We start from the raw sequence: 137,939 nt of genomic DNA, 5'->3' as shown, positions 1-137,939 counted from the left end.
CCTGTATTGTTTTATAGGGCGAGATCTATTCTTCAAATCTGCTCTTAAAACTCCTTCGACTTTTAAAAAGAAAAACTATAACAGTGAGTGATACAAGGCTTAAAGATAAACTGTCTTTCGGTAAATTTAATCTTATAACAAAATTAAAATACAGTACAATAAACGATTACGTAAATGCTCGTTGACCAATAACTGAACCAAAATCTGATCCAAAATCTGATCCAAAATCTGGTAAGAACCAGCCTTTGTGATTGTGTTTCACACAAACTGTTAGAAAAAATTGTTAATTGTTGTAAACAAGTTGGACTAGAAAGTAGGTTCAAGGATTTTTTATGCATATTACATTAAATAAATAACCTCAGCTTTTAAAACATACTATTCCAATAACTGTAGTTTTTATAAATGAATGTAAAACACACTAGATTGGCAAAATGTGTGATTATTGTTTATTATTAGACGTTACAACGATTTAAAATCACCCACACTGGCAGTTGTACTTCGCGGACGCTTTGCGCGTGTTTGTTGAGCTTCTCGCGAGCCACAATGTGGGTGGTTGACCCCAAACGTACCTCACAAGGGGAGGCAGGCACGGATCGTCCTTCTCTAACGAGCAACAGCATTCGCCGTTGGCAATAACCTGTCAAGTACTTCGTAGTGCAACAGCCGTGAGCACCCGGTTGCGGCTGAACAAAAAGGAACCAGAACAGTTTCGTGATACAGTGTTTTATCGCTTGTCTAAAGTCACAGCTTCCTACCTTCCAAACACAGTGACCTTGTTAGATACCCAGAGAAATCATGACCCATAACACACTTACCCTCAAAATACCATGGTCGTGTAAGATATGGAGGAAAAATTATGATCCATAACACGCTAGCATTCAAAACACCATGATCGTGTCGGATATACATAGAAAAGCATGACAAATAACAAACTGATTTATTTAAATGAACGCCCTCTGGAACTCAACAAGTCCCATAAAAACAATTTATTTTAAGCTATTTATCTGTATATGTGTGTGTTGTTTCTTATAGCAAAGCCACATCGAGATGTCTGCTGAGCCCACCGAGGGAATCAAACCCCTGATTTTAGCGTTGTAAGTTCGTAGACTTACCGCTGAACTAGCGGAGGGCAGCTATTTATGCACCATATAGTTTGTAAGTACAGGATTTTGTTGGTTAAAGTGATTCTAATAACACATAAGTTACAAAAATTAAACTAATATATTGCAATTAAAACTACTAACAAATGTTAGGTTACGTAGATAATATTTACACAGAAAAACGTGGGGTTTTATTTTCGGAAAGGGTGTAGACGTAACGCTAGCCAATATAATGCAGCATGCGGACTCCGTGGTAAAAAACAGTATGTAAACAAATCAATAACTTGAGAACTAGAATGTGTATTCTTTCAGAATAAGTGTATAAAGATTATTAAACATCGTAACGTACACTGTAGCTAATGGTAAACTCATAACAAAATTGTTCTTAAGCATGTTTAAGTGGTTGTATTTTCGGGAAGATTGCTCGATTCACAGAAGTTTGTTTGTTTGTTTGTTTGTTTTTGAATTTCGCGCAAAGCTACACGAGGGCTAACTGTGCTAACCGTCACTAATTTAGTAGTGTGAGACTACAGGGAAGGCAGCTAATCATCACCACCCACCGCCAACTCTTGGGCTACACTTTTACCAACGAATAGTGGGATTGACCATAACATATAATACCCCCAAGGCTGAAAAGGCGAGCATGTTTGGTGCGACGGGGACGGGGATTCGAACCCGCGAACCCCAGATTATGAGTCGAACGCCTTAACCCACCTGGCAATGCCGGGCCCATCTGCACTAGTCGTCTTAAATTTAGCAGTGTAAGACTAGAGAAGGCAGCTAGTCATCACCTCCCTGTGCCGACTCTTGGGCTACTCTTTTACCAACGATTGAACGTGACATCCACCATCACCACGATGGACACAACGTATCTGTGCAGCTTTGACGTAATGCTAACAACGTACAACTCTTTTTAGGTTGTGTATTGTAGGTGTTAATATAACGTTAACAAAGGTTGAATCCCTGAGGAAGGTGTACAGACGGTTCAGGTTATATAACCTACATAGGACGAGACTGTTTTCTCTCTCTCTCTTCGTCAAGATGTAAAACGTGTTCAGGAATCAATTAAATGATATTAATTTTGTATCTTTATATCTCTAACGTGTCTTTATTAACAGGTAAAGTGTCGGTTATTGAGGGTGAAACTTCAGCTACCAATCCAAAATCAAACATAAAAAAAAAACTATGTGCACGTGTTAGACAAAGAAAGCGCGTTTATTGAAACTTTGAAAAGTGACAAGGGTGTCTGGAACTTGTAACTGTTTTTGTTTTCAGTATTATCGTTCAGTGTTTCACAGTGTGGGCAAAAAAAAAACAAAAAACTAGTCTATTGCGCATGCTCACTAGTAAAATTAAGCGAATAAAGAGTAACCCGACAGTAGTGCCGTAGTTACTGTTTATGTGGTGAAGTTACTTTTAGCTAGGCCCGGCATGGCCAAGTGGTTAAGGCACTCGAGTCGTAATCCGAAGGGCGCATGTTCGAATCCCCGTCACGCCAACCATGCTCGAACGGTCAATCCTAGTCGTTGGTAAAAGAGTAGCCCAAGAGTTGGCGATGACTATCTGTTCTCCCTCTATTCTTACACTGCCAAATTGGGAACGGCTAGCGCAGAGAGCACTCGTGCAGTTTTGCGCGAAATTCAAAACAAACAATAGTTTAGTTAATTATGATGACACTTAAACTAATTAGGATACACCATAGCACTTCGCATTGTATTTAACATACAATTACGTGCTAGTACCATTTTTTTTTTCCAAAAATAATACCTTGTATTTTTATATAAATTGTGTTACATGAATTGTCTCCTTGGGTCATCAAGAAAACGGTTTTATTACCTCAGCGTACAAATCGATTGTTTACGGCTATGCCATGATTCTTTCCTGAACGTACAAACTCAAGTGTTCCCCCATCTTTTACAGTGTAAGTGTTCCCCGGGGGTCCGAATAAGGGTGCGCCCGCTGAGCTATTTCGTTCTGGACCCTTAGCTCACGAATCCCGAACATAACTGGATCTCCAACTCGGGTTATTTAATATACATGAGATTCTAATTCCTGCAGTTTCGTTGCTTTTCTTTTGAGTAAAGGGAGAGGAGGTTAACTCACCCATTATTCGTTCCTGTGAGGGATTTCCATGTAGCTAAGCAAGCACCAAAGAGCAGCAGCGTCACTCCGAGGCCAGACAGCAAACTTTGCCGAAAGATTCGTGTCACGTGAGGGGAACCGCTGACATTCTTACAATCCTTACACAGATAGTAACAGGAAGCCCAAGTTAGCCTTGCGAGAAGCTTCGCAATCGCAGTAATATACTGAGGTATGGCGAACATCGCACACGAATAAAACATAATGGAAACATAATGGAATAAAACATAATGGGACGCAATTTGCGTTCTCAGTCTCGCATGTCAATAAATATTCACACATCGTTCACGCGCTGAATACACACACGTCTCACTGGTCAACTTTATTGACGAAAAAACTGGTGTTTTTTTTTTCCTTTTATTATAAACGACGATATTCAACATATCAAGAAACAACACGGTGGATTTTACTTATATTTTCTCACGTGCGTAATACTGTTTCCTTGTGAGCTTTATAAATTAATTAATTCGCACGTATGTCATTTTCGCTAACCCTAAACAAAATGAGCTTTCAAAAGGATGTTGTTTAGTTGTGGAGTAAAGAGGTACCTTATAAATAATTCATGTGTCTTATAAATAATTAATGTATCTTATAAATAATTCATGTGTCTTATAAATAATTAATGTATCTTATAAATAATTCATGTATCTTATAAATAATTCATGTGTCTTATAAATAATTCATGTATCTTATAAATAATTAATGTATCTTATAAATAATTCATGTGTCTTATAAATAATTCATGTGTCTTATAAATAATTAATGTACCTTATAAATAATTAATATATCTTATAAGTAATTAGTTAGTTATCACCATTAGATTCCATCTAATGCTTGCGGATTCTTCAACAAGTATTTAAGTGAGTAGGTTGTTAGCCCACTGCACCGAGCCGTCCCTAATTGAGCACTGTAAGACTAGAGTAAAGGCAGCTAGTCAACACCACCCACCGCCAACTCTTGGGCTACTCTTGTACCAACGAATAGTGGGATTGACCGTAACATTATAACGCCCCCACGGCTGGGAGGACGAGCATGTTTGGCGCGACGCGGGCGCGAACCCGCGACCCTCAGATTACGAGTCGCACGCCCTACGTTCTTGGCCATGCCAGGCCCTTATAAGTAATTAATGCTCAGAATTTATATAACAACGAACATTACCAAGAATAGAAATTCGAAAAACAGTAACATAAACAAAACTGATTTTACGTTTTAAAATCATGTAAGCATTATCACTTCCACTAAGAGAATTTTGTGTGGAGCATATTGTACACTCTTCATGTTTAACTTCTATACCCGAACAAGTTTTAAAAGTCATTGTATTATTTTGTAATGTGTTATGCAGGTATATCATGTGTTTCCTACCGTCACAAATTAATAACAATTTTTTTTTCAAATTTAATATTTTGAAGGTACCGGTAATTCCTACATAAAATACTCGTTGTTCAAGAAGGCCCGGCATGTTCAGAACATGCTCGCCCTTTCAGCCGTGGGGCGTTATAAAGTGACGGTCAATCCCACTATTCGTTGGTAAAAGAGTAGCCCAAGAGTTGGCGATGGGTAAAGATGACTAGCTTCCTTCCCTCTAGTCTTACACTGCAAAATTAGGGACGGCTAGCGCAGATAGCCCTCGTGTAGCTCTGCGCGAAATTTAAAAAAAAATGTTCAAAAAAGCCATTAAGGTTTTTTGTTGTCCTAGATAACCATTGTCCTGGGTCTCTCGTCCAGAAGAGCACCTTTTTATATTCCTGTGGAAAAGAATGCGACATTAAGAGAATAGCTTAATTTATCAATCAAAGATAGAGCTCACTACTCTATACATCTTGATACCGGATTTCGATACTTGTGGTGGACAGAGCACGCATAGCTCTTTGTGAAGCTTTGTGCTAAGATACAAAACAAACAAACTTTATTTATCGAAAACTTAGTCAGATTATACAGAATTACTTCATAGTAGATATCTTGTTATTTAGCGGAACCGGCATGTTACATTAAGGGAAATCAGTGCTATCTGAGAGGTACGAATGGAAAAGCGTTGGTGACATAACAACATGATATATTATTGCAGAATTTTAAGCGTTTCTTGTGTTTTGTGTATTGTACTTAAATCCTTGTATATTTAACTTTTAAAAATATTGGTTTTGAGGAAATAGCATTTGATACGATACGAAGGACTCGTGACCAAGAAGGAGAACTGATCACTAAAGCCAGACATTGGTTAAAAACAAAAAGAGTTGTTGGTTCTAGAAGAAGTCGAATTCTAAATATTGGGTATATACATACTGTACAATGCCAGAATATGGTATATCAAAAAAGGCTGGTTGAGTTTATAATTATGGTTTTACTTGAACGTGAGAGAAGTGTGGACAACTTTGTGAAAGAGACTAGAAGTGCCATTGAGGAATGAAGTTTGCAAATAGCACCTGGAAAATGAAGAGATTGTCAGTAAACCCTAATGATGAAAATGGTGGACAACGAGGTAATCGTAAACCTCTCGGGGCCCGGCATGGCCTAGCGCGTTAAGGCGTGCGCTTCGTAATCTGAGGGTCACGGGTTCGCGCCAAACATGCTCGCCCTCACAGCCGTGAGAGCTTTATAATGTGACGGTCAATCCCACTATTCGTTGGTAAAAGAGTAGCCCAAGAGTTGGCGGTGGGTAAAGATGACTAGCTACCTTAGCCTTACACTGCAAAATTAGGGACGGCTAGCGCAGATAGCCCTCGAGTAGCTTTGTGCGAAATTCCAAAACAAACAAAACAAACGTAAACCTCTCTCAGGTGGCCTGGCATGGCCAAGCGCGTAAGGCGTGCGAGTCGTAATCCGAGGGTCGCGGGTTCGCGCCCGCGTCGCGCTAAATATGCTCGCCCTCCCAGCCGTGGGGGTGTATAATGTGACGGTCAATCCCACTATTCGTTGGTAAAAGAGTAGCCCAAGAGTTGGCGGTGGGTGGTGATGACTAGCTGCCTTCCCTCTAGTCTTACACTACTAAATTAGGGACGGCTAGCACAGATAGCCCTCGAGTAGCTTTGTGCGAAATTCCAAAAAACAAACAAACAAACCTCTCTCAGGAAGAAGGTATCCTACTAGGACAACTTTGAATCATTTGAATCTAAATTAGAAACCAACTACTCCTCCAAGAGTCAGAGCATCCCGATATTCCTTCTACATCACCCCCTCTGTTTAGAACGAATCATTCTGGTTATGTAAAAGGTAATCTCATAATTCCCTAACAGGTCCTTGTGAGTAAGCCCAGGCAAATTTCTTCCTCGATACTTAAGGATGAACCACTTTCTTAAACACTTCAGATAATAAGTTGTGTAAAATGAACAGATTCAGTGACGGCTAAAGACAAGAATGTCACTTAAGAGATCTCTGCCACATATCAAGTAATGGCTGCTTAACCATCACTAGCTGCAATGCTAACAGGAAAAAAAGGTTTACCAACTTTCTGAACTATCAATATGAGCATCACGGTAAGAGATATACCTAAGATACAGAACGATAAATGATTTATTATCATAAACTAGGATGGTCATGCCACTAAAATATCAGTGGCTGAGAGGGCGCTACAGAACTTTACTTCCGAACTAATCAGTGATTTTGTCTGAGGCTAAACTTCATCTGATATTTAAGGAAAATACTTGTAGCACCTATCAGGATCCTCCGTTCTCTTCAGTGTATAATTTCTTTATGTGCAGTAAGTGAGTTATGTTTCCCATGAATGTATATTGATTTCTGTACCGTAGTAACAAAGTAAAATTATGGTTGATGTTAATATTATTTTCATTCTGCTAGTGATCATGTATTTAGTTAGTTATCACCATTAGATTCCATCTAGGAACATAGGGCCGCAATCGCTTGCGGATTCTTCAACAGGTATTTAAGCGAGTCGGTTGTTAGTCCACTGCACCGAGCCGTTCCTAATTTAGTAGTGTAAGACTAGAGGGAAGGCAGCTAGTCATCACCACCCACCGCCAACTCTTGGGCTACTCTTTGACCAACGAATAGTGGGATTGACCGTCGCATTATAACGCCCCCACGGCTTGGAGAGCAAGCATGTTTGGCTCGACGCGGGCGCGAACCCGCGACCCTCGGATTATGAGTCGCACGCCTTACGCGCTTGGCCATGCCAGGCCAGATCATGTATTTAGTGATTTTTAAAAGGAACAAGAAGTTTTGATGGCTTATAGATGGCACCACATTACATTCACTAACATGTCACTCAGAAGACAATAGTAGATGGGTCATTCCACGCCAACTCACTCAGAAAAAAGAACCTTTCCCAGTTCATGTCCTAAACTTTTCTTGAAAAAAATTCAAGCAAAAACTTTATTTGGTTTATTCAGCTGTAAAATATTAAAGTTTTACTGCATGGAAGTTTTTGCTTAAATGTTTTTTTTCAAGGAAATCTGTGACATGAACTGAAAAGACAAAGACAAGTTGATATGGAATGACCCAAATTGAAAAACAGTGCTTTATAAGCATGACGAAAATGACGCGATACACAAAACACGCTAAATATTTCGACATGTTATTATACACACAGTTAACTAAACTTAGGGATGAAGACAGCCTAGATTCGATTATATGCGATCTTTTCTTGGGGTTGACAATTATAAAAGCTGCTTTCCACAAAGCTGGGGTGACATACAGAGAGAAGAAAGAGAGGTTATTTAGGTAATACAAGTCAAGAAAAAATATGAAGAGAGGCGTTTGTTTTAATTCATTTGATCTTCACCAGAGTGCTGAATTTTTCGTTTATCTATGCTTTTATACGGTAATAAGAGATTTAGTCAGATGTGATTCATTAAATTTTGAGTATAATTCGTGTAATTAGTGGTTATAATTACCATTAGCAAATGCATCAGCATTAGGGATGCTGAAATAATAGGCAAAAATATTTGCTTTTTCTACACTGTCTGGATAGCGGCAACACAGTAGTCGCTCGAGCTGCTGACATTTTCATTGTTACTCTCAGATTTCCATTGTTACTCGCACATTTTCATTGTTACTCTGCAAGTAATTTTAAACTTACACCAAATCAAGGCGAGGTTAGGTCTTCCTTTGTAAGTAAAATACAGAAAAATTACCAATTTTGTTATTGCTTTCAGTAAGCTGGTAGACGTGATCTGTATTGTTGTTAATTAGTGTTTTAAATGAGAGGTCGTGAGTTTACAAATAGACCACCCTGGTGGCGTCTCTCGCAGATTTGAGTGTTTATTGCCGGCGTTGGTTTCCTGGTTTTAATTTTGTTACTAATGGTTTTAGAAGGCACTGAGTTTTCTACGGTTCTGTACGTTGCATGACATATTGTTGGAATAATTGGCTAATTCTTGTGGTGAGAAAATGGCAGACTGTATAATAAATAGCAGATTTATTATGAAGTAGTTTCCAACTTACTTTAGAGAAGTCTTGTAGTTTACATTCCAGAAAATGTTCTACCTTATGGTAGATTTATGGTTCGGTGGTAGCTTGAAAGAATGGGGTTATGGTGAAGTCTGTGGTAAGATGGATAAGGAAAATGTTGAACTTGCCAGGTTAAAAGTATCATGTGACCCCTTAGCGTGAGTTTAGGTGAAGGTATTACCATTAACGATTAAGAGGTTATTGTTAATAATTAGAGGGATAAAAATTATGTTATTATCCTTATTTATTCTGTAGTTGAAGAGTTGAAATAACTTAGAGTAATTATGTGAGTATTAGAGCTTGCAACTGATTGAATGAAAGCATTATTAAATTTGGTGTTGGAGAAATATAACTTAAAGGATTTTGTTTTAAAAGAAATCGTAGTTAAACTGTTTCTCTGTCGCCCCTGTTGCGTGTAACCGTTAGTGGGGGCAAGATAAAGTAGACATGTTTCCTGACAGATTTGTGAGTGTAACGTTAATTGCATTTAAAGATAAGATTAAATAGCTGGCTGGAGGACAAGCCTGAAACAGAGGTTCGGTTCTGGTTTGCTTTGAATTCCGCGCAAAACTACAAGAGGGCTATCTGCGCTAACCGTCCCTAATGTAAAAGTGATAGAGCAGAAGGAAGACAGTTTGTCAACACTGACTTTCGAGCTGCTCTTTACTACTGACCCACGGTTGTTCTAATATTATGAAAACACTTTAAAATTGCCCTCCCTAATCTTCCTTTAAATCAAATAATGGATTTGTCCGAGCGCAAAAAAAAGTGATTCACTTGTTAAATAAACATCGGGAAAAAAGGTGTGTGTGTGTGTGTGTCACACACACACACACACCACTCTTCAATTACATAGGAATATTTTAATTTTATTTTTTGAGAATGAGAATAATCGTATAATTTTTAGTTGAAATAATACGCGTGTTATTAATGAGCTACCCCTAGGCCTACGTAACACATTACCCTCCTTTTGAAGCAAAGAAAACTAGAATAGAATTTGTTCCACATTTTACATTACAGATGGACGTCCTAGGTCGTTATATTGTATAAATTGACTGAAAACTAAGATTACCATCCAGTTCTGAGAGCCTCTTTTTCTGTAACCTTTGGGGAAGGGAGCAGTAAGATATATAACATGGCCAAATTTAAGATAAATCTAAAATTGAATTCAAGAACGACGTACGTTAGGGCTAACACCATTCATCCTCACTTCCCCTCCACTAATGACTTTAACTATTTGATCCTATAGATATATACAGGAATTAATGGTTAGATAATTCAACCTTACCCTTCATGAATTCAATTACAGAGTGCAAATTGTTCAATGTTTTGATGAATGTCGTGTTGTGATCAGGTTGATTGTGTCAGGATAGACGGTGTTTGAGGCATGGAAAAATGTCTAACATTTTCCCACCAGAGGTCGTGGTGGAGGGAGAGGATAGGGCAATCAAAGTTCTTAATTGGTTCACACTTTTCGCTTTACGTGTTTACCGTATTTTACGCCTTGTAATACGCTACATCGTGTGAGACGCACCCTAATTTTGATTCAGCAACGAACACTTTGACGTAATCTTGACTTTTTTTTCCAACCTACTGAGTAAATACAGTCAAATACATCACATTCTTCACGGTGTGTGAACACTATTATTTGAAATAAATGTTTTATGTTATTGAAAATGCTTGTAATTAGTAAGTAATGAGATTACGATCTGTATGAGATGCCATTTTGAGTAGACCCTAAACCAACCTCTTGTCTTAATACATCACTTTTGTCGTGAAAGACGGATGGGGAATTTTCATGGTATTTTTAAAGAAAAAAGTGCGTCTTACAAGGCTTAAAATACGGTAAATCGTCTCCAAATTCATTTCGTGTCATGGAAAACGTGTCACAACAAAGAAAGAAAAAAAAACCGCTTTTAGCCTCGTACCCACCCTCCTTCTCTGACAGTTCAGAAACAGGTAGTGGACCCGGGACTCAGTTTACATTACCGCTCCCCAACCACTCACGAACTACAGTGGCGGCACCTGACGAAACAAAAACTCTACGAGGGCGGTCGTTTTAAAGCCTATTATCGTGTTTTCTCACAATAAATTATTGTTTAACTTCTTGCTCCCTCGAGTCATAATGTTACTGCTACAAAGATGGCGCTGTACGTTTTTTACTGGTGATGAAAATCGTACAGAGAAATTCATAAAACTGATTCATTTTTCTTCGTGACACTTTGGCTTTCAAAAAGAGAGAGAATTTGTTTCAATTTCACGCAAAACTACTAAAAACTGTACTAGCGATCCATAACTTTGAAGTAATAGATTAAAGGAAAAGTAGCTACTTAACGACACCTAGCGTCAACTCTTGGACGGTTTTTTTTTTTTAAACAACGAATAGTGGGATTGATGTCACGTTATGGTACCCCACGGTTGAAAGGTCGAGCATGTTGGAGGCCCGGCATAGCCAAGCGTGTTAAGGCGTGCGACTAATAACCTGAGGGTCGCAGGTTCACTTCCCCGTCGCGCCAAACATGCTCGCCCTTTCAGCCGTGGGGGCATTATAATGTTTTGGTCAATCCCACTATTCGTTGGTAAAAGAGTAGTCTTCCCTCTAGTCTTACACTGCTAAATTAGGGACGGCTAGCACAGATAGCCCTCGAGTAGCTTTGTGCGAAATTCAAAACAAACAAACAAGCGAGCATGTTCGGTGAGGGGATTCCAACTCGCCACTCGCAGATTGTCAGTCATACACCCTAATAACCAAGTTATGCCATGTCAGAGAGAAAAGGACAATGAGTTACATCCTGAAAGTTAATTCCTTTTTAAGTTAGGCTAAGATAGTTTATTATGACTGATTAAAATTAGCATCCCTCACTGTGCAGTAAAATCCCTTTAAATGACAGAAGGTAAGATAAATATTTATTTTCTTCTTATAGAATCAGGAATTGTATTATGAGTTTTTTGGAAATAAATATTCGAACTATTTTTAATAACTTTTATAAAGAGTAATTTTGCCAAGAAACAATAATCATGGCCGATATAAGATTTTCTTTCATTTGTTTCTTTGCTTTATACTTAAGACAAATGACATTAGATTATCTGTTTGCTGTTTTACCACAAAACTGCACAATAGGTTATTTTTGGGTCTGCTCATCGCGAATATTTAGGCCCAATATTTGGCGTTCTAACGCTCTCAGACTTAACTCCGAGTCACCTCGAGTGCAATACAACAAAATGGCTAGAAGTCGATAGATACTTATTTGCTAACTTTTGGGAATATGCAAAACTCCAGAGTTTTAGTAAATTTGACAAAACGTAGCAAAATGAAAGAAGTTTTTGTTATGGACGTGTTTTGTTACCTCTTTTTTCTTGTGGTCTTTTATTGCAGGGTGTTGTTCTGAAGGATTTACCAATGTGTTTTCAAACTGTAGAAAAATATATTAAATATCGTTTAACAATGTATTTTCCTGCGTTGAACTGAGTGCAGATAGCCAACTGTGTAGCTTTGCGCGTAAAAAAAACAAGAACAACGTACATTTTGTTCCTTTTACAACTTTTCAAAAAGTATTCACTCGGTTTAAGAAACTTTCATTTTAAAACATTATCTAACATTCGAAGGATCTCTCAGAAGAATCTGGTGTGTAGATAAACCTAATTTACTATCAAAACTGATATTTGGAGAAAGTTCTCTGGTATAAACCCATGTGTTTCACATGTCAAGTTCATTTATGGACTTCTTCATTGATTTCTCTACTTCTGTTCCAAAGGGCCCCCGCTAGTACAACGGTAAATCTACAGATTTACAACGCTAAAATCAGGGGTTCGATTCCCCTCGGTAGGCTCAGCAGATAGCTCGATGTGGCTTTGCTATAAGAAAACATACACTGTTCCAAAGATATTTTTCATGGTTCCTCATTTCATTTGTTTATTATATGGATACCTAGGAAACAGTAATTTGTTTATTATATGGATACCTAGGAAACAGTAATTTGCCATAGATTCTTTGAATATTCATATTTTTGACATTGGAAAAAAGAGAAACTTTTTTTTTTTTCTATTGGATCTAAATCGATTTTTAAACCATAAGAGACTTACGTAGCAAATACGCCAGGAAATAGACACGTGGTGGTATAAAAATGGGGAAAAATCAAAACAACTGTTTTTTGATATAATTCTCCATATTGATCGTGTTGGAATGGATCATGCTATGAAACACTGATTCGATTATTTTTACCACACTGGAACGGTGTTAAGTTTACGGACTTAAAACGGTAAAATCCAGGGTTCGATTCCCTGCAATGGTTACAGCAAACAGCTCAATACAGCTGTGCTCGAAAACAAAACTCATTCGATTATTTTGTAAAAATAAATAAGTAATAATACGTGTTTTCAAATCTTTCAATTATTATCATGATTTTAGGTTCACTTCATTACTGAAAAAAAAACAAAAAACGTACACAATAACCAGTTTATGTAATTCAGACATCTCGCCTTGCACAACAGCCACACCTGCGTTTATCAGCTCCAGGTGGCAGAACCATAGTATTTCATTTACGTTTTTGTGACGTACTAATAACTCTTTTATCAATGTCGTTACTGGCTTTAAATTGCTTTTTCACGCTGCACAACAGAAAACTTTGTCAGTCAGTGGCAAATTAAGAGCCACACAATCTGCACGTGCAGTTAAACTTACGTCTTTAAATTGTGAGAGAAATTAATTGTTAGAAAACAATTTCCGAACCTTAGGACGATTGATAATAGGCGGAACTAACAGCCTTGATCTTATTGTAGGTTCATTGACTTTTACATTGTTAAACATCCAGTGTTTGAGCTCCAGTGTGTAGCCAACAGAACAACATGACGTCATTTTTCTTGTAAAAAAACATATTTGTGTGCTTGTCATATGACGGCCTCCTATGCACCTGGAAACTGGTGCAAAGCAATAATATTCTATGACCATAATATAAAAAGAAAACATTTGAAAATAAACAGTGTGGTAACTGTCGCTAAGTGGTATTGTTTTTGTTAACTCTCTATCTTTCAATTGTGTGTGTGTGTTTGCAACGTTATGGTAAGATACAGAATTTATCATAAATTATAAACAAAGAAAAATATTATCTTTGGTTGACATCTCTCTTGTAATAAATAAATATAGAAATATTTATGGTTTGTATATCTCCTAAAAGCTCCGATCAAAAAGAACTTTCTCGAAGCTGTATCGTTTTGTATAAATCCAGTTTATTACATTTGAAATATTTAATGTTTACCTTCTTTGTTTTCCCGCTTATTTACCTCAACTCGACAAAGTATTTCGAGCTGTCTATAACGTATGAGTTTTCAGATATAACTTTATTTGTGCATATACAGTTTGTGGATTTATCATTAAAATGATATTATAAATTAAAGGATATCTGATGTAACTTTTGAAATTTAAAATATTAACCATACGATTGTTTATTGGTTTGAATTTCACGCAAAGCTACACGAAGACTATTTGAGCTAGTCGTCCCTAATTTAGCAGTGTGGGACTAGAAGGAAGGCAGCTAATCATCACTACCCCCCGCCAACTCTTGAGCTACTCTTTTACCAACGATTAGTGGGATTGACCGTCACATTACAACTGGACGAACACTCAGTAGAGCGTTTACCAGTCAGGATTGGTAAATTTTCCTCTCACAAAATAAAAATGTATGTACGTTTATCACGGACACGTTTTTGGCAGAATAATGAGAAACAATGTTCTACGTATGTCCACTAAGTTTAATTAAAATCCAATCATTTTTGACTGAGTTATAGAGCAAAACACAGTGTTTGTTAACAGGTGGGAATTTATTTTATTGTCCTAAAAGTTTGGCCTTGGGCTCCCACAAACTAGCGACTTCTAAGTTGTATTACAGTCCAAATATATACCAAATTTTGTCCAAATATGTTAAGCCTTTTTTGAGAAATTTTGCTGAGAAACATATACAGGGGTGAAAGAAATAACCTTCGTTACTAAAGGTAACAGAGATGAAAGGGTAAATCAGAAACGAGATTAAATGAAAAAAAAATATTTCTGTGGTTTTATTTTTTAAAACCTGATGATCAATTGAGACAACTAATAGCAAGAACTCTTTGAAGAGAATGGGTGGATGAACACTAAAGATGTGAGAAAAATCGGTTAGCTTTATCTCGAAATTATTTCAGCTGAAGATAAGACTGATAACTGCTAAAGTGACGACAGTTTAAAAACGTGTTCTCAAGGCGGCTGGTATGGGTATTAAAACTTTAATTAAAATAATGTACGGAACAGCGAAAACAGTTGTAACAGTAGTAAGGAACGACAGTCTCGATGTGTGCACTAAAACATTACAGACACTTGTCAGATGGTGGAAGGTACGTGGATGTAGAGGCACCTTCACATAACTTACAACCCTAATGAAGTCAAGTAGTACACTTACATTACGTAATCAACTTAGTAAATAGACACTTGTCAGGTGGTGGAAGGTACGTGGATCTAGAGGCACGTTCACATAACTTACAACCCTTATGAAGTCAAGTATTATACTTACATGACGTGATAAACTTAGAAAATTCGAGAAATTGTTTGATAGCTAAAAGAGATAAAAGTTTTTTTAACATTTATGTTTTAATCTAAAAACATCGACTTACTTTTATAAATTTTGTTTAAAATACTGTTATTGTAACACGCTATTGTAATTGTATGCATACATAAAACGTAGTCTACAAACTTACAATGCTGAAATTAGGGTTTCGATTCCCTTCAGTGGACTCAGCAGATAGCTTGATTTGGCTTTGCTATAAGAAAAATACACACGCACATTAAACGTAAAATAAAAGCCAATTCATTAAAAATATCTTTAACGCAAACAGTTGCAAAACTTATGGATGTATAATTAGTGAATTATTATGTAATGAAACTCTTATATCATTCATAACAACAAATAAGTTGTATTTGTTTTATGTTAAGTACAAAGTTACACCATTGGCTGTCTGCGCTGTGAGGCCTGGCATGGCCAGATAGTTAGAGTGCTCGGCTCGTAATTTGAGATTCGCGGGTTCGAATCTCCGTTACACTAAATATGCTCGACCTTTCAGCCGTTGGGGCGTTATAAATGTGACGGTGAATCTCACTATACGTTGGTAAAAGAGTATCCCAATCGATGGGTGGTGATGAATAGCTGCCTTTCCAATAGTCTTACACTGTTAAATTCGGGACGGCTAGTGCAGATAGCTCCTGTGTAGCTTTAGGTGAAATTCAAAACAAAACCTGTGCTGTGTCTGTGTCCTCTTCGGGTATCGAAACCTCTAATGTTTCCAATCGTTTTCTAGGCTTTAATGCTAGCAAAACACAAAAATATATTCGACCTTTAGCGAGAAAAATATCAGTTTGGTTAAGGAAAAGGAAAAAAAGAATATTAAACAATTTCTCACTGGAAAACGTTGCTAGTACCTTATTTTCACGGGTTGAAAGTTTGGTCAAGGAAAAGGAAAAAAAGAATATTAAACAATTTCTCACTGGAAAACGTTGCTAGTACCTTATTTTCACGGGTTGAAAGTTTGGTCAAGGAAAAGGAAAAAAAGAATATTAAACAATTTCTCACTGGAAAACGTTGCTAGTACCTTATTTTCACGGGTTGAAAGTTTGGTCAAGGAAAAGGAAAAAAAGAATATTAAACAATTTCTCACTGGAAAACGTTGCTAGTACCTTATTTTCACGGGTTGAAAGTTTGGTCAAGGAAAAAAAAAAAAGAATATATTAAACAATTTCTCACTGGAAATGGTTGCTAGTACCTTATTTTCACGGGTTGAAAGTTTGGTCAAGGAAAAGGAAAAAAGAATATTAAACAATTTCTCACTGGAAAACATTGCTAGTACCTTATTTTCACGGGTTGAAAGTTTGGTCAAGGAAACTGAAAAAAGAATATTAAACAATTTCTCACTGGAACACGTTGCTAGTACCTTATTTTCACGGGTTGAAAGTTTGGTCAAGGAAAAGGAAAAAAGAATATTAAACAATTTCTCACTGGAACACGTTGCTAGTACCTTATTTTCACGGGTTGAAAGTTTGGTCAAGGAAAAGGAAAAAAGAATATTAAACAATTTCTCACTGGAAAACATTGCTAGTACCTTATTTTCACGGGTTGAAAGTTTGGTCAAGGAAAAGGAAAAAAGAATATTAAACAATTTCTCATTGGAAAACGTTGCTAGTACCTTATTTTCACGGGTTGAAAGTTTGGTCAAGGAAAAGGAAAAAGGAATATCTAACAATTTGTCACTGGAAAACATTGCTAGTACCTTATTTTCACGGGTTGAAAGTTTGGTCAAGGAAAAGGAAAAAGGAATATTTAACAATTTCTCACTGGAAAACGTTGCTGGTACCTTATTTTTACGGGTTGAAAGCCCTAATCCATGGTTATCTTACCGGTATAATCTTAGTAAATTCAAGATTTTTTCCAAACGTTACATAATTCAGATGTATTTACAATCTGGGTCTGATTAAGTTGCACTTTTACAAGAAACTTGTAATTCTTCGTTGTTTCGGGAAATGTCACCTCATTTTAATCGTAAGAGGTCGGACGTAGCTTAATGGATAACGTGCTCAGTCTGCAAAACTGAAGGTTCATGATTCACAACCTTTGCCACAAAAACACTGTCCACAGTTTGTGACTATGAGTAAGATTTAAAAGTGATGGTCAAATCCCATTACCTGGTCAGGCGAGAGTAGTCCAATCACTTATGGGCGGGTGGGTGTTATTGACTAGTCAATTTCCCTCCAATTGACAACAAAAATTATAAACGGGTTATGCGCAGCTAGCCTTTTTTTTTTTTGTAGCACTGCGCAGGAATTATAAAAAAACAGACTTTTATTTATAGATTCTAGTGCATAAAATTTTATTTATTTTTTAATCATGCACTTGGTTTGTAAGAATTAACCGTTCCAAAATTATTTCAAACTCTTTTATAGATAGGACTAATTCTTTTCCTCTTAGTGTTGTTAGTTACATCTATTAAAACTTTCATGCTTGATTTCCATATAATAATAATTACAAATAACACAAAAAAATGACAGAACTTGCTACACGTCACAGTCACAGGTTAAACGAGCAAATTCGAAAGACAATTCTGCTTCATGATAGAATTCGCTGGTTCTAAATTAGTTTGCTATCACACTCTCGTTTCATGTTATCAGTGGAACATTCGTCACGTTTATTTATAGTGCTGTGACATGAAACCGCTAAAATCTCTCCCCTTTTGCACATCACGAGTTTTTATGCTTAAATTTATTGTACTTGGAAAATTTAAAACGTCTGTTTCCACGAGACAAAATTTGAACCGAAAAAGAAAAACTTCTAAGTCTAAGAATAAAAGAACAAACACGTCTTGAGAGAAATATAGTAAGCATGTCTTGAAATGTTTAATGTAATTGCATACTTAATTAGCTTCTTATAAAAGAAGATATAGCAAGTTAAATATAAAAAGCAACAGAAACAGTGTTTCGTGCGATGCCCTAAATCTGACATATTGTCACGAGCATTAAGATAAATAATTGTAATAATGGTCACAGATAACGACTATCTTCAAGAGATAATGTTTGATAACGAATATAACAAAACCAACTGTTTCGGTGGTTATTTTAAGTACAACTGCTTACAGCTAGCAGTTATTTAGGGCGGTAAAACGTTGGAACATACTGTAAAGTAGTAGATCTCAAGCCTAACTGAACTTTAACCCTGAGCTGTGAGGTAAGAACATGTCTAGTGGCAGGTGAAGATTATATTCCTGTGAAGTTTGTACGCGCTTATTAATTTTGGTTGTCCTATAAAGTTTGTACACTTTTTTTTTTTAATTTTGGTGAGAAATGAGTTTCGACGTAGATTTCAGCTGAGCAGGATTTGCTCCTGTCCTCGATTGATCTCTCTTATGATTGGCTGTTGGTTTCTCGAGTCCGTCCCCACTAAGCAATGCTCATGCTATCAAAACAAGTTAGTATAGTTGCTTGCAGAGGTGAAAATGACTCTCTCTTTTCCAAAGTCAAGGCATGAGAGCACCTAAAAACGTAGATGGAAGTTTAGTCAATGTGATCCTGCCAATGAAATGTCCAGATGCCTGAAGAGATAGGAGAAGCAGAGTTCTTACGGTGTTGTTATCAATGATTTGGATGATACGACCTCACATCAACGAAGTAGGCCATAACTCGTATGTTTAACAGTCAAAGGTGAGAGTTATGCTAACTAATGTCCGCGCCAATCCCAGGTCGAAAAACTAGTCGATCAGCGCCTCGCTTCTCATTAGAAAGATGGACTATTTTCAGTTAAAGAAACATCTATAAAAAAAAAGGTCTGTGTTAGCCGTTGATTAGGAAACTCAACAAAAAAGAAAAAAACGTGTGTGGGTAGGAAACGTTAGGAAGGCCTTAGCAGGTCTTTTTCTATAAGTGGTATATATACGGTAGTAATAAGTGTTAGGGTTGCACTTTTGGAGGTGTTCACGTGCGATTATGAGTTTCTTTCACAGCCCCAACACTGAAGCTAAAGGCGATATTGTAGTTAAACAAGTTACCTCATGTACAGAAACATGTTACCTCTGTTTGTAAGTTCATCCTTAACATACAGTATTCGATCCCAGTTTCAACAATGTCCCAAGACTTTAGTAATATTTTTACTGCTTCTCATACAGCCGGTGATAGGGTGCGGACCTGGGCGTGGAAGTGCCATCAGACAGAGATCGCGCAAGCTTACCCCGTTAGTTTTTAAACAGTATGTGCCGAACGTTGCCGAGACAACTCTGACAGCTAGTGGACTGAGAGAAGGAATTATTAGACGAGACGACGAGAGATTTAAGGAATTAGTGCCGAATTATAACTTGGTTATCATATTCAAAGACGAAGAAGGAACTGCTGCTGACCGACTTATGACACAAGTAAGTCAACTGATGTCGGTACGAAACTATAGCAGTAGGAGTTTGACACTGCGAAAGATGTCGGTAATCCAACTCGTACTGACATCAGTGTACTAAATCGTTATGCCTTTAAACGATGTTCAACGAGAACTTTAATCAACTGGATAATTAATTCGTAAATAGAACAGCAACATTTACAGTATATATGCAAGTTCTGATTATATTAACTAGAACGTTTCAATCCATAGTATCGGGTGGTCATCAGGTAAGAATTGCATTGAAAACAGGCAGTTGAATGTGGAATCTCTCGATGAAGTAACTCCATTGTTTAACGAATTCATAAATAATCAGAGATGTTTGTTCACTTAACATATTTACAACGACTGCCCTTTTTGTGAATCTAACTCTCGCGTGATGATGACCCAATGGGTCAAAACGTTGTAGTTATTAAAATTAAAACTTGTGTACTGTAATAATTGTTCTTACCGTATTTTTTTAAATTAATTATTCACCAAAACTGTATTTCAGTGTCATATGTTAAGTCAAATGTCTTCAGTTATTTCTTGGTCTATATGTTTCTCGGATAATATATGACAAAATGCGCTGCTCTTTCAAACCAATATAATTATTTTGTGTTACAAGTTACAGTTTTTTACAATAGGATTTGTTTATTGAACGAGTACTACGCCGTTCCGATTATTTTAAAGTACAGAATACAATTATTATATAACTATTGTTGTAATGTAACGTTTTAATAATACAATTTTCAAAGTTAGTATCTCGAGTTAATTTCACAATAACGCAACTATCATGTTTTCTTTACGTTGTTAAACAGCAATTGTGGTTGTAGTGTTATCAGTCCTGTATTGTTGCAGGTGATGATGTAACAGATACGTATAATGAATAATACATTGCTACGCTATCATAGTAAATGCACGAGGTAAAAAGACACGATACCGTTTTAAAATGGACGTTCGTGTTATCTTTTTCTCGAGTATATTTCTCCATGATAAGTTCTGACGGAGAACCGCAGAACCCGTAAGATAGTTCTATATGACAAATGCAGTAGTATTTATAAAACTCAAACTCGGAAGACATGTTTTTTTTTAGGCAAACAGTGTTTGAACAGCAGAATGTTTCTTAACTTTTCACAACGTTCTTTCTTTGCATTAAGGATTGTTGGTGTTATTATATGTGTTAAAATTTCAACTCGTAATTGTTAGGTCTTTGATCTAAAAGCTTCGTGTCAAAATGAATACTCAATACCAGCAATACGGTTATGTCTCTATCTTTAATTGCTATTGAAACTTCAGACCAGCAACAGTACGGTTATGTCTCTATCTTAAATTGCTATTGAAACTTCAGACCAGCAACAGTACGGTTATGTCTCTATCTTTAATTGCTATTGAAACTTCAGACCAGCAACAGTACGGTTATGTCTCTATCTTTAATTGCTATTGAAACTTCAGACCAGCAACAGTACGGTTATGTCTCTATCTTAAATTGCTATTGAAACTTCAGACCAGCAACAGTACGGTTATGTCTCTATCTTTAATTGCTATTGAAACTTCAGACCAGCAACAGTACGGTTATGTCTCTATCTTTAATTGCTATTGAAACTTCAGACCAGCAACAGTACGGTTATGTCTCTATCTTTAATTGCTATTGAAACTTCAGACCAGCAACAGTACGGTTATGTCCCTATCTTTAATTGCTATTGAAACTTCAGACCAGCAACAGTACGGTTATGTCTCTATCTTTAATTGCTATTGAAACTTCAGATATGAAATTTTTCATATTGATAAATGAATGTTTTAGATGCCGTAGACATCGGACCAGTTTAAAAATGTTCACAGTTCTGATATTGTTACACGTGTTTCCTCTTTCTCAAAATTACTGAATGTTTTAGATGCCGCAGATCTCGGGCCAGTCTATGTACATATAATATGTCATATTATAGATTTATGGAAACCTCAGCTCATATTGTATAGTTTATTAAATTTAACTAAAATCTACACAAGGGCTGTCTGATGTTTGTTAACGGAATCAAACCCGAATTTCAGACTTGTAAATTCGTAGAGTTCCTCTCCTTTCACTATTGTGGAGAACTGTAATATTTAAATATTGTCGCATAACCCTTAATTATAACGTGATTATCACAAAGAAAGATATATCTTTGTTAGCTAAGTTTTTTTTCTCTTGGCTCAACTGAAACTTCACTACTTGTAACCCTAAATGTGGGACTCAATCCTCGAGACATACACAGTGAAAAACATCCATTTTGTAGTTTTATACTAAACCAAATTGGAACACTGGTATCTGGGATAAAGAATAGCGACGTCTGGAACAATTATCTAATCAAAATTTATTTTGTCATACATTTTGTATGAACCTGTGTCATGTGTAATGAACGAGCCTGGTAGTCAGGGCGCTCGACTCGTAATCTGAGGCTCGCGGGCTTGAATTCCACCCCCGGTTATGATCGCCTCTTTAGTGTTTTAATGTGTGGGTCAATCCCTACATTCATTGATAAAAGAGTACCATTAGAGTTGTCCATCTAACATATCACTTTACAAGTAGAGACGGATAAAACAGATAGGTCTCAAGCAGTTTTGCGCGAAGTTCGAAAAAAATAAACACGTTAGGCACATGAATCCAAGATGGCGCGGTTGTATGTATGTATATACATATATATATATACACGTGTGTGTTACATAAAGTATTTTCCTATGTTGTAATTTTTTATCGCTCAAAAAGGTCCGGCATGGCCAGCTGGATTAAGGCGTTCGACTCGTAATCTCAGAATCGTGGGTTTGAATCTCCGTCACACCAAAACATGCTCACCCTTTCAGCCGTGGGGGCGTTATAATGTGACGGTCAATTCTACAATTCGTTGGTAAAAGAGTAGCCCAAGAGTTGGCGGTGGGTAGTGATAGTGGGTCGGCTAGCGCAGATAGCCCTCGAGTAGCTTTGAGAAATATTCAAAAACACAAACAAAACAATCGCTCGTAAATAAATTAAGAACAAACATTTACCGCAATGCCATCATTACTTACCAAAAATAACTTAAAACTATAAGATAAAATTGTTTGTTCTATTGTACTTTATGTACTCACGCCCAAACAGCTTGTTAAGTTATTAGGTACTTCAGACGGAATAGCTTTGACTGATTCCGGCTGTGCGACGTGTAACTAGTTTATTTGTCTGATCAACTGATTTACGTCTTAAATATACTTTAGTATTTAAATAATAAAATTAAACGTTTGTTTTTTTTATTTCTACAATAGTTTCGATACTGTTTAGTTTTACATCTTTTATGCTTGAATTGCGGTCAAACTATTTTTACACAATGCACTGAGGGAAAAGTAAAGCACCATTTTACACAAAACTTATAGGAGTGATTGTTTTTAGCAGGAAGCTCACGTGTGTGGACAAAGAATCGTAAAACGTGTTTAGAATATTAATAGAGGTATTGGAGGGTAGATAACTAAAGAGGCGTAAGAGGTACAAATAAAGATTGGATTGTGTACCTTTTTTACGAATTACGAAATTACTGCACTTCATAAAACCATTTATCAGGATGTACTTAAAATGTTGGGTTGGGCTGAGTTACAAAAATGGCTGTCGCTTTTAGTCGCTTATTCTACAATACAAATAACTTCGAAAGTTGAGTTACAGCTTTATCCGAGCATCTAGTTGTCATTATCTAATGTTTCACAGCTTGTAAGACTCCCAGAGTCATTGAAAAGTGTTTTTAAAGTGGAGAACTTGAAACTTACTAAAATAATAAATTGTTCGTAATGACGAGAAACCCACTTGAAGTAAAAATGTATTCTCAAGACAACTGCTATAGGTATTAACTCTTTAATTAAAATATAGTACGAAACGTTGTTCTGTACTGAGTTTTAATTACGTTTTTAATATTCATATCAGCCTCAGGCGTATTGAGAAAACAAAAGGTTCACATTTCTTTTCCCGTTCTAATCAAACAGTGTGAGAAGTTTTTGTAATAACTTCAGAACGACAGAGAAGCACTTTAAAAGCACTTGGTAACAGGCTATCCCTAATCTCGTTAGTGCTTAGTATAAGGTGAAAAAACAACAACATAATTTTATTGTAAAGGATGTTATTGCTGCATCTTGAAGTTAGCTTTCTTACACGAATCTGTTGTTCTTTTAGATAGCTTAAGTACATGGTGAAACAAGAATTACCAGCCAATAACAGATGAAAATTAGAAGACTGTTACATATATAATACTCGATGCTTTGTACACTATACAATCGGTGTCTTCAGGGAGCCAACCTCTATATTATTTACGGAGTGAATGAGTGTAATAAATTAATACATACAGTATTAAGTTTTATTACACTAGCTACAAGGGGAAAAAAAGTCTCAAAATAAATAATAAACTATTTTGTAAATATAAATATAAATAAATATAAGATGATGTAGAGCTGATACACCAAAATACTTTTCATGTGTTCTTTCCTTACTGTACGTTCCTTAACACAAAGTCCAAAGAGGTCAGTATTATGACCAGTGATGGTTAATAATATATTTTAGCCAACTATATGGTATATTATCAATATCTGAAGTAATTCTACAAGAGCTATAAATAAACTGACAAAACAGATGTGATATTCACTATATATATTACCATTGAATTATAAAAATAAAACAGATGTTTATTTATCTACCTACTTCAGTGAAACTGTTTAAAAATAAAGGAACATGAGCTTAAAATATTACATAAATTAAGTTCAACGTAGTGATGACAACACCAACCAATAGTGAGGAAGTACGATGTAGTGATGACAACACCAACCAATAGTGACGAAGTACGATGCAGTGATGACAATACCAACCAATAGTGAGGAAGAACGGTGTAGTGATGACAATATCAACCAATAGTACCGAAGTACGATGTAGTGATGACAATACCAACCAATAGTGATGAAGTACGATGTACTGATGACAACACCAACCAATAGTGACGAAGTACGATGTAGTGATGACAACACCAACCAATAGTGACGAAGAACGATGTAGTGATGACAATACTAACCAATAGTGACGAAGTACGATGTAGTGATGACAATACCAACCAATAGTGATGAAGTACGATGTAGTGATGACAATACCAACCAACATTGACGAAGTACGACGTAGTGATGACAATACCAACCAATAGTGAGGAAGTACGATGTAGTGATGACAACACCAACCAATAGTGATGAAGTACGATGTAGTGATGACAATACCAACCAATAGTGACGAAGTACGATGTAGTGATGACAACACCAACCAATAGTGATGAAGTACGATGTAGTGATGACAACACCAACCAATAGTGATGAAGTACGATGTAGTGATGACAATACCAACCAATAGTGATGAAGTACGATGTAGTGATGACAATATCAACCAATAGTGATGAAGAACGATGTAGTGATGACAATACCAACCAATAGTGACGAAGTACGATGTAGTGATGACAACACCAACCAATAGTGACGAAGTACGATGTAGTGATGACAACACCAACCAATAGTGACGAAGAACGATGTAGTGATGACAATACTAACCAATAGTGACGAAGTACGATGTAGTGATGACAATACCAACCAATAGTGATGAAGTACGATGTAGTGATGACAACACCAACCAATAGTGATGAAGTACGATGTAGTGATGACAATACCAACCAATAGTGAGGAAGAACGGTGTAGTGATGACAATATCAACCAATAGTACCGAAGTACGATGTAGTGATGACAATACCAACCAATAGTGATGAAGTACGATGTACTGATGACAACACCAACCAATAGTGACGAAGTACGATGTAGTGATGACAACACCAACCAATAGTGACGAAGAACGATGTAGTGATGACAACACCAACCAATAGTGACGAAGAACGATGTAGTGATGACAATACTAACCAATAGTGACGAAGTACGATGTAGTGATGACAATACCAACCAATAGTGATGAAGTACGATGTAGTGATGACAATACCAACCAACATTGACGAAGTACGACGTAGTGATGACAATACCAACCAATAGTGAGGAAGTACGATGTAGTGATGACAACACCAACCAATAGTGATGAAGTACGATGTAGTGATGACAATACCAACCAATAGTGACGAAGTACGATGTAGTGATGACAACACCAACCAATAGTAATGAAGTACGATGTAGTGATGACAACACCAACCAATAGTGATGAAGTACGATGTAGTGATGACAATACCAACCAATAGTGACGAAGTGCGATGTAGTGATGACAATACCAACCAATAGTGATGAAGTACGATGTAGTGATGACAATACCAACCAATAGTGACGAAGTACGATGTATTGATGACAATACCAACCAATAGTGACGAAGTACGATGTAGTGATGACAATACCAACCAATAGTGAGGAAGTACGATGTAGTGATGACAATACCAACCAATAGTGATGAAGTACGATGTAGTGATGACAACACCAACCAATAGTGACGAAGTACGATGTAGTGATGACAACACCAACCACTAGTGACGAAGTTCAACGTAGTGATGACAACACCAACCAATAGTGATGAAGTACGATGTAGTGATGACAACACCAACCAATAGTGATGAAGTACGATGTAGTGATGACAATACCAACCAATAGTGACGAAGTACGATGTACTAATGACAACACCAACCAATAGTGACGAAGTACGATGTAGTGATGACAATACCAACCAATAGTGATGAAGTACGATGTAGTGATAACAATACCAACCAATAGTGACGAAGTACGATGTAGTGATGACAATACTAACCAATAGTGATGAAGTACGATGTAGTGATGACAACACCAACCAATAGTGATGAAGTACGATGTAGTGATGACAATACCAACCAATAGTAATGAAGTACGATGTAGTAATGACAACACCAACCAATAGTGACGAAGTACGATATAGTGATGACAATACTAACCAATAGTGATGAAGTACGATGTAGTGATGACAACACCAACCAATAGTGACGAAGTACGATGTAGTGATGACAATACCAACCAATAGTAATGAAGTACGATGTAGTGATGACAACACCAACCAATAGTGACGAAGTACGATGTAGTGATGACAACACCAACCAATAGTGACGAAGTTCAACGTAGTGATGACAACACCAACCAATAGTGATGAAGTACGATGTAGTGATGACAACACCAACCAATAGTGATGAAGTACGATGTAGTGATGACAATACCAACCAATAGTGACGAAGTACGATGTACTAATGACAACACCAACCAATAGTGACGAAGTACGATGTAGTGATGACAATACCAACCAATAGTGATGAAGTACGATGTAGTGATAACAATACCAACCAATAGTGACGAAGTACGATGTAGTGATGACAATACTAACCAATAGTGATGAAGTACGATGTAGTGATGACAACACCAACCAATAGTGATGAAGTACGATGTAGTGATGACAATACCAACCAATAGTGACGAAGTGAGATGTAGTGATGACAATATTAACCAATAGTGATGAAGTACGATGTAGTGATGACAACACCAACCAATAGTGATGAAGTACGATGTAGTGATGACAATACCAACCAATAGTGACGAAGTGAGATGTAGTGATGACAATATTAACCAATAGTGATGAAGTACGATGTAGTGATGACAATACCAACCAATAGTGATGAAGTACGATGTAGTGATGACAATACCAACCAATAGTTAGGAAGTACGATGTAGTGATAACAATACCAACCAATAGTGACGAAGTACGATGTAGTGATGACAATACTAACCAATAGTGATGAAGTACGATGTAGTGATGACAATACCAACCAATAGTGATAAAGTACGATGTAGTGATGACAATACCAACCAATAGTGATGAAGTACGATGTAGTGATGACAATACCAACCAATAGTGACGAAGTACGATGTAGTGATGACAATACCAACCAATAGTGATGAAGTACGATGTAGTGATGACAACACCAACCAATAGTGATAAATTACGATGTAGTGATGACAACACCAACCAATAGTGATGAAGTACGATGTAGTGATGACAATACCAACCAATAGTGACGAAGTACGATGTAGTGATGACAACACCAACCAATAGGGATGAAGACATAAAATCATACAAACATCACTACTACGTAGCCAACTATTTCCAATAATTTGTATTTACAAGTAAATATTGAATTCCTATTAGCTGTGTGAATTCAAGTTTGAATAAAATTATTTGAACCGAATTGTGCGACACAGTCTTGAACTCGGTACATGCTGGTTACTTACGCTGCGTATTTCATATAGTTTTGTGTACCTATCTTGTTTCTGTGATTCTTGGTATTGTTGTCCCTATATAATACTAGATAATTACCAATTTTTTTACTTGTGTTAACGATAACAAAAAAGTTCCTTAAAAATAAGAGGCATTTATATTAATTTGTTATTAATGGGTCGTGTGTTTGTCTTAGAACAAACCCACATTGGGCTATCTACTGTGTGTATACTGCTGGGAATCGAAACCTACTGGGCAGATGAATAATAAAAGGAAATATACAAAAATAGTATAGTACAGAATCATTGTATTATACGTAATGTAGGTCCTGCATGGCCAGGTGGTTAAGGCGCTTGACTGGTAAACTAAGGGTCGCTGGTTCGAATCCCCGTCACACCAGACATGCTCGCCATTTCAGCCGTAAGGGCGTTATAATGTAACTATCAATGCTACTATTCGTTAGTAAAAGAGTAGCCCAAGAATTGGCGGTAGGTGGTGATGGCTAGCTGCCTTCCCTCTAGTCTTACACTGCAAAAATAGGGACAGCTAGCGCAGATAGCTCTTGTGTAGCTTTAGGCGAATTTCAAAAACAAACAAACAAATTATACATAACGTCTCATATAGTGATATTTTGCTCACTATGAAGAAGTGGCTCATTTCTTTAAAAGAAAAAAAGCAAACTATTTTACTTGTGGTAACAATTTTAACTACTCTCCCACTATAACGTAATATTACAAATTTGTTAAGTTTATAATTGAATATCAAAATGCAAGAAAGACGGAAAGTCAGAAGACAGGCGTATATCCGTTGGTTTTTTACTTTTTGAACTGGATTCAATATTTGATGGTTCGACACCCGTTGGAACCAAAAACTCTCGCTCTGGACACTGATATATGCAGGCGAGTTATAAAAGTAACAAGCAGATCCAACTTTTCGAGAATTTGCTCAACACTAGCCTAAATTTTTCAGAAACATGTTTTCCCACATTAACTTTAACTGAAATAAACTGATAAATATATTTTATAATCTAATTATTTATTACTCATTTTTTTGGTTTCTTAAATGTTAGGCGTAAGAATCAAGAGGTTCTTGATATAAATTTCTACAAATTTTGAAAACCATTTTTTGTAGCTAGACGCTATCTTTACAATTTCTTTATTGTATAGTAACAAAGACTGTATTCCCCCGATAGTACAGCGGTAAGTCTACGGATTTACAACGCTAAAATCAGCGATTCGATTCCCCTCGATGGACTCAGCAGATAGTCCGATGTTGTTTTGGTATAAGAAAATACACACACGCAGATTACAAGTTTGGCATAAAATAAATTGCTTCAACTAAACGACTGCTAGAAATTTATAACATAATACCATCGGTTTGTTTTGAATTTCACGCAAAGCTACACGAGTGCTATCTGCGCTAGCCGCCCCTAATTTAGCAGTGTAAAACCAGAGGGTAGGCAGCTAGCCATTACCACCAACCGCTAACACTTGGGGTACTCTTTTACCAACGAATTGTGGGAGTGACCACACATTATAACATCCTTACGGCTGAAAGGGCGAGCATGTTTGGTGTGACGGAGATTCGAACCCGCGACCCTCGGATTACAAGTCGAATGCCTTAACTACCTGGCCAACCTAATACGAAGCTATTCCTAATGCTTTTGTTAGAAATATTTGAAAAAAGCCCCCCCTAGTGGCTCAGGGGTATGTCTTCGGACTTACAACGCTAAAAACCGCGTTTCGATACTCGTGGTGAACAGAGCACAGGTAGCCCATTGGGTAGCTTTGTGCTTAATTTCAAACAACAACAATATTTGAAAAAAAGATCGTTCTTCCTATAAAAGCAAGAAAATTAATAATTGGATGTGGAAAGATTTTAACTGCCTGATGGCGTTTATTTTACGTTAATTTAAAATGCTTAACAACACGAATGACTTAGTCATTCTCAAACAGTTTAGTTATTTATAATGTTCTATAGTAAGCACAATACCAAACAATAGGCTGTATATGATTTTCTCACCACGAGTATCGAGACCTGATTTTTTTATGTTATAATCCTTCAAATGTATCGCTGAACCAACAAGGAACGCTTTAGACAGAAAGGCTGTAATTGTTTCGGACTAAGCCTTTTAAAGCTAATTTATTTTCCTGTTCACATCAGTTAAATGTTGATGATAACGCACTCTGTAAAGTAATAAATATAGAATATTCAGTATTTCATGTAGTTTACGTTTGTTGTTGTTTTCGCTTCTATTATATAACTATATTTTGTTTCAAATGCATGTTATTAGATACTAGAAATGTATAGCATGCTTTACTTTTCAAGCAAGACCCGCCATGGCCAGGTGGTTAAAGCACTCGCAATATGAGAGACGCAGATTCGAACCCCCGTTACATTACACATGCTCGATCTTTCAGCTGTGGGGGCATTATAATGCGACGGTCAATCCCATTATTCGTTGGTGAAAGAGTAGCCCAAAAGATGGCGGTGGGCGGTGATGGCTAGCTGCCTTCCCTTTACTCTTACATTACTAAATTTGGGACGGCTAGTGCAAATAGGCCCCGTGTAACTTTGCGCTAAATTAACAAAAAAAAACACGCCCCCACGGCTGAAAGAGCAAGCATATTTAGTGTGACAGAGATTCGAACCTGCAATCATCAGAATACGAATCGAGAACCCTAACCACCTGGCCATACCTTCTTTCCAATTACACATATATTTTAATATACAAATAATAATACAATTTATATTAATAGCTATCATAAATAACAATGCGCACACACAAGTTCTACAAACTTACAAATAATATTGAGTCTTGTATCTGACCTGGAACTTCCTTCATCTTATTGACGATTCACGATGAGTGAATTAATTTCGAATTGATATCGATACAGTTCACTTAAGTGAGAGATAGTTAGATCTTCGCTGATGACATGTGAATTTTTTTTACATCTGAAGCTGTATACTGTCTACGTAAAAATACTAACGTATGATGTTAATCCACTGATAATAAATGGTTTGTAGTATTAGAAAACTATAAACGTTCCTAGTTGAGTATCTGAAGTTTCCAATTAATAAACGTGATCACAATTAAAGCTTTAGAGGTTTATATCATACCAACTTTAGAAAACCAGTAATATATGTATCCTGTCTTTTGGCACCTCGCATCTATTAATTTTATAAGCATAAGGCAACATTCTTGAAATACCAGCTTGCCCAACAATATTAACTTTCACTAATATTTATATACACACACAGTATATCATGATTCTTACACGCGAAAATATTTTACAACTTTAGTAAGTAGGAGGGAATTTCATAATATGAGTTGCACGTATTAACAAATATATACTTAACTAAAACAAGGATATTAAAATAAATATATAATAGCGAATGCGTCACCTACCTTCGCCAATTTTTAATTAAGATATTATATACATAAATACACATTGTGAAGAATACAATAAATAGAATGCATTATAAAATATTGAAATAATTAAACAACTTCAAACATCATGACAGTATATAACACAATTAGTTATTAACCACGTCACTACTGTTTGTTATGGTAGTACTTATTAACCACGTCACAACTGTTTGTTATGGAATTACTTATTAACCACGATACTAATGTTTGTTATGGTAGTACTTATTAAGCACGTTACTACTGTTTGTCATGGTAGTACTTATTAACCACGTTACTACTGTTTGTCATGGTAGTACTTATTAACCACGTCACTACTGTTTGTCATGGTAGTACTTATTAACCACATCACTACTGTTTGTTATGGTAGTACTTATTAACCACATCACTACTGTTTGTTATGGTAGTACTTATTAACCACTTTACTACTGTTCGTTATGGTAGTACTTATTAACCACTTTACTACTGTTTGTTATGGTAGTACTTATTAACCACGTCACTACTGTTTGTTATGGAAGTACTTATTAACCACGTTACTACTGTTCGTCATGGTAGTACTTATTAACAACGTTACTACTGTTTGTCATGGTACTACTTATTAACCACGTTACTACTGTTTGTCATGGTAATACTTATTAACTACGTCACTACTGTTTGTCATGGTAGTACTTATTAACCACGTCACTACTGTTCGTTATGGTAGTACTTATTAACCACTTTACTACTGTTCGTTATGGTAGTACTTATTAACCACGTTACTACTGTTTGTTGTGGTAGTACTTATTAACCACGTCACTACTGTTTGTCATGGTAGTGCTTATTAATCACGTTACTACTGTTTGTTATGGTTGTACTTATTAATCACGTTACTACTGTTTGTCATGGTAGTGTTTATTAACCACGTTACTACTGTTTGTCATGGTAGTGCTTATTAACCACGTTACTACTGTTTGTCATGGTAGTGCTTATTAATCACTTTACTACTGTTTGTTATGGTTGTACTAATTAACCACGTTACTACTGTTTGTCATGGTAGTACTTATTAACCACGTCACTATTGTTTGTCATGGTAGGATTTATTAACCACGTCACTACTGTTTGTCATGGTAGTACTTATTAAACACGTTACTACTGTTTGTTATGGTAGTACTTGTTAACCACGTCACTACTCTTTGTCATGGAAGGAGTTATTAACCACGTCACTACTGTTTGTCATGGTAGGAGTTATTAACCACGTCACTACTGTTTGTCATGGTAGTACTTATTAACCACGTCACTACTATTTGTTATGGTAGTACTTATTAACCACGTCACTACTGTTTCTCATGGTAGGATTTATTAACCACGTCAGTACTGTTTGTTATGGTAGTACTTATTAACCACGTCACTACTGTTTGTTATGGAAGTACTTATTAACCACGTTACTACTGTTTGTCATGGTAGTACTTATTAACCACGTTACTACTGTTTGTCATGGTAGTACTTATTAACCACGTTACTACTGTTTGTCATGGTAGTACTTATTAACCACGTCACTACTGTTTGTCATGGTAGTACTTATTAACCACATCACTACTGTTTGTTATGGTAGTACTTATTAACCACATCACTACTGTTTGTTATGGTAGTACTTATTAACCACATCACTACTGTTTGTTATGGAAGTACTTATTAACCACATCACTACTGTTTGTTATGGAAGTACTTATTAACCACATCACTACTGTTTGTTATGGAAGTACTTATTAACCACATCACTACTGTTTGTCATGGTAGTACTTATTAACCACATCACTACTGTTTGTTATGGAAGTACTTATTAACCACATCACTACTGTTTGTCATGGTAGTACTTATTAACCACATCACTACTGTTTGTTATGGAAGTACTTATTAACCACGTCACTACTGTTTGTTATGGTAGTACTTATTAACCACATCACTACTGTTTGTCATGGTGGTGCTTATTAACCACATCACTACTGTTTGTTATGGTAGTACTTATTAACCACATCACTACTGTTTGTTATGGTGGTGCTTATTAACCACATCACTACTGTTTGTTATGGTGGTACTTATTAACCACGTCACTACTGTTTGTTATGGTAGTACTTATTAACCACATCACTACTGTTTGTTATGGTAGTACTTATTAACCACGTCACTACTGTTTGTTATGGAAGTACTTATTAACCACGTCACTACTGTTTGTCATGGTGGTGCTTATTAACCACGTCACTACTGTTTGTTATGGAAGTACTTATTAACCACATCACTACTGTTTGTCATGGTGGTGCTTATTAACCACATCACTACTGTTTGTTATGGAGTACTTATTAACCACATCACTACTGTTTGTCATGATGGTGCTTATTAACCACATCACTACTGTTTGTTATGGTGGTGCTTATTAACCCCGTCACTACTGTTTGTTATGGTGGTACTTATTAACCCCGTCACTACTGTTTGTTATGGTAGTGCTTATTAACCACGTCACTACTGTTTGTTATGGTGGTGCTTATTAACCCCGTCACTACTGTTTGTTATGGTAGTGCTTATTAACCACGTCACTACTGTTTGTCGTGGTGGTACTTATTAACCACATCACTACTGTTTGTTATGGTGGTGCTTATTAACCACATCACTACTGTTTGTTATGGTGGTGCTTATTAACCACATCACTACTGTTTGTTATGGTGGTGCTTATTAACCACGTCACTACTGTTTGTTATGGTAGTACTTATTAACCACATCACTACTGTTTGTTATGATAGTGCTTATTAACCCCGTCACTACTGTTTGTTATGGTGGTGCTTATTAACCACGTCACTACTGTTTGTCGTGGTGGTGCTTATTAACCACATCACTACTGTTTGTTATGGTGGTGCTTATTAACCACATCACTACTGTTTGTTATGGTGGTACTTATTAACCACGTCACTACTGTTTGTTATGGTGGTACTTATTAACCACATCACTACTGTTTGTTATGGTAGTGCTTATTAACCACGTCACTACTGTTTGTCATGGTGGTACTTATTAACCACGTCACTACTGTTTGTTATGGTGGTACTTATTAACCACATCACTACTGTTTGTTATGGTGGTGCTTATTAACCACGTCACTACTGTTTGTCATGGTGGTGCTTATTAACCACTTTACTACTGTTTGTTATGGTAGTGCTTATTAACCACATCACTACTGTTTGTTATGGTAGTGCTTATTAACCACGTCACTACTGTTTGTCATGGTGGTGCTTATTAACCACTTTACTACTGTTTGTCATGGTAGTACTTATTAACCACGTCACTACTGTTTGTTATGGTGGTGCTTATTAACCACATCACTACTGTTTGTTATGGTGGTGCTTATTAACCACGTCACTACTGTTTGTCATGGTAGTACTTATTAACCACATCACTACTGTTTGTCATGGTGGTGCTTATTAACCACTTTACTACTGTTCGTTATGGTAGTACTTATTAACCACGTTACTACTGTTTGTTGTGGTAGTACTTATTAACCACGTCACTACTGTTTGTTATGGTAGTACTTATTAACCACATCACTACTGTTTGTTATGGTGGTGCTTATTAACCACGTCACTACTGTTTGTCATGGTGGTGCTTATTAACCACGTCACTACTGTTTGTTATGGTAGTGCTTATTAACCACATCACTACTGTTTGTTATGGTAGTACTTATTAACCACGTCACTACTGTTTGTTATGGTAGTACTTATTAACCACGTCACTACTGTTTGTTATGGAAGTACTTATTAACCACATCACTACTGTTTGTCATGGTAGGATTTATTAACCACGTCAGTACTGTTTGTTATGGTAGTACTTATTAACCACATCACTACTGTTTGTCATGGTAGGATTTATTAACCACGTCACTACTGTTTGTTATGGTAGTACTTATTAACCACGTCACAACTGTTTGTTATGGGTACTTATTAACCACGATACTAATGTTTGTTATGGTAGTACTTATTAAGCACGTTACTACTGTTTGTCATGGTAGTACTTATTAACCACGTTACTACTGTTTGTCATGGTAGTACTTATTAACCACGTCACTACTGTTTGTCATGGTAGTACTTATTAACCACATCACTACTGTTTGTTATGGTAGTACTTATTAACCACATCACTACTGTTTGTTATGGTAGTACTTATTAACCACGTCACTACTGTTTGTTATGGTAGTACTTATTAACCACGTTACTACTGTTTGTTATGGTAGTACTTATTAACCACATCACTACTGTTTGTTATGGTGGTACTTATTAACCACGTCACTACTGTTTGTTATGGTGGTGCTTATTAACCACGTCACTACTGTTTGTTATGGAGTACTTATTAACCACATCACTACTGTTTGTCATGGTAGGATTTATTAACCACGTCACTACTGTTTGTTATGGTAGTACTTATTAACCACGTCACTACTGTTCGTTATGGTAGTACTTATTAACCACGTTACTACTGTTTGTTATGGTAGTACTTATTAACCACATCACTACTGTTTGTTATGGTAGTACTTATTAACCACGTCACTACTGTTTGTTATGGTAGTACTTATTAACCACGTTACTACTGTTTGTTATGGTAGTACTTATTAACCACATCACTACTGTTTGTTATGGTGGTGCTTATTAACCACGTCACTACTGTTTGTTATGGTAGTGCTTATTAACCACATCACTACTGTTTGTTATGGTGGTGCTTATTAACCACGTCACTACTGTTTGTTATGGTGGTGCTTATTAACCACGTCACTACTGTTTGTTATGGAAGTACTTATTAACCACATCACTACTGTTTGTCATGGTAGGATTTATTAACCACGTCAGTACTGTTTGTTATGGTAGTACTTATTAACCACATCACTACTGTTTGTCATGGTAGGATTTATTAACCACGTCAGTACTGTTTGTTATGGTAGTACTTATTAACCACGTCACAACTGTTTGTTATGGAATTACTTATTAACCACGATACTAATGTTTGTTATGGTAGTACTTATTAACCACGTTACTACTGTTTGTCATGGTGGTGCTTATTAACCACGTTACTACTGTTTGTCATGGTAGTACTTATTAACCACGTCACTACTGTTTGTCATGGTAGTGCTTATTAACCACATCACTACTGTTTGTTATGGTGGTGCTTATTAACCACATCACTACTGTTTGTTATGGTAGTACTTATTAACCACGTCACTACTGTTCGTTATGGTAGTACTTATTAACCACGTCACTACTGTTTGTTATGGTAGTACTTATTAACCACTTTACTACTGTTCGTTATGGTAGTACTTATTAACCACTTTACTACTGTTTGTTATGGTAGTACTTATTAACCACGTCACTACTGTTTGTTATGGAAGTACTTATTAACCACGTTACTACTGTTTGTCATGGTAGTACTTATTAACCACGTTACTACTGTTTGTCATGGTACTACTTATTAACCACGTTACTACTGTTTGTCATGGTAATACTTATTAACCACGTCACTACTGTTTGTCATGGTAGTACTTATTAACCACGTCACTACTGTTCGTTATGGTAGTACTTATTAACCACTTTACTACTGTCCGTTATGGTAGTACTTATTAACCACGTCACTACTGTTTGTCATGGTAGTGCTTATTAATCACGTTACTACTGTTTGTTATGGTTGTACTTATTAATCACGTTACTACTGTTTGTCATGGTAGTGTTTATTAACCACGTTACTACTGTTTGTCATGGTAGTGCTTATTAACCACGTTACTACTGTTTGTCATGGTAGTGCTTATTAATCACGTTACTACTGTTTGTTATGGTTGTACTTATTAACCACGTTACTACTGTTTGTCATGGTAGTACTTATTAACCACGTCACTACTGTTTGTCATGGTAGGATTTATTAACCACGTCACTTCTGTTTGTCATGGTAGTACTTATTAAACACGTTACTACTGTTTGTTATGGAAGGAGTTATTAACCACGTCACTACTGTTTGTCATGGTAGGAGTTATTAACCACGTCACTACTGTTTGTCATGGTAGTACTTATTAACCACGTCACTACTGTTTGTTATGGTAGTACTTATTAACCACGTTACTACTGTTTGTCATGGTAGTACTTATTAACCACGTTACTACTGTTTGTCATGGTAGTACTTATTAACCACGTCACTACTGTTTGTCATGGTGGGATTTATTAACCACGTCACTACTGTTTGTTATGGTAGTACTTATTAACCACGTCACTACTGTTTGTTATGGTAGTACTTATTAACCACGTTACTACTGTTTGTCATGGTAGTACTTATTAACCACGTCACTACTGTTTGTCATGGTAGTACTTATTAACCACGTTACTACTGTTTGTCATGGTAGTACTTATTAACCACGTTACTACTGTTTGTCATGGTGGTGCTTATTAACCACGTCACTACTGTTTGTCATGGTAGGTTTATTAACCACGTCACTACTGTTTGTTATGGTAGTACTTATTAACCACGTTACTACTGTTTGTTATGGTAGTACTTATTAACCACATCACTACTGTTTGTTATGGTAGTGCTTATTAACCACGTTACTACTGTTTGTCATGGTGGTGCTTATTAACCACGTCACTACTGTTTGTTATGGTAGTGCTTATTAACCACATCACTACTGTTTGTTATGGTAGTACTTATTAACCACATCACTACTGTTTGTCATGGTAGTGCTTATTAACCACGTCACTACTGTTTGTTATGGAAGTGCTTATTAACCACATCACTACTGTTTGTTATGGTAGTACTTATTAACCACATCACTACTGTTTGTTATGGTAGTGCTTATTAACCACATCACTACTGTTTGTTATGGTAGTATTTATTAACCCCGTCACTACTGTTTGTTATGGTAGTACTTATTAACCACGTTACTACTGTTTATCATGGTAGTACTTATTAACCACGTCACTACTGTTTGTCATGGTAGTACTTATTAACCACGTCACTACTGTTTGTTATGGTGGTGCTTATTAACCACATCACTACTGTTTGTCATGGTAGTGCTTATTAACCACATCACTACTGTTTGTTATGGAAGTGCTTATTAACCACATCACTACTGTTTGTCATGATGGTGCTTATTAACCACGTCACTACTGTTTGTTATGGTAGTACTTATTAACCACATCACTACTGTTTGTTATGGTGGTGCTTATTAACCACGTCACTACTGTTTGTCATGGTAGTACTTATTAACCACGTCACTACTGTTTGTTATGGTGGTGCTTATTAACCACATCACTACTGTTTGTTATGGTGGTGCTTATTAACCACGTTACTACTGTTTGTCATGGTGGTGCTTATTAACCACGTCACTACTGTTTGTCATGGTAGTACTTATTAACCACATCACTACTGTTTGTCATGGTAGTACTTATTAACCACATCACTACTGTTTGTTATGGAAGTACTTATTAACCACATCACTACTGTTTGTCATGATAGTACTTATTAACCACGTCACTACTGTTTGTTATGGTAGTACTTATTAACCACATCACTACTGTTTGTTATGGTAGTACTTATTAACCACGTCACTACTGTTTGTCATGGTAGTACTTATTAACCACGTCACTACTGTTTGTTATGGTAGTACTTATTAACCACGTCACTACTGTTTGTTATGGTAGTACTTATTAACCACATCACTACTGTTTGTTATGGTAGTACTTATTAACCACGTCACTACTGTTTGTCATGGTAGTACTTATTAACCACGTCACTACTGTTTGTCATGGTAGTACTTATTAACCACGTCACTACTGTTTGTTATGGTAGTACTTATTAACCACATCACTACTGTTTGTCATGGTAGTACTTATTAACCACATCACTACTGTTTGTTATGGAAGTACTTATTAACCACATCACTACTGTTTGTCATGATGGTGCTTATTAACCACGTCACTACTGTTTGTTATGGTGGTACTTATTAACCACATCACTACTGTTTGTTATGGTAGTACTTATTAACCACGTCACTACTGTTTGTCATGGTGGTGCTTATTAACCACGTCACTACTGTTTGTTATGGTGGTGCTTATTAACCACATCACTACTGTTTGTTATGGTAGTACTTATTAACCACGTCACTACTGTTTGTTATGGTAGTACTTATTAACCACGTCACTACTGTTTGTTATGGAAGTACTTATTAACCACATCACTACTGTTTGTCATGGTAGTACTTATTAACCACATCACTACTGTTTGTTATGGAAGTACTTATTAACCACATCACTACTGTTTGTCATGATAGTACTTATTAACCACATCACTACTGTTTGTTATGGTAGTACTTATTAACCCCGTCACTACTGTTTGTTATGGTAGTACTTATTAACCCGTCACTACTGTTTGTTATGGTAGTACTTATTAACCCCGTCACTACTGTTTGTTATGGTGGTGCTTATTAACCACGTCACTACTGTTTGTTATGGTAGTGCTTATTAACCACATCACTACTGTTTGTTATGGTAGTACTTATTAACCACGTCACTACTGTTTGTTATGGTAGTACTTATTAACCACATCACTACTGTTTGTTATGGTAGTACTTATTAACCACGTCACTACTGTTTGTTATGGTAGTACTTATTAACCACGTCACTACTGTTTGTTATGGTAGTACTTATTAACCACGTCACTACTGTTTGTTATGGTAGTACTTATTAACCACGTCACTACTGTTTGTTATGGTAGTACTTATTAACCACATCACTACTGTTTGTTATGGTAGTGCTTATTAACCACATCACTACTGTTTGTTATGGTAGTACTTATTAACCACGTCACTACTGTTTGTTATGGTAGTACTTATTAACCACGTTACTACTGTTTGTCATGGTAGTACTTATTAACCACGTCACTACTGTTTGTCATGGTAGTACTTATTAACCACATCACTACTGTTTGTTATGGTAGTACTTATTAACCACGTCACTACTGTTTGTTATGGTAGTACTTACTAACCACGTCACTACTGTTTGTTATGGTAGTACTTATTAACCACTTTACTACTGTTCGTTATGGTAGTACTTATTAACCACATCACTACTGTTTGTTATGGTAGTACTTATTAACCACATCACTACTGTTTGTTATGGTAGTACTTATTAACCACGTCACTACTGTTTGTTATGGTAGTACTTATTAACCACGTCACTACTGTTTGTTATGGAAGTACTTATTAACCACGTCACTACTGTTTGTTATGGTAGTACTTACTAACCACGTCACTACTGTTTGTTATGGTAGTACTTATTAACCACTTTACTACTGTTCGTTATGGTGGTGCTTATTAACCACATCACTACTGTTTGTTATGGTAGTACTTATTAACCACATCACTACTGTTTGTTATGGTAGTACTTATTAACCACTTTACTACTGTTTGTTATGGTAGTACTTATTAACCACGTCACTACTGTTTGTTATGGAAGTACTTATTAACCACGTTACTACTGTTTGTCATGGTAGTACTTATTAACCACGTTACTACTGTTTGTCATGGTACTACTTATTAACCACGTTACTACTGTTTGTCATGGTAATACTTATTAACCACGTCACTACTGTTTGTCATGGTAGTACTTATTAACCACGTCACTACTGTTCGTTATGGTAGTACTTATTAACCACTTTACTACTGTTCGTTATGGTAGTACTTATTAACCACGTTACTACTGTTTGTTGTGGTAGTACTTATTAACCACGTCACTACTGTTTGTCATGGTAGTGCTTATTAATCACGTTACTACTGTTTGTCATGGTAGTGCTTATTAATCACGTTACTACTGTTTGTTATGGTTGTACTTATTAACCACGTTACTACTGTTTGTCATGGTAGTACTTATTAACCACGTCACTACTGTTTGTCATGGTAGGATTTATTAACCACGTCACTACTGTTTGTCATGGTAGTACTTATTAAACACGTTACTACTGTTTGTTATGGTAGTACTTGTTAACCACGTCACTACTCTTTGTCATGGAAGGAGTTATTAACCACGTCACTACTGTTTGTCATGGTAGGAGTTATTAATCACGTTACTACTGTTTGTTATGGTTGTACTTATTAATCACGTTACTACTGTTTGTCATGGTAGTGTTTATTAACCACGTTACTACTGTTTGTCATGGTAGTGCTTATTAACCACGTTACTACTGTTTGTCATGGTAGTGCTTATTAATCACGTTACTACTGTTTGTTATGGTTGTACTTATTAACCACGTTACTACTGTTTGTCATGGTAGTACTTATTAACCACGTCACTACTGTTTGTCATGGTAGGATTTATTAACCACGTCACTACTGTTTGTCATGGTAGTACTTATTAAACACGTTACCACTGTTTGTCATGGTAGTACTTATTAACCACGTCACTACTGTTTGTCATGGTAGTACTTATTAACCACGTCACTACTGTTTGTCATGGTAGTACTTATTAACCACATCACTACTGTTTGTTATGGTAGTACTTATTAACCACATCACTACTGTTTGTTATGGTAGGATTTATTAACCACGTCACTACTGTTTGTCATGGTAGTACTTATTAACCACGTCACTACTGTTTGTCATGGTAGTACTTATTAACCACGTCACTACTGTTTGTCATGGTAGGATTTATTAACCACGTTACTACTGTTTGTCGTGGTAGTACTTATTAACCACATCACTACTGTTTGTTATGGTAGTACTTATTAACCACGTCACTACTGTTTGTCATGGTAGGATTTATTAACCACGTCACTACTGTTTGTCATGGTAGTACTTATTAACCACGTCACTACTGTTTGTTATGATAGTACTTATTAACCACGTTACTACTGTTTGTCATGGTAGTACTTATTAACCACGTCACTACTGTTTGTCATGGTAGTACTTATTAACCACGTCACTACTGTTTGTTATGATAGTACTTATTAACCACGTCACTACTGTTTGTCATGGTAGTACTTATTAACCACGTCACTACTGTTTGTTATGATAGTACTTATTAACCACGTCACTACTGTTTCTTATGGTAGTACTTATTAATCACGTCACTACTGTTTGTTATGGAAGTATTTATTAACCACATCACTACTGTTTGTCATGGTAGTACTTATTAACCACGTCACTACTGTTTGTTATGATAGTACTTGTTAACCACATCACTACTGTTTGTCATGGTAGTACTTATTAACCACGTTACTACTGTTTGTTATGGTTGTACTTATTAACCACGTTACTACTGTTTGTCATGGTAGTACTTATTAACCACGTCACTACTGTTTGTCATGGTAGGATTTATTAACCACGTCACTACTGTTTGTCATGGTAGTACTTATTAAACACGTTACTACTGTTTGTTATGGTAGTACTTCTTAACCACGTCACTACTCTTGTCATGGTAGGAGTTATTAACCACGTCACTACTGTTTGTCATGGTAGGAGTTATTAACCACGTCACTACTGTTTGTCATGGTAGTACTTATTAACCACGTCACTACTATTTGTTATGGTAGTACTTATTAACCACGTTACTACTGTTTGTCATGGTAGTACTTATTAACCACGTTACTACTGTTTGTCATGGTAGTACTTATTAACCACGTCACTACTGTTTGTCATGGTAGGATTTATTAACCACGTCAGTACTGTTTGTTATGGTAGTACTTATTAACCACGTCACAAATGTTTGTTATGGAAGTACTTATTAACCACGTTACTACTGTTTGTCATGGTAGTACTTATTAACCACGTTACTACTGTTTGTCATGGTAGTACTTATTAACCACGTTACTACTGTTTGTCATGGTAGTACTTATTAACCACATCACTACTGTTTGTCATGGTAGGATTTATTAACCACGTCAGTACTGTTTGTTATGGTAGTACTTATTAACCACGTTACTACTGTTTGTTATGGTAGTACTTATTAACCACATCACTACTGTTTGTTATGGAAGTACTTATTAACCACGTCACTACTGTTTGTCATGGTAGTACTTATTAACCACGTCACTACTGTTTGTTATGGTAGTACTTATTAACCACATCACTACTGTTTGTTATGGAAGTACTTATTAACCACATCACTACTGTTTGTCATGGTAGTACTTATTAACCACGTCACTACTGTTTGTTATGGTAGTACTTATTAACCCCGTCACTACTGTTTGTTATGGTAGTACTTATTAACCACGTCACTACTGTTTGTTATGGTTGTACTTATTAACCACGTCACTACTGTTTGTCGTGGTAGTACTTATTAAACACGTCACTACTGTTTGTCATGGTAGGATTTATTAACCACGTCAGTACTGTTTGTTATGGTAGTACTTATTAACCACGTCACTACTGTTTGTTATGGTAGTACTTATTAACCACGTCACTACTGTTTGTCGTGGTAGTACTTATTAACCACGTCACTACTGTTTGTCATGGTAGGATTTATTAACCACGTCAGTACTGTTTGTTATGGTAGTACTTATTAACCACATCACTACTGTTTGTTATGGTAGTACTTATTAACCACATCACTACTGTTTGTTATGGTAGTACTTATTAACCACGTCACTACTGTTTGTCGTGGTAGTACTTATTAACCACGTCACTACTGTTTGTCATGGTAGGATTTATTAACCACGTCAGTACTGTTTGTTATGGTAGTACTTATTAACCACATCACTACTGTTTGTTATGGTAGTACTTATTAACCACATCACTACTGTTTGTTATGGTAGTACTTATTAACCCCGTCACTACTGTTTGTTATGATAGTACTTATTAACCACATCACTACTGTTTGTTATGGTAGTACTTATTAACCCCGTCACTACTGTTTGTTATGGTAGTACTTATTAACCACGTTACTACTGTTTGTTATGGTAGTACTTATTAACCACATCACTACTGTTTGTTATGGTAGTACTTATTAACCACGTCACTACTGTTTGTCATGATAGGATTTATTAACCACGTCACTACTGTTTGTTGTGGTAGTACTTATTAACCACATCACTACTGTTTGTCATGGTAGTACTTATTAACCTTGTTACTACTGTTTGTCATGGTAGTGCTTATTAACCACGTTACTACTGTTTATCATGGTAGTGCTTATTAATCACGTTACTACTGTTTGTTATGGTTGTACTTATTAACCACGTTACTACTGTTTGTTATGGTAGTACTTATTAACCACATCACTACTGTTTGTTATGGTAGTACTTATTAACCACATCACTACTGTTTGTTATGGTAGTACTTATTAACCCCGTCACTACTGTTTGTTATGGTAGTACTTATTAACCCCGTCACTACTGTTTGTTATGGTAGTACTTATTAACCACGTCACTACTGTTTGTTATGGTAGTACTTATTAACCACGTCACTACTGTTTGTTATGGTAGTACTTATTAACCCCGTCACTACTGTTTGTTATGGTAGTACTTATTAACCACGTCACTACTGTTTGTTATGGTAGTACTTATTAACCACATCACTACTGTTTGTTATGGTAGTACTTATTAACCACGTCACTACTGTTTGTCATGGTAGTACTTATTAACCACGTTACTACTGTTTGTTATGGTAGTACTTATTAACCACGTCACTACTGTTTGTTATGGTGGTAGTACTTATTAACCACGTCACTACTGTTTGTCATGATAGGATTTATTAACCACGTCACTACTGTTTGTTGTGGTAGTACTTATTAACCACGTCACTACTGTTTGTCATGGTAGTACTTATTAACCACGTCACTACTGTTTGTTATGATAGTACTTATTAACCACGTTACTACTGTTTGTCATGGTAGTACTTATTAACCACATCACTACTGTTTGTTATGGTAGTACTTATTAACCACGTCACTACTGTTTGTTATGGTAGGATTTATTAACCACGTCACTACTGTTTGTCATGGTAGTACTTATTAACCACGTCACTACTGTTTGTCATGGTAGTACTTATTAACCACGTCACTACTGTTTCTCATGGTAGGATTTATTAACCACGTTACTACTGTTTGTCGTGGTAGTACTTATTAACCACATCACTACTGTTTGTTATGGTAGTACTTATTAACCACGTCACTACTGTTTGTCATGGTAGGATTTATTAACCACGTCACTACTGTTTGTCATGGTAGTACTTATTAACCACGTCACTACTGTTTGTTATGATAGTACTTATTAACCACGTTACTACTGTTTGTCATGGTAGTACTTATTAACCACGTTACTACTGGTTGGTGTGGTAGTACTTATTAACCACGTCACTACTGTTTGTCATGGTAGTACTTATTAACCACGTCACTACTGTTTGTTATGATAGTACTTATTAACCACGTCACTACTGTTTGTCATGGTAGTACTTATTAACCACGTCACTACTGTTTGTTATGATAGTACTTATTAACCACGTCACTACTGTTTCTTATGGTAGTACTTATTAATCACGTCACTACTGTTTGTTATGGAAGTATTTATTAACCACATCACTACTGTTTGTCATGGTAGTACTTATTAACCACGTCACTACTGTTTGTTATGATAGTACTTGTTAACCACATCACTACTGTTTGTCATGGTAGTACTTATTAACCACGTTACTACTGTTTGTTATGGTTGTACTTATTAACCACGTTACTACTGTTTGTCATGGTAGTACTTATTAACCACGTCACTACTGTTTGTCATGGTAGGATTTATTAACCACGTCACTACTGTTTGTCATGGTAGTACTTATTAAACACGTTACTACTGTTTGTTATGGTAGTACTTCTTAACCACGTCACTACTGTTTGTCATGGTAGGAGTTATTAACCACGTCACTACTGTTTGTCATGGTAGGAGTTATTAACCACGTCACTACTGTTTGTCATGGTAGTACTTATTAACCACGTCACTACTATTTGTTATGGTAGTACTTATTAACCACGTTACTACTGTTTGTCATGGTAGTACTTATTAACCACGTTACTACTGTTTGTCATGGTAGTACTTATTAACCACGTCACTACTGTTTGTCATGGTAGTGATTTATTAACCACGTCAGTACTGTTTGTTATGGTAGTACTTATTAACCACGTCACAAATGTTTGTTATGGAAGTACTTATTAACCACGTTACTACTGTTTGTGTGGTAGTACTTATTAACCACGTTACTACTGTTTGTCATGGTAGTACTTATTAACCACGTTACTACTGTTTGTCATGGTAGTACTTATTAACCACATCACTACTGTTTGTCATGGTAGTACTTATTAACCACATCACTACTGTTTGTTATGGAAGTACTTATTAACCACGTCACTACTGTTTGTCATGGTAGTACTTATTAACCACGTCACTACTGTTTGTTATGGTAGTACTTATTAACCACATCACTACTGTTTGTTATGGAAGTACTTATTAACCACATCACTACTGTTTGTCATGGTAGTACTTATTAACCACGTCACTACTGTTTGTTATGGTAGTACTTATTAACCCCGTCACTACTGTTTGTTATGGTAGTACTTATTAACCACGTCACTACTGTTTGTTATGGTTGTACTTATTAACCACGTCACTACTGTTTGTCGTGGTAGTACTTATTAAACACGTCACTACTGTTTGTCATGGTAGGATTTATTAACCACGTCAGTACTGTTTGTTATGGTAGTACTTATTAACCACGTCACTACTGTTTGTTATGGTAGTACTTATTAACCACGTCACTACTGTTTGTCGTGGTAGTACTTATTAACCACGTCACTACTGTTTGTCATGGTAGGATTTATTAACCACGTCAGTACTGTTTGTTATGGTAGTACTTATTAACCACATCACTACTGTTTGTTATGGTAGTACTTATTAACCACATCACTACTGTTTGTTATGGTAGTACTTATTAACCACGTCACTACTGTTTGTCGTGGTAGTACTTATTAACCACGTCACTACTGTTTGTCATGGTAGGATTTATTAACCACGTCAGTACTGTTTGTTATGGTAGTACTTATTAACCACATCACTACTGTTTGTTATGGTAGTACTTATTAACCACATCACTACTGTTTGTTATGGTAGTACTTATTAACCCCGTCACTACTGTTTGTTATGATAGTACTTATTAACCACATCACTACTGTTTGTTATGGTAGTACTTATTAACCCCGTCACTACTGTTTGTTATGGTAGTACTTATTAACCACGTTACTACTGTTTGTTATGGTAGTACTTATTAACCACATCACTACTGTTTGTTATGGTAGTACTTATTAACCACGTCACTACTGTTTGTCATGATAGGATTTATTAACCACGTCACTACTGTTTGTTGTGGTAGTACTTATTAACCACATCACTACTGTTTGTCATGGTAGTACTTATTAACCTTGTTACTACTGTTTGTCATGGTAGTGCTTATTAACCACGTTACTACTGTTTATCATGGTAGTGCTTATTAATCACGTTACTACTGTTTGTTATGGTTGTACTTATTAACCACGTTACTACTGTTTGTTATGGTAGTACTTATTAACCACATCACTACTGTTTGTTATGGTAGTACTTATTAACCACATCACTACTGTTTGTTATGGTAGTACTTATTAACCCCGTCACTACTGTTTGTTATGGTAGTACTTATTAACCCCGTCACTACTGTTTGTTATGGTAGTACTTATTAACCACGTCACTACTGTTTGTTATGGTAGTACTTATTAACCACGTCACTACTGTTTGTTATGGTAGTACTTATTAACCCCGTCACTACTGTTTGTTATGGTAGTACTTATTAACCACGTCACTACTGTTTGTTATGGTAGTACTTATTAACCACATCACTACTGTTTGTTATGGTAGTACTTATTAACCACGTCACTACTGTTTGTCATGGTAGTACTTATTAACCACGTTACTACTGTTTGTTATGGTAGTACTTATTAACCACGTCACTACTGTTTGTTATGGTAGTACTTATTAACCACGTCACTACTGTTTGTCATGATAGGATTTATTAACCACGTCACTACTGTTTGTTGTGGTAGTACTTATTAACCACGTCACTACTGTTTGTCATGGTAGTACTTATTAACCACGTCACTACTGTTTGTTATGATAGTACTTATTAACCACGTTACTACTGTTTGTCATGGTAGTACTTATTAACCACATCACTACTGTTTGTTATGGTAGTACTTATTAACCACGTCACTACTGTTTGTTATGGTAGGATTTATTAACCACGTCACTACTGTTTGTCATGGTAGTACTTATTAACCACGTCACTACTGTTTGTCATGGTAGTACTTATTAACCACGTCACTACTGTTTGTCATGGTAGGATTTATTAACCACGTTACTACTGTTTGTCGTGGTAGTACTTATTAACCACATCACTACTGTTTGTTATGGTAGTACTTATTAACCACGTCACTACTGTTTGTCATGGTAGGATTTATTAACCACGTCACTACTGTTTGTCATGGTAGTACTTATTAACCACGTCACTACTGTTTGTTATGATAGTACTTATTAACCACGTTACTACTGTTTGTCATGGTAGTACTTATTAACCACGTTACTACTGGTTGGTGTGGTAGTACTTATTAACCACGTCACTACTGTTTGTCATGGTAGTACTTATTAACCACGTCACTACTGTTTGTTATGATAGTACTTATTAACCACGTCACTACTGTTTGTCATGGTAGTACTTATTAACCACGTCACTACTGTTTGTTATGATAGTACTTATTAACCACGTCACTACTGTTTCTTATGGTAGTACTTATTAACCACGTCACTACTGTTTGTTATGGAAGTATTTATTAACCACATCACTACTGTTTGTCATGGTAGTACTTATTAACCACGTCACTACTGTTTGTTATGATAGTACTTGTTAACCACATCACTACTGTTTGTCATGGTAGTACTTATTAACCACGTTACTACTGTTTGTTATGGTTGTACTTATTAACCACGTTACTACTGTTTGTCATGGTAGTACTTATTAACCACGTCACTACTGTTTGTCATGGTAGGATTTATTAACTACGTCACTACTGTTTGTCATGGTAGTACTTATTAAACACGTTACTACTGTTTGTTATGGTAGTACTTCTTAACCACGTCACTACTCTTGTCATGGTAGGAGTTATTAACCACGTCACTACTGTTTGTCATGGTGGAGTTATTAACCACGTCACTACTGTTTGTCATGGTAGTACTTATTAACCACGTCACTACTATTTGTTATGGTAGTACTTATTAACCACGTTACTACTGTTTGTCATGGTAGTACTTATTAACCACGTTACTACTGTTTGTCATGGTAGTACTTATTAACCACGTCACTACTGTTTGTCATGGTAGGATTTATTAACCACGTCAGTACTGTTTGTTATGGTAGTACTTATTAACCACGTCACAAATGTTTGTTATGGAAGTACTTATTAACCACGTTACTACTGTTTGTCATGGTAGTACTTATTAACCACGTTACTACTGTTTGTCATGGTAGTACTTATTAACCACGTTACTACTGTTTGTCATGGTAGTACTTATTAACCACATCACTACTGTTTGTCATGGTAGGATTTATTAACCACGTCACTACTGTTTGTTATGGTAGTACTTATTAACCACGTTACTACTGTTTGTTATGGTAGTACTTATTAACCACATCACTACTGTTTGTCATGGTAGTACTTATTAACCACGTCACTACTGTTTGTTATGGTAGTACTTATTAACCACATCACTACTGTTTGTTATGGAAGTACTTATTAACCACATCACTACTGTTTGTCATGGTAGTACTTATTAACCACGTCACTACTGTTTGTTATGGTAGTACTTATTAACCCCGTCACTACTGTTTGTTATGGTAGTACTTATTAACCCCGTCACTACTGTTTGTCATGGTAGTACTTATTAACCACGTCACTACTGTTTGTCATGGTAGGATTTATTAACCACGTCAGTACTGTTTGTTATGGTAGTACTTATTAACCACATCACTACTGTTTGTTATGGTAGTACTTATTAACCACATCACTACTGTTTGTTATGGTAGTACTTATTAACCACGTCACTACTGTTTGTCGTGGTAGTACTTATTAACCACGTCACTACTGTTTGTCATGGTAGGATTTATTAACCACGTCAGTACTGTTTGTTATGGTAGTACTTATTAACCACATCACTACTGTTTGTTATGGTAGTACTTATTAACCACATCACTACTGTTTGTTATGGTAGTACTTATTAACCCCGTCACTACTGTTTGTTATGATAGTACTTATTAACCACATCACTACTGTTTGTTATGGTAGTACTTATTAACCCCGTCACTACTGTTTGTTATGGTAGTACTTATTAACCACGTTACTACTGTTTGTTATGGTAGTACTTATTAACCACATCACTACTGTTTGTTATGGTAGTACTTATTAACCACGTCACTACTGTTTGTCATGATAGGATTTATTAACCACGTCACTACTGTTTGTTGTGGTAGTACTTATTAACCACATCACTACTGTTTGTCATGGTAGTACTTATTAACCTTGTTACTACTGTTTGTCATGGTAGTGCTTATTAACCACGTTACTACTGTTTATCATGGTAGTGCTTATTAATCACGTTACTACTGTTTGTTATGGTTGTACTTATTAACCACGTTACTACTGTTTGTTATGGTAGTACTTATTAACCACATCACTACTGTTTGTTATGGTAGTACTTATTAACCACATCACTACTGTTTGTTATGGTAGTACTTATTAACCCCGTCACTACTGTTTGTTATGGTAGTACTTATTAACCACATCACTACTGTTTGTTATGGTAGTACTTATTAACCACGTCACTACTGTTTGTTATGGTAGTACTTATTAACCCCGTCACTACTGTTTGTTATGGTAGTACTTATTAACCACATCACTACTGTTTGTTATGGTAGTACTTATTAACCACGTCACTACTGTTTGTTATGATAGTACTTATTAACCACATCACTACTGTTTGTTATGGTAGTACTTATTAACCACGTCACTACTGTTTGTCATGGTAGTACTTATTAACCACGTTACTACTGTTTGTTATGGTAGTACTTATTAACCACATCACTACTGTTTGTTATGGTAGTACTTATTAACCACGTCACTACTGTTTGTCATGATAGGATTTATTAACCACGTCACTACTGTTTGTTGTGGTAGTACTTATTAACCACGTCACTACTGTTTGTCATGGTAGTACTTATTAACCACGTCACTACTGTTTGTTATGATAGTACTTATTAACCACGTTACTACTGTTTGTCATGGTAGTACTTATTAACCACGTCACTACTGTTTGTTGTGGTAGTACTTATTAACCACGTCACTACTGTTTGTCATGGTAGTACTTATTAACCACGTCACTACTGTTTGTTATGATAGTACTTATTATCCACGTTACTACTGTTTGTCATGGTAGTACTTATTAACCACGTCACTACTGTTTGTTATGGTAGTACTTATTAACCACGTTACTACTGGTTGGTGTGGTAGTACTTATTAACCACGTCACTACTGTTTGTCATGGTAGTACTTATTAACCACGTCACTACTGTTTGTTATGATAGTACTTATTAACCACGTCTCTACTGTTTGTTATGGTAATACTTATTAACCACGTCACTACTGTTTGTTATGATAGTACTTATTAACCACGTCTCTACTGTTTGTCATGGTAGTACTTATTAACCACGTCACTACTGTTTGTCATGGTAGTACTTATTAACCACGTCACTACTGTTTGTTATGATAGTACTTATTAACCACGTCACTACTGTTTGTTATGGTAGTACTTATTAACCACGTCACTACTGTTTCTTATGGTAGTACTTATTAACCACGTCACTACTGTTTGTTATGGAAGTACTTATTAACCACATCACTACTGTTTGTCATGGTAGTACTTATTAACCACGTCACTACTGTTTGTTATGATAGTACTTATTAACCACGTTACTACTGTTTGTCATGGTAGTACTTATTAACCACGTTACTACTGTTTGTTATGGTAGTACTTATTAACCACGTCACTACTGTTTGTTATGGAAGTACTTATTAACCACATCACTACTGTTTGTTATGATAGTACTTGTTAACCACGTTACTACTGTTTGTCATGGTAGTACTTATTAACCACGTTACTACTGTTTGTTATGGTAGTACTTATTAACCACGTTACTACTGTTTGTCATGGTAGTACTTATTAACCACGTCACTACTGTTTCTTATGGTAGTATTTATTAACCACGTCACTACTGTTTGTTATGGAAGTACTTATTAACCACATCACTACTGTTTGTCATGGTAGTACTTATTAACCACGTCACTACTGTTTGTTATGATAGTACTTATTAACCACGTCACTACTGTTTGTTATGGTAGTACTTATTAACCACGTCACTACTGTTTGTTATGGTAGTACTTGTTAACCACGTTACTACTGTTTGTCATGGTAGTACTTATTAACCACGTCACTACTGTTTGTTATGGTAGTACTTATTAACCACGTCACTACTGTTTGTTATGGTAGTACTTATTAACCACGTCACTACTGTTTGTTATGGTAGTACTTATTAACCACGTCACTACTGTTTGTCATGGTAGGATTTATTAACCACGTCACTACTGTTTGTCATGGTAGTACTTATTAACCACGTCACTACTGTTTGTTATGGTAGTACTTATTAACCACGTCACTACTGTTTGTCATGGTAGTACTTATTAACCACGTTACTACTGTTTGTCATGGTAGTACTTATTAACCACGTTACTACTGTTTGTCATGGTAGTACTTATTAACCACGTCACTACTGTTTGTTATGGAAGTACTTATTAACCACGTCACTACTGTTTGTCATGGTAGTACTTATTAACCACGTCACTACTGTTTGTCATGGTAGTACTTATTAACCACGTTACGACTGTTTGTGATGGCAGTACTTATTAACCACGTCACTACTGTTTGTTATGGAAGTACTTATTAACCACGTTACTACTGTTTGTCATGGTAGTACTTATTAACCACGTCACTACTGTTTGTTATGGAAGTACTTATTAACCACGTCACTACTGTTTGTCATGGTAGTACTTATTAACCACGTCACTACTGTTTGTCATGGTAGTACTTATTAACCACGTCACTACTGTTTGTCATGGTAGTACTTATTAACCACGTTACTACTGTTTGTCATGGTAGTACTTATTAACCACGTCACTACTGTTTGTTATGGAAGTACTTATTAACCACGTTACTACTGTTTTTCATGGTAGTACTTATTAACCACGTCACTACTGTTTGTTATGGAAGTACTTATTAACCACGTCACTACTGTTTGTTATGGTAGTACTTATTAACCACGTCACTACTGTTTGTCATGGTAGTACTTATTAACCACGTTACTACTGTTTGTCATGGTAGTACTTATTAACAACGTCACTACTTATTAACCACGTTACTACTGTTTGTCATGGTAGTACTTATTAACAACGTCACTACTGTTTGTTATGGTAGTACTTAGTAACCACATCACTACTGTTTGTTATGGAAGTACTTATTAACCACGTCACTACTGTTTGTCATGGTAGTACTTATTAACCACGTCACTACTGTTTGTCATGGTAGTACTTATTAACCACGTCACTACTGTTTGTCATGGTAGTACTTATTAACCACGTTACTACTGTTTGTCATGGTAGTACTTATTAACCACGTCACTACTGTTTGTTATGGAAGTACTTATTAACCACGTTACTACTGTTTTTCATGGTAGTACTTATTAACCACGTCACTACTGTTTGTTATGGAAGTACTTATTAACCACGTCACTACTGTTTGTTATGGTAGTACTTATTAACCACGTCACTACTGTTTGTCATGGTAGTACTTATTAACCACGTTACTACTGTTTGTCATGGTAGTACTTATTAACAACGTCACTACTTATTAACCACGTTACTACTGTTTGTCATGGTAGTACTTATTAACAACGTCACTACTGTTTGTTATGGTAGTACTTAGTAACCACATCACTACTGTTTGTTATGGTAGTACTTAGTAACCACATCACTACTGTTTGTTATGGAAGTACTTATTAACCACCCTACAATATACCCAGTTTCCATTGATGTCCAACACAATATTACGTTCACTATTTTCCGAAATTTTGATTTTAACAATTTGAGTTTATTAAAGTATTTGTTTAAACCTTATTGTAAAAACATCACTAGTATGTTGTGTCGTTAAGGTGAAACGGAAACTTATTTTATCGTAATTCCCCTTTATTTCGAAAATCGTAGAATAAACGTTATTAGTAAACATCGTTTATTTTTGTTGTCTGTAATGCAATCGAATCGTTTCTTCTTTACGGACATTAGGGTATTTTGATATTTATATACCCAGCAGGGTCAGGTGCAAAAACACCTCTTCCTCCGATTGTTTCTTTGTTTAGAAATTTGCTTAAAGCTACACGAGAGCTATCTGCGCTAGCTGGCCGTAATTTAGCAGTGTAAGACTGTTTGTTTGTTTTGAATTTCGCGCAAAGCTTCATGAGGGCTATCTGCGCTAGCCGTTAATAACTTAGCTGTGTGAAACTAGAGGAAAGCCAGTTAGTCATCACCACTCACCGCCAACTCTTGGGCTACTCTTTTACCAACAAATTGTGGGATTGATCGTCACATTATAACACCCCCCACGGCTGAAAGGGTGAGCATGTTTGGTGTGAAGGGTATTTGAACCCGCGACCCTCGGATACAAGTCGAGTTGTTAGCCACCTGGCCATGGCGGGCAATCCAGCCGATACTTAAATATGCGTAATTTACAGCAAACAGCAAAACAAAAACACGAAACACAGATGTATGATATATTCCTTTTAACATAAGGAACTATTTGAATTACTTTTCGATACAGTAAATTTTTTTTTTCTGCTGTTCTTCTGATATTCTCTGTGTTTAACAATGGTGAGGTATCAGACTGAAACATTTATAATAACAATTACGTAGTGCGAAGTGTAATTCTCTTATGCATTGTTTCAAAGCTGAATCAGTCAGCAATTATTACACTTGATTTAAAATATCCAATGCTTTTTATGTTTATTGCATATCTTTCCACTGTTTAAGTGAAAGAGAGATGTGGGATATATCCCGTGTAAGACCGTGGGAACTAGGACTCGTTGTAGTTAAAAGATCCACATTCCTCCTCTGTCAGTCACAACGTCACCTCGTGGGTCGTGTCACGTGGTGTTAATGGATTTGTGGTAAAACTTGATGTCCTTGTTACTTGGAATGACATCTCCTTACAGCTCTACCTCTGTTACTCAAGTGTTTGTGAAGCTACGGTTGTATGAACGAGATCTTTGTCACCTTGGTGTCAAGATATGCAGTTAGTAATCGAACTCCTGTTATAATGAAGCATCAAGTGTTCACAGATCGTGGTCTACGTAAGGCAATTTACTTGTTTAGCTATACAAATGAGGGGTTCGAGTTAGTTTAATTTTTTTTGTGTGCCATACGTTTCTTTGTTTGTCGTAAACATATTAAAGTGTCATACGTCTGGATTTAATTACCTTGAAAAAGTATTTCAAAAAATGGAAAGGGTTTTGTCCAGAACGTATCCAAGATGGTATACAAGGGTAAAAGAATAAGGTAAACTGCACATGGAGGGGTCGTAGTCAAAGTGGTGTCGTCTGTTTTGGGGGCTATTTAGTGTCCAAAGGGAATTCTCTTACAAGGAAAGGAGTAAAAAAAATAAATAAATTATTCAACACACCTGAATTCTTACTGGATATATGATGATAGTTGCCACACGTTTTCCTTTGTCCAGGGGTGAGTTTCTCTCTATACATTTTCAACCAAAGTTTTGGACATTTAAAATACGATCTACACTTATTATTAGAAGCTTTACGATAAGTTTAACCTACCGCCGTCCCTAATTTGGAAATACTAACCAGACAGAAGGTACCCTCGTAGTCAGCAGTACTCTATCATCCGCCACCTACACGAAGGGGTTGACTGTCACTCTTATAGCAAACCCCCAGCTGAAAGTGCGGGGATACTTTTTAGTATTACATGGATTACAACTAGGCTTACCAGCTTCTAAAACCAAGAGTTCTACCACAGAGCTAACCCCACAGTCTGAGAACATATGACACGCTTTGATATTTTTAACGCATGTATTGTGCTGCCGTCTCGTGAATACAAATAGCATTACTTGATCCATACAGCTTCATTTTTTTCAACCCGTGGCTGTGGGCAACTACATACTTTTAACAGAAAACTGGAATCCTTAGTCTTTGTACTTAATCATATTATATGTGTGTGTGCTGCACATGAAAATGAAAATCACACTGAAATGTGTAATATCATTAATACTAAAACTATCAATTCTTTACAGCAGAATTATCAGCTAAACTTTCATTGTCAACAAAGCCCCAGATAAGTATGTATTTAATCAGACGAAGAACCATACTTAAAAGTGTGTGTGTGTTTATCTGTTGTTGGGTTTTTATCTTTCCTCCAAAAAATGTATTTATTAGGAAAAGGGAGAACTTTTAGCATCGTTTTTATTATTATTATGTGCACGTGCCATTATTACATATCACTAACTTAAGCCCTCTAGTGGCACATCGGTAATTCTGCGGACTTATAATGCTAGACAGCTGGTTTAAATACTCACAATGGGCAAAGCATAAATAGCCCATTGTGTATTTTTATGCATAACTACAAATAGTCTTAGAGTTACCTTTTGGCCTAAATAATATTTTATTAACTTATTTCCAGCTCGCCTGTCAGCAGACTCTAGTTCATTCACCTGGAGGAACTATTCTCATTGGTCCTCGGCACAAACTTCGATGGGTAAACAATAGAATAACAAAAACATATGACACTTAAAACGTCACAAATGAAGAGGAAACTGAATGAATAAGTTGATAAAAATCCTGTAACCCGAGTACTCTCGAACGGTGAACCTTTCTTCTTTAGGGTCAAACTCGGACTTCTTGAACCTGTGTTTTCTGACATTATGAATATGAATAGTTTATTACATTTTAGTACGACGCATAAATTGACAATTACAATCGAAATGAATCTCAATATTGTTGTCCTTGAGAAGGCCTAAAAGTTTATTTCTTTGTTTTTGAATTTCGAGCAGAGTTACACGAGGGCTATCTGCGCTAGCCGTCCCTAATTTCGCAGTGTAAGATTAGAGGGAACGCAGCTAGTGATCACCACCCACCGCCAACTCTTGGACTATTCTTTTACCAACTAATAGTGGAATTGACTGTAACATTATAACGTCCTCACCGCTGAAAGAGCGAGCATTTTGATGCGACGATAATTCGAACCTGCAACCCTCAGATTACGAATCGAACGCCTTAACCCACCTGGCCATACGGGGCAAGATCTAAAAGGCACAACCATGCAAGTTTTTTGTTCTTGTAAACGTTAAATAAGAAATACTTACAAGAAACTTTGATGGATACAACAGAAAGGGAAATGACGCTACGCAAGGGACAGTTAAATATGTTACCGATATATAAACAACAATTCTCTTAATAGGCCTGGCATGGCCAGGTGGGTTAAGGCGTTTGACTCGTAATCTGAGGGTTGTGGGTTCGAATTCTCGTTACATCAAACATGCTCGCTCTTTCAACTGTGACGGCGTTATAAAGTTATGGTCAATCCCACAATTCGTTAGTAAAAGAGTAGCCCAAGAGTTAGCGGTGGGTGGTGATGACTAGCTGCCCTCTCTCTAGTCTTACACGGCCCGGCATGGCCAGGTGGTTAAGACACTTAACTCGTAATCCGAGAGTCACGGGTTCGAATTCTCGTCGCACCAAACATGCTCGCCATTTCAGGCTTACACTGCTAAATTAGGGACGGCTAGCCCTCCTGTAGCTTTGCGCGAAATTCAAAAACAAACAAAGTTTTATCTGTTAAACCAGGTACGGCTTCCTATTTATGGTTTTGGATCGAATTGCCTAAATTTTAAAATACGGTGTTACAGAACGCCATCCGCATTTTCAGCTAATGGCGCTTTAAGTGGTAATATATTCCGTTATTCGGTTCAAGGTCGCTCCGGGTGTTTGTGACCAATGTTCCCCCCACCTCCCTGGTCAAAAGTTCAAACTGGGAACAAAATAACGGAACTTAAAGATGCCACTCGGCATTCACATCAGTCGAAAGAGAGAAAGAATTTTGATAAATGTAATATTTTCGTTGATTTAGAAATCCCCTTTGGGTTAGCTAGCGGTAAGTTTACAGACTCACAATCCTAAAATCGAAGGTTCAGTTTCCCGTCAAGGACAGTATACAGAGAGCCAATAACGTAGCTTTGAACCTAAAACAAGTTTGTTTGTTTGTTTGTTTTTAAATTTCGCGTAAAGTTACAAGAGGGCTATCTGCGCTAGCCGTCCTTAATTTTGGAGAGTAAGACTAGAGGGAAGGCAGCTAGTCATCACCACCCACCGCCAACTCTTGGGCTACTCTTTTACCAACGAAAAATGGGATTGAGCGTAACATTATAACGCCCCCACGGCTGGGAGGGTGAGCATGTTTAGCGCGACGCGGGCGCGAACCCGCGACCCTCGGATTACGAGTCGCGCGCCTTACGCGCTTGGCCATGCCGGGCCCAAGCCTAAAACAAAACACACGAACAAAAACAGCTTTGTAGAAGATTGTTTCTTCAAATCAAAAGCACACTCCGAGCGCAGATGGTTCGTGGTATTAGTAGCAACAACACTTCACCGCGGTTTTTTAAAAAAAATCAGTAAGAAGCAATTAGGATAACGTATGTAAACTTGAACCTCTTATTCTTAGAATCAAAGTAATCTCGAATTTTTATACATTACTCAGAACTGTGTGACATATATTTATCTACGCATGATCTCCGTAATTGCGTTTGAGGTTTAAATAAATTATCTTTTTGCTCTATTCAAACTCATGCAAAATCATCATTTGTTACGCACCAGTTTGTTAACTATTTAATTACCTGACAGATCTAACATTCATTCAACATATTATCGATTATTGCGGCAGGAATGTTCAAACAAAGTTTGGAATATATTTTGGCAGAGGAAATACCGAAGATTCTGCAACTTTTTACGATTGCGAATTCTGAATGCTGCTTTTAGACATCACGTTTCACGCACAACCTTTGTTTGAAATACACATAAAAATTTACAGAGTTGATCGTTGTGTTTTTTTTTTTCTGTAGTTTTGTGAAATACGTAAATATTATGTGGTGGACTGACGAATTTTGTGACTCAGATAATGATGTTAGCAGAAAAATGGAGGCGTAGTATTTCTGGTATGTCATCCTTAAATTCAATGTCAAAAGGTAGATAGATGTTAACTCCTGAAAGAACGTCGGCTTATTACACAAATAAATTTGAAAAAGGAAAGGCACAAAAAAAACAACTGTTAACAATCAGTGGATCTGTTCTTTACAGTATTTAACGTGATTTACAGATCCTACAGATCCAGTCTGCAGATCTTTAGAATCGCACTCCACTCCGGGAGCCCCGCTTGGCAAGCGGTAAGTCTATGGATTTACCACGCTAAAATCAGGGGCTCGATTCCCTTCGGTGGGCTCAACAGATAGCCCGGTGTGGCTTTGCTATAAGGAAACACAAACCACTCCGGAAGAAGAATTTGGATGAGGGTGTCCTAAGAAGTTGGTTGTTTAGGACTCTTTTCACGGGGACGACTAAAGATAGACCAGAAGTTCTCGTTAGATTTTATATCCAGCAATAGTATTAATCTCAAGATTATGGAAATGCCCTGACCTTTAAGCAATAGTTTTGTGATTCGAGTTGAAAGAACAGGAACCTCATGGATATGCAGACATTGCCTTGTCTGGTAAGCTGATTCGTTGGTGTAGAATGCCTTGATAAAAGGCCTTGCAGCAGTGACGGTCCCTCCCCACACCATAATCTATGGTCACACAGCTACCCAACACTACAGAAGAAACTATACTGTTGTTGTTTTTCCATGCTTTGTAGATGGTTCAATGAAATTTTGCGAGTGAATAGTTGTCAAATGAGTTGAGCAGCATCCAGCACGAGAAGAGTGGCGAGTGAATAACTTGAGTCTCCAGAAAACAAAATCCCAAAGAGCAATAGGATATCATGACATCTACGAATCCTAGTGCTGCTAATGTGCGTGTTTTCTGGAGTGATGAATAACTTCCTTATAGCTTCTCTGCCATTGTATCTTATATTATGAAGATATTTTTTGACAGTACGGAACACCGTTTTATCAGTCTTACAACAGTATCCATGGCCAGGTGGGTTTAGGCATTCGACTTGTAATCTGGGGGTCGCGGATTCGAATCCCCGTGGCGCCAAACATACTCGCTCTTTCAGCCGTGAGGACGTTATAATGTGACGGTCAATCCCACTATTCGTTGGTAAATGAGTAGCCCAAGAGTTAGCGGTGGGTGATGATGACTAGCTACCTTCCCTCTAGTCTTACACTGCTAAATTAGGGACGGCTAGTGCAGATAGCCCTCGAGAAGCTTTGTGCGAAATTCAAAAACAAAACAAATTTTGTAACCGTATTCATTAAGGCCAACAGTGTTATTTCAAATTACGTGGTGATTTATTGCTTCCTTTGTACGCACCCCTACCAGCCAGCATTGCAAACTTTGGCATAACATATATATGTATACGTAGGGGGGGGGTAGCTTATGACATCACAGATATGGTCAATCTCATTTGTGGATGTGATCACTTACTGTTGGTAAGTTTAATGTGCATACACGCCATAGAAAACCGTGGTACGTTTTGTTTGTTGAATTTTGCGACAACTATGGAATAGCTATTTATGCTAATTGTCCCTAATCAAGATGTAATAGATTAGGAGGAAAGTGACCAGTCAGCACTGCCCACCGCCAAACTTTGGGCTAATCTTTGCTGACATTAAGATGAAATTGCCCGTAATATTATGACGCTTCCACGATTGAAAGGTCGAACAAATTCGGTAAAGGGATTTGATATCGTAATCGCCGAATGTGCCGTGAGAACGTTATATTGTTACTGTCGATCCCATATTCGTTGGTAATAGAGTAGCCCAAGAGTTGGCGGTGGATTGTGTTAACTAGCTGCCTTTTCTCTCAAGTAGCTTTGCGCGAAATTCGAAATATAGTTTGTTTGTCAGGTTCCGAGGTTACTGTTTGTTATGGTCTCCCAAAAGAGAAATGCTCATTCAGGTGACCTTTAACGTGGATAAAGGTTTTGCCGTATTTTTCTTTACCTTTCAGATACACGACATGTATTTATCGTAAACCTTTTTTTTTTAAATCTCGTATGAGCAATAACACCACCCTCATACACCCTAGAACAACCGGTCCGTTAAGTTTACATAACCTAATCTTAAGAACTGTTTTACTTTGAGTGCTGTTGGCAAGTCTTCTAATTGTTTGGTTGCAATAGGCTATTCAGAAAATTCTGTATTATTTTTACGTAGAAAAATGCACGATATGACTTTGTGATATTAGTTATTTAGCTTTTTGACTGAATAGCTTTTAACGAAATCCATAAATTCTGTGGTATTTGAAAGACACAAGCTAAACATATTTTCGTTTATAAACTTGTATTCTTGTAAATTTGTAAACGTGTTTTATTTATAAAATTTCTTTAAGTGTTTGACTTCCTTAGTTTGCAACTAGATTTACTGATGAAAGCGAACACAATTCTATTTGAAAAGCTTTTAAGAGTCATTTTATTATGCCCTTTACATGTGTACTTTTTTTGTACCATGACTGAGCTCGTTCGTTTACTGTGGCGGCCCCGTATGACCAGATGGTTATGGAGCTCGACTAGCAATCTGAGACGTGGGAGTTATAATGTGACAGTCAATCCCACTATTCGTTGGTAAAAAAGTAGCCCAAGTGTTGGCGGAAGGTGGTTGTGACTAGCTACCTTCCATCTAGTCTTAAACTGCCAAAATAGGAACAGTTAGCGCAGATAGCCCTCGTGTAGGTTTGTTTGAAATTCAAAACAATCAAACAAACTTAGGAAACGTATTAGTCTGTAGTTGTCAGGATTGGAACCGTTGGTGTTTGATATAGGAATGACTTTAACTATTAATTTCTCCCAAGAATTTGGGTAATAATATGAAAGAAGTGATAAGCTTATGATGTCAGGAAGATGTATTAATAGATTGACTGATGCGTTAATAAGTATTATATTACGGATGCCACAACGGTCGGAACTGAATTTTTTTAGTGTTAATATGTTTAAACTGAGTTCGCCAGCAGATATTTTTCTGTTGAAAACGTCATGGCTGTGTATCAATGGGGTTCGAAATATCGGGATAAAATAGATCAGATCGAGTGGTTATATAATTGTCAACTGTTTTGTTTTTTGTTTTTTGGGAAATGTTAATTATTAATTAGTTTGGTTGTATTTTAAATAAATTTACCATTTCAAGATAGAGTTAATGAAGCATAATTAATATTTATTCAGGTAAATATTTTTTTCTGTAAATACCAAAGTAATTACTCCGTTTTATTGTGCTTGTCTCACTTATTATGATTGTTCCTAATAGTTACTACACAATGAAGTAATTAGTGTCAGCAGGAACAATAAAGTGAATGTTTTCATTTAATCAAGGACTAACTGTTTGTGTTTTGGTTTGTTTTGCATTTCGCGGAAAGTTACACCAGGGCTATCTGCGCTAGCCGTCCTTAATTAAGCAGTGTAAGACTAGAGGGAAGGCAGCTAGTCATCACCACCCACCGCCAACTCTTGGGCTACTGTTTTACCAACGAATAGTGGGATTGACCGTAACGTTATAACGCCCCCACGGCTGAAAGGGTGAGTATGTTTGGCGCCACCGGGATTCGGACCCGCGATCCTCGGATTACGAGTCGAGTGCCTTAACCACCTGGCCATGCCGGGATATCTTTGTGTTAAATCCACAAATCTTTCCTTAAGGAAGGGTAAAGGAAACTGTCCGGGTAAATGTTTGGCAGGAACAGTGTTGGGAGATTATGAATTCTTTGTAAAAGAAACTTCAAATTGTTTATATATTCATAAATTTCTTCAGACTATTTAGTCTAGTTCTTCCTAAAGTGCTTGCATGTTCATTTCATGCTTATTTTCTATCAAAAATAATATTGACATGATTTACATTTTCCTAAATTTCCATATTCTTTTCATACATATTTGCAATTTAACGTTTACGACTTTCCATATTTGTATTTTCCGACTGTTACTCATACTAAGAAAAATGATAATCAGTGATGTCGAGAAAACCCACTTGTAGAGAAATATATATATGTAAAAACGGCTAGTTTGAGTTGAGAAAATATTTTACGTAGAGGAGCGAACAACGTTTCGATCTTCTTCGGACATCGTCAGGTCAAAATGATAAACTGTGTGTGTGTTGTTTCTTTTCATGATTTAACAACAACCTGCATGGTTGTAAATTTATTAAGCCTAACTGTAAATTTTCTAATATTATTGGAACTGAGAAAATGGTACCCAATAGGTTATATCATCCGCATATTAATAGAACTGTTATTGGTTGTCAAAGCAGATATATCGTTGTTAAACATACTGAAACGTGTGTTTTTGTGTTTTTCTTATGTCAAGGCTACATTGGGCTATCTGCTAAGCCCACCGAGAGGAATCGAACCCCTGATTTTAGCGTTGGAAATCTGTAGACTTACTGCTATATTAGCGTGGGGGGGTACTGAAACGTAAAGGACTTAAACGGTCCCTTGTGACATGTCATGATCGTTTATATGTGTATCCGAGATTATATTGTTTATCCTATTTTTAACTAAACTATATAGCCATATTATTATAAAATAGGGAAACTTAAAATAATAAATTAATTTGTGAATGAAAAACAGTTTGTCAGATTTTATGAAGACCTTTCTCAGTATCTGATAAAATAGCTCCAGTATAACTAATAAAACCGTTTACCATAAATATTGTTAGTTTGACAAGATTATCTGTTGTTTGGTGATTTTTTATTCCCTGAACATTTCGATGAATTTTAATAGCCTATTGTTAATTGTTTTTTCTTAAACTTTAAACAAACAGCTAGTGAAACTAATAGCTCATAATTGTTAAGGTATTCATACTTCTATTGGGTTTAAGTATCATTACTACAATACTTAAATTCCATTAAATTGGAATATATCAGGATTTTAACGACAAAGTAAATATGTTTGTTAATTTTTTATTCTTAACGTTTTAAAACATTATTTATTTGTGTTACATCAAAACCTGGAGATGCATTTTTATCAACGATTTTAACAATTTCAAGTATTTCATTAATCTCTATGCTATAGACCTCAAACTTTAAAGGATTTCTATTTACATTTTTAACAAAAGGTTAATTAATATTAACAGATCAATTAGATTTTAATTTAATATCTTTATCAGTTCTTTCATTTTTTTTAAATTTCCTATATCTGCATCACGTCTTGTGGTTATATTATTCCTTACCAGCCCAGACGGATCACTTTTATATTCTTAATCTAATTTGTTTATTTTTTTTACAAAAGTTGTTAGCATCTTATTCACTATAAAGATCCTTACAAAACATTCCAATTTCTTCAATTCTTCGTTTATTGGTTAATTCCTAAACCATTATTTATTATTTATAAATAAAAGCTTTTTAAAATACACATTATTATTACTTATAGTTCTCTGAATTTATTTTTCTTTAATCGCAGCTCCAACTTACTTTTTTTAAGGTACAATCTATCTGGCAAAGATCCAACTTTTGTTTTAAGGTACAATTTCTTAGGCAAAGCTCCAACTTGTTTTTTACGGTACATTTTCACTGGTAAAGCTTCAACTTCTTTTTTTAAGGTACAATTTCTCTGGCAAAGCTCCAACTTGTTTTTTAAGGTACAATTTCTTAGGCAAAGCTCCAACTTGTTTTTTACGGTACATTTTCACTGGTAAAGCTTCAACTTCTTTTTTTAAGGTACAATTTCTCTGGCAAAGCTCCAACTTGTTTTTTAAGGTACAATTTCTTTGGCAAAGCTCCAACTTTTTTTTGAGGTACAATTTCTCTGGCAAAGCTTCAACTTCTTTTTTTAAGGTACAATTTCTCTGGCAAAGCTCAACTTGTTTTTAAGGTACAATTTCTTTGGCAAAGCTTCAACTTTTTTTGAGGTACAATTTCTCTGGCAAAGCTCCAACTTCTTTTTTTAAGGTACAATTTCTCTGGCAAAGCTCCAACTTGTTTTTTAAGGTACAATTTCTTTGGTAAAGCTCCAACTTCTTTTTCTGAGGTACAATTTCTCTGGCAAAGCTCCAATTTCTTTTTTTAAGATATAATTTCTTTGGCAAAGCTCCAACTTGTTTTTTAAGGTACAATTTCTCTGGCAAAGCTCCAACTTGTTTTTTACGGTACATTTTCACTGGTAAAGCTTCAACTTCTTTTTTAAGATTACAATTTCTCTGGCAAAGCTCTAACTTGTTTTTTAAGGTACAATTTCTTAGGCAAAGTCTAACTTGTTTTTTACGGTACATTTTCACTGGTAAAGCTCAACTTTTTTTTAAGGTACAATTTCTCTGGTAAGCTCAACTTTTTTTTAAGGTACAATTTCTCCATAAAGCTCAACTTTTTTTTAAGGTACAATTTCTTTGGTAAAGCTCCAACTTCTTTTTCTGAGGTACAATTTCTCTGGCAAAGCTCCAATTTCTTTTTTTAAGATATAATTTCTTTGGCAAAGCTCCAACTTGTTTTTTAAGTTACAATTTCTCTGGCAAAGCTCCAACTTGTTTCTTACGGTACATTTTCACTGGTAAAGCTCCAACTTCTTCTTTTAAGGTACAATTTCTTTGGCAAAGCTCCAACTTGTTTTTTAAGGTACAATTTCTCTGGCAAATCTCCAACTTGTTTCTTACGGTACATTTTCACTGGTAAAGCTTCAACTTCTTTTTTCAAGGTACAATTTCTTTGGCAAAGCTCCAACTTTTTTTGAGGTACAATTTCTCTGGCAAAGCTCCAACTTCTTTTTTAAGGTACAATTTTTCTGGCAAAGCTCCAACTTCTCTATTTAAGGTACAATTTCTCTGGCAAAGCTCCAACTTGTTTTTTAAGGTACAATTTCTTTGGCAAAGCTCCAACTTTTTTTGAGGTACAATTTCTCTGGCAAAGCTCCAACTTCTTTTTTTAAGGTACAATTTCTTTGGCAAAGCTCCAACTTCTTTTTCTGAGGTACAATTTCTCTGGCAAAGCTTCAATTTCTTTTTTTAAGATACAATTTCTTTGGCAAAGCTCCAACTTGTTTTTTAAGGTACAATTTCTCTGGCAAAGCTCCAACTTGTTTCTTACGGTACATTTTCACTGGTAAAGCTTCAACTTCTTTTTTCAAGGTACAATTTCTTTGGCAAAGCTACAACTTGTTTTTTAATGTACAATTTCTCTGGCAAAGCTCCAACTTCTTTTTTTAAGGTACAATTTTTCTGGCAAAGCTCCAACTTCTCTATTTAAGGTACAATTTCTTTGGCAAAGCTCCAACTTCCTTTTTTAAGGTACAATCTATCTGGCAAAGCTCCAACTTCTTTTTTAAGGTACAATTTCTTTGGCAAAGCTTTAACTTGTTTTTTTAATGTACAATTTCTCTGGCAAAGCTCCAACTTGTTTTTTCTTAACGTACAATTTCTCTGGCAAAGCTCCAACTTGTTTTTTTTTTAAGGTATGCATGTGGGTTAGCCTGTTATGTATGACTAGTTCAAAACCGTTATTAATGACATTAACATATAGCATATTCTTCTAACTGGTCTTTATTTTCAGCAATTTCAAAAGTATAATCTTTTAATTCTTTTCAGGAAATATTGCTACATTTGTTTCTATAAGCATTTCTATATTTATATTTGATTCCACTTCCTTCATTATTTCTATCACGTCTTTTATTTACTTATTTAAACATATTGCTACAAGGAAATGATCACTATTTACCTTTACTCCCACTTCAACGTTTCCTAGATGTAGACACTGGGTACAATTTCTTTGGCAAAGCTTCAACTTGTTTTTTAAAATACAATTTATCTGGCAACTATATTGTTTGTTTGTTTTTGAATTTCGCGCAAAGCTACTCGAGTGCTACCTGCACGAGCCGTCCCTAATTTAGCAGTGTAAGATTAGAGGGAAGGCAGCTAGTCATCACCACCCACCGCCAACTCTTGGGCTACTCTTTACCAACGAATAGTGGGATTGACCGTCACGTTATAACGCCCCCACGGCTTAAATGGCAAGTATGCGTTATGTAACGGGGATTTAAACTCGCTACCTTCAGATTACGAGTCGGGTGCCATAACCGTCTGGCCCTACTGGGCCATTAAAATGATCAAGAACTTTTCAACAATAATTGGAAATAGTGTTACATACACGTTTCTATTTTCTTTAGTGTCAGTTTTTTTAACTCATTTTAATTTTGGCCTTTTTTTAAAAACTTGCCAAATTTCTTCTTCTGTATTATTATTTGATTCAATTTCAGATATTGTTTTCGTAATACTTTCTCCAACCTCATCAGCTATGATTTTGCCACTGTCATTAGACTTAACGTGTAACTCAAGAATGAGCTTTAACAAAGTCAAAGTATATTTGAGATTTACAAAATAAAGCACCTACCTCGTTTTCTTCTTTTCTTACCTGTTCTAATCACAGAAATATTAGACTACAACAACAAATACATCAAGTTCTTGTGGTATTCAAAACCAGCCCCCCCCCCAGTGGCTCAGCGGTATGTCTGCGGACTTACACCTCTAGAAACCGGGTTTCGATATGGGCATAGCACAGATAGCCCATTGTTTAGCTTTCTGCTTAATTCAAAAACAACAACATTCAAAACCAAAATTACTGTCACTAGAGCGCTTCAAAACACGTCTGAAAAGTAGGATTCAAACAATCAGAATCAAAGGAAATCCTCCCTGAGTCTTTATGGTATTACAAACCAATCAGGTTGAAGAAAACTTTAGTGTTCAACTCATGATCAAGCTCCAAGACTGCGAAGGAAAACATCACAATTCCGAGAAGAACTAATAAGAGTTCACCATAGAAAAAAATAAATTCTCGTCTCACGTAATAAAAATGAGACACTTCTAGTTAAATGCAGTACGAAAACCGTCCCTTAAAGAAATACCTTTCATCTTGTCTATCAGTTTGGAATTATGGACATAAGTGCATAAGTAACCCTTCTGCAGCTTTGCGGAATATTTGTGTAAGAAATAACTATACGCATGCAGATGAAAGCACATTGTAAGACTGAAATGTACTATATTGTACGTAAATTATGGTAAACGTTCGTACAAAGAAACTTATTGCACTTAGGTAAACTTTAAATATTTTTGTCTAAGGAATTCTAAATTTTTTGAATTCTACAAAAATTGTTGAAATAAAAGTTAATGTAGCTGATATTGTTTGTATCACATTACGTTGTCATTAAACCATATGCACTCTGCACAACGCTCGCTTTCTTGAAGTATTTACCCTGTCTGATGCTTTAACAGCATACTTCTAATGTCTATTACTACACTATATTAAATCCAGCCTTGCAAGATTATATAGTCTAAACGTTGAAAGCCACTGAAATTTGTTTGAATTTCGCGCAAAGCTACACGAGAGCTATCTGCGCTAGCCGTCCCTAATTTAACAGTGTAAGGCTAGAGGGAAGACAACTAGTCATCACTACTCACCGCCAACTCTTGGGCTACCCTTTTACCAACGAATAGTGGGATTGACTGTCACATAATAACGCCCCATGGCTGAAGGGACGAGCATGTTTGGTGTGACAGGGATTCGAACCCGCGACCATTGGATTACGAGTCGAGTGCTTTAACCACCTGGCCATGCCGAGCCTTCTATTATCTTACCAAATCTCGTAATGGCATCTTAAATTTCAATATTTATTAAAAGAATATTTGAGTTTCGTAAACATTTCATTGTCTCACTAAGAAAACCGAACAACGAAAGTGAGTTGTCTGTTTGAAAACAGAGTCGAGTTTACTGAATTGTTGACTCATTAATACACAAACGATTTAAATCAATTTATTCTCGCCAATCTTCTGACTCCAGTTTTTCGAATTTGTATAAGAAATTCCAAAGAAAATTTCTGATAGCTTTAATAACAGTAGTTTATTATGTTTAGGATTACTTAGGAAACATATTACTGAAGCTGTAATTATTTCCTTCACGAACCGAGCTGCTTCTTATCAAATTGTGAGTTTCGTAACATGAACATTGAAAGAGCTCGTCGTTCATTGCAGTAACTTTTATCTCTCCAATTCAGATTTGCAGGAAGGATTAACCACTAAGTAGGCTTAAGTTTCCATAATAACCACTAAGTAGGCTTAAGTCTCCATAATAACCACTAAGTAGGCTTAAGTTTCCATAATAACCACTAAGTAGGCTTAAGTCTCCATAATAACAACTAAGTAGGCTTAAGTCTCCATAATAAGAAAATAATTTCACTAAAATTATTCTGTATTTTGAACCGAAAGCTTACCTTGAAGACTTGGCAAGAAGACTAATTGCCTGGTCTTTACGAATCAAGAGAGTAAGGGTTAGTAAGTGAACAGCCATGAACGAGAAGCTAACACAGATTCTAATTCTTTCGAAGTAATACTGGTAAAACGTAATTGTTCGAAATGCCTTAAAACAACAATTTGTATAACTTTTTTTTTCTAAGACTTCTTAAAGGAAACTTAAAAACGTAGCGAAATTGGTTTGGTTGTTGTAAAACAGAAATATAAAATGGGCTATATGTTCCTAACCCACCACAAGTGTCAAAACCTACATTTTAGGCGGAAATCTTAATATTTATCACTGAGCTACTTGGGAGGGTGGTTGTCCCCTTTCAAACAGATAAATCTTTAAATGTATCAGTAACCTGAAACAAAACAACAATATCAAAATATTAAGAGCTGATGAGGTCAAAGCCATTTTGATAATGAATATACAAAAATATGTTGACAAAACGAGTGGTGTCCTATCAGCCACAAATACATTGTGAAGTTAGCCAATTAAAAACATTTCATGAACTAAAAAATCCTCCAAAAGGGTTGAAGGAAAAATCATATACATAAACATTAACCAGCACGACGCTGTACATTGAACAAAGAGTCCAAATTCCAACGGAAAAACTAAACACTTCACTCTTTCATAGTTACATCTTAGAATTCAGCAACAAAATACGTAACATGTGAAATAAAAATGCCACCAAATCGAGTTTTACAACAAGTACCAGTTTAGAAGGTCTACCTTCTAATAACACTTAACAGTTCATTTCCAACACTTCTAGGTCTACCTTCTAATAACACTTAACAGTTCATTTCCAAAACTTCTATGTCTACTTTCTAATAACACTTAACATTACATTTCCAACTCTTATAGGTCTACTTTCTAATAACACTTAACATTTCATTTCCAACACTTCTAGGTCTACCTTCGAATAACACTGATCAGTTCATTTCCAACACTTCTAGGTCTACTTTCTAATAACAGTTAACATTTCATTTCCAACACTTCCAGGTCTACCTTCGAATAACACTTAACAGTTCATTTCCAACACTTTTAGGTCTACTTTCTAATAACACTTAACAGTTCATTTCCAACACTTCCAGGTCTACCTTCGAATAACACTTAACATTTCATTTCCAACACTTCTAGGTCTACTTTCTAATAACACTTAACATTTCATTTCCAACACTTCTAGGTCTACCTTTGAATAACACTGATCAGTTCATTTCCAACACTTCTAGGTCTACCTTCTAATAATACTGATCAGTTCATTTCCAACACTTCTAGGTTTACCTTCAAATAACACTGATCAGTTCATTTCCAACACTTCTATGTCTATCTTCAAATAACACTTATCAGTTCATTTCCAACACTTCTAGGTTTATCTTCTAATAACACTTATCAGTTCATTTCCAACACTTCTAGGTCTACCTTCTAATAACACTGATCAGTTCATTTCCAACACTTCTATGTCTATCTTCAAATAACACTTATCAGTTCATTTCCAACACTTCTAGGTTTACCTTCTAATAACACTTATCAGTTCATTTCCAACACTTCTAGGTATACCTTCTAATAACACTGATCAGTTCATTTCCAACACTTCTAGGTCTACCTTCGGATAACACTGATCAGTTCATTTCCAACACTTCTAGGTCTACCTTCGAATAACACTAATCAGTTCATTTCCAACACTTCTAGGTCTACTTTCTAATAACACTTAACAGTTCATTTCCAACACTTCTAGGTCTACTTTCTAATAACACTTAACATTTCATTTCCAACACTTCCAGGTCTACCTTCGAATAACACTTAACATTTCATTTCCAACACTTCTAGGTCTACTTTCTAATAACACTTAACATTTCATTTCCAACACTTCTAGGTCTACCTTTGAATAACACTGATCAGTTCATTTCCAACACTTCTAGGTCTACCTTCTAATAATACTGATCAGTTCATTTCCAACACTTCTAGGTTTACCTTCAAATAACACTGATCAGTTCATTTCCAACACTTCTATGTCTACCTTCGAATAACACTGTTCAGTTCATTTCCAACACTTCTAGGTTCACCTTCAAATAACACTGATCAGTTCATTTCCAACACTTCTAGGTTTACCTTCGAATAACACTTATCAGTTCATTTCCAACACTTCTATGTCTACCTACGAATAACACTGATCAGTTCATTTCCAACACTTCTAGGTTTACCTTCAAATAACACTGATCAGTTCATTTCCAACACTTCTATGTCTACCTTCGAATAACACTGTTCAGTTCATTTCCAACACTTCTAGGTTCACCTTCAAATAACACTGATCAGTTCATTTCCAACACTTCTAGGTTTACCTTCGAATAACACTTATCAGTTCATTTCCAACACTTCTATGTCTACCTACGAATAACACTGATCAGTTCATTTCCAACACTTCTAGGTTTACCTTCTAATAACACTGATCAGTTCATTTCCAACACTTCTAGGTCTACCTTCGAGTAACACTTAACAGTTCATTTCCAACACTTCTAGGTCTACCTTCTAATAACACTGATCAGTTCATTTCCAACACTTCTAGGTTTACCTTCAAATAACACTTAACAGTTCATTTCCAACACTTCTAGGTCTACCTTCGCATAAAAGTGAACTTAATAAATGAACTCAACAGTTCATTACCAACAGTCTCAGATCTATCTTCTAATAACACTTATCAGTTTACTTCCAACAGTCTCAGATCTTCTAATAACACTTATCAGTTTACTTCCAATAGTCCCAGGTCTATCTTCTAATATCACTTATCAGTTTACTTCCAATAGTCCCAGGTCTACCTTCTAATAACACTTATCAGTTTACTTCCAATAGTCCCAGGTCTACCTTCTAATAACACTTATCAGTTTACTTCCAACAGTCCCAGGTCTACCTTCTAATAACACTTATCAGTTTACTTCCAATAGTCCCAGGTCTACCTTCTAATAACACTTATCAGTTTACTTCCAATAGTCCCAGGTCTACCTTCTAATAACACTTATCAGTTTACTTCCAATAGTCCCAGGTCTACCTTCTAATAACACTTATCAGTTTACTTCCAATAGTCCCAGGTCTACCTTCTAATAACACTTATCAGTTTACTTCCAATAGTCCCAGGTCTACCTTCTAATAACACTTATCAGTTTACTTCCAATAGTCCCAGGTCTACCTTCTAATAACACTTATCAGTTTACTTCCAATAGTCCCAGGTCTACCTTCTAATAACACTTATCAGTTTACTTCCAATAGTCCCAGGTCTACCTTCTAATAACACTTATCAGTTTACTTCCAATATCCCAGGTCTACCTTCTAATAACACTTATCAGTTTACTTCCAATAGTCCCAGGTCTACCTTCTAATAACACTTATCAGTTTACTTCCAATAGTCCCAGGTCTACCTTCTAATAACACTTATCAGTTTACTTCCAATAGTCCCAGGTCTACCTTTTAATAACACTTATCAGTTTACTTCCAATAGTCCCAGGTCTACCTTCTAATAACACTTATCAGTTTACTTCAAATAGTCCCAGGTCTACTTTCTAAGTTGTATTTAGTTGTTATTAATCTACTAAATTAAGTGATTATAAGTAATTTAAAATGCAATAACAGCAACTTTTAGAGTAATTGAGTTACGATTTTAACAACTGCAATGTCTCCACCCTTAGTATTGGTTCATCATCAGGTAAGAGTTATATTCAAATTAGTACTTTCTGAATACGACTTTTACCTGACGAAGAATCGATACTCTGGGATGTTATGTCGCAACTCTCAAAATCAGAACGAACGTACTGTAAAAGTAGTTGTTATATTTTCAAATGTCGTATGCTATGCTTTCTTGTTAGTAGACTTTTATGCTTGGTTATTATATTTGAGCTTATTACAAACTGTGCACCATAAGCACAAGTAAACAATTGTAGTTGCCCTGATTTCTTAGATGTCCCGTTTTGTGAACATTAGGAAGACACAGAATGAAAAATGAAAAAGTTACACCTAAGTTTCCCAAAATGTGTGGTCAGGCATGACCAGGTGGTTAAGGCACTCGATTCGTACTTCAAGGGTTACGGGTTCGAATCCCCCGTCACACCAAACATGCTCGCCCTTTTAGCCGTGGGGACGTTATTACTAACGGTCAATCCCATTATTCGTTGGCAAAAGAGTGGTCAAGAGTTTGCGGGGGTGGTGATGACTAGCTGCTTTCCCTCAAGTCTTACACTGCTAAGTTAGAAACGGCTAGCGCAGATATCCTTCGAGCAGTTTTGCGCGAAATTCAAAACAAACTAAACTTTCTCCTTCAACCCGACCACCACATGAGACTGTAGTTATTAGTTCTAAAGAGCTGTATAATTTATTGCATTATGGAAATGTAGATTTTTCTAGAGATGAAAAACGAAAGACTTCAGGAGCGGGTTGCTCGTCACGCCACCTATACTAATCGATCTTACAGATACGTGTAAATTTCACAGTAGTAGCACGAACAAACGTTCAGTTGTACTTCAGTTGACCGTTTGGTGGATGGCGAACTAGTTGTTTAGTAATCATGTTTCAATGCTACTATAGTGCGCGGTTTACACACATACAATCAACATCACTGTTTCTAATCTTGTTTATTTGTAATTAATGACAGTTATTATAAATAACGCTTTTAAACCTATAAGGTACCATCTGTGATGACGAGAAAACCCACTTGTAGAGAAAATTACTTGTTTAAAAACGGCTGGTATGGATAGAGAACTAGTGCTTTCTCTGTTAGCTCCTCTACTAGTGCTTTCTCTGTTAGCTCCTCTACTAGTGCTTTCTCTGTTAGCTTCTCTACTAGTGCTTTCTCTGTTAGCTTCTCTACTAGTGCTTTCTCTGTTAGCTTCTCTACTAGTGCTTTCTCTGTTAGCTCCTCTACTAGTGCTTTCTCTGTTAGCTTCTCTACTAGTGCTTTCTCTGTTAGCTCCTCTACTAGTGCTTTCTCTGTTAACTCCTCTACTAGTGCTTTTTCTGTTAGCTCCTCTACTAGTGCTTTCTTTGTTAGCTCCTCTACTAGTGCTTTCTCTGTTAGCTCCTCTACTAGTGCTTTCTCTGTTAGCTTCTCTACTAGTGCTTTCTCTGTTAGCTTCTCTACTAGTGCTTTCTCTGTTAGCTCCTCTACTAGTGCTTTCTCTGTTAGCTTCTCTACTAGCTTTCTCTGTTAGTCTCCACTAGTGCTTTCTCTGTTAGCTCTCCACTAGTGCTTTCTCTGTTAACCCTCCACTAGTGCTTTCTCTGTTAGTCCTCTAGTAGTGCTTTCTCTGTTAGCTCTCTCTACTAGTGCTTTCTCTGTTAGCTCCTCTACTAGTGCTTTCTCTGTTAGCTCCTCTACTAGTGCTTTCTCTGTTGGCTTCTCTACTAGTGCTTTCTCTGTTAGTCTCCTCTACTAGTGCTTTCTCTGTTAGCTTCTCTACTAGTGCTTTCTCTGTTAGCTCCTCTACTAGTGCTTTCTCTGTTAGCTCTCTACTAGTGCTAGCTCTGTTAACTCCTCTACTAGTGCTTTCTCTGTTAGCTCCTCTAGTAGTGCTTTCTCTGTTAGCTCCTCTCACTAGTGCTTTCTCTGTTAGCTTCTCTACTAGTGCTTTCTCTGTTAGCTCCTCCACTAGTGCTTTCTCTGTTAGCTTCTCTACTAGTGCTTTCTCTGTCAGCTCCTCACTAGTTAGCTTTCTCTGTTAGCTCCTCTACTAGTTAGCTTTCTCTGTTAGCTCTCTACTAGTTTTCTCTGTTGGTCTCTCCACTAGTGCTTTCTCTGTTAGGCTCTCTACTAGTGTTTTCTCTGTTAGCTTCTCTACTAGTATTTTCTCTGTCAGGCTCTCTACTAGTGCTTTCTCTGTCAGTCTCCTCACTAGGTTAGCTTTCTCTGTCAGCTCCTCTCACTAGTGTTTTCTCTGTTAGCTTCTCTGCTAGTGTTTTCTCTGTTAGCTTCTCCACTAGTGCTTTCTCTGTTAGCTCCTCTACTAGTGCTTTCTCTGTTAACTCCTCCACTGGTTGCTTTTCTGTTGAAGCTAAGTCTCTCTGGTGCTTTCTCTGTTAGCTCTCTCCACTAGTGTTTTCTCTGTTAGCTCCTCTGCTACTAGTGCTTTCTCTGTTAACTCCTCTGCACTAGTGCTTTTCTCTGTTAGCTCCTCTACTAGTTAGCTTTCTCTGTTAGCTCCTCTACTAGTTAGCTCTCTGTTAACTCCTCTGCTAGTTAGCTTCTCTGTTAGCTCCTCTACTAGTTTTCTCTCTGTTAGTCTCCTCTACTAGTGCTTTCTCTGTTGGCTCCTCTACTAGTTTTCTCTGTTAGCTCCTCTACTAGTGTTTTCTCTGTTAGCTCCTCTACTAGTTAGTTTTCTCTGTTAGTCTCTCCACTAGTGCTTTCTCTGTTAGCTCCTCCACTAGTGTTTCTCTGTTAGTCTCCTCTACTAGTGCTTTCTCTGTTAACCCTCTAACTAGTGCTTCTCTGTTAGCTCCTCCACTAGTTTTTCTCTGTTAGCTCCTCTACTAGTGCTTTCTCTGTTGGCTCCTCTGCACTAGTGCTTTCTCTGTTAGCTCTCCACTAGTGCTTTCTCTGTTAGCTTTGCTCTAGTAGCTTTCTCTGTTAGCTTCTCTACTACTGTGCTTTCTCTGTTAGTCTCCTCTACTAGTGTTTTCTCTGTTAGCTCTCCACTAGTGCTTCTCTGTTAACCCTCTACTAGTGCTTTCTCTGTTAGCTCCTCTACTAGTGCTTTCTCTGTTAGCTCCTCTACTAGTGCTTTCTCTGTTAGCTCCTCTACTAGTGCTTTCTCTGTTAGCTCCTCTACTAGTGCTTTCTCTGTTAGCTTCTCTACTAGTGCTTTCTCTGTTAGCTTCTCTACTAGTGCTTTCTCTGTTAGCTCCTCTACTAGTGCTTTCTCTGTTAGCTCCTCTACTAGTGCTTTCTCTGTTAACTCCTCTACTAGTGCTTTCTCTGTTAGCTCCTCTACTAGTGCTTTCTCTGTTAGCTCCTCTACTAGTGCTTTCTCTGTTAACTCCTCTACTAGTGCTTTCTCTACTCATCCCAGCCGTTTTTAAATATATCATAAGGTACCAAATACCATTACGTAGTGTTCTGGGGAGAAATATAATCGAAATGAAATAGTTCCAACAATCAGAACTAACACAATTATAAACTAAATTTATCTAGAAAACTTTTGTTTCTCATTCTACGCCAGCAATATCAAGTGTGGGGCGCGTGCGTACACAATTGAATTTTACTACTCATCTGTATCTCTACCAGCATACCCTCAAACTGAAATTATTCTAGACAGAATTAGAGTAAACTACCCTATAAGACCTTGTGTGTATTCAAATACATAAATCGAAAAGGTTTGGCCTCCTAAGTCCAAAATTGTAATTAGATCTCAAATCGGTCAAGAAATGACGAAGTTATGTGTTAAAGTTTGTACTGGGAAAAACTCGGGGCCCTCTTGCAGCTTTGCGCGAAATGTGTGTGTTTTTCACATAGCAAAGCCACAAATCTGCTCAGCCCACCGAGGGGAATCGAACCCCTGATTTTAGCGTTGTAAATCCGGAGACATACTGCTGTACTAGCGGGGAGCATTGCGCGAAATTCAAAAAAACAAATAAACAAACGTATTTTTAGGCTTAAGTACACAGTTGAAAAGCTGCAAATAGCCGAAAATGTCAGTAAAACCTTTTACCAAAGAAACAAAAATCCTGTTACATGTTTTCGATCCTAAAAAGGAACAAGAATTGAATTATAGAGAATTGTATTATAATGATTGTTGTGACATATAAACAGAAATATATAAACACATTTTTCTATCTTCAGATGAAGCCATCGACTAAATGTATTGATTATTTTCCTTTTAATCGTTAATGTATTATATATTATTGTTATTAATATATATTATTCAAGAGAAATATTTAAACGCTGTCTTATGTTTATCTTTTGTTTCTTTTCCTCTATTACTTAAATTTATAAACAACACAAATATCACCAGTCATTTTGAGTAGATTCGAATAATATTCGTACTTTATTAAGGCGACTACATTTCTGTCCAATATGGTGAAACGTTTAAAAGTGTAATGGTGTTATACTAATTTAGTATTAATCTGCGATCTAAAAAAATAACAACATCTGTGCAGAAAAGCTACCGTATAACGGTATAATTTTCTTTAAAACTAAACGATGGTTTAAAATATATTCATTTGAGGTGAAGTGGTAAGTGTTATTAGAAGGTAGACCTGGGATTGTTCAGGAGTGAACTGGTGAGTATTTTGGAAGGTAGACCTTCCTTTATTGGAAGTGAACCAATGAGAGTTGTTAGAAGGTAGACCTGGGATTGTTCAGGAATGAACTGGTGAGTATTGTTAGAAGGTACACCTTCCTTCAGTGGAAGTGAACCAATGAGTGTTGTTGGAAAGTAGACCTTCCTTTAGTGGAAGTGAACCAATGAGAGTTGTTAGAAGGTAGATCTTCCTTTGTTGTAAGTGAACTGATGAGTGTTGTTAGAAGATAGATCTTCCTTTGTTGTAAGTGAACTGATGAGTGTTGTTAGAAGGGAAATCTTCCTTTGTTGTAAGTAAACTGATGAGTGTTGTAAGAAGGGAGATCTTCCTTTGTTGTAAGTAAACTGATGAGTGTTGTTAGAAGGTAGATCTTCCTTTGTTGTAAGTGAACTGATGAGTGTTGTTAGAAGATAGATCTTCCTTTGTTGTAAGTGAACTGATGAGTGTTGTTAGAAGATAGATCTTCCTTTGTTGTAAGTGAACCGATGAGTGTTGTTAGAAGGGAAATCTTCCTTTGTTGTAAGTAAACTGATGAGTGTTGTAAGAAGGGAGATCTTCCTTTGTTGTAAGTAAACTGATGAGTGTTGTTAGAAGGTAGATCTTCCTTTGTTGTAAGTGAACCGATGAGTGTTGTTGTAAGGTAGACATTATTTTATTGCAAGTGAACAGATGAGTATTATTAGAAGACAGGCTTTCCTTCGTTTAAAATGTAAGCTTTTAGCATGTTGACTTTGATAAATCATCATTTATAGTTTATGAATGACTAAATGACTATTTCTACAGATTGTTTAAATAAAGTTTTTTTATTAGTTTTGCCTTTCTAGTTATGTATGACTATTTTACGTTTATATTACAAAGGGATGTGTTAAGTTCTATTCTAACACATTTGATTTTCGTTTTCTGTTTATTTTAACAATAACATCTGTCAAAATAAAACATATTTTTAAAACATAATAAAATTGCCAGAGTGTGTACCTACGAATAATCGTACCATTTAATATGACATACGATATAAAGCCTTGTTTAGCTAAATATTTGTTAACATTCTTGCTCAGCTGTATTGTCATTAATTTTGACAGCGTAAAATATTTTGTGGCGTTCTGTTTTTTATTTCACTTTCAGTTTTTTGGAACTGGTTATGTAACGAGTTCGACGAAATTATCTGAATGAAAACTGTATAAAAATAATACTAAGCTCCTAAAGTATACCACTGAATGTATTGGTTTGCCTCTCTCTCTCTTTTTAAGGTTCGAATCCCGGTCGCACCAAACATGCTCGCCCTTTCAGCCGTGCGGCGTGTTATACTGTGACAGTCAATCCCACTATTCGTTGATAAAAGAGTAGCCCAAGAGTTGGCGGTGGGTGGTGATGACTAGCAGTCTTCCCTCTAGTCTTACACTGCTAAATTAGGGACGGCTAGCGCAGATAGCCCTCGAGTAGCTTTGCGCAAAATTCAAAACAAAAAAAAAAACAAACTCTCTTTTTAAGTGTTATGAGTGTTTCTTTTGTTTATAGAGGTTTTAATGTCACGCTCTCTTCCTTCTGCGCGCGCGCGCACACACACACACACACCTGGACAAACAAGGATATCAGACCTGCTTCGACGAAGCGAAAGAATCTTGCACGTGCAAGAACACTGCAATGGTAAAAAGGAATAACGATCCGTGTCAACACTGGCCCAGGTGTTGTCTTCAACAGACGAAGAGACGAAATATCCGCCGACAAAGGCTGTATTGTAAACTCCATAATTCGCTCATTATTACGATATTAACTGTTTGGTCTAATGCTGGCCGAAGTGGCTAGTGTGTAGTTAAGCTACTACAAGTTTCGTCAACAAAATTATCATTCCTAATGTGTGTTTTTTGTGTGTTTTTCTCTCATGGTGATTAGTTCCTAAACGGGTAAACTATTTTAAACTGGTTAAGTTTCTCAGACGTTTTGATGAGATTAAATATAAAATGTTTTAAACAATTTAAAAACAAACGGCGTTAAAGTCTTTTCAAATAACTGTTGGCCCGTCACACCAAACATGTTCGCCCTTTCAGTCTTCGGAGCGTTATAATGTAACGGTTAATCCTACTATTCGTTGGTAAAAGAGTAACCTAAGAGTTGGCGGTGAGTGGTGATGACGAGATGTCTTTCCTTTAGTCTTGTGCTGCTAAATTTGGGACGGCCAGCGCAGATAATCCTCATGTAGCTCCGCGCGAAATTTAAAACAAACAAACAAACAAATAACTGTTTGTTTCAATATGTAGGCTAACACTATGACATTTAAACAGTCCGGAATTTGTCCCAATTAAATACCCTGGGTCTGCATTAATAAAATAAATTGAGCCACTGTAGGATTAACATGTTTAATAAATATTAACAACCAGGGACATGTTTAGTAAGTATTAACAACCAGAGACATGTTTAGTAAGTATTAACAACCAGAGACGTGTTCAGTAAGTATTAACAACCAGAGACATGTTTAGTAAGTATTAACAACCAGAGACATGTTTAGTAAGTATTAACAACCAGCAACATGTTTAGTAAGTATTAACAACCAGAGACATGTTTAGTAAGTATTAACAACCAGAGAGTTTTTCCGGTATTCTTTCTCTTTGTTTCTCTCTCTAGTTCTTGTTTTTAAATAAAGATATGAGCTTCTCATGACATCTGAAATCTGAATGGAAGTGACCAACTTTCCACTAGTTTCCCGTCTACATGAGAGTAAAACCCCTCCATATTCCGAATTAGTGCACAAAACACAGTAATGGTCACACATCTGGGACATACAAATTCTAGTTTCTCTGTTCTATAAAGTCGTTGTCTGAGAGGTTTTTGCAAATTCCGTCGATAGAAATGAGAAAGGACGTACAGTACCTATCTGAACATGACTATTTTGTATAAAGGAAACGTACACCAACCTATTCTCAAATCCTGATTTTCACTGTGACAGCTGACAAGTGAGTTATTTTGGTGTTAACGTGTGTTTGTTTAGGATAACTTATCGAGTTTTATTTATCCAAATACATCGTTTTAAGTTCAAACCTAAATAACAGGAACCGTAATACTAATCTCTATCCCAACCAGTCCCTTAGTTTCAGTCTCGTTAAATCACGGAATGGATGTTAAAATATTTGTCAGTTTGCTGCTGTGTTATTTGTTAATAAAAGGTTAACCCAGAATTCTTAGCTTTGAAATAGGTTAAGATGTGTGTGTGTGCTTTAGCTGAATGTATTCGCTTTTTATTTTTGTGTTATGATTATGAAACACTATCTCGGGCTTTGATCGCGCAGGAATACTCTTATGGTCTTTTCTCTGTCCTTAAAAGTTTATGTAATGAGGTCAAAGAAAACCAAGGTTGTTTACTTGTGATTATGATGAATTATCAAGGTTAATTTATTTTGCATTTTCTGAGATTTTCGGAACCTTATAACCACTGATAGAGTTCATAACCTATGGTCCTTCGTATTAAGCGTATTTAATGAAATCTGTTGTTTATTAGTTTGAAAATAAGTTTCTCTACTTACTCCTGAATAGCTATTACAAAAATATTAGAATGTTTAGTTTTTTCTACATAAACAGTAATGTTTAATAAACATCATTCAACGTGATGTATGAGGAAATATAATTATCCTCAACTTACATGACGTAATTTTAAACAATCCAAAGTGTTAAGCGTAGCTTATACAGTTAACTCCCAACAATCCAAAGTGTTAAGCGTAGCTTATACAGTTAACTCCCAACAATCCAAAGTGTTAAGCGTAGCTTATACAGTTTACTCCCAACAATCCAAAGTGTTAAGCGTAGCTTATACAGTTAACTCCCAACAATCCAAAGTGTTAAGCGTAGCTTATACAGTTAACTCCCAACAATCCAAAGTGTTAAGCGTAGCTTATACAGTTTACTCCCAACAATCCAAAGTGTTAAGCGTAGCTCATACAGTTAACTCCCAACAATCCAAAGTGTTAAACGTAGCTTATACAATTTACTCCCAACAATCCAAAGTGTTAAGCGTAGCTTATACAGTTTACTCCCAACAATCCAAAGTGTTAAGCGTAGCTCATACAGTTAACTCCCAACAATCCAAAGTGTTAAGCGTAGCTCATACAGTTTACTCCCAACAATCCAAAGTGTTAAGCGTAGCTTATACAGTTAACTCCCAACAATCCAAAGTGTTAAGCGTAGCTCATACAGTTTACTCCCAACAATCCAAAGTGTTAAGCGTAGCTCATACAGTTAACTCCCAACAATCCAAAGCGTTAAGCGTAGCTCATACAGTTAACTCCCAACAATCCAAAGTGTTAAGCGCAGCTTATACAGTTAACTCCCAACAATCCAAAGCGTTAAGCGTAGCTTATACAGTTAACTCCCAACAATCCAAAGTGTTAAGCGCAGCTTATACAGTTAACTCCCAACAATCCAAAGTGTTAAGCGCAGCTTATACAGTTAACTCCCAACAATCCAAAGCGTTAAGCGTAGCTTACACAGTTAACTCCCAACAATCCAAAGCGTTTAGCGTAGCTCATACAGTTAACTCCCAACAATCCAAAGCGTTAAGCGTAGCTCATACAGTTAACTCCCAACAATCCAAAGCGTTAAGCGTAGCTCATACAGTTTACTCCCAACAATCCAAAGTGTTAAGCGCAGCTTACACAGTTAACTTCTGATACGTAAGCTTTCTGTTAGAGGAAACACATTGTATGTAGATTTAAATAAGTAATGAATTTAGGACACCTCTAATTGACACCGTGTCGGTACTTTTAAGAAATACTTGCATTATGATTTATATATCTAATGCATATAATGTGGGTATTCATATAATAGGATCTCATATGCTATAATACACGAAAAAACTAAGAGCTGTGAAGAATGACTTAGTTTTCTATATTTGTCCATCTCCACGTGTTGTTTTGATAGACTCCAGGTTGACTCTCTTCAAACTCACAATATATTAATATTTATCGTATCTGTCTAAACCATTTCATATACTGTAACTTTTGAAGTTTGTTTGTTTTCCGTATTTCTTGCAAAGCTACTCGAGGGCTATGTGCGCTCGCCGTCCCTGATTTAGCAGTGTAACACTAACGGAAGGCAGCAGCTATTCATCACCACCCACAGCCGGATATTAGGCTACTCTTTTACCAACGAATAGTGGGATTGACCGTAACATTATAACGTTCCCATGGCTGAAAGAGCGAGCATGTTTGATGGGACGGGGATTCGAACCCGCGACCTTCAAATTATGAGTCGAGTGCCTCAACCATGTGACCATGTCAAGCTCGAACTTTAGAAATCTTCCTCATAAACATAAGAAAAGTAAGGAAATTCCATACTTATTGATTGTTTGTTTCTTGTTTTTGAATTTCGCACAAAGCTACTGGAGGGCTATCTGCGCTAGCCGTCCCTGATTTAGTAGTGGGAAGGCAGCTAGTCATCACCACCCACCGCCAACTCTTGGGCTACTCTTTTACAAACGAATAAATGTGACGGGTTGACTGTCACATCATAACGCCCCCACGGCTGGGAGGGCGAGCAAGTTTGGCGCGACGGGGATGCGAACTTGCGTCCCGCAGATTACGAGTCGAGTGCCTTAACACGCTTGGCCATGCCGGGCCACACCTGTTGATAAAGTGGTGAGTAAAACGGTTGAATAATACATATATATATTACTTAATCATGATATACATATATATTACTTAATCATGATATACATATATATTACTTAGTCATGATATACATATATATATTACTTAATCATGATATACATATATATTACTTAATCATGATATACATATATATTACTTAGTCATGATATACATATATTTATTACTTAATCATGATATACATATATTTATTACTTAATCATGATATACATATATATTACTTAATCATGATATACATATATATATATTACTTAGTCATGATATACATATATATATTACTTAGTCATGATATACATATATATATTACTTAATCATAATATACATATATATATTACTTAATCATGATATCTAAATTATTTGTAGTAAACAGATGAAGATATTTAAAGTACTTCATGTTAACGGTTTCCAGCTTGAAAATCTGGTTTTGTTTCTATGTTTAACAATTCGTACGCAGCAAGCGACGAACAAAACGTAGCTTCTTAGCGGATAATGCGTCCAGTCTGTGAATCCAACGCTGTATGGCTAGCGTCGTTTCACACTTTAGGACCGGCTGTGATTGCGACGGTAAAAGCCCACTACGCGATCAGACAAGAGTCAGTGGTTTCTGCTTTGGCGTTTTATAACGCAAAGCAACTATGCTATCTATGCCTTCAGATTTAAGAACCGTCATGTAAAGACGATTCCTCGTATGGCTGATCATACGCGACAATTCGAAAATGAACGATAAATGATTTACAGTTCGTGAACAACACCCTGAGTACAGAGTATTTAGATTTGTATTAACATAAATTATACAGCGGAAACACGCAGTCAAGCTTGCCCTCTATCGGCAGTTACTAGCAGTAACTTAGCAGTAAAGAATTTAAACGACAAATGTGTTATTTTACCGTTAGTTGGCGGTCCAGAAAGAACAGATTTTATAACCATGATACAATATAAAACATTAAATACATGAATTATTCGCTCGAGTGTCTCTCTGAGTTGCACTGAAATCGTCACAAATTTGCTGTCATGATGTGTCAGTCATTTCTGTTATTTACAAATTGGCTGTCATAATATGTCGGCCATTCCTGTTGTTCATAAGTTGGCTGTCACGAAGTGACACTCATTTTTTATTCACAAATTGGCTTTCCTGGTGTGACACTCACACCTGTTATTCTGATTTTTGTTTGTTTGCTTTCGAGTTTCGCGCAAAGCTACACGAGGACTACTTACGCTAGTCGCCCATAATTTAGTAATGAAAAACTAGAGGAAAGGCAGCTAGTCGTCACCAGCCTCCGCCAACTCTTGGGCTACTCTTATACTAATTAATAGTGTGATTTACCTTCACTTTATAACATCTCCACGGCTGAAAAGGGTGAGCATTTTGATATAAAGGAGATTCGAACCCTCGACCCTCAGATTGCGTGTCAAGCACCCTAACAATCTCCCATGCCCGGCCTATTGTGGCCTTTTAAAGCAAACATTTCGACCGTAGGTGAGAGCTACAGCAAGTAGGTTTAATGTTTCCAGTGACGTGAATGTAACCAGATTGTGAATATATCGATCGAAAGGCAGGCTTTAACATTGTTTGAGTAAAAAAGCTTGGTCATATGTACAATACCCGCGCAAAGAAGGAAAGGTATTTGGAGATTTGAATACATCTTTAGACTTTGTTTCATACTAAATAAACCTAGTTTATTTTTAACTTCTTATCCTGTGGTTGATTGTTCTACTATCTTCTAAGTTCTAAATAGTACCTTATTTCGACTTTTCTTTAATTCTGATAAAATGTCTACAAAAACAAAATAATCCATTCCCCTTTTATTGAACATAAAATCTTGGTCTATTGGTTTCGTTCACTTTCTTTAAATAAAAGTTTGATGAATGTTATTACGTTCCATTTCCACAGGATACAAAAATCATTGTTTACCGCAGTGAGTGTTGTTACATCCCGTTTATATAGAAAATAAAAATCATTGTTTACTGCAGTGAGTGTTGTTACATCCCGTTTATATAGAAAATAAAAATCATTGTTTACTGCAATGAGTGTTGTTACATCCCGTTTATATAGAAAATAAAAATCATTGTTTACTGTAATGAGTGTTGTTACATCCCGTTTATATAGAAAATAAAAATCATTGTTTACAGCAGTGAATGCTATTACGTTCCGTTTCCATATGAAAAAAAATATTGTAAACAGAGGTGAATGTAATTACATTCCATTTCCACAGGATATAAAAATTATTAGTTACAGCGGTGAATGTTGTTACGTTCCGTTTTTACATGAAACAAATCATTGTTTACAGCGGTGAATGCTGTTACATTCCGTTCATACAGAAAACAAAAATCATTGTTTGCAAGAACTATATAGAAAACAACGATGTGCCGAAATTATATAAAATCAATGACATCTCGAATCGTTATAAGGCTTATGATGTTTTCCATGAAACAGAAAACTGTGGCTTTTAAAGTATAAAAATTCTATTACTCTTGTGACATGATTTTGTCAATTTTAACTTGAAAATGAAATTTTATTAACACGAAATAACGAAACACTGAAGCCAATCTACTGGGTGTGAGATGTGATAATAAATCTTTATTTTCCTTTTACATGAAACAAAATATAATCAGTTATTTTATATTATATTATATTAATATAATATATTAATTATAATTATATTATCAGTCAGTTATATTAGATTTCCAACTCTTTAGTACTGTGTTTGTAGGTTTTAGTATTGTGTCTAGTATCAGGTTTAGTATCATGTTTAGTACTGTGTTTGTAGATTTTAGTATTGTGTCTAGTATCGTGTTTAGTACTGTGTTTGGAGGTTTTAGTATTGTGTCTAGTATCGTGTTTAGTACTGTGTTTGGAGGTTTTAGTATTGTGTCTACTATCGTGTTTAGTACTGTGTTTGTAGGTTTTAGTATTGTGTCTAGTATCGTGTTTAGTACTGTGTTTGTAGGTTTTAGTGTTGTGTCTAGTATCATGTTTAGTACTGTGTTTGTAGGTTTTAGTATCATGTTTAGTACTGTGTTTGTAGGTTTTAATATTGTGTCTAGTATCATGTTTAGTACTGTGTTTGTAGGTTTTAGTATTGTGTCTACTATCGTGTTTAGTACTGTGTTTGTAGGTTTTAGTATTGTGTCTACTATCGTGTTTAGTACTGTGTTTGTAGGTTTTAGTGTTGTGTCTAGTATCATGTTTAGTACTGTGTTTGTAGGTTTTAGTATCATGTTTAGTACTGTGTTTGTAGGTTTTAGTATTGTGTCTAGTATCATGTTTAGTACTGTGTTTGTAGGTTTTAGTATTGTGTCTACTATCGTGTTTAGTACTGTGTTTGTAGGTTTTAGTATTGTGTCTAGTATCGTGTTTAGTACTGTGTTTGTAGGTTTTAGTGTTGTGTCTAGTATCGTGTTTAGTACTGTGTTTGTAGGTTTTAGTATTGTGTCTAGTATCAGGTTTAGTATCATGTTCAGTACTGTGTTTGTAGATTATAGTATTGTGTCTAGTATCGTGTTTAGTACTGTGTTTGTAGGTTTTAGTGTTGTGTCTAGTATCGTGTTTAGTACTGTGTTTGTAGGTTTTAGTATTGTGTCTAGTATCAGGTTTAGTATCATGTTTAGTACTGTGTTTGTAGATTATAGTATTGTGTCTAGTGTCGTGTTTATTACTGTGTTTGTAGGTTTTAGTATTGTGTCTACTATCGTGTTTAGTACTGTGTTTGTAGGTTTTAGTATTGTCTCTAGTATCGTGTTTAGTACTGTATTTGTATGTTTTAGTATTGTGTCTAGTATTGTGTTTAGTACTGTGTTTGTAGGTTTTAGTATTGTGTCTAGTATCGTGTTTAGTACTGTGTTTGTAGGTTTTAGTATTGTGTCTAGTATCGTGTTTGGTACTGTGTTTGTAGGTTTTAGTATTGTGTCTAGTATCGTGTTTGGTACTGTGTTTGGAGGTTTTAGTATTGTGTCTGGTATCGTGTTTGGTACTGTGTTTGGAGGTTTTAGTATTGTGTCTAGTATCGTGTTTAGTACTGTGTTTGGAGGTTTTAGTATTGTGTCTAGTATCGTGTTTAGTACTGTATTTGTAGGTTTTAGTATTGTGTCTAGTATCGTGTTTAGTACTGTATTTGTAGGTTTTAGTATTGTGTCTAGTATCGTGTTTAGTACTGTGTTTGTAGGTTTTAGTATTGTGTCTAGTATTATGTTTAGTTCTGTGTTCGTAGGTTTTAGTATTGTGTCAAGTATCGTGTTTAGTACTGTGTTCGTAGGTTTTAGTATTGTGTCTAGTATCGTGTTTAGTACTGTGTTTGTAGGTTTTAGTATTGTGTCTAGTATCGTGTTTAGTACTGTGTTTGTAGGTTTTAGTATTGTGTCTAGTATCCAAACACTGACTTTAAGAAGTATTATCATGAACCGACGAAGAGGGAATGGGAGATTTATAGTTTATTTTAGAAAGTCACAGCCCTCTAGTGAGCTTTATGTAACAACTTTCATATATAAAACTCTACATAAAAGAAAGAGAATATAATTGAATTTTTAAATGATAAGTAAGACCTTTATAATAATTTATTTATCATCTTTATATCAAAATTCAGAAGTTTAATAGTGTTATCACAATCTTTAGTCGGTTCAGCATGGCCAGGTGGTTAAAGCACTCGACTCGTAATCCGAGGGTTGCGTGTTCGAATCCCCATCGCACTAAACATGTTCGTCGTTTCAGGTGTGAGAGCGTTATAATGGTACGGTCAATCCCACTATTCGTTGGTAAAAAAATAACTCAAGAGTTGGTGGTGGGTGGTGTTGACTAGCTGCCTTTAGTCTAGTTTTACACTGCTAAAGTAGGGACGGCTCGCGCAGATAGCCCTCGTGAAGCTTTGCGCGAAATTCAAAAACAAAACAAACACACAATGTTTAATAACTAACACAATGTCAGATACTTTGAAAGATCTTTCAACATCTTTATTTCAAAAGTTTTTAACTATCATTCTTTTGCAATGAATGAATTAAACTGAGAATTAGGTGGTGCTATTGGACATTTTTATAAGACATTGTATTCGATTGGTTATTGTATATTGAGTAATGTTTACGTTAGATTTATACTATCCACAGTGCAACAGGTATATGTTGTTTAACTTAAAAAGAATGGTTAAAATATTTTCTTTTGCCTCTAAGAAGGGTGATTCCTGATTTATTTTTGATTATACGATGTAAGAAAGTTTTCTAAAAACTTTAACTTGAAGAAGCAGTGACTGTACATCAACCAGGAGCACTATCTTTTTCCACATTTATAGCACTTACTATATATATCCGTCACGAGCACTCTCTCTCATAAAATGCATAGAAGTTACTACACATTCATCAAAGCACTATTTCTGTCAAAGTGCATACAGTAATTATAAATCCATCACCAGCACTCTCTCTGCAAACTACATAAGAATAACAATACATCCATCACTATCATTCTCGCTGTCAAATTATATAACAATAACTATACATCCATCACCAGCACTTTCTGTCAAAGCACATAACAATAACTATACATCCATCATCAGCACTTTCTCTGTCAAAGTACTTTACAGTAACTACACGTCCATCATCAGCACTCTCTGGTATATATCAATAACCATACATCCATCACTAGCACTCTTTAATCTGAGATTGTGACAACAATCTTCGTTTTCAGAAGCACAGGAATCACTTAAACCTAATTAGTAATTAGTTACTGATTGTTATAATCTCTAATTGTTCAAATTGTCTCTCGTTTGGTTACCATTCTATGGATATACAAAGATAACAGTAGTTAAGAACTAATAATAATGTCAGTTATTAATTCGACATATTATAAATTTAAGAAAAACACATCATTTTAAATATTTTATTGGAACTTATTGAAAACATGTCCCCATGTTAAAGAATAAGTTAAAATAATACTGATCTATGAATAATCTCTTTTAATATATGTATCTTAGGAAACGTGTTTTTTTCTTGCAAGATGGCGTATATCTTTTCAATAATGTGGGATGTATGTTTTTGCAGGTTGTTTTTATTATGTATATAACATTTTAAACTGGAAATTTTGAATTACCTACAGTTCATTTTGATTACATTGTATGCAACCTATTTCTATGCCAGACTAATCACCTACGGATTGCGGAATAGAAACCTAGAGTCGAACATGCTCATTGTTTCAGCGTTGAAAGTGTTACAATGGTTTGTTTTGTTTTGGAATTTCGCACAAAGCTACACGAGGGCTATCTGTGCTAGCCGTCCCTAATTTAGCAGCGTAAGACTAGAGGGAAGACAGCTAGTCATCACCACCCACCGCCAACTCTTGGGCTACTCTTTCACTAACGAATAGTAGGATTGACCGTCACGTTATAACGCCCCCACGGCTGAAAGGGGCGAGCATGTTTGGTGCGACGCGGATTCGAACCCGCGAACCTCGGATTATGGGACGATGCCTTAACCACCTGGCTGGTGCCGGGCCTACTCTTCCTTATATCGTTAGTCCCATGAACACAATAGAAACTACATTACTGTCACCCCTTTCGGCCTGGCATGGCCTAGCGCGTAAGGCGTGCGACTCGTAATCCGAGGGTCGCGGGTTCGCGCCCGCGTCGCGCCAAACATGCTCGCCTTCCCAGCCGTGGGGGCGTTATAATGTGACGGTCAATCCCACTATTCGTTGGTAAAAGAGTAGCCCAAGAGTTGGCGGTGGGTGGTGATGACTAGCTGCCTTCCCTCTAGTCTTACACTGCTAAATTAGGGACGGCTAGCACAGATAGCCCTCGAGTAGCTTTGTGCGAAATTCAAAAACAAACAAACAAACAAGTCACCCCTTTCGTTATTTCTCCTGCTCTGTCAGTCATGTCACACATCTGTACTCCAGGGTTACAAGATCTAATTATTTTCTCCACAGATTATTCTATCCGAATGTCGCGTCAAGGAATCACCTATAATTATAACCTCTCTAAGTTCACAATCTGTATCCTTCTCTAGTCCTATTGTTTTTCCTCCGTCCAATAGTTCTTCGTCTATATAAGACAAGGGCTGAAATCTGTTGCTCATTAGAATGTTTAGTTTTGTGCTTAACTACACACAGAAAGACTGGTTATAAAACTGTTTGTATTTCATTAAAGACGGAAACTGAAACTAAGGAAGCCGTTTTGTAGGGTTTGGTTTCTTACACACAGTTAAATTATTCCATTTTGTCAAAATACATAACTCTTGCTCATTAAAATATATGTTAAGATATCTCGTAAGTTATATAGAATAGTATATTATAAGATAAAAATCCGTGTATTTACATAAACTACACAGAATAGTTCACTGTAAGACGGAATTCTGTACTTACGTACACAACATTAAATAGTGCACTGTAAGACGGAATTCTGTACTTACGTACACAACATTAAATAGTGCACTGTAAGACGGAATTCTGTACTTACGTACACAACATTAAATAGTGCACTGTAAGACGGAATTCTGTACTTACGTAAACAACATTAAATAGTGCACTGTAAGACGGAATTCTTGTACTTACGTACACAACATTAAATAGTGCACTGTAAGACGGAATTCTTGCACTTACGTACACAACATTAAATAGTGCACTGTAAGACGGAATTCTTGCACTTACGTACACAACATTAAATAGTGCACTGTAAGACGGAATTCTTGTACTTACGTACACAACATTAAATAGTGCACTGTAAGACGGAATTCTTGTACTTACGTACACAACATTAAATAGTGCACTGTAAGACGGAATTCTTGTACTTACGTACACAACATTAAATAGTGCACTGTAAGACGGAATTCTTGTACTTACGTACACAACATTAAATAGTGCACTGTAAGACGGAATTCTTGTACTTACGTACACAACATTAAATAGTGCACTGTAAGACGGAATTCTTGTACTTACGTACACAGCATTAAATTCTGCACTGTGAGACGGAATTCTTGTACTTACGTACACAACATTAAATTCTGCACTGTAAGACGGAATTCTTTTACTTACGTAAACAACATTAAATAGTTCACTGTAAGACGGAATTCTGTACTAACGTACACAACATTAAATAGTGCACTGTAAGACGGAATTCTGTACTTACGTACACAACATTAAATTCTGCACTGTAAGACGGAATTCTTGTACTTACGTACACAACATTAAGTAGTGCACTGTAAGACGGAATTCTGTACTTACGTACACAACATTAAATTCTGCACTGTAAGACGGAATTCTGTACTTACGTACACAACATTAAATTCTGCACTGTAAGACGGAATTCTTGTACTTACGTACACAACATTAAATTCTGCACTGTGAGACGGAATTCTTGTACTTACGTACACAACCTTAAATAGTGCACTGTGAGACGGAATTCTTTATGTATATAAACCACATAGTATAATGAACTGCACAAAGGAATTCGAGTGGTTCAATTTACATTGTGAGAAAATTATTGTTTACATAAATTCTTACACCTGATGCGGTTAGAATTACAATAAAATCATTGTTGTTGTGCTTCGTTACCAAAGACTGACTGCCAATGTTCCTAAGTGCTTTTTACTTGTTAAAGATCAAGTGGTAATACCTTGGTAAGGGATCACATTTATTATACTAAAAGTAACATACCAGTATATGAAACACAAATTTGCACGAGAGGTTATGACCACCATAACAGTCCATTCTAATGACCGTTCTGACATGACTATTTATTATCTTACTAACGGTGTTGACCAATAAACTTTGTACCTGGATGATTGAGTAATGTAATATTTAAGTTGATATGTATAAATCTTTACAATTAATTTCATTTTCTTTATTCCGAAAATTGTTTTTTCAAATAAATCAGTGGCTCGTGAGTTTAAAATAAACCGCTTTATTCGAAGATTGTGTAACCTTATTGCGCATTTACAAAAATATGCATTTTTTATCATAAATATTCCTTAACACCTTGCAGGTAATGCTAGTAACACAAATTTTTGTTCCTGGATAGTATGTGTTATTTCTTAATTGCTTATGTTGTAAAAGTACAGAAAATGGTCATTTTTCCCTTCAAACTTTGCTTTTGTGACTTGGATAATGAAATTTAGAAATTCACCTATTTTCTATGTAAAAACTGGCAAATTTGCACATTTTCATTTACATATGGTCTGAATAAAACAACATATGAATCAAGATTTACATGTATTTATACTAAAGTTACACAAAAATATTTATAAGTGAGTAGTTTTTCGAGATTTGCGACTGTAATGTAAATCACTTTCACGTATAAGCCCCCAAATATAGTCTCACATCATGTGTTCGTTATATGCTCCGAGGTCACGAAAGCAAAGTTTGAAGAGAAAAACAGGCCTTTTCCATTTACTTTAGGCATAAGTAATTGGGAAATAACACTTTCTGGCCAGGAACAAGAAAAAGTAAAAATTTTTACACAGTGTAATGACTCAATGTGTCTTAATAGTAGTTAAAACGTGGCCTAGAGATAAAAGTACGGGACTAAGTATGTATCGGTGTTGTTTGCTTTGAATTTTGCGCAAAGCTACACTCTGGTACAGCTCTAGCTATCCATAATTTAGCAGTGAAAGACTAGAGGAAAGGTAGTTAATCATTACCATCCAACCCAGGTGGTTAGGGCGCTCGACTCATTATCCGAGGGTCGCGGGTTCAAATCCCCTTCGCACCAAACATGCTCGCCCTTTCAGCCGTGGGGGCGATATAATAATATGGTCAATCCCACTATTCGTTGGTAAAAGAGTAGCCCAAGAGTTGGCGGTGGGTAGCGATGACTAGCTGCCTTCCCTCTAGTCTTACACTGCAAAATTAGGGACGGCTAGCACAGATAGCCCTCGTGTAGCTTTGCGCGAAATTCCAAGCAAACCAAACCACAGATGCTTCCCTCAAGAAAGTAGGCCTCGATTAACTGGCGAAGCTGTCAGTTTGAACTGTTTCCTGACGCCGGTTTAGTGTATTATATTTTGTAGTTACATAACCATCAATGGATTCACTAAGATGAAAAGACTCGAGTTGCAGACGTGATTTGAAAACTTCACTAGAAACATCTCGTGCGTTTTTAAAACATCGTATTTTGAAGCTGTGCAATGGAGAGGTCAAACATTGGAGCCAACAGATTTATGTACCAAGCATAATTTTGTGAAAAATCACATCGAGTTCTTTAAGCCTACTGCAAATGTTTTAATGAATTTGTAAATTTATGTCTTAGTACCAATGAATTTCAGATCAATCAATTTTTCATACACAGTGAGTACTTTCTAAATTTACTTATGTCCTGTACAACTATGAAGAACAACTTTGTACTTTTATTTTACACGCACTATCGTTTATAGAATTAAAATTGCTATATATATCTTCCTTATACTTTTCAGCGATGCAAAGAGAAACTTGACATCTTGACCGTGTTGGTAATGAACCAGTGGCCTGGGGTCAAATTGCGAGTTACAGAGGGTTGGGACGAAGAGCATAATCATGCGGTCGGATCTCTCCACTACGAAGGACGAGCAGTGGACATCACGACCAGTGATCGCGACAGATCAAAGTACGGCATGTTGGCTCGGCTGGCGGTTGAAGCAGGCTTCGACTGGGTCTACTATGAGTCACGCTCCCACATTCACTGCTCCGTGAAGTCAGGTGAGAGTAAAAACTATTACGAATTAACATGAAAGAATGAAAACTGAGGCCTGGGCCAGATTCAAACTCGAGACTCAGCTACGGTTAAGCCTACTACACTCTGTTAATGGACAAAATAAATGCCTTCTCTCTCTGTTATCAGTCTTAGTTAACAAGGCTCAGTAGCTGTCTTAACTACCTTGATGGATAAATAACCAGAATCTTTAGTACTGATTTCATACTCTAGGTTCAAAGTTACGTTTCTGAAATGTAGAGGTATTTAAAGTGGCACTGCATTTTTTAATATTAAAAATTAACTGCTAGTGCTACTGAAGGGCAGCTTTCTAAAATATCATACACAAAAACAAAACAGATTTTGTGTTTGAATACAAAATCTTCCTTCACAGTATCAAGTTTCTTGCTTAGATTTAGGATAGTAGTTTAGTAGCAGGTTTCGTGCCAATGACGTGACAAACTGCCGGGCATGTTCCAGTAATAATATACTCTTCAAAAAAAGAAACGCAAAAGGCAAAATTTGAGACAAATTGTTAACAAGTTTATTCCGGGTAGTTCTGTATGACATGTGTGAAACTTTGCACATTCACTGCTGAACATCCAAAGTCTGCAAAGGCGAAGTCCACGCTCACTAGCTGAAGTTTAACGTCACTCAACGTCAATAACGAGTATGCCCCCCGTGAGCATCAATAACTGCTTGGCATCTCCTGCCCATGAAAGCGATGAGATGACGAATCACATCCTGTGGAATGGCTGTCCACTCAGTCTGCAAAGCTGCTGCAAGCTGAGGTAGAGTCTGCGGTTGAGGTTGTCACCGTAGCAGACGTCGGTCCAACTCGTCCCAAAGATGTTCGATGGGGTTTAAATCTGGTGATCTGGAGGGCCAGGGAAGAACGTTGATGTTGTGGTGTCTCAAGAAGACAGTGGTGAGTCGGGCTGTGTGAAGACGGGCGTTGTCATGTTGAAAAACGTCGTTGACGTTCACCATGATGGGTTGAACATTGGGCCTAAGAATATCGTCGACGTATCGTTGAGCTGTAAGATTCCCTCGAATGTGCAAAAGGTCTGTTCTGGCATTGTAGGCGATGGCAGCCCACATCATGACGCTGCCACCACAAAATCTGTCAACATCCTGCACACAGTTTGCTGCAAAACGTTCACTTTGGCGACGGTAAACACGGGTCCTTTCATCCTGCCTACGAAGCATAAAACGTGATTCATCGCTGAACCAAACATGCCTCCATCGTCGATGAGGCCATACCCGATGTGCCAGAGTACACTGCAGCCGTGCTTGACGATGTTGTTGGGTGAGGATGACGCCTCTGACTGGACGTCGAGGTCGGATTCCTGCATCTCGTAGACGGTTGCGTACGGCCTGATCGGAAATTCTACGCAGCCCTGGTATGGTTGAGGCAGTAGACGTCGCAGTGGTGGTCCTATCTCGAAGGTGACGTAGCCAGATGTTGCGATCTTGTGCGGGCGTGATCACACGAGGTCTGCCAGATCGTGGACGGTCACGAGTTGAACCATGATGTTGGTGACGATTCCATAGCCTTGTGATGGTGCTTGGGTGGACATTCACAGCTTTAGTAACATCTGATCGAGATTCGCCTGCTTCCAAGTGACCAATGGCGTTGTTGCGTTGAGCTTCAGTCAGTTTTGGCGTAACTGTATTGCGTGTCGGTGGCTTAACACTGAGCTATGGAAACCGAGAACCCGTCACTTTTATAGGGATTTTGCACATGTTGCACTTGCAGAACATGCAGATCTCTCAAACAAATTTATTGGACACGCATGCGTTTTGGCGAAAAATCCGATATTTTTCTCCGTTTTCAAAGTGCACAACTTTTATTGTCATTTTGGTCTGACAATCAGTGCCTTAACACGTGTAACATCACACACTCTGAGCTTGTAACGTTATTACATATATTTCTCTTTAAAATAACAAAAATATTCCTTTTGTGTTTCTTGTTTTGAAGAGTATACGAGGACTGTTCAAAAAATACGCGGACTGACGTCATAAAACAAAATGTACTTTATTTAGAAGTTACAGGTCTGGGACCCCTTCAAAGTACTCTCCTCCCCAACGCACACACTTATCCCAACGGCGTTTCCACTTGTTGAAACAGTCCTAGTACGCCTCTTTTGTAATGTCCTCCAGCTCCTTCGTCGCATTTGCCTTAATCTCGGGAATCTTCTCAAATCTTCTTCCTTTCAAGGGTCTTTTGAGTTTGGGGAACAAGAAAAAATCGCAAGGAGCAAGGTCAGGTGAGTAGGGGGGGTGGGGAAGAACAGTGATCGAGTGTTTGGCCAAAAACTCACGAGTTCTGAGGCACAAATTTCGCAGCAACGCGGTGCATCTTCAATTTTTCGGTCAAAATCTCCTAACAAGATCCAACTGATATCCCACACTCTTCAGCAAGCTCCCTGACAGTCAGACGTCGATTTGCTCGCACCAGGGTGTTGATTTTGTCGACGTGTGGGTCGTCAGTTGACGTGGAAGGACGTCCAGGACGCTCATCATCTTCAATGGACTGTCGACCATCCTTAAAACGTTCATGCCACTTGAAACATGCCGTACGCTTCATAGCAACATCACCGCAAGCCGTGTTAAGCATAGCAAAAGTTTCAGTCGCAGATTTTCCAAGTTTAACATAAAATTTCACAGCAAGTTGTTGCTCCTTCAGGTCATTCATTCTGAAATCCGCCAAACGAAAAAATCGCACTTCACTTAAAACCGCGTAGCTAATACACAAATGAAGATATCTACAATCGAAAAATGGCGTCGTAATCAGCTGATTTGTGCAAACCTAGCGACACCAAGCGGATTCCCCTGGAACCAACTGGAGCCGCGCAATTCAAACAGGCTGCGTATTTTTGAACAGACCTCGAATATCGCTAACAAATGACAAAAAAATCAAACTAACTGGATAATGTTCCTTTCAAGTTAATTATATATTTTTTCAGCGATTAAAGATAAATTGATAATTTAATACAGCTGTTTATTTACGTCTGATTACTTATTTAATACAGCTGTTTATGTACGACTGATTAATTATTTAATACAACTGTTTAATTACCTCTGATGACTTATTTAATACAACTCACTGTGGAATATGATTATGTATTTAATACCACTCACTGTGTACATCTGATTATGTATTTCATACCACTTACTGTGGACATCTGATTGTGTATTTAATACCACTCACTGTGGACATCTGATTGTTTATTTAATACCACTCACTGTGTACATCTGATTATGTATTTAATACCACTCCCTGTGTACATCTGATTGTGTATTTAATACCACTCACTGTGCACATCTGATTATGTATTTAATACCACTCACTGTGTACATTTGATTATGTATTTAATACCACCCACTGTGTATATCTGATTATGTATTTCATACCACTCACTGCGTACATCTGATTATGTATTTAATACCACTCACTGGGTACATCTGATTATGTATTTAATATTACTCACTGTGTACATCTGATTATGTATTTAATATTACTCACTGTGTACATCTGATTATGTATTTAATACCACTCACTGTGTACATCTGATTATGTATTTAATACCACTCACTGTGCACATCTGCTTATGTATTTAATACCACTCACTGTGTACATCTGATTGTGTATTTAATACTACTCACTGTGTACATCTGATTATGTATTTCATACCACTCACTGCGTACATCTGATTATGTATTTAATACCACTCACTGTGTACATCTGATTATGTATTCAATACCACTACTGTGTACATCTGATTATGTATTTCATACCACCCACTGTGTACATCTGATTATGTATTTAATACAACTCACTGTGCACATCTGCTTATGTATTTAATACCACCCACTGTGTATATCTGATTATGTATTTCATACCACTCACTGCGTACATCTGATTATGTATTTAATATTACTCACTGTGTACATCTGATTATGTATTTAATACAACTCACTGTGCAGATCTGATTATGTATTTAATACCACTCACTGTGTACATTTGATTATGTATTTAATACCACCCACTGTGTATATCTGATTATGTATTTCATACCACTCAGTGCGTACATCTGATTATGTATTTAATACCACTTACTGTGTACATCTGATTATGTATTTAATATTACTCACTGTGTACATCTGATTATGTATTTAATACCACTCACTGTGTACATCTGATTATGTATTTAATACCACTCACTGTGCACATCTGATTATGTATTTAATACCACTCACTGGGTACATCTGATTATGTATTTAATATTACTCACTGTGTACATCTGATTATGTATTTAATATTACTCACTGTGTACATCTGATTATGTATTTAATACCACTCACTGTGTACATCTGATTATGTATTTAATACCACTCACTGTGCACATCTGCTTATGTATTTAATACCACCCACTGTGTATATCTGATTATGTATTTCATACCACTCACTGCGTACATCTGATTATGTATTTAATATTACTCACTGTGTACATCTGATTATGTATTTAATACCACTCACTGTGTACATCTGATTATGTATTTAATACCACTCACTGTGCACATCTGCTTATGTATTTAATACCACTCACTGTGTACATCTGATTGTGTATTTAATACCACTCACTGTGTACATCTGATTATGTATTTCATACCACTCACTGTGTCCATCTGATTATGTATTTCATACCACTCACTGCGTACATCTGATTATGTATTTAATACCACTCACTGTGTACATCTGATTATGTATTCAATACCACTCACTGTGTACATCTGATTATGTATTTCATACCACCCACTGTGTACATCTGATTATGTATTTAATACAACTCACTGTGCACATCTGCTTATGTATTTAATACCACCCACTGTGTATATCTGATTATGTATTTCATACCACTCACTGCGTACATCTGATTATGTATTTAATATTACTCACTGTGTACATCTGATTATGTATTTAATACAACTCACTGTGCACATCTGATTATGTATTTAATACCACTCACTGTGTACATTTGATTATGTATTTAATACCACCCACTGTGTATATCTGATTATGTATTTCATACCACTCACTGCGTACATCTGATTATGTATTTAATACCACTTACTGTGTACATCTGATTATGTATTTAATATTACTCACTGTGTACATCTGATTATGTATTTAATACCACTCACTGTGTACATCTGATTATGTATTTAATACCACTCACTGTGCAATCTGCTTATGTATTTAATACCACTCACTGTGTACATCTGATTGTGTATTTAATACCACTCACTGTGTACATCTGATTATGTATTTCATACCACTCACTGTGTCCATCTGATTATGTATTTCATACCACTCACTGTGTCCATCTGATTATGTATTTCATACCACTCACTGTGTACATCTGATTATGTATTTAATACCACCCACTGTGTACATCTGATTGTGTATTTAATACCACTCACTGTGTACATCTGATTATGTATTTAATACCACTCCCTGTGTACATCTGATTGTGTATTTAATACGACTTACTGTGCACATCTGATTATGTATTTAATATTACTCACTGTTTACATCTGATTATGTATTTAATACCACTCACTGTGTACATCTGATTATGTATTCAATACCACTCACTGTGTACATCTGATTATGTATTTAATACCACTCACTGTGTACATCTGATTATGTATTTAATAACACTCACTGTGTACATCTGATTATGTATTTCATACCACCCACTGTGTACATCTGATTATGTATTTCATACCACTCACTGCGTACATCTGATTATGTATTTAATACCACTCACTGTGTACATCTGATTATGTATTCAATACCACTCACTGTGTACATCTGATTATGCATTTAATACCACTCATTGTGCACATCTGATTATGTATTTAATACCACCCACTGTGTACATCTGATTGTGTATTTAATACCACTCACTGTGTACATCTGATTATGTATTCAATACCACTCACTGTGTACATCTGATTATGTATTTAACACCACTCCCTGTGTACATCTACTTATGTATTTAATACCACTCGCTGTGTACATCTGATTATGTATTTAATACCACTCCCTGTGTACATCTGATTATGTATTTAACACCACCCACTGTGTATATCTGATTATGTATTTAATACCACCCACTGTGTATATCTGATTATGTATTTAATACCACCCACTGTGTATATCTGATTATGTATTTCATACCACTCACTGCGTACATCTGATTATGTATTTCATACCACTTACTGTGGACATCTGATTGTGTATTTAATACCACTCACTGTGGACATCTGATTGTTTATTTAATACCACTCACTGTGTACATCTGATTATGTATTTAATACCACTCCCTGTGTACATCTGATTGTGTATTTAATACCACTCACTGTGCACATCTGATTATGTATTTAATACCACTCACTGTGTACATTTGATTATGTATTTAATACCACCCACTGTGTATATCTGATTATGTATTTCATACCACTCACTGCGTACATCTGATTATGTATTTAATACCACTCACTGGGTACATCTGATTATGTATTTAATATTACTCACTGTGTACATCTGATTATGTATTTAATATTACTCACTGTGTACATCTGATTATGTATTTAATACCACTCACTGTGTACATCTGATTATGTATTTAATACCACTCACTGTGCACATCTGCTTATGTATTTAATACCACCCACTGTGTATATCTGATTATGTATTTCATACCACTCACTGCGTACATCTGATTATGTATTTAATATTACTCACTGTGTACATCTGATTATGTATTTAATACCACTCACTGTGTACATCTGATTATGTATTTAATACCACTCACTGTGCACATCTGCTTATGTATTTAATACCACTCACTGTGTACATCTGATTGTGTATTTAATACCACTCACTGTGTACATCTGATTATGTATTTCATACCACTCACTGTGTCCATCTGATTATGTATTTCATACCACTCACTGCGTACATCTGATTATGTATTTAATACCACTCACTGTGTACATCTGATTATGTATTCAATACCACTACTGTGTACATCTGATTATGTATTTCATACCACCCACTGTGTACATCTGATTATGTATTTAATACAACTCACTGTGCACATCTGCTTATGTATTTAATACCACCCACTGTGTATATCTGATTATGTATTTCATACCACTCACTGCGTACATCTGATTATGTATTTAATATTACTCACTGTGTACATCTGATTATGTATTTAATACAACTCACTGTGCAGATCTGATTATGTATTTAATACCACTCACTGTGTACATTTGATTATGTATTTAATACCACCCACTGTGTATATCTGATTATGTATTTCATACCACTCACTGCGTACATCTGATTATGTATTTAATACCACTTACTGTGTACATCTGATTATGTATTTAATATTACTCACTGTGTACATCTGATTATGTATTTAATACCACTCACTGTGTACATCTGATTATGTATTTAATACCACTCACTGTGCACATCTGATTATGTATTTAATACCACTCACTGGGTACATCTGATTATGTATTTAATATTACTCACTGTGTACATCTGATTATGTATTTAATATTACTCACTGTGTACATCTGATTATGTATTTAATACCACTCACTGTGTACATCTGATTATGTATTTAATACCACTCACTGTGCACATCTGCTTATGTATTTAATACCACCCACTGTGTATATCTGATTATGTATTTCATACCACTCACTGCGTACATCTGATTATGTATTTAATATTACTCACTGTGTACATCTGATTATGTATTTAATACCACTCACTGTGTACATCTGATTATGTATTTAATACCACTCACTGTGCACATCTGCTTATGTATTTAATACCACTCACTGTGTACATCTGATTGTGTATTTAATACCACTCACTGTGTACATCTGATTATGTATTTCATACCACTCACTGTGTCCATCTGATTATGTATTTCATACCACTCACTGCGTACATCTGATTATGTATTTAATACCACTCACTGTGTACATCTGATTATGTATTCAATACCACTCACTGTGTACATCTGATTATGTATTTCATACCACCCACTGTGTACATCTGATTATGTATTTAATACAACTCACTGTGCACATCTGCTTATGTATTTAATACCACCCACTGTGTATATCTGATTATGTATTTCATACCACTCACTGCGTACATCTGATTATGTATTTAATATTACTCACTGTGTACATCTGATTATGTATTTAATACAACTCACTGTGCACATCTGATTGTGTATTTAATACCACTCACTGTGTACATCTGATTATGTATTTAATACCACTCCCTGTGTACATCTGATTGTGTATTTAATACGACTTACTGTGCACATCTGATTATGTATTTAATATTACTCACTGTTTACATCTGATTATGTATTTAATACCACTCACTGTGTACATCTGATTATGTATTCAATACCACTCACTGTGTACATCTGATTATGTATTTAATACCACTCACTGTGTACATCTGATTATGTATTTAATAACACTCACTGTGTACATCTGATTATGTATTTCATACCACCCACTGTGTACATCTGATTATGTATTTCATACCACTCACTGCGTACATCTGATTATGTATTTAATACCACTCACTGTGTACATCTGATTATGTATTCAATACCACTCACTGTGTACATCTCATTATATATTTAATACCACTCATTGTGCACATCTGATTATGTATTTAATACCACCCACTGTGTACATCTGATTGTGTATTTAATACCACTCACTGTGTACATCTGATTATGTATTCAATACCACTCACTGTGTACATCTGATTATGTATTTAACACCACTCCCTGTGTACATCTACTTATGTATTTAATACCACTCGCTGTGTACATCTGATTATGTATTTAATACCACCCACTGTGTATAGCTGATTATGTATTTAATACCACCCACTGTGTATATCTGATTATGTATTTAATACCACTTACTGTGTACATCTGATTATGTATTTAATATTACTCACTGTGTACATCTGATTATATATTTAATACCACTCACTGTGTACATCTGATTATGTATTTAATACCACTCACTGTGTACATCTGATTATGTATTTAATACCACTCACTGTGTACATCTGATTATGTATTTAATACCACTCACTGTGTACATCTGATTATGTATTTAATACCACTCACTGTGTACATCTGATTATGTATTTCATACCACTCACTGCGTACATCTAATTGTGTATTTAATACTACTCACTGTGTACATCTGATTATGTATTTAATACCACCCACTGTGTACATCTGATTATGTATTTCATACCTCTCACTGCGTACATTTGATTATGTATTTCATACCACTCACTGCGTACATTTGATTATGTATTTCATACCACTCACTGCGTACATTTGATTATGTATTTAATACCACTCACTGTATATATATATATATATATATATTGTTTTCTCGTAGCAAAAGCACATCGGGCTATCTGCTCTATCCACCGAGGGGACCCGAGCCCCTGATTCTAGCGTTGTAAGTCCGAATACTTACATATTTTTAACACAACTGCGACAGGTAGGCAGAAAGGGAAACGAATGACTGACATATTTTCTTTGTGAATGAAGAAAAATCACAACTCGTGTGTATCTATTGAAAGGGCTACAAAGTAAATTTTTGTCATTATAAAATGTTAAAGATCGTATTAGTTGATAAAACTTTGTAAAAAAAAAATCGTGCCCTTTCTTTACCCCCATTAATACCTTCAACATCTACTGAAATATGTTAGAACACATCGCGTATGACTAAGCGCTTTTATTACCGTCGTATTTTATACAGACTACGAAACTGGTTGGCCATTACCTACAGCTGTCTGCCCTTTGGCATGAAACTACCAAACGACCCCTGACGATAAGCACCGTAATTCATTACACTATCTCCTTTAATTATTAAATTTGCCGCTTGAACAAAAGATTATATGAAAAGTACAGATGACCTTTGGGATAAAATAATCGTTTCTAATCCTATTCTATTGATTTCTAAATCAATAAAAAAAAAACATTTTGAAAGAGGCGTTTGTTATTCTGGTCCTTTTGTTTTGAATTCCGCGCAAAGCTACATGAGGGTTATCTGCGCTAGCCGTCCCTAATTTAGCAGTGTAAGACTAGAGGCAAGACAGCTAGTCATCACCACCCGTCGCCAACTCTTGGACTACTCTTTTACCAACGAATAGTGGGATTGATTGTCACATTATAACGCCCCCACGGCTGAAAGGGCGAGCATGTTTGGTTCGACCGGGATTCGAATCCACGACCCTCGGATTACGAGTCGAGTGCCTTAACCACCTGACCATGCCGGGCCCTTCTTGTCCTTCATTATTTTAGTACATATAAAAGGAAAAATATTACACCAAAGAATATAGACGGACTGTTACGGGATAAACGAAAACACTCCTGTTACACAATTAAAGGCTTAATTATAGCTAAATGTTTTCAATGCCCCCAACATACTCAAGAATATTATCAGCATTATTAAGACGTTGTCAGTAGAACGTCCATTTCAAACCACTCGAGTTCAGTAGAGACGCCCCCTGTAACTCCATCCAGAAATAGTTAATTGACAGAATTTGTTGTTATTCGTGTCCTTAATTATTTTAGGAAATGTGAATGAAACGTTTCTCTCCAAAGAACCTTTATGGATTCCTACGAGATATATAAACACAATTTAGTAATATAATTATCGCTAATCTGTCTGCAATGTCACCCAAGGATGTCATTAGCAGTATATAATTTTCGTTGAGAGTTATTATTTTAAGACAAATTTCCTAGCCACCCTCATTAGAGGCGATGCATGTTCACAAATGATATTACGTGTGTGTTGTATGTCAAAAATTGTTTTCATTTGTTTGTATACGTTATCATTTGTCGATTTTGTTGTTCAGCTAAGAGGCTAACAGAATCACTATATCACGTGGATAGAACAGGCTCGATTTAATGAAGAGGAATTTTTCTTAATAATTCTTTAAAATCTGCAACATTATTCTACAGAAAAATTGTTAGAGCTACGTTTATATGGAGTTTATTATAGCTCCTGTAAGCCATGAGATTTTATAATGCTAGAAATTCGGTTTCGATGCCCTCGTTAGACGGATTAATTTGTTTTGACTTTCGCTCAAAGGTACTCGAGGGCTATCTGCGCTAGTCGTCCTTAATTTAGCAGTGTAAGACTAGAGGGAAGACAGCTAGTCATCACCACCCACCGCCAACTGTTGGGCTACTCTTTTACTAACAAATAGTGGGATTGATTGTGACATTATAACGTCCAAACGGTTGAAAGGGAGAGCACGTTTGTTGTGACGGGGATTCGAACCCGTGATTCTCAGATTATGAGTCGAGTGCCTTAGCCACATGGCCATGCCGAAATAGGCGCTAGATGGAGCGGCGCAAATAAGACATTTTGTACCTTAGCGCTCAGCAAATAAAAATAACGGATATATATTTGTTTTCCCTTCACTACAACTTGCGTAGTAAACAAAATAGCAGGTCTATAACTTTTTTAATATTGTTCCATTAAATTAATCGTAAATAAAACTTTATGTTCGTAAGCCCCGTTGCAGATAAACTCCCGATGGCTCAGGTCTGAGTGGATTTACATCCCTAAAAAGAATCAACTTTTGGTACCCGAGGTGGACAGCAAACAGACAGTCCATTGTGTATCTTTGTGCTTAATTACAAATTAACAATCTAATGAGGCCCGGCATGGCCAAGCGCGTTAAGGCGTGCGACTCGTAATCTGAGGGTCGCGTGTTTGCAACCACGTCGCGCCAAACATGCTCGCCCTCCCAGCCGTGGGGGCGTTATAATGTGACGGTCAATCCCACTATTCGTTGGTAAAAGAGTAGCCCAAGAGTTGGCGGTGGGTGGTGATGACTAGCTGCCTTCCCTCTTGTCTTACACTGCTAAATTATGGACGGCTAGCACAGATAGTTCTCGAGTAGCTTTGTACGAAATTCCAAAAACAAACTAACTAACTAACTAATGAGCATAATAAATCAAGAGTGTATGGGGTGTGCGCATATCAAGTTATTTTTCTTTTTTGTAATGTTTTATACTATAATTTTTTTTTCAAGTCTGCTACGAATGGGATGACATTTAGGATTTGGTAAACTGAATAATATTTTGGAATAACAGTATACTAGTTTACGAACCTTATTTCTTTTGTACTCGAGTGAGAAGCGGAACCCTAGGCCTAGGTGGTCCGTGGGTTTATCCTGTGTTGGTTACACCAACTGTAATGACTAAAAGTATTGCAGTGACTTTAGTAAGATCGTTACAAATGCACCATAATACGTTTATAATTTTGATATTTTTTCCTTCTATTCACCGGGTGATATCGCTAGGTGGTGTTGACCGGCTAATTTCATTCATAAATTTGGGATGGTCAGCACAGATGGTTCTCGTGTAGCTTCTGTTGCTGTTTTCAAACATGTTACGCACTAATATTAATTATACTTATATTTCCCCTGCACTTATCTAAGCTGCATTAATGCTTTAATATTATTGGTTCAACAAACTCATTTATTCGGAACAATAACCCTAATTTAAAAGACACGTTATCGAAAATATCCGAAGATCGGAATAGTTTCCCTCGTATGTGTCTATGTTTTAACAATGTATTATTAGATGAGTCAATTATTCGTGAATAGCTGCAACACTTGAAATTCTTTAAGGCAGGATCAGAGTGCATTATTCTATGAGATTGGGTAAATACATCGATTAAAAGGGTTTGTCCTCCTCATGAGTCCAAAAGTGTAATTAAATTTGAAATCGGTGTGTTTTTTGTTTTTTTAATTTCACCCAAAGCTACACAAAAATAGTTCACATCTGTACATATAGAAAGCATATTTCCAATCTTTGTAAAAACAATCACACGACAAACAACAAATATAGTTCTGAAGGAAGCAGGAATATTTGGAACCCTGTCCTGAAAGTATACAGTGCTTCACAAACAAGGGAATGAAAACTAACGTATCCTGTTTCTATATAAGTGTAAACTTAGTACAGTTAACAATGTTGGTCTTCTACAAGCATCACCGAGGGCCATTTTTGCTAAAATAATTGTTTGTTGGTTTTCTTGAATTTCGTGCAAAGCTACACGAGGACCATCTTCGCTAGCCGTCCCTAATTTAGTAGTGTAAAACTACAAGGAAGGCAACTAGTTATCACCACCCGCCGCCAACTCTTGGGCTACTATTTTACCTACGTATAGTGGGATTGGCTGTAACTTATTTCGTAACTTATCTGTTTATTTAACCGTTGCTAGAGATGCAACTCTGATTCAGTTTCCTCTTTATTTCGTAACTTGTCTGTTTATTTGACTATTGCTAGAGGTGCAACTCTGATTCAGTTTCCTCTTTATTTCGTAACTTGTCTGTTTATTTGACTATTGCTATAGGTGCAACTCTGACTCAGTTTCCTCTTTATTTCGTAACTTATCTGTTTATTTGACTATTCCTAGAGATGCAACTCTGATTCAGTTTCCTCTTTATTTCGTAACTTGTCTGTTTATTTGACTATTGCTAGAGGTGCAACTCTGATTCAGTTTCCTCTTTATTTCGTAACTTGTCTGTTTATTTGACTATTGCTATAGGTGCAACTCTGACTCAGTTTCCTCTTTATTTCGTAACTTATCTGTTTATTTGACTATTCCTAGAGATGCAACTCTGATTCAGTTTCCTCTTTATTTCGTAACTTGTCTGTTTATTTGACTATTGCTAGAGGTGCAACTCTGATTCAGTTTCCTCTTTATTTCGTAACTTGTCTGTTTATTTGACTATTGCTAGAGGTGCAACTCTGATTCAGTTTCCTCTTTATTTTGTAACTTATCTCTTTAGTGAACTATTACTAGTGGTAGTTTGATTCAATTTTTTTTTTTTCATTTCGTAGAATCAACAGAGGCAGTGAAAACTGGAGGGTGTTTTCATGCTGGTGGACTCGTTAGAACCAAAGATGGGCCGAAACATCTTTCTGAGGTGAAGATTGGAGACGAGGTTTTGGCAGTTGACAGTGGAGCAAAGTTGGTATTCACGGAGGTTGTACTCTTTCTGGATCGTGACGTCGACTCCCTTCGACAGTTCCATACCATTGAAACAGAAGGAGGGGTTCGGATCAAACTGACCAGAGAGCATCTTATTTTCACGGCTCCCTTCAACTCCTCTTCATATGAGATAACACATTTTGAATCGACTCTTGCAAGAAACTTGCAAATAGGAGACCGTATTTATGTGTACTCTGAAAACCCTGTTTTCGAAACAACAAATACATTTCTACGCTTAGAGCGCGTGAAGACAATCAGTGTGAATGTTGATGTGGGGGTTGTTGCTCCCCTCACGCGTGAGGGAAATTTAATTGTAGATAATGTTGTTGCGTCCTGTTATGCACTTTTAAATGACCATTATTTAGCTCACTTGTCATTTGCTCCGATCAGGTTCGTTAAGAATGTGAAAGACTCCACCCTGTACTTTCTCCAAAGGCTTCACTTATCATATGCCAGTTTGACTGTTCAAGGAAAAGTCAATAATACACATAAGGGCATTCACTGGTATGCTAAGTTTTTGCTCAATTTTGCTTCTTACGTATTGCCCAGAAGATACATTAGTCAATGAACTCCAAGCAAAAGCCTACTGAAAGCTATTTGTGTTAATTTATTATAACGTGCCTGTTCAAAGATGGCGTTTGGGGATTCCATTACAAGGTCCCTTTAGGAAATACAGACTGTTTGTTCTAGATACTAACCATAAATATCTAAGTTTTAGTGTTCCTTCACTTCAGAAAAAGAATTATGTGTTTTATTTATGAACTTCTCCTTCGTTCTCCATCTTTTTGTTTGTAATTAAAGTAAATATTGGATGATATTTTAGTTTTTCCACTTGCACTTACACTTATATATTGCTATATCTTCAGGCTTCTATTCTCAAGCTAGAAAAAAAATAAAATTAAACACAATAACGAAGAGATGCTTATTGTGTTAATTCTATGAATTTCACTGCGGAAATTGTGTTTGTGTTTTTTTACAGTAAAACCACATCGAGCTATCTGTTGAGCCCACTGAGGGGAATCGAACCCCTGAATTTAGCGTTGTAACTCCGGAGACATACCGCTGTACTAGCGGGGGGCACGCTGCGGAAATGCAATGAGCCACAACGATAGCTTTAATTAGTGTTTCCAATAAAGGCTACAAGTAACCATGGTGACCATCCAGGTTGTCGTTTGTGACGCACGTGCTAAAATTTTACGAAGGAGGTTTATCAAAATTTTTTGCCAGCTGATATTTCGCGAATATTAACTTTGCGTAATAGGTGATGGATGTTTCGCAATATTTAATTATGCCGTAATATACAAAAATAATTGAATTTCTACTCGAAGTTACAAAAACGTGACTGTTACGTTGCTTGTTAATCTACATTTCAGTCTTTTGACACAAACTGTTTGTCTTGTTCAAGTTGCTTACAAAAAGGCATTCAATGGAACTATAAAAATATAGTTTGAAATGTATACATCCTCATGACCATCCTTATGATCTTGATTGATTTTTATGTTTAGATGATGCGGAGAAAAACGGACCTACTCGGTAGTTAATCTATACATTAACAAAAAAGTATATTTGTTACACAGTAAATACAAAAATTGTTGAGGCATTAACTACCTTTCTTTAAATGTAAACTATTAACTTCTAAGAATATTCTACATATGTAGAAAGAACCACGTCAACCCGATTATTTAAAGACGTGATTGTACATAGAAAACAATAGGTTTGAGATCACTCCGAATTGTCTATGTGTAGCGACAAAATTATGAAACTGCATGATCGGTACTCTTTAGGAATATCGTAGTACATACACACACACACACGTGCATACAAGAGTATATATTTGTATCATGGATAGGTGCTGCCATCTGCTGTCATGAAATCTAACAATTAACAAACAGAAATAATTTCATGCAACAAATTTTAAAAACGTTTCAGAGACTTTAAATGTAAATATAAAAAAGAACTTTTTATAATATTAATAAGTTGTACTGTAGGCCACGCATTACCAAGCATAATTCAAAAATTAATCCTAAAAGCAAATTTACTTGCGATAAAAACTCATTTTTTATTGGTATTCGTTTTGCTCAAAACCTTATTATAACTAAACAGGGTGCTTCCTGATAGGACTAAATAATACATAATAAAAGGTTATAAATAATAAATACGTATATAGACACTCATTACAATGATATTTCTACCAGCCGTCGAAGAAAAACTATATATGCAGCTGTAGCGAATAATTATGATGCTTAGAGGCTGTTGTGGAACATTTTGTTTAATATTCTACACAATTTAGATAATTGGTTTGGTTTGTTTTGAATTTCTCGAAAAGCTACACGAGGGCAATCTGCGCTAGCCGTCCCTAATTTAGCAATGTAAGATTAGAGGGAAAGCAGCTAGTCATCACCACTCACTGCCAACTCTTGGGCTACTCTTTTACCAACGAATAGTGAGATTAACCGTCACATTATAACAGAAATCCCTCGTGTAGCTTTGCGCGAAATTCTAAAACAAATAAACACTAACTTGTATTTGTTTAATATATTTTCTTTCATATTTATAATAAAGTTCTTAAGATCAGGAAGGATGGAAGCACCTTACTACCTCCCATCCATAATCTCACTCCTATTACTCTGATAACATTTTGTGATAACACACAGATTCGAACAAAGTTCATTTGCTCCGAAATCTGTTGTTCTTTAACGGGACCAATTCGCGTTTGTTTATGAGCGCCACCTAAAAATTGTATTGGAAAACTGAAGTTAAAATTGAAAGTTGCTTTCCCTATGACACGATATTTAATATATTGTGTGAATTTTAAAATATGAATCTCATAATATTATCACTAATTTGCCATAATTACTTAGAAGCAAATGATTAGAAGGTGTGACAACAAATAATAATTTCTGTTCTAAATACGAATTTTTATTCGTATCGATTTTTTCAACGTAGTCTTCTTTTTGAGTTTTTTCCTAACAATGTTTACAATATACCAAAGAACCACGTAACCATGTTGTGTTGCAATGACATGAATGTAAAAGGATTAACCATTTCTGTAAGATAATTTGTACTACAAACAGAAATAAATAGCTTAAGGTATTACTACAATCATCCATATTGTCTCTTTAAAAATGATTTCAGTTAGAGAAAAATAAACACTGAATATGAACACTCTGTTTGATACTTTCTCTAAGTAAACACTCCAAGCGACTTCCTGATATGTCTGAGGTAAGTTTATTTGGTTTCAATTTCTCGTAAAACTACACGAGGACAGACTGGGTTATTTGTCACTAATTAGCAGCTGGTCAGTACTGCCCACTTTTCGGTCAATGTCTTGTACCAACGAAAAATGAGATTAGCCATATCCTTATAACACAGTTACCTCTAAAAGAGCGAGTGTGTTCGGTGATGGAGATTCTAACTTGCGATCCTCTCATTGTAAATCGAAAACCTTAACCACTAGACCATGCTGAGCCTTACGAAGATAAGTTTCATGGCTCATAACACTAAATATCGGAGTTTGATACCTGCATTGAAGATAGTAAAGATAACCAACCCATTGTGTAGCTTTGTAAAAGACAATAAACAAATACTGCAGGCGTTCTAGTGAATAAATTTTATGTTACCAGATATGACGAGAACTTTTAATTGTGTTAATAATGTTACACGATATTATACTTTCGATATATCGCATGATGGGCAGAAGTTTAGGGAGCTCAAGTAGCAATCTAACGGTCGAGAGTTCGAGTCCCCCTCTCCCATCAACATAATCTACCTTCAGTTATACGGTAACAGTTAATTCCATTCGTCGTTGGAAAACTATTAGCCCATGAGTTGACAGTGGGTGGAAACAAATTAGTTACTTTTTCTGCTAAATTAAGGGCAGCTACTGCAAATTCAGACCTTAATTTCACAAGAAATTATGTTTTTCACATATATTTATTTTAGTTTACAAAGTTTAATTTAAAAATTATATATATAATTTGAATAACCCTCATGTTAATCTACAAGAAACCTGTAAGAATTTAATAAATGATCCAGATTATGGTAAACTGTGCAAGTTTATCTTTTTGTTTGTGGCTTACGACTGCATTACAATAAGTTTGATATTTATTGTTTGTTTTTTTGAATTTCTCGCAAAACTACACGAGAGCTATCTGCGCTAACCGTCCCTAATTTAGCAGTGTAAAACTAGAGGGAAAGCAGCTAGTCATCACCACCCACCGTCAACTCTGGGACTACTCTTTTACCAACGAATAGTGGGATTGATCGTACATTATAACTCCCCCACGGTTGAAAGCATGAGCATGCACTTGGAACGGTATTTCGAACACAGAAAGTTGTGTATTTATTTATAACTAGCATATCGGTCTTCAGTCAGCCTCTGATTTTTATCTTGAATTCTGTAAAACCTCCAAGGACACCGAGATAAATTTAAATACGTGTAGGAAAAACAACAACATGCAGAGCAACGTGCCATTTTTTTCTAGTTAGAGAGCGATAAAGGAACTAAAAACACAAGCCCCGGCATGGTCAGGTGGTTAGGACCCTCGACTCATAATCTGAAGGTCGCGGGTTCGAATCCCCGTTGCACTAAACATGTTCGCCCTTTCAGCCATGGAGACGTTATAATGTTACGCTCAATCCCACTATTCGTTGGTAAAAGAGCAGTCCTTTCCTTTAATTTTACACTGCTAAATTAGAGGAGGCTAGCGCAGTTCGTCCTCGTGTAGCTTTGGTAACACTAAAGTCTGGTGGCTAGTCGCTGCTATATACTTTATGTCAAACTAAATATACTCTTCTACCTTGGTACCACTAAAGTCTGGTGGTTAGTCGCTGCCGTATACTTTATGTCAAACTAAATATACTCTTCTACCTTGGTACCACTAAAGTCTGGTGGTTAGTCGCTGCCATATACTTTATGTGAAACTAAATATACTCTTATACTTTAGTAACATTAAAGTTTGGTGGTTAGTCGCTGCCGTATACTTTATGTGAAACTAAATATACTCTTCTACTTTGGTACCACTAAAGTCTGGTGGCTAGTGGCTGCCGTATACTTTATGTGAAACTAAATATACTCTTCTACTTTGGTACCACTAAAGTCTGGTGGTTAGTCGCTGCCGTATACTTTATGTGAAACTAAATATACTCTTCTACTTTGGTACCACTAAAGTCTGGTGGTTAGTCGCTGCCGTATACTTTATGTGAAACTAAATATACTCTTATACTTTGGTACCACTAAAGTCTGGTGGCTAGTCGCTGCTGTATACTTTATGTGAAACTAAATATACTCTTCTACTTTGGTACCACTAAAGTCTGGTGGTTAGTCACTGTCGTATACTTTATGTAAAACTCAATATTTTCCAAATAAAATACATAGCTACAAAATGTCTGCCTCATTTTTATCTAAAATCGCTATCTTCTGTTTATATGATTCTTGCCAATCATTATATTCAGCTTTAAGGACAGCTACTCTATTTGCAGCATATATAAAACTATCAACCATCAGCCATTACCTTAACTGCCAATCCAGTGCTCGAAACTACGGCTTAAAGATATTTTGTTGTTGGAGACAGTCTAGACGTTAGTGTAACATGGTCGAAATCGATCATACAGTGGTAAAACACAATAAAAACAACTAATCCTGTTAACAGTGCCGTATCCTATAGGGCATGAGCCCTATACATAAACAAATGTTATGTGACGTCAGTACAATGGCAAAAAATAAGTTAATAACCGCTATGGTACAAATGTCATGCCTGCCAAATAGATATTAAACTGCATCCATGACCTGTATGCAGCTATATAGGTGTTTGTTTGTTTGTTTTGTAATAAGCACAAAGCTACACAATGGGCTATCTGTGTTCTGCCCACCACGGATATTGAAATCCGGTTTCTAGTGGGGTGAGTCCGCAAACATGCTGCTGTATCACTGGGAAACAACTATATAGGTATGCATGTGGTAGATTATGAGGGTCCACATGAACTGCAGATTACACTAAAACGATTAGATGTGATTGGTTGGTCATACAGCCGCTGTTTCTTGCTAGTTAGTCAAATAAACTTAAATGCTACATTACACAATGATGCATTTCGTAATATGGCTCAGGTTTTATTACAGTACTCACAGCTATTTTTGCTGTAGACTGGTACAACAATATTAAATTATAATAATAAAGAATAAGAAATGGTTTGTTTTTGAATTTCGCGCAAAGCTACACGAGGGTTACCTGCGCTAGCCGTCCCTAATTTAGCAGTGTAAGACTAGAGGGAAGGCAGCTAGTCATAACTACCCACCGCCAACTCTTGGGATACTCTTTTGCCAACGAATAGTGGGATTGACCGTCACTTATATAACGCCCCCAAGGCTGGGGGTGCGAGCATGTTTGGCGCGACGGTGATGCGAACCCGCGACCCTCATATTACGAGTCGAACGTCTTAACCCGCTTGGCCTTAACATTCCTCCCATCATTTTATCTGTATGCTGAAAAACTGGATTAGAAGTCATATAAACTCTTACGTCACCCTCACATTCTGTACAATGTAATTCAGAGATAGGCCCGGCGTGGCCAAGCATGTTAAGGCGTGCGACCCGTAATCTGAGGATCGCGGGTTCGCATCCCCGTCGCGCCAGACATGCTCGCCATTTTATCCGTGGAGGCGTTACAATGTGACGGTCAATCCCACTATTCGTTGGTAAAAGAGTAGCCCAAGAGTTGGCGGTGGGTGGTGATGACTAGCTGCCTTCCCTCTAGTCTTACACTGTTAAATTAGGGACGGCTAGCACGGATAGCCCTCGAGTAGCTTTGTGCGAAATTTAAAAAAAAACTTCAAATTAGGAACAAACTTAAACAAATTTTACGCTTTCAAAAACTTAAAAACTTGCAAATATTTGCACTACTGAAACGCCAAGAAAAACAATAGTTGCGCCATTATTTTGTTATTATTTCTATGCGAAAATTGTGGTGCGAAGAATTTTGAAAAATCGTGGAACAAATTCCCGTTAACTCTAGAAACAAAACTGGCGAAGCTGTTGAGTGTAATTTTACAGATCAGTATGCAAATTATCAAACTTAAGGAAGAAACTAAGTAATCAGAAACGACTCCAGCAAGTCTGTTTTTTCTGGTCTTTATTTTGTATTTTGGTTATAAAATCACAGTTTTATCCGTTATAAAGTACTGTGATGTTCCAAAGGAACTTTCAAAATTCCCCCCAAGAATTAATTTAATATTCCACACACACACAAGCAAAGATAAAATAGAAAATGAAAATACTGTGGTTATATTTGTTTAAGCGTTGTTGTCCAACGATTTAAAACTGGGATTTTATTTGGTATAGCCAACGTTATGCTAATCATAGCCTAAATGCCAATTTGAGGTAACCCTATGGTTTAGTAACCGCTAACAGCGGTAAGTCTTAGGATTCAAAACGCAATAATTAGGGGTTTGATTCCCCTCGATGGATACAGCAGATAACCTGATGTGGCTTTGCGAAAGAAACCACACTACACCTTTGGTTCAAATTGGTCCAACTTTAATTTCAAACCACTGACAAGAAGGAAGGCAATCAGTCAGAAGCACCTGCTGCCTACACGGCTAGTCTTAACCAACTAGTCTAATATGCTGTCATTTTTATAACGTACCTACAAGTGAAAATACAGAACCTGCTTACTGGACTCAAAATTTGGACTTTTCGTTTCACAGTTCGGCATGTTAACTATTAGACCATAATCAATTTATTTTTAAAGCACAGTTAAAGAGAAACTTTGTAAATATTTATTGCTGGTGTGCTTCAGCCATGTCATACATATTCTCTGTATCGTATTTAAACATAACTTGCCCATTAGTATTTTGGCTCGGCATGGTGAGGTGGTTAAGTCACTTCACTCGTAATCCGAGGATAACCGGTTCGAATCCCCGTCACATCAAATATGCTCGCTCTTACAGCCGTGGGGGCGTTATAATGTTACGATCAATCACACTATTCGTTGGTAAAAGAGCAGTCCTTTCCTTTAATTTTACACTGCTAAATTAGAGGAGGCTAGCGCAGTTCGTCCTCGTGTAGCTTTGGTAACACTAAAGTCTGGTGGCTAGTCGCTGCTATACACTTTATGTCAAACTAAATATACTCTTCTACCTTGGTACCACTAAAGTCTGGTGGTTAGTCGCTGCCGTATACTTTATGTCAAACTAAATATACTCTTATACTTTAGTAACATTAAAGTCTGGTGGTTAGTCGCTGCCGTATACTTTATGTGAAACTAAATATACTCTTATACTTTGGTACCACTAAAGTCTGGTGGCTAGTCGCTGCTGTATACTTTATGTCAAACTAAATATACTCTTCTACCTTGGTACCACTAAAGTCTGGTGGTTAGTCGCTGCCATATACTTTATGTGAAACTAAATATACTCTTATACTTTAGTAACATTAAAGTTTGGTGGTTAGTCGCTGCCGTATACTTTATGTGAAACTAAATATACTCTTCTACTTTGGTACCACTAAAGTCTGGTGGCTAGTGGCTGCCGTATACTTTATGTGAAACTAAATATACTCTTCTACTTTGGTACCACTAAAGTCTGGTGGTTAGTCGCTGCCGTATACTTTATGTGAAACTAAATATACTCTTCTACTTTGGTACCACTAAAGTCTGGTGGTTAGTCGCTGCCGTATACTTTATGTGAAACTAAATATACTCTTATACTTTGGTACCACTAAAGTCTGGTGGCTAGTCGCTGCTGTATACTTTATGTGAAACTAAATATACTCTTCTACTTTGGTACCACTAAAATCTGGTGGTTAGTCGCTGCTGTATACTTTATGTGAAACTAAATATACTCTTATACTTTGGTACCACTAAAGTCTGGTGGTTAGTCGCTGCTGTATACTTTATGTGAAACTAAATATACTCTTATACTTTGGTACCACTAAAGTCTGGTGGTTAGTCGCTGCTGTATACTTTATGTGAAACTAAATATACTCTTCTACTTTGGTACCACTAAAGTCTGGTGGCTAGTCGCTGCTGTATACTTTATGTGAAACTAAATATACTCTTCTACTTTGGTACCACTAAAGTCTGGTGGTTAGTCGCTGCTGTATACTTTATGTGAAACTAAATATACTCTTATACTTTAGTAACATTAAAGTTTGGTGGTTAGTCACTGTCGTATACTTTATGTAAAACTCAATATTTTCCAAATAAAATACATAGCTACAAAATGTCTGCCTCATTTTTATCTAAAATCGCTATCTTCTGTTTATATGATTCTTGCCAATCATTATATTCAGCTTTAAGGACAGCTACTCTATTTGCAGCATATATAAAACTATCAACCATCAGCCATTACCTTAACTGCCAATCCAGTGCTCGAAACTACGGCTTAAAGATATTTTGTTGTTGGAGACAGTCTAGACGTTAGTGTAACATGGTCGAAATCGATCATACAGTGGTAAAACACAATAAAAACAACTAATCCTGTTAACAGTGCCGTATCCTGTAGGGCATGAGCCCTATACATAAACAAATGTTATGTGACGTCAGTAGAATGGCAAAAAATAAGTTAATAACCGCTATGGTACAAATGTCATGCCTGCCAAATAGATATTAAACTGCATCCATGACCTGTATGCAGCTATATAGGTGTTTGTTTGTTTGTTTTGTAATAAGCACAAAGCTACACAATGGGCTAACTGTGTTCTGCCCACCACGGATATTGAAATCCGGTTTCTAGTGGGGTGAGTCCGCAAACATGCTGCTGTATCACTGGGAAACAACTATATAGGTATGCATGTGGTAGATTATGAGGGTCCACATGAACTGCAGATTACACTAAAACGATTACATGTGATTGGTTGGTCACACAGCCGCTGTTTCTTGCTAGTTAGTCAAATTAACTTAAATGCTACATTACACACTAATGCATTTCGTAATATGGCTCAGGTTTTAGTACAGTACTCACAGCTATTTTTGCTGTAGACTGGTACAACAATATTAAATTATAATAATAAAGAATAAGAAATGATTTGTTTTTGAATTTCGCGCAAAGCTACACGAGGGTTACCTGCGCTAGCCGTCCCTAATTTAGCAGTGTAAGACTAGAGGGAAGGCAGCTAGTCATCACTACCCACCGCCAACTCTTGGGCTACTCTTTTACCAACGAATAGTGGGATTGATCGTCAAATTATAACCGCCCCACGGCTGAAAGAGCGAGCATGTTTGGTGCGACAGGGATTCGAACCCGCAACCCTCAGATTACCAGTCGAACGTCTTAACCCGCTTGGCCTTAACATTCCTCCCATCATTTTATCTGTATGCTGAAAAACTGGATTAGAAGTCATATAAACTCTTACGTCACCCTCACATTCTGTACAATGTAATTCAGAGATAGGCCCGGCGTGGCCAAGCATGTTAAGGCGTGCGACCCGTAATCTGAGGATCGCGGGTTCGCATCCCCGTCGCGCCAGACATGCTCGCCATTTTATCCGTGGAGGCGTTACAATGTGACGGTCAATCCCACTATTCGTTGGTAAAAGAGTAGCCCAAGAGTTGGCGGTGGGTGGTGATGACTAGCTGCCTTCCCTCTAGTCTTACACTGTTAAATTAGGGACGGCTAGCACGGATAGCCCTCGAGTAGTTTTATGCGAAATTAAAAAAAAAATTCAAATTAGGAACAAACTTAAACAAATTTTACGCTTTTAAAAACTTAAAACCTTGCAAATGTTTGCACTACTGAAACGCCAAGAAAAACAATAGTTGCGCCATTATTTTGTTATTATTTCTATGCGAAAATTGTGGTGCGAAGAATTTTGAAAAATCGTGGAACAAATTCCCGTTAACTCTAGAAACACAACTGGCAAAGCTGTTGAGTGTAATTTTACAGATCGGTATGCAAATTATCAAACTTAAGGAAGAAACTAAGTAATCAGAAACGACTCCAGCAAGTCTGTTTTTTCTGGTCTTTATTTTGTATTTTGGTTATAAAAACACAGTTTTATCCGTTATAAAGTACTGTGATGTTCCAAAGGAACTTTCAAAATTCCCCCCAAGAATTAATTTAATATTCCACACACACACAAGCAAAGATAAAATAGAAAATGAAAATACTGTGGCTATATTTGTTTAAGCGTTGTTGTCCAACGATTTAAAACTGGGATTTTATTTGGTATAGCCAACGTTATGCTACTCATAGCCTAAGCCTAAATGCCAATTTGAGGTAACCCTATGGTTTAGTAACCGCTAACAGCGGTAAGTGTTAGGATTCAAAACGCTAAAATTAGGGGTTTGATTCCCCTCGATGGATACAGCAGATAACCTGATGTGGCTTTGCGAAAGAAACCACACTACACCTTTGGTTCAAATTGGTCCAACTTTAATTTCAAACCACTGACAAGAAGGAAGGCAATCAATCAGAAGCACCTGCTGCCTACACGGCTAGTCTTAACCAACTAGTCTAATATGCTGTCATTTTTATAACGTACCTACAAGTGAAAATACAGAACCTGCTTACTGGACTCAACTCTTGGACTTTTCGTTTCACAGTTCGGCATGTTAACTATTGGACCATAATCAATTTATTTTTAAAGCACAGTTAAAGAGAAACTTTGTAAATATTTATTGCTGGTGTGCTTCAGCCATGTCATACATATTCTCTGTATTGTATTTAAATATAACTTGCCCATTAGTATTTTGGCTCGGCATGGTGAGGTGGTTAAGTCACTTCACTCGTAATCCGAGGATAACCGGTTCGAATCCCCGTCACATCAAATATGCTCGCTCTTACAGCCGTGGGGGCGTTATAATGTGATGGTCAATCCCACTACTTGTCTTACACTGCAAAATTAGGGATGGCTAGCACAGATAACCCTCGTGTAGCTTTGCGCGAAATTTAAACCGTTAATATTTCATCTTACTTTTGGAAGTTCCCCAGTAGCACATCGGCATGTCTGCGGATTCGTACCACTAGAAACTGAGTTTTAATACCCATGGTGGGCAAAGCACAGATAGCCCATTGTTTAGTTTAGTGATTATTTCCAAATAAACAATAATTTTGGAATATTCCCTTGTGTACTTATTGTGATAGTTAGAAGAAAATGAAAGCTTTTACTCTAATTAACAAACATAGAAAAATATTTTTAAAAAATGTTCTTTCTCACGTGGAAAATCAAATTTCAAGAAAAATATTTGAAAAATGTTCACGTGCTTTTTGTTTTAAAGCAAAGCTACACAACGGTTTATTAACACTCTCCGATATGGAGACTCAAATCTCGGCCTGGCATGGCCAAGCGCGTAAGGCGTGCGACTCGTAATCCGAGGGTCGCGGGTTCGCGCTAAACATGCTCGCCCTCCCAGCCGTGGGAGCGTATAATGTGACGGTCAATCCCAGTATTCGTTGGTAAAAGAGTAGCCCAAGAGTTTGCGGTGGGTGGTGATGACTAGCTGCCTTCCCTCTAGTCTTACACTGCTAAATTAGGGACGGCTAGCACAGATAGCTCTCGAGTAGCTTTGTGCGAAATTCCAAAAACAAACAAACAAACGAGACTCAAATCTCAAGAAAAAAATATTTAAAAAATGTTCACGTGCTTTTTGTTTTAGAGCAACGCTACTCAACTGTGGAGGGAGACCAAACCTCGAATTGCAGCGTTGTTAATCTGTAAAGATACTTCTGTCTGTATTATGATCTTGTGCGTAAATTTAGTGTAAAAAACATGATATATTTTTCTAAAAAACTGTATTTCTTGTAATTTAAAATATATTCCATACAAATTCATGTCTTCACATTTTATTTTTTCAGAAACAGACAAATAATGAGCACAAATATAGATAGATACATACACGTGGAAAGTAATTGGTTACGTTCGTTCTTATGGCATACACACACATATGTACAATTATTTAATTTGAAAACAGTTTAGAATTTCTAATCATGATGAACTAAAATGAGTGTTACTTATACCATTGAAAACCGTAAAGAAGATTCGGTAGGAATCAAAAGTGATTATTAGTTGACATAATTCACTTTAACACTTGTTATACCAAGTTAAATATATTAAACATTTCTAGTCATAAAGCATTAAAAGCATATACCTGATATTACTATAAGTTTTCTTTGTTGTTGTCGTTTTACACAGGTTACAAAACCTGAATACTTCAACCTGTCTGGCTACACCGACAAATTTGTTTCGAAAAGCAATATTTCCAAATACAAGAGTTATATAGATAACAATTCAAGTTCCCAGTGGAAGGAGTTTAATAATGGAATATAGCTTCACACCTGGCTGTGACAACCGCTTCAGTTCTTTATAGTTAGTGCACCTGAATGTTCTTGAAAGATGTGCTGAGAAATTAGGCTTAGTTACTCGAGAACACCGTATGACATAAACATGGCGGTCTCTTTCACGTGTGATGACCTCCCAGTCACTGTGACGTTTACCTGACAATACGTTATGGGATAATCGTCTCACTAAAATATTTACCTGACAATACGTTATGGGATAATCGTCTCACTGTGACATTTACTTGAAAAAAAACAACTTTAAGAGATAATCACTGAAATAACCTTTAATATTTCTTGTAGAACCAAGTAAGGTAGTGGATCTGAATCACCAAAGCACCCGTATATCAGTCTTTCTCTAATCCGGCCTCATTGAAAATTCATTACGTCACACTTTTGACCCATGTTGCTTGACGTCTAACATGTAACAGAACTTACACGTGTTTTACGCAATGCAGATCACCTGTTGAAGAATTAATAGGGTTAAAAAATAGTCAGCGAGATGAGGAGGTAGTCCAGTTAACAACTGGAATGTACTATTTTTTACCCTGCTCCTGTAGTTTCACACAAACGAGCAAGAAAAAATAGTACATAAACTATTGCAGTATTTACATATATTACACCACAAATTTATCTGAACATGTCCACACATTAGAAGATTTATTACACCACAAATTTATCTGAACATGTCCTCACATTAGAAGATTTATTACACCACAAATTTATCTGAACATGTCCACACATTAGAAGATTTATTTCAATGTTTATTAATGACAGTAAGGAAAAAAAAAAACATTCCGAAAAGTTTCATTAAATTCTAGTTTACTTTTCTGGATATATTTATATTAAAGTATTTTTATAACGCTAAAAATTAGGTTTCGATGCTCTCGGTGGGCAGATCACAGATAGCCCATTTTGAAGCTTTAGGGTTAACAATAAAACGAAGATAATCTGTTGATTGTTGACAGTTTTTTATTTAAATATTGATTTCTCGATCGCAGGTACAACTACTAACGGAGCAGCAAGTACTTTGTCATGCACCCAACGGCAAAATCGTTATTTTAAAAAGTAAACCAAAACCTTCATAGGAGGCTTACCGTCGTATCTGAAAATTGAACAATAAAATACGTACGGTGGATATCTTACAATTAGACAACCTGATCGTTAATAAGAGAGCAATAAACTACACAACGAATTACGTGCGGGGATCGAACCCTGAGTTTTAACATTATGAGCCCTGAAGCTTACTGCTATGTCACTGGAAGGATAACACCAATAGAGTTAACCCAATACCTTGAAGAGTCTGTCTGTTTGTTTTTTCATTCAGAGCTAAACCAAAAACATTTTCAAGCTAAGTAACATCACTGATTTTATTTTAGCAACAGTAAAATGCTTCACTACGTTATGTCATAATAAATATGGTACATGTTATTAATTGATTCGCAAGATAATTAATTTGATCACATTTATACAAACTGAGTTGTTTTTTTCCGGTTGCTCGACCCATTTCACAAAAGTTAACATAGGTAAGCGTGTGGCAATCGAAGATTAGACAGTTAAATAATTCATAATTTTTTATAGAATCGTAATACGTGAATATAATTCTCGGTAAATGACACAGCTGTATTAACAAATTTAACATGGCGATGAAATTTCATAAAGTAACCTACGCAATGTTGTATCATAAAACATTGAACTTAGCAATCTGGTTCCATTAAAGTGCCTCAAAATTAGATACTTTCAATTGCTAATGGTGATGTAATATGTTATATCTCTCTTTGCCTGATATATTGATATGTGAAATTAATTATTTTATTTGGGCGTGTTTCAATGATTTGTATATATACACACACCAACTATATTCGTTATATATAGTCTTGACTGTTCGCTCCATTAGTTGATTGCTATGTACGTTTCACGTTTTCAATTCCATTTCAAATATTAATACGCCAAAAATTAAAAAAAATAGTCACTCAGGCTCGAGAGACGATATAACCTAAAGTTCATTTGCTAAAATATAGCAACTATTGTTGTTTGTTAATGTTCTTGGTTCTGGAGAGAAAATGTTATCTAACTGATGTCAAGAGTTCTCAAATCCATATCATGGTAACTTCACGGTCACGAGACAGTGATAATGGATAATTTGCTGTCTTCTATAACCTAACCTCCAGCGAACCTTACAAGAGAAATTCTCAATTCATTGTTGCTTGAAACGTACTGAACCAGTCATTCACCAGTGTTACTAAGTGTACTAATTTGTAATCTTCCTGTATTTGAAACAACAAGCAGCGAACTAGTTATGTTAAGAAAACTTAAGCTTATAACTCATAATAATCGTTACAAACATATTAAACTGTTTAAAAGCATTGCTATCTGTGCATTGTAACTAATGTTGTTCGACCCGAGTCTGCACATAAGCATTAAAACGTGATCAGAACTAGCTGGTTATTTATTCAGAGCCTAACAAAGTTTGTTTTTTTTTGTCCCGTTATTGAAATTTAAATTTTCTGATAAAAATTAATACAACACACAATACAATATATAAGCCAATGTGTACATCTGATCAGAAGCTCCTATATCCTATAACGGATAAATTAAAACCAGATGTACATTAAGATTGGAATAGACGCTCACTAACAACAACAAAAGTACAGTTCATTCGCTTAAATATTTAAATATCACATAAAGCTCCGTGGACAAACTTAATGATTGGTCCCTGTTCGAATGATACGAGAAACTACTAATGAATATATTTATTTTGCTTTGCGAAAAAAAACAAAAACAACAACACGTGCTTAGCACCAAATCTCTTGTTTCTACAAGTCATTCGTTAAACACAGTAAAGCTAACCTACGTAGGTTTTTGTCAATTGTGTAACATATCACTTTTGGTTGGAAATTTGTCCACAGACTTATCCAGTATAAACAAGAAGAAATCCAACAATACATAAACATATAAACAGTAGAAGAATTTGATCAACATCGCTATTTTGGTATATAATGCGACGAACAATGTCATAAAGACGTTAAGCTTCAATAAAATACAATATTAACATCTCTAAAGCCAAATCTTTAAGATGTAATTTCATTAGGACTAAAACTCAAGCAAATAAATAAATAACTAAGACAAGTACATTTCCTTACAAAAAATATAGGCCATTAGCGCCTGCGCAGTAACCATTAAATGACTGCTTCCATTTCGTACTTTGTGACATGTAAGCTCAAATATATATATAATGTATAAAATCGTATTTATCACATAAATAGCTTAAGGTGCATTAGAACAACCATCGTCTTTGAAAAAAGTATGAACGTTAAGCAGACGTCTAGATTTTGAGAATCTGTGTAAATAGTCTAGTATTTATAAGTTGCATTTGTTATAGTAGACCTATTACGTATACGTTGAACTAGTCTTGGAATATCTTTACACAAATCATGCAACTTTCATTAAACAAAATGCACTTTCTTGGTCTGTTGTCAGGCCACCTTCATGGACAAGAAATTTGTAACATACGTTTAGAAAACGTTCTGTGAGTATATTTATATATATATTTATCACAGCATTTTGTAACAAAATAAGAGCATGAAAAGTACATTATGATGAAATGCAGCCAGAAACGACGCCGAGTTACACTTGTCAGTTTCACAGAAGCACATGTAGCCGGTGTAGTCTGATTCACTCATGCACACGTGGTCGACAAGGAATAGGTTGATTTGGAGCCTCGCTGTGCACGTCCTCTGGATAACCTCTTGTGCTGAAAAATACGAGAAAGAGAAAACGAAACATAACCACAAGAAGCAAAGGCATCTCAGCGATACGACATGAGGATTATGATAAAATGGGCATGAGATATGAACACAGAACTTATTACTTAATAAAGACGAAGGTAAGTTTGAGGAATGATTTCAAACTACCAAACGTCACTTAGAGAATGAAAATGTTTACTTCACTTTCTATAAAATAATCTTTTAGCGAATCAAGTGCATTTTCCTCAGTTATCTGTTTCGTAATACTTAAGAGGTGAAAAACATAAATAAAATAGATTTACCGTCTATTATCTTCACTGACGTCATCGGAAGCATTTCTTTTATTTATTTTTTTTTTGGGTGATGAGTAATATTAATAAGATAAGCAAATCATGGGGTCACTAGCTAGAAGAGAAATAAATTTATTTCCTACCGACAAAAAATAAAAATAAAAAGGGAAGGACAGGAGGGAAAACAGAGAAGAAAACGAAGGGTAAATTATTTTGTTTGTATATCAGTAATCTAGTTTATCTTCCTTCGTTTTATTATTCAGATTTAAAATTTAACTTTATAAATTCATTTGGTACCGTGATTGTATGTTCCTTGTATTGTATGTTTGGAAATTGTATTTACAATGAGAAAAATATTGTATTTTTGTGAAGGGGTTTCTCCATCGAAATCGTTAAAAAATTAGGCCCAGAGATAGAAATTATACAAAATGTTAAATATAAATCAAACAGAGTGGTGGGAGTGGCAACGTTGTTTTTTTTTTTGTGGGAGGGTTTGTTTTCTTTTCCACGTTTTTCCTCCCTACAAAATTCTGGCTGGCTTCGGCCCTGTGGGTTACAAAACAACTCTACCTTTGGAACGCTTTTGTTTGTTTTGAATTTCGCGTAAAGCTACACGAGAGATATCTGCGCTATCCTTCCCTAATTTAGCAGTGTAAGACTAGAGGGAAGGCAGCTAGCTATTCATCACCACTCACCGCCAACTCTTAGGCTACTATTTTACCAAAGAATAGTGGGGTTGATCGTAAAATTATAACGCCCCCACGGTTGAAAGCATGAGCATGCACTTGAAACGGTATTTCGAACACAAAAAGTTGTGTATTTATTTATAACTAGCATATCGGTCTTCAGCCTCTGATTTTTATCTTGAATTCTGTAAAACCTCCAAGGACACCGAGATAAATTTAAATACATGTATGAAAAACAACAACATGCATAGCAACGTGCCATTTTTTTCTAGTGAGAAAGCGATAAAAGAACTAAAAACACAAGCCCCGGCATGGTCAGGTGGTTAGGACCCTCGACTCCTAATCTGAAGGTCGCGGGTTCGAATCCCCGTTGCACCAAACATGCTCGCCCTTTCAGCCATGGAGGCGTTATAATGTTACGATCAATCCCACTATTCGTTGGTAAAAGAGCAGTCCTTTCCTTTAATTTTACACTGCTAAATTAGAGGAGGCTAGCGCAGTTAGTCCTCGTGTAGCTTTGCGCGAAATTCAGAAACAAACGAACAAACTAAAGACACGAATCCTTACGAGTTTTATTTTTCGTCACTATCTTGACACAGCAGCCACTACACTTGAGAAGAGGAGGGTTGTCCCTCTCAGGATGAAGTGTTGTAAAATTGAAGGGATCTTTACAACGAGGGTCTGTCCTGGAGTCACACTCATAGCATAAAATCGTGGAATCTGGATAGAAACATAGCATAAAATGTGGAAGTAATTCCTTATAAAAAGAGTTTTACGTTTTAAATACATGTTACAACTAATTAGGAACACTTCATCAACTCACAACTTAGTTATCTCGTCATCTTAACTGATCTTAACAAATCACCAGTTGTTAATCATTTTATGACTGAAAATAATTTGTTTTAAAATGAAACGAACTGGTTGTCGAATTACCAGATCGGTAAGAAAACATAAACACAAATATCACACATGTACACGAATCTATGTAATTGTGTCTAACAATATTCCCAATGGATCAGAATCTATTTGGTGCAAAATTTACGTTACTGTTTCATCTCACGGAATATAACTTTTACTGGTATAAATACCACTGTTTTTTGTATAGAAACAAAACGATTCATAACCTAAGACTCTCGCAGTGTTGAGGAATGGAATGCAAAAAAAGAAAGGTTAGATTACAGTTATGGTTTTTCTTCACAAATTATGATCATTTTATTTCCTACAATATAGATTACGTACGGGTAAAATTTGAGAAGATCAAAGTTATTGGCTCATATATTCGAATTACTTTAGTTATTGTATACAGCAATATATTACTTCCTTGTTACAATGGTTTTTTACACACAATGTAACATAGGTAGCGACCTAAAATAACAAAAGGTGGCGAAACTTTGATATTTTTATTTTATTTTATTATAACGTCCAAATTTATGGCTTGCCTCTCAGCAGGATGTCACGTGATCATCCACGCATAACTATAAACTTTCCGTTCTGTCTTCCAGTCTCAACTGAGCAAAACATTGGGCAACAATCTAGGACTAATAAAGATGGCGATACCAACAATGCAAAAATCAAAAATACAATGTGACAGTAACGATGTATATGTTAGTGGGATATAACAATGATCCTTGTATCTGTCAGTAAGAATACAATGGTCCTTCTATCTCTAAGTAGAGTAACAGTGGTCCTTCTGTCTGTTATTATGGTAACAATGATCCTTGTATCTGTCAGTAAGGATCCAATGGTCCTTCTATCTCTAAGTAGAGTAACAATGGTCCTTCTGTCTGTTATTATGGTAACAATGATCCTTGTATCTGTCAGTAAGGATCCAATGGTCCTTCTATCTCTAAGTAGAGTAACAATGGTCCTTCTGTCTGTTATTATGGTAACAATGATCCTTGTATCTGTCAGTAAGAATCCAATGGTCCTTCTATCTCTAAGTAGAGTAACAATGGTCCTTCTGTCTGTTATTATGGTAACAATGATCCTTGTATCTGTCAGTAAGGATCCAATGGTCCTTCTATCTCTAAGTAGAGTAACAATGGTCCTTCTGTCTGTTATTATGGTAACAATGATCCTTGTATCTGTCAGTAAGGATCCAATGGTCCTTCTATCTCTAAGTAGAGTAACAATGGTCCTTCTGTCTGTTATTATGGTAACAATGATCATTGTATCTGTCAGTAAGGATCCAATGGTCCTTCTATCTCTAAGTAGAGTAACAATGGTCCTTCTGTCTGTTATTATGGTAACAATGATCCTTGTATCTGTCAGTAAGGATCCAATGGTCCTTCTATCTCTAAGTAGAGTAACAATGGTCCTTCTGTCTGTTATTATGGTAACAATGATCCTTGTATCTGTCAGTAAGGATCCAATGGTCCTTCTATCTCTAAGTAGAGTAACAATGGTCCTTCTGTCTGTTATTATGGTAACAATGATCCTTGTATCTGTCAGTAAGGATCCAATGGTCCTTCTATCTCTAAGTAGAGTAACAATGGTCCTTCTGTCTGTTATTATGGTAACAATGATCCTTGTATCTGTCAGTAAGGATCCAATGGTCCTTCTATCTCTAAGTAGAGTAACAATGGTCCTTCTGTCTGTTATTATGGTAACAATGATCCTTGTATCTGTCAGTAAGGATCCAATGGTCCTTCTATCTCTAAGTAGAGTAACAATGGTCCTTCTGTCTGTTATTATGGTAACAATGATCCTTGTATCTGTCAGTAAGGATCCAATGGTCCTTCTATCTCTAAGTAGAGTAACAATGGTCCTTCTGTCTGTTATTATGGTAACAATGATCCTTGTATCTGTCAGTAAGAATCCAATGGTCCTTCTATCTCTAAGTAGAGTAACAATGGTCCTTCTGTCTGTTATTATGGTAACAATGATTCTTGTATCTGTCAGTAAGGATCCAATGGTTCTTCTATCTCTAAGTAGAGTAACAATGGTCCTTCTGTCTGCTCACTTTTTCTGCAAAAGGTTCCCTTTTCTTCTCATCCATTTCTTGAACATGACTATCTGTAAAAAGTTTCTTTTCCTTCTGACCCATTTCTTGAACGTGGTTTTCTGTAATCAAGTGAAACTGGATCTCACAAGAACTTTAACACTAGGACTTAACCGTACAGAACCTGACTTCACTGTAATCACTAATATTATAGTCCTACTTACAAAGAAGCACATAAAATACTTACATAAGCACTCTTCCTCTGCTCTGGAGGTCCATACGAACATCAGAAAAACTGTAACAAATATACAGAAACAATGAAATGCCGAATTTTTCTGTTTATTAATAACGCTTGATAATAAAACAAAGGATTAGTGAAACAATCAGAAGAAATTTAACCCAAATATTTTTCTTTACAAACATAAACATAATTCTCAATTCTATACTAATGTCATTCTTAAACTTTATGGCAATCGAATCTACGTGTAGCCCTTATTTCTGTTTTACAAAACATGCAAGTTTCACTGTTATGTAATTAAAGTTCAAAGCAACCAGTTTTGTTTTTATTTTTTCTAAGTTCTGTTTCATCCACTGTGAAAAATTAGGTGATAATTTTACAGGACCGTATAAAATGCGTCAACTGTGCCATACTTGTCGTAAAACGAGTCAGTCACATAATTACCCTAAGTAGTATCTGGTTATTTGTTTGTAGTTAAGCGTAAGAATACATAGAGATATCTGTGATCTGCTCACCACGGGTGTCGAAAGCTTCGAAAGATGAAAATAAGAAAAGGGAAAATAAAAAACCTTTTTAGCATTTAATAGGGAAAATGTGAACACTATTAAATTAGCCTAAATACTAGCTGGTCAAAAGTTTAAGACCATACCGAAACGAAGCGTTAAGAGGTAAACACGTAACTAAATTTAGTCATTTGTGTTCAAGCATTAGCGTTGTCAACATCTCCCACTGACATCTCCCGTGTTACATTTGGTAAAAACATGGCAAAGGCTAAACCGTTGACAGAGTTTGAACGTGGCAGAATTGTCGAGCTGCAAAAGCAAGGTCTCTCTCAACGTGCCATCGCTGGTGAGATTGGGCGTAGTAAAACTGCTCTTGCAAATTTATTAGAAGACCCTGAGGGATACGGAACGAGAATTTCAAGTGGTTGGCCCAAGAAAATTTCGCCGGCGTTGAGCAGGATGAATCGATGGGTTGTCCAGCAAGACGCCAGCCGATCGTCGAACCAGCTTAAGGCCTTTACGGGCGCAGAATGCAGCTCAAGAACAATAAGTCGGCATCTACGAGAGAAAGGCTTTAAAAACTGTAAACGTCTTCAAAGGCCACGCCTTCTTCCACACCACGAAACAGCTCGATTAAAACTTTGCTGAGAAGCACCAAACATGGGACGTATAAAAGTGGAAGAAGGTTTTGTTCTCTGATGAGAATAAACTTAACCTGGATGGTCTAGATGGCTTCCAACGTTACTGGTACGATAAGGATATCCCACCGGAGACATTTTCTACACAACACAGTGGAGGAGGTTCCATTATGATCTGGAATGCTTTCTCCTTCCATGGAACAATGGAGCTTCAGGTTATACAGGGATGTCAAACAGCAGCTGGCTATATTGACATGTTGGAGAGAGCATCCTTATTGACTGAAGGCCCTCGCTTGTATGGAAATGAGTGGATCTTTCAGCAGGACAACACTGCAATCCACAATGCCCGCAGGACAGAGGACTTTTTCATGGCGAATAACGTGATTCTTTTGGACCATCCAGCGTGTTCGCCCGAACTGAACCCCGTTGAAAATGTTTGGGGTGGATGGTAAGGGAAGTCCATAGAAATGGACGTCAATTCTAAACAGTACATGATCTTCGTGAAGCCATCTTCACCACTTAGAATAACATTCCAGCCAGCCTTCTACAAACGCTTATATCAACCATGCCAAAGGGAAAGTTTGCAGTTATTCGCAATGATGGCCATGCAATTCACTACTGAGACCTCTTGTTGGGCATTTTCTACCCTGTTTAGGACTTCTTTTTGTATGGTCTTAAACTTTTGACCAACTAGTATTTAGGCTAATTTCATAGTGTTCACATTTTCTCTTATTAAATGCTAAGAAAGTTTGTTTTTATTATTTTCCCTTTTCTTATTTTCATCTCTCGAAGTTCTACTCAAATAAGTGGTTGAGTCTTACAACGCAAAATGCATATTTTTTCTTTATGTTCGTTGGCCTTAAGATTTTGGCCAGCAGTGTGTGTATATATATATAGCATTAAGTGGCCTTAATCTATTTTTATTTCTTTTATATATGTTAATAGGTGAGATATATTTAGGACTATTTTCATCATGTACGCTAAAACGGTTGAGTGTACACAACAATATGATATTAACTCTGAGGCCATTGTTTAAGTATTTTAATAAAACACAACTGAATATTGTATTGCTATTCACAATGACGTAATAAAATTGTAAGGCCTAGGATATCAATAATAATCTATCGCTATAGTTTAAAATAACAATGACGATTTACAGTATAATTATTTTGATATTATTTATTTGAATTTTAATTAATGTGAATAGAGAAAAATATTAAGTTATTATTCTTTCATTAAAGAAATGGAAGAATAATTATCATTGAAACACTTATCATTATGTTCCGTGGGTTAAAAATAGTTTAATTTTTTCTTAATACTATTTTATATTTGCCAACTTGAAATTATTCCAATTTGCCTTAGATATCTACTACTACTAAATCGAAACACTAAACTAAATTTGAAGTGATTGGAACCTTCTTATAAATGTCTCTTCTTTTTTTTTCAATGGACTGGAGATCAGATTAGGTTTATAGATAAATATTAAATTATTTTAAATACGCAACGACAGTGCAAATCGCAAAAAAAAATAACCCGACCATAATATGCTCATAGTGTTGTTTATTTTTAATTATTTCCAATTCAATAAAATCTAAAAATATCCCATAGCAACCATCCCAAACAATATTGAATATATTACGAGAACAAGAGTGGTGCCATATATTAAACATTTCTCCGTTTGGAATAGCCTTACTGTTTAATTCAAATAAATACTTTCAAATCAAAAACACGAAACGTACCTAGTATTACATTCCATTTTCTACAAAATAAACTGCGTAAATATGATGCGTTAAACATTCTCGTCCTGAAGTTGCTTTAGTTTAACCATACATAACTTTTCGTTGCCATGAACGCAAACACGCTAATCACCATGCGTTATACCCTTTCACTGAGCAAGTGCCATGAAGGAGGAATTTCTGCAGAACGCAAGGAAATCTTTACTCCTTGAGGCTCAGGAATTTCCATTACTACTGGCGAAATCCAACGAAACAAAGAAAATAAAATATTAATTTTTATTTCACGTACTAAAATTATAACATTTTCTTTAATACTAAGATAGATTCAATTCTGACGTTTATATGTTTGTGTTTTTTATTATTATTATTTTACACACTGCAATAACGCTTACAGTAGTTACAAAACTCACTCATCTCACGTTTTAATCAGTTACTTGTAAATATATGCTTCAGAATCAGTATCTCTCAATAATACAATGCAGTCAGTGGTGACACAACGTGTTTTGCTGTTCTGTGCAAACGCTGACTGTGCTTTTTCCTTACCCCGCCTTTATAAGAATTCTACATTATTTCCCTCCCAAGAACTTGCACGTGCATTATCCAAAGTCTTTACCAGCCCTACCTGATTGTGATTGGTTGACTGGCTGGATTCGGAACATATTCAGCATTGTGCCATTTTGTTTAATTTGATAGCATATAATCCTGTGAGAGTACGTTCCACCAAAACTCGCAGAACATGATCCGGATTCTTAAAATTCGGGCGTGATTGGTTTTTATTTTGAACTGCAAACCAGTTGGAGAGCAATCAGTCAGTAGTACTCGCTGAATACCAGACTAACTAGTACTTTTATAACACTTTCGTAGCCGAAAGAGTGAACGTGTACGGCAGCATATCACATACTAGAACCTTGGTTTCACGGTAAGCAGCCCGGCACGTTAACATCTGGACCACGTACTCAAACTTTTTTATTTAATGTTTTAAAAACAAAATAAATTATTAAAGTTTATCAAAAAAGTTCCACGTGAACGTGTGATGAACGAAATATTTACTTATTTTGTACTATTAATTAAAATTGTCTTTAATCTCCACTTTCAAAAATCTGACTACTTAGTCTAACATTTCAACATTAAAGAACCATGCAAAGCATATTCGTAATAGCTGAAATAATCCTCGTCCGTACAATTTATTGTCATGATTAAAATAATTAGTTTAACTTCGATAAGTATATCAAAAGTTTAAAATTGATGTAATATTAAATGGAAAAAGTAAAAACTATATGTCATATGTAGAGCTTTGTTGTTGTTTTTTAATTTCGCTCAAATCTACACGAGGGCTATCTGCGCTAGCCGTCCCTAATTTAACAGTGTAAGACTAGGAGGAAAGCAGCTAGTCATCACCACCCACTGCCAACTCTTGGACTACTCTTTTACCAACGAAAAGTGGGATTGACCGTGAAATTATAACGCCCTCACGACTGAAACGGTGAGCACGTTTGGTGTGACTAGGATTCAAACTCGCGACCCTCATTTTACGAGTCGAGCACCCTAACTACCTGGCCATGCCAGGCCCATATGTAAAATAAATGAAATAATTTATTACATGGTAAACGAAGTTTATTTTGCTCTATTGCATAAAATATTAATTATGTTAATTCATTTTATCTTGCTCGTAATACCACAAAGATAAATTTGCATGATTACGAAGCTAAAAATCGAGTTTTGATAAACGTGTTGGCAGAGCACCGATAACCATCTATTGTGTAGATTTGTATTTAACAACAAACCTCCAGCCAATATGTTATCATGGTATGATGTAGGCAGTACTCAGTGTATATTATAGCTGAAGAGTATTTGAAATAAATTCTGAAGAATACATTAATTAACCTCATATGAATAATAAGTTTCAAGATTATAATATTGTAAACTGAGACGCACTAATATACAAAGGACATTAAAGGTCATTAGGTCATTGACAAAAAATAAAAGCGATGAATGGCACTGTTTAAACATTGTAATGGCAGCCTGTGGAGTAGGGTTAGGACTGTGGATTGGTTCTGGTAAAAAGCCATAAGCTATGATAGGATTTTATAAATCTAAATATGAATGGAAGAGTCACCCTATTTACTTACCACAAGGTTAGATCAATTATTTCGATTTTACACAGTCATGTGGTTAGGGAGCACTCGACTCGTAATTTGTGACTCGAGTGTTTGAATCCTCATAACACTAAACATGTGCGCCTCCTCAGTCATAGGGCTGTAATGTGACAGTCAATCCCACTATTAGTTGGTAAAAGAGTAGCCCAAAAGTTGGAGGTGGGTAGTGATGGCCTTTCTTCTAGCCTTACACTGCTAAATTAGGAATGGTTAGCGCAGATAGCTCTTGTGCAGCTTTGCGCGAAATTTAAGCACAAATGTTTACATGACTCATTTCTGTAAAGATGTTTCGACGTCCAAAAGAGTTTATCTTGCTACTGTGTTCAGTTAAGTTTAGGCTTAGTGACTGGTTCCTTTCTAAGTAGAGAGGCTTCATGGCTAGCTTCCAGTTCTCCGTATTGAGTGTTAGGGATTGTTTTCTCCCATGCAGTTTAATCAGCCAACTGTAGTACACCGCCTGATTCCCAGCTCAGCACTGCACTATTTCTTTTCATGAAAAGGTTATTCATCAATAAACCAATCATCAGTGGCATCCCCTGTCAATGCATACAGTCTCCACTTCTGGTGAAATATCCATCAATGACGCTTCTTCCTTTATTATGTGGCTTCAGAGTTGAGTTTGACTTCTCTGGTTGGCAAATCGTTCAGGGGCTTGTAAAGACTGCCCAACTCAGACACTTTCAGCATCGTGCTTTCCAGACAGTTCTAAATCATCTGGGCTTCACTATTGTTTAAGCCTAGTTGCAGAGGGCAAGAAATTCATCAAATCTTCTGGGTGCTCAAGATGGCTCCTATTCCTCATCCTGATCTCGTGTTAACAGAATAAGGGTTGTAAGAAACTTTTGTGAAACTAATAAACAATCGTTTTCGCGTTTCCTTCGGCAGTGATTTAAATAGGCTGATTTGTCGGGTAGATATGATAACACAACTGATGAGTGAGGGGACAATTACTGTCTTATGTGAAACTTTACATGTTGTGTTCATATGAAAATGGACCCGGTGGACTATTCAAATTGAAATAAATGTATATATATATTTATGATTTTCCGAATATTTATAGTGTAGTTTTTAACAAAATTTCAGTTAAAGGTTAACGTTATTATCTAGTATAACAGAATATTTTGCATTATTGTTTTCAACAGCCAAATTAGTTTTCCACATTTGCTCGTAGTATTTAGTGACAGCAAAGGCATTCGTAATAAATGAGTATCTTTCACACAAGTCCAAACTTGTTGTTTTGGCAATGTTCAGTAAACCATGCATTAAAATTTTATTTACGAGTTGGTGAAAATTAACAGTTGTTCTACTTATTTAAAATTAGCATTTCAGTTGTCTGTATATTTGTTATTGTATAGGTAAATTATCACAAAAATAGTTTCTGACAGGCAGTGTTTGAAGATTCAAGAGCACCATATTTCGATATGTGACGTATTTCCGTTCCTTACACCACTGTTAATAATCAAAGTTATCATGGGCTTAGAGCACCTAGTTTCTGTTTAGGCCTAACAAATTTATGGCTTATGAATAAAAACGTTTAACAAAATCAAAAAGTATTGTATAAAGAAAAACACTCATGCAAGAATTTTGTAGAGTACCTTGATGAATACTCAAATGTAGTGTAAGTAGTTGTTACAAAATGGCTTTATTTAATGGAATTTTATTTTTATGTATTACTATCAGTTATTACTGTTGCATACTTCTGTCAGTGTAGTAGTATTTACGAATTCCAGTAATAGTATAAAATGTAATGATTAACGTAAAGTAGGTGTAAGTTATGTTCTACCTATTTGTATAACACTACTATAAGTCCTTTTTTTACTGATTGTCTCTCACTGTCAATCGTGAGGCTAAATTAACGTTAGGTATTAGTATTAATGTTGCTGTAACTTTGTGTGACGTCAGTAATGTATTACTGTTTGTGTTCACTCAGTTTCCAATAATATTCTATTAATACTTAGAATGCATGTTTGTATTCCATGTTTACATTCCAAGTTAATGATTTGAAAATGTGGTTAAGGTGTACCGTTAGTTCCATTTAAACAAAAATTATAACCAATATTTATATTTACTACCATGCATCATGGGCATATAATTTCTCAGAATTAGTTACCAAAACATTTAAAAAGTGTGATGTTTAGCATAATGTACATAAATTGATTTATTTTTGTTATGTAACCTTACCAACTTTCTGTTGATATTAGTATTAGTTATAAAAATATACTGAGAGAAAACATGACCTGTAAAGTTTAATAAACATAAGTACTAATAATGCCCCAAAGTCTTCTACTTTCTCGTGAAAGATGGTTAAATATTAAGTTTTAACGTTTATTGAAAAATATAATTAAAGAAAATGGGTAAAAATTGCTTAAATTTGGTTTTAACTGTTTAAGCAATATATTATAAAAAGTTGTCATGTTGTCTGTCTCTTGTGTTTTGAGAAACATGTTTGGTCCAGTAGTAGCACACTATTTGTTCAAAAGGTTGTGGTGTTTTTTGTTTTTTTTTGACTTTAAGTTATTTCTTCAACACAATGTGTCAGCTACTAAACTACAAATTTAGCAATCTATTTCATTTAGAACAATAACAAGGTTTCTAAAAAAAGTAAAATCATTTTCCATTTTTTTGTTTAAAGGTCTTCAATGTTAGAGGTTCTACAATAGTTAAAGGCAAACTGTTTCCTATGTCAAATACTCTCTTCTGCCTTAACTGGATCCATGTTTGTTTGAGCTGTTTTATCGTAATCTTGTGTCCTCTAGTTTTACTTCTTCCAATTTTTTTGAAAATGTCTTCTGGATTTATTGGTTTCAAAACAATCAGGCATGAAAAACCTCAAGTCTCCCCAAACTTTTCTTCTTTCCAGCAAAAACATTTCAAGATATTTTGAGATTTGCCAGAGTCTCCAGTTTGATGGATAAAGTAACAACTTCCATCAAGAAGAGCCAGGGTGAAATCTTAGCCACTACCAACATAGAAATAACTTCACATCTACACACCAATTTCTAGCTTTTTATTTATAAAGCTATTTTATTATTTTTTTAATTATTAGAATTAGTTAGTTGCATAGGCTCCTAACCGTGACAATTATTATTTTCTGGTTGCTACGTTGTTACTTATA

The 137,939-nt window shown here is 36.1% G+C and overlaps 2 protein-coding genes across 4 annotated transcripts; one reads left to right on the top strand and one right to left on the bottom strand.

Moving 5' to 3' along the window:
* Positions 1 to 18,949: 18,949 nt before the first annotated feature.
* LOC143239232 (sonic hedgehog protein-like) lies at positions 18,950 to 109,815 on the top strand. The gene is made up of 3 exons (XM_076480139.1): positions 18,950 to 19,553; positions 94,196 to 94,457; positions 108,471 to 109,815. The coding sequence occupies exons 1-3, from the start codon at positions 19,197 to 19,199 to the stop codon at positions 109,187 to 109,189; spliced, it is 1,338 nt and encodes a 445-aa protein (XP_076336254.1). The 5' UTR covers positions 18,950 to 19,196; the 3' UTR covers positions 109,190 to 109,815.
* An 11,567-nt stretch (positions 109,816 to 121,382) lies between these two features.
* Positions 121,383 to 133,045, bottom strand: LOC143238442 (UPAR/Ly6 domain-containing protein qvr-like). Of its 3 annotated transcripts, none has more exons than XR_013020583.1 (5): positions 132,672 to 133,043; positions 129,801 to 129,848; positions 127,180 to 127,332; positions 122,093 to 125,644; positions 121,383 to 122,049 (listed from the first exon to the last, which is right to left on the bottom strand). XR_013020583.1 is itself a non-coding variant. In XM_076478670.1 (5 exons), the coding sequence occupies exons 1-5, from the start codon at positions 132,727 to 132,729 to the stop codon at positions 122,336 to 122,338; spliced, it is 438 nt and encodes a 145-aa protein (XP_076334785.1). In that variant the 5' UTR covers positions 132,730 to 133,045; the 3' UTR covers positions 121,383 to 122,335. The 3 variants fall into 3 exon arrangements, 2 of the variants coding, with proteins under 2 accessions (XP_076334785.1, XP_076334784.1); XM_076478670.1 differs by having other exon boundaries at positions 121,383 to 122,353; positions 125,484 to 125,644; positions 132,672 to 133,045; XM_076478669.1 differs by having other exon boundaries at positions 121,383 to 125,644.
* Between the last annotated feature and the right edge of the window lie 4,894 nt (positions 133,046 to 137,939).

Source organism: Tachypleus tridentatus, chromosome 13, assembly GCF_004210375.1.
Source record: "Tachypleus tridentatus isolate NWPU-2018 chromosome 13, ASM421037v1, whole genome shotgun sequence".
Taxonomy (NCBI): Eukaryota; Metazoa; Arthropoda; class Merostomata; order Xiphosura; family Limulidae; genus Tachypleus; species Tachypleus tridentatus.
This window is presented reverse-complemented; position numbering and strand designations above follow the sequence as displayed.

Coding starts and splice junctions, on each gene's coding strand:
- LOC143239232 (XM_076480139.1), top strand. CDS start 19,197: ATGTACAGAAACATGTTACCTCTGTTTGTAAGTTCATCCTTAACATAC. Junction 19,554..94,195: donor CTGACCGACTTATGACACAA/GTAAGTCAACTG, acceptor TATACTTTTCAG/CGATGCAAAGAGAAACTTGA. Junction 94,458..108,470: donor TCACTGCTCCGTGAAGTCAG/GTGAGAGTAAAA, acceptor TTCATTTCGTAG/AATCAACAGAGGCAGTGAAA.
- LOC143238442 (XM_076478669.1), bottom strand. CDS start 132,729: ATGTTTAACGCATCATATTTACGCAGTTTATTTTGTAGAAAATGGAAT. Junction 127,333..129,800: donor AGCAGAGGAAGAGTGCTTAT/GTAAGTATTTTA, acceptor GTTTCTATCCAG/ATTCCACGATTTTATGCTAT. Junction 125,645..127,179: donor AGTGACGAAAAATAAAACTC/GTAAGGATTCGT, acceptor CGTATTTTTCAG/CACAAGAGGTTATCCAGAGG.